Below are 144179 nucleotides of genomic sequence, written 5' to 3' on the forward strand. Positions count from 1 at the left end.
AAGAAAATAATAAAATTAAAATATTAAAAAGGTAACTTAATATATGTTACATATATAATCTATGTATATCCTTATTAAATAAATAAAATATATACATTAGATTATTTATTAATACTAAAGTTACCATAATATTAAAAGGTAACTTAAAACATGATACGTATAAAATCTATGTACATCCTCATTATATAAATATATAAAATATATATATCAGATTATTTATTAATACTAAAGTTGTCATAATATTAATTAATAAATTACTTTCCTTTTATATATATATATATATATATATATATATATATATATATATATATATATATATACATATATATCTATATATATACATATACAACTATTCATGGGTAATTATTTATACCCATTAAACCTCCTATCCAAGTAGTCCATGGGACTTATGTAATACCCTGATATTTTAAAGGATTTAATTAATTGAAATTAATTACTTTTATTTTATTTTAAATAATTTATTTGATTTAATTTGAATTAATTGCGTTTATTTTAATTTTTAATTAATTTATTTTATTGAGTGCTTAGATTAATTACTTTATTTTATTTATATTTCATGAGTTATTGATATGATAATTGTTGTGTGTGTACTTAATTATTGATTGAATTGTTGGCGTATTGATTTTATTGGTATGGTGTGACTTGGTTGTAATTTATTGTTTTGCTTATGTGCTTAGTGTAATTAGTTGTTTTAATTTAAATGTTTATTTAGTTATTTGATTTATTTAAATTAATTGGATTTGGGCTTAAGGGAAGTTGGATCAAAAGATGTGGTCTTGGGCTTATATGAAGCCTTATTGGGTTAACTAATAAAGGCCCATGGTTATTTAATTATTTAAATGATCATTTTTGTATTAATTATAAATATATAAAATTATATATAGATATAATTAATTAATAATTTTTATGAAAATATATATATATAGATATATATTTATGGATATATATATGTCTATATGATTTAATTAAACAATGAGTTAATTATGGAAGGTATATATATATATTATTTAAGGATTATTATTTTATTTGAAAGTCCTATTAGGAATAGGATTTGGAGTCTAATGTGTATAAATATACACATAAGACTTTAGGGTTGAAAGTTTACACGTTAGAAAAATAAGAGAGAGAGAAAAGGAGAAGGCCAACAAAAAGGAGGCTGGATCAGAGAAAGAGGAGACTGGATTTGGAATAGACAGGCAAGTTCTTTTCTAATTCTCCTCTTAAGACTTATAAACTTTTCACCTTGATTATCCAAAATTATAGTTTTAAATTTTGTAGATTTAAAATAATTTATTAATCAGATTATTAGGAGCACATTAATTCCTTGTATATATGTAGATTAATCATGTGTATATATATATATGTGTTATTATGATGTTTGAATTCTTATTTTTCTAAAATTGTGTAAGTTGGATTTAATTATGTTTATCATGATTAAGTATATTGAACGGATGATTAAATTATTAGATAAATTAACCATGGACTTAAAATATTAATTATGAATTGTCTGGGATTTTCTAGAAATTTTCTGGAATTGATTTGTATTTTTAATATTATTTTAGGAATTATTTTATATATACTATTATATATATATATATAAATGTTTTTATAAAGCTACCGGGAATCAACGCATTCACAAAGGGGCTGGGATTCCGTGCGGCGCGGTACACTGAATTATGGTGTGCCGCGGATGGGAACCATTGATGTGGAGTTGATGGCTAGTAAGGTAATCTGGTGTAATGCGGCACATAGTAATGTGGTGTACCTTCAGATTCGGCCGTTGATATAGCTAGATCAATGGTAGTTGATCAGGTGAGGTAGAGTGCATCTAATCTTGGTGCACAATAGATATAGATCGTTGACTAGGTCTAGTCAACAAGGGAAGTGATCCAGTGCTTCGCGGCTCACAAGACAGGAGAGAAGTAGCCAACCAGAAGCTGCCAACACGCGTTGAGAGTGAATTAAGCGCGTGATGGCGCGTGCAAGCGCGTGGACGCGCCTGCCAGTGTGTCTATGCAAGTGGGAGCGCGTGCAGCAAGTGGAGGCACGTGTGGAGGCGCGTGCGGGAGCGTACGGGGGTGTTTGATGTGCTGGTAAGATCTTGTGGGGTCCGGTGAATTCCCAGAGTTAATTTTAAGCCTGTTAGGGTCGAAATCAGCCACTAGTGGAGATATTTTTAGGGTTTAGAGAGCCGTTAAGTGTTACTAACGTATTTAGTAGCATTTATTTGTGTGGAACAATTAATTAACAATTTTATTATGAAAGGAGGTTAATGTATATATATATATATCTAAAATTATTTATATATATACATGTATATGGTTTAATTAGTTGATGGTAAGCATAGAAGGTTATATGTATATACATTTTTTTTTATATATATGTATCTATGTGATTTAAATAATCCAGGATTATTATGGAAGGTTTCATACATATATATATTATAAAATATATGTGTATATATATCATTTATGATTATTAAATGTTCTAAGTCTTATTGGGTATTATCTTGAGTTATAGATGGTATGGTTGATTTAAAATATTAATAGAGTAGTTATTAAAGTAGGGACATACTTATAATATGCATGTAAAGTCTATGAATGGTTAAGCTTATAGTTAAGTTAAAGTTAATATATGATTGAATTGTAGGCATAGATGAGTTGCCAAATGTTTAAATTAAATGGCATTATGATTTATAAATAAATTTCATAAATAGGAAGCATGGATGAATTGTTATTTAAAAGTATAAATAAATATACTTAAAGAAGCATGGTTGAATTGCTAATATATAAATAGATATATTTTTAATGGCTTAGTTGAATTGCCATTGCATAATTAAATTATTATGTGTTAGATGATTAAAATTTCATCTTGGTTAGTGTATGTATAGGTTGGATTATGATTAGAATAGTCTAGTACTTACAGATTAGTGTATTATTTTATAGAAATTAATAAAATAATATTGCTGGAGACATGGATGATTTGCCAAGGCTTAAATTTTGGATGTGTAATTTAAATAATCAAAATTATTATTGGTTTAGATTTATTATATTATTCCTTTGATTGTAATTTGTTACTTAAATGATTAAATTACGGTTTAGGATGAAATTAAGGTGAGTGGAGTTTATGTTGTAGGAAAATTATATTGGTGGATTGGTTTAGGTATGATTATTAATTAATCATTGGTTAAGTTATGGTTTTAATATTTTAATGTACTTATTAATGGATATGAATATTGTATTATATATAAGTGTTTATATCTATGTGTATCATCGTATATTAAAGTTAAAACTTTATTATGGTTGATTTTGGTTTAGATGATTTGTTTATTGGTTTTAAGAGGATTGGTAGAGAAAGCTTGCCCGTAGGGTTTAACCCACAATTTATTTTTCAGGCTATTAGAGGTTCCAATTTCGAGGTTGAGGATTCGCAGCTGGGAGACTGTCATTCATCTATTCATCTTGTGTACTTTTAAGTAGTATTGGATTATTGGATAAAGTTTTAAGGGGTCATTGAGTTACGGGATTCCCAAGTTGTAATTGTTGGAGAATTATTAATTAATGAAATATTTATTTATTAGTTTTCTTCAGCGGTTTATTTATTCTTTATTTTTCATCTTTGTATTCTGTGCTTGTTTAAATACTTTAATTATTTTGATATTTTCCTGATTTTATGCGCGGACTTGATCAACCCGTGTTCCGAAATTAGGGGGTATCACAACTTAATTGGTTGGCCCATTACTACTAACCATAACCATAAAATAAAATTAAACATTTAAATATTTAATCTACAATTGATTAGAATTAATCAAATACATCATTTAAACACACAATCTAATAAACAAATAATACAAATAATATCTAGACAAATAGTCAATTAATCAAGTAACACTTAATTCCATTAAACACATAAACAATTAGTCAAATAATCAATTAAAAAATTAAAAATACAATTAAAACAAATAAATAAAAACCGAGACTATCCTTTTAAAATTGGGGGTATTACAGTGGATTGGTTCAGATGATGGGGTGGGTTGGGGAGTTGGTTCATTGGGTTTTGGTACAACCTTGGATTCCTAAACTGAATCACGAATCACTATATATATATATATATATATATATATATATATATATATATATATATATATATATGTATTACAATTTATATAGCTTTGAAATTGGATAGAGTTTTGATCAAAAATAAAATTGGAGGCATTAATGCCTCAACTACCTTTTTATAATAAAATTTGCATAGAAATAGTTTAAAGTTAAAACATATAAAAAATGATGATCGGTAAATTAAGAATGAACTATACAAAAGGTTATTTTTGCATGACAAATTTTAACCAAGTATGTTGTACCAAATTGAAAAAAAAAAATGATATAGTAAAACATACTATATTTATTATTTCAGAAACAACATGAATGTGTTATGAATAATGTAACAAAACTGCATTCTATGATCCACGTCGGATATGGCCTAGCAAGTACTGGCTAGATTTTAAAACTTAGCAAGTCTAAGGTCTAGGGTTCAAGTCTCGCTTGGTGTTCTTCGTGGCTAGCTTCCGTTGTCCCTGCAGTGACTTACCCGGCCCAGGTGGGGAAGCGCCCTTTCGAATCCTCGGGGATTGGATGTTGAAGGGCTTTAAGGGTTCGTGGCTTCCCGAACACTCCAGCTTAACTAAAAAAAAAATTGCATTCTACATGAGGGTAGTTTTGGTAAGTTTGTCCAACCAAACAGACCCTAAAGTAGATAAATGTCATTATATTTTTTGTGACGGCCTCGGTTTTTCAAGCTAGTACGTCTTGTGATGCCCCATAAGATGACCCGAAACGGATCCGGAATACGAAAGCGAAAATAGAAATAAGGTCTCTAACGATATACGACATCCCTAAGATGCCAAGGTGACCTTCTATGAAGTCACGGAACTCAAAAGAATCAAATGTAGAAGCTAATATTATAAAATGGGAAGGGTACTTGACTAGGGGTAAAATGTTCTTTTCAACAAAACTGGATGCAACTGAGTATACCATTAAACAAACAAGGAAAAATTAATAAATTTAGACTCAAGAATCACTTGATTCGGAGTCCGGATGAAGAAGATATGAAACACCAAAGTTTCCTAAAATTAGACTTTTAGGTTTCAAATTAGTGCGTCAAGGGTACTTGACAAGGTGTAAAATGGTCTCTTCAGATAAAATTGGATGCAACCTTATATATCATTGGATAGACAAGGAAAAATTAATAAATTTAGATTCAAAAATTATTTGATTCGGAGTTTAGACGAAGAAGATATGAAATTTTAAAGTTTCATAAAATTAGACTTTTCGGGTTTCAAATCTGTGCAAGGCCTGCACAGATTTTTGGATTTCAAATGGGATTTTAAGGGCTTAAACAACATTTTTTGGAAAAAAGTTGTGAAGAATCTCCCCCCCTCCCCCCCCAAATCATGTTTTCTATATGACCATGTCAAGAGATGTTTTTATTTTTCTAGTGAAATACCCGAAATGCCCCTAAGATCAGAACTTTAAAAAAAAAAAACTAAAAAAATGGGAACGCATCAGATTTTTCAAATCCGCGAACTGTTTTCGGCATCAAAACGATTTTTTTTGTATAAACACAAAGAATAAATCCCCCTTAAAATCACATTTTCTATGTGACCATGTCAAGGCTGGAATTTATTTTTCAAAGCAAAAGTCCCAAAATGCCCTTAGATTAGATTTTGCAAAAAGAAATGAAAAATGAGTCCAAAGGATGCTCATTTCATTAAATGAGGTGTTGTGTGCCAAAGTGAACGTGCACGCAAACGAAATATGAGTATTAAGATGCGTTAAGATGGTCCACGACCTCAAAATACACCTGATGCAAAATACGACCTATCTGAATCTCTAAAATGAGGAAAATCACCTTTTAAAAGAAAAACATGAACCCTACGACACATATTTCATGCAAATGTAATGTTGTGTGAAAAGTGAGCATACACGCAAGTGTAATATACATATTTACATGTGTTTTAATGGCCTTTGACCTCAATACAAGTCATTTGCAAAAATTCACATGTTAAACCTCAAACTTACCTAAAAATGACTTTTAAAATAAAACTTGAGACTAGAAATTATTAAATGGTGTCAAAAGACCGTTTGGCCCTTGGCCACACTTCATACATAAATAAATGGACCTTATAAATGTGCCTTAGCATATTTCCCACACCCCATGCAAATATAGTCAAGCTAAAGCATACAATTTTTTCATTTTTCCTTAATAGCACATAAATGTAAAAGTACCTAGAGTGCAAATAAAAGTCACTTGGCCCATAGCCTCATTACATACATGTCAAATAAATTTCAAAAGGTGCACTTATGTGTACATTACATATTTAGAACAAAATATACGTGTTTTGACATACAAGACCAAAACTAAGGCATTTCATGCTAACAAGTGCATGAACAAAGTACTACAAAATATTCCAAGTAACTAAATTGATCTAGAGATGTGATGCATTCCAAAATAGCGTCTCCTTACCTAAAACAAATCGCATTTAGCGGGGTGAGTAACTTGCATTACTCGTAGGGAATGAGCATGCATAGACCTAAAGTTTTACAAGTTTTGTAAATTGATATGAATTGATCTATGTGGTTCATGCTACCAAACATCTATGTCAAAAGTAAAATTAAAGGAGCATCCTAAGCTACCTTAAAGTATTTCTAGCACAAACAACAATATTTATACAATTAAACAACATAAGGATATACAATACAATGCACCAAGATATAGATTCTCAAAGTTATAAACTTGTAATCTAAAATATGAAAACAACTAAGATAATTCAAGCCACCTAACGTCTATGTTCCAAAGTGAACCAAGGGATCACCTCAACTACTTAAGCGGTTGAAATGAAATACAAAATACACAAGTCAGTAAAACAATTTTAGAACTTTAAATGCTAAAATTACAAGTCACAATTAAGCATTGGTTGTCAACTTGGAATTTAATGCGAAATCAAATAGTGGAATATCTTAGACATCAAATCCCAGAAGAGAATCAAGACGTAGCAGTTGATCGGGCTACTAACCCCAGGGAACAACCCAAGTGCACACTAGACGTCAATAGTTACTTTGGGCTACTAACCCCCGGGGACAACCCAAGCGCGCACTATATTTGTAGAAGGAACTCTTATCCCCCGTACGAGGACTTTGCCCTAGCCATGTCAAATTGTGTGATGTCCCAAATGTTTCCAAAATAAGTCCAAAATTATGATCTAAACATGTAATCAACATTAAATACATACTTAAATCATTAATGCGACAAAAATATAAATTAATTAAATAAAATAATTAATTTCTCTAGATTTTAAATCAACTTCAAATGATTCCTATTCAATATATGTTAAAGAAAAACTCAAGGTCATTACATATATCAAGTTAAAAACTTACTTAAATCAATAGAACCATTAAATAGATTTTAATTAATTCATTTAATTAAAATCTCTAGATTTTAAAACTCATCCAAATATTCTCAAATTAATATATGTTAATGAACCAAACATGGCCTAATTTAATATCATGTCACAATTTAATATCATGTCACAAGTTGATTCAACACTAGATACAACTATGTGAATTAAATTTCATTCAAAGAAAATAATTAACTAAAAGTTTCAAAACGCAATAAAATATTCTCAATTTAAAATATGTTAAAGACCATACCATACTCATTACATATATCAAGTCAAATGTCGATTTAAATGTATGTAACACTAGAATAGAAATTAATTAAACTAACTAATTAATTTCTCTAGAATTTAAATCAATTTCAAATGTCTCCAAATAATTATATGTCAATGGTACTATCATTGTAATCACATATATCAACTCAAAAACTTAACTAAGTGGAACAATTAAATATAAATTAATTAATTTTAAATAATTAAATCTCTATATTCTAAAACAACTCCAAATGACTTTATACTAATACAAGTTATAGATCAAGTCATGGCCTTCATGAATATCATGTCATAGCTTAATTTCATGCAAGGTACAACAACCTACTAATTTAAAAATTAAGTAAAAGACATGTAAACAATTTATAGTCAGCTATAAAAATAATCAAAACGCTTAGATTATAAACCTAAATCACCCCCTACCTCACAAGAGGATTGTTCCTCTTGAATCCAAATCAAACAAAGGAATTTTTGAATTTCCTTCAAGGGTTATATAAAGGAATGTGAGGCAAGTGTTTTGTGTTCCAAGTTTTTAAGTCTAAAGTGAGTGAAAGGAGATCAAAATCAAAGTTTTAAGCTTAGGTTAATGGTTTCCTTCACTGGTAGCTAGGTTTAATGTGAGGAAGAATAAGTGATTAAAAATGATGTAAAATGAAATAATAAAACACTTTAGTGTATTCCTACACTTACTTGGTCAGTGGAAGTCAAACACACCTAATCTTGCACCATCCTCTCACACACACAAAAGTTAGACTTTAATTAGAAGCCTACACTTGTCAACAATTCAAGCCAACAAGTGCACCAATGCTAGACCAATATGTGGGTGAATCTCCACCCTCCACATGTCATCATCCAAGGTTTCCAAGTGTGAGCCAATAAGATACTTACAAGTGGCCCAATGAGAGTGCGACACTTGTCACACTTTTCCGGTAATTACAAAAAGGTCCTTTTTGAAAATATCTTCCAAAATAAATTGCAAAAAGGTCCCTAAGAAATAAAATAATTACTTTCCATAATTATGAAAAAAACTCCAAAAATAAATAATGTTTCTGAAGAAACTATGCATCCATGCCGTTTACGTAAAAGTAAGCAACTAGCATGGTTTTCTAGAAAAGTAAAAATACACAAGGCATGTAATTTAAATATCATAAATGCATGCAAAATCGGAACCAAATCTGAGCACAAAAAGTGAGGTTGCACAAAGAAAACCGAATCCAGGAAAAAGACGAAAAATAAAAAGTGTTGAAAAAATAAAATGTGAAAATGATGCGGTCCTCACAAAGAAGTTGTCAATCAAAAGGAAAGATTCTTGTGTAATACCCCTAATTTTAAAAGGATAGTCTCGGCATTATATTTTATGATTTTATTGCATTTTTAAATTCATTATTTATTATTTAGCTATTTGTTTAATTGAATTATTTGTTTTCATTTAAATTATATGCTCATGTGAAAATTGAACTAATTGTTTTATTTGCATAAATTGATTAATTGATTTTAAGTGTTTAGTAGTAATTCATTGTTTAAATTAAATACTTATTTTATTTTACGGAGTTGGGCTTGGATAGTATGGATTACGTGGATAAGAGATTAAACGGGTATAGTATTACCCGTGGATGGTTATACATATATATATTGGTATATATGTATATGTGGTTTGTTTAATTATTAATTAATATTAATGATTAAATTGGTATCATTATTCATTATATATGTATTATATAGTTTTAGGGTTTTATATATATTTATGAAATCACGTTGTGGGATAGCCGACTTATATACATATTTTTATTTTATATTAGATTTTCTTTTCTTTTTCTTTTCCGTCTTCTCATATAATTGGAATTAGGGTTTTTATAAAACTATATATATGCATAATGTTGTCTGCCTTAGGGTTCATAAAACCCTATTCACGCCACCTCATAGAAAATAGTGGTAGTAGAGAATTGAGAGAAAGAACTGTGAGGAGAGAAGGGAGAACCAAGGGAAAAAAGAACGGGGTCTGCTTGTGGGTTAGAACCAGAGCAATAGGAGGCTTGACGGTAATCAGAAATCGCCAGAAAATTTAAGAAGACGATGTTGAGATTTTAATCCGAAATCTCAAAGGCAAGTTCTATATCTTACTCATTCCTTTAGACTTGTATTCTGTGCATGCCTAGATAATCTCCAGGATTTAATCGGACATTAAAACTGATCTTGTATGCATATTAATTCAGAGTTTTAACTATATTATATGCTGTTAATTGAAATTGATTTATCTTATCAATTGTTTCATCTTTTGGTTTTTAATTGTTGTTAATGATGCATAATGAGTTTTTATGAGTTTCTGGAATAAATTTGGGACATAGATTAAACTCCTATGAACCTAAACAAAGAGTTACAGAGGTGTTTTAACATCGCCGGAGGCAAGGAGGATGATGGGGTTTAGGTTACGGCTATCTGGGATAGAGAGAGCCGGCTCTCCAAAGGAGGGAGCCGGCTCCAGGAGAGAGAGAGAGCCGGCTCTCCAAAGGAGGGAGTCGGCTCTAGAAGAGAGAGAGAGCCGGCTCTCCATGAGGGAGAGCCGGCTCCACAAGGAGTAGAGCCGGTTCCCCATGGGGGGGAGCTGGCTCCACAAGAGGGAGAGCCGGCTCCCTCTTTAGGGGAGGCGGCTCCCTTGTTGAAATACACCAGCAGGTGTACTATTTTTGGTATTTTTAGAAACTTTAGGGGCTAAAATATGGAATTCTGGACTTTAATGGGGGGTTTTAAATTATTTAAATTGACATGTTAAAATCCTAGAATAGTTAGTATATGCTAACCATTGAGAGTCCCTTAGTATATAAGGCCGTCTTGTAGTCCTGTGAGAGTCCCTTAGTGTGGATATATATATTATAGACTAGTTAGTTATTGTTGAGTTGTTTAGGATGTACCTGTGTAACGGGTCTCTATTTGGATTATAGTTAGAGTAGAACTTGTTTGTGGGCCTGACCCACTATTATTTTTTCAGGTGTTCGACAATTCCAGGCTTAGAACTTGTTCGTGCCGAGCAATGACAGTCATTCACTCTTCTGACGACGTAGGACTATTCTTGTGCTTTAGTTTTGGATTTCCTTTTAGTTCACTTTATTTTCCAGTTGGGATTTGATTAGGGGTCCACTAGATGGATTCCCGAGTTATAATAATATTGGAGGTTTTAGAAATATGAGATTATTTTATTATTACTTTAAGGATTTATTATTTAGATTTCTTTCAGCTTATTTAATCTTATTTCTTTAAATTCTTCTTGTATTCTATGCTTGTTTATATACTTAATTGTTTGGTATCCCTCAGATCTATGCTCGGACTTGATCACCCGTGGCTCTAAAATTGAGGAGTATCATAATTGGTATCAAAGCACTCCAGGTTCAGTGTCTCTAGGGTTATTTCATAATAAGACTTCCGCGTAGCGTATTCTCTTGTGTAGAGCTTAGGTTTAGGATTCGTTGTATTCCTTTATGGTCCGTTTACATCATACTAATGTCTGTTTTTTTGTGTTAACAGAATGGTTAACGCTAGAAGAGGACAGAACATACAAGGGAACATGCAGCAAATAAGAGGGGCACGTAGGCAGCAATATCTTCTACAGCGTCAACAAATGGAGGAAGAGTAGCAATTGCTTGGATTTCAGGACAATGGTGGTCAGTTACATGTAGAACAGGAGAAAGTTCAGTAGACTCAGGATTAGAAAGAGATCCAGAGTATCCTCCTCATCTCAATGACCTTATTGCTCGGGCTATAGATATAGGTGTAACAGCTACACTTTAAAATCAACCACAGGTTCAATAGGCACCTATACCAGCACCAGTGGTTCAGACTGATCCTTGGGAAAAGTTTAGGAGTTCTTTCACAAAAGGGAGCCCACCTGAGTTTTCAGGCTCCACCAATGCGAAAGTAGCTCACCAGTGGAAGAAGGACGTCAAGCGACATCTTCGAATGGTTCAGTGCATGGAGGTTCAGAAGCAGATGTTTGCTACATTTAAGCTTGTCGGAGATGCACTCTAGTGGTGGGAGTCAGTTACCACCGCAACAGAAAGCTGCATTGACCTATGATCAGTTCAGTGCTTGCTTCGATGAGAAGTACTTTTCATATGGAGTTAGGTCAACTATGAAGACAGAGTTCCTTAATCTAAATCAGGGGAACTTGACCGTGGTAGAGTATGAGCAGTAGTTCATGCACTTGTCTCTTTTTGCTCCAGAGGAGGTAAAATAGAGAGAGAGAAGAAACATAATAGTTTCGTTAAGGGACTTATGTGGTCTATTAAGCGAGCTATTATAGGTAGTCCAGCATATACTACTTATGCTCAGGTGGTAAATACCGGTTTACAGCAGTATCAGTTGACCGTGGATTTCAGACAGGCTAGGGGTGAAAAGTGGCGTGACATAGACTCTGCTAATCAGTCAGTTTAAAAAGGGAATGGCAATGGATACCGACATAATGATAAGGGCAGATTCTAGGGATAGTAGTCTTGGATGAAGTACAAGGGTGGTTCAAAAACTCACAAGAATGGGGCACCTAATTAAAGGCAGCAGGATAGGGGACCACAGGCAAGACAGGGTCAGCCATAGGCTAACCGACAGAGGAGGCCATTTGGCATTTTTCAAGGTAGTTACTACACTTGTGGAGAGTTTAGTCATACTTTCAGACAATGTCCTAAAGCAAGACAGGGACAGGGATATCATGTGCAGCAGGGACAGAGGACACCATTACCTTTACCCGCTCCACAGATCCCACGGATTCAGGGATAGATATATCAGGCTTTACCAGCATCGCTACAGCCTCAGGGACAAGCATCGCAGCAGTTGCATTACAGCAGGGTGTTCAACCCCATGCCACATGATGTTTAGGTACCTCAGGCTGTTGAGGGTATGTTTCCTATTCATAATACACAGGGTCGTATTTTATTTGATACAGGATGCTACAAATTCATTTGTATCTAATCATTTGTTGCATTATCTGGGATAACGACGAGGGTATGCGATAGAGCTCATGGTATTTCTACACCTTTAGGCGATACTGCCATTTTATATGAGAGTAATGGGCCTGTGACACTAGATATTGGTAGACTCAGATTTCTAGCCAATCTATTGGTCCTGAGTATGCACACTTATAACGTGATACTTGAGATGTATTGGTTATCTCACTACCATGCCTAAGTTAATTGTTATGATTGGTCTATTATTTTCACCATACCTGATCAGGATATGTACGTCGTCGCTATGCCACGTTCTAACGGGGTTACTAACACTTATTTGTTCTATGTGGAGGAGGAAACGGAGGAGAATATTACTGTGTCATTGGATAGCGTACCAATTGTACAGGAATTTTTGGATTTTTTTCAAGAGATTCCAGGGTTGCCATCTAGTCGAGAGATAGATTTTGTGATTAACTTAGTTGTAGGTACTACACCTTTTACTAGAGCACCATATAGGATGGAACCAGTGGAGATTGCTAGAGCTAAGGGATCAGATTCAGCAATTGCTCAGTCAGGGTTTTATTCGTATGAGAACTTCACTTTGGGGAGCACCAGTTTTGTTTGTGAAGAAGAATGATGGTTCACTTCACTTGTGTATAGATTATAGGGAGTTGAACAAGGTTACTATTCAGAATAAGTACCCTTTACCCAAGATCGATGATCTTTTTGATCAGTTGAAAGGAGTTACATACTTCTCTAAGATTGATCTGCATTCTGGATATCATCAACTTCGGGTTAGGAGCAGGATGTTCCTAGGACAACGTTTCTCACTAGATATGGTTCTTATGAGTTTCGTGTCATGCTTTTTGGATTGACTAACGCACCAATAGTTTTCATGGATTTAAGGAATAGAGTCTTCAGGGCTTACTTAGATTAATTTGTCATCGTCTTCATTGATGATATTTTGATTTATTCTAAGTCGGAGGACAATCATGTCAGACATCTTCACACAGTGTTGCAAACGTTTCGTGAACACCAGTTATATGCCAAGTTCGAGAAATGTGAATTTTGGCAGCGGGAAATGAAGTTTTTGGGTCACGTAGTGTTAGAAAGGGGAATAGCGGTAGATCCAATCAAGGTTTCAGCAGTGGTAGAGTGGGGACAACCTACTTCACCTACAGAGATTCGAAGTTTTCTCGGATTGGCAGGATACTATCGTAGATTCATTCAGGGGTTCTTGAAGATAGCAGGACCACTCACTCACTTAACTAAGAAGGGGGTACAGTTCTTGTAGGATGAACATTGTCAGAAAGCTTTTGATGAGCTAAAGAGCAAGTTGACTTCTACACCGGTTCTGTCTACTCCACAGAGCGGGATAGAGTATCTTGTCTACACAGATACTTCTTTGCAAGGTCTTGGGTGTGTTTTGATGCGGGAAGAATGACCAATTTCGTATGGATCTCATAAACTTAAGCCTCATGAGCTTAATTATCCAACATATGATTTGGAGTTAGCAGCTGTGGTTTTTACTTTACGCATTTGGAGGCATTATCTATTGGGAGAGTCCTTCAGATTATTTAGTGATCACAAGAGTCTGCAATATTTATTCACTCAGCAGGAGCTGAATATGAGACAACGCCAATGGTTAGAGTTTATGAAAAACTATCATTTCTCCATACAGTATCATCTAGGGAAAGCGAATGTGGTGGCAGATGCACTAAGTCGTCGACCCTATACGAGTCTTTTTGCTTTATTTACCACTGAGTGGAATACTTTAAAGACCATTGACGAGTTGTTTGATGCTTTTATGGCTTGCATGATAGTTACACCTTATATCATTCACAAGGTCTTGAAGGCACAACTCATGGATCAGCAGTGCATTAAAAAAGTTGCGGAAATAACTTCTGGGGAAGTTCTATTTTACTATGTTGGGACTGATGGGGGTTTAAAGTACAAATGGCGTCTAGTCGTACCTTCTACTGACGATTTGAGAAAGGATGTGATGACTGAGACTCATCATTCTGAGTTTTCTATTCATCCAAGAGAAGACAAAATGTTTCAGGATATAAAGTGGCAGTTTTGGTGGGCAATGAAAAAGGACATTGCTAGTTTTGTCTCTTGGTGTAGTACTTGTTACATTGTTAAGATTGATCATCAGAGGCTGCTAGGAGCTCTACAGCCACTACCTATACCAGAGTGGAAGTAGGAAAGCATTTATATGGATTTTGTGGAGGGATTGCCTAATTCATTCAAGGATCACAATTCCATATGGGTCATCGTTGATAGGTTGACTAAATCAGCTCATTTCTTGCCTATTTGCATAGACTTCACTTCGGAGCAGTTGGCGAGACTTTACCTTATAAAGATTGTGAAGTTATATGGCATTCTGTTATCTATTATATCGGACAAGGATTCGAGCTTTGTGTCAGGATTTTGGAAGAAATTTTAGCAGGCTTTGGGTATAGAGTTGCATCTTAGCACTGCTTATCATCCTCAGACAGATGGACAGACCGAGAGGGTTAATCAGATCATGGAAGATATGCTTCGTTCTTATGTTCTTGATTTTAAGGGTCACTGGGAGAATTATTTGCCACTTGTGGAGTTCACGTATAATAATAGCTTTTAGAAGACTATTGGTATGGCACCATTTGAGGCATTGTATGGTCGACTATGTCGATCTCTTGTTTGTTAGATGGAGGTTGGAGAGAGCAGATTTTTAGCTCCTGAGTTCATTAAAGATACTTCTGAGAAGATTGCTCTTATCAAAAATTGCATGTGCACTGCCCAGAATAGGCAGAAGAGTTATGCAGATCGTCATACTCGTGCATTGGAGTTTCAGGTTGGGGATCAGGTTCTCCTCAAAGTGTCTCCGATGAAAGGAGTAATGCGCTTTAGGAAGAAAGGGAAGTTATTACCGTAGTTTGTCAGTCCATTCATGATTACGGATCGAGTTGGAGGTGTAGCTTATCGGTTGGCATTTCCAGATCATTTGGATCGTGTGCATAATGTGTTCCATGTTTCCATGTTGCGGAAATTTCTGTGAGATGAGGATCGGTATCAGCATATCGATCTTGGTGAGATTGAGTTGCAGCTAGATGCAATATATATAGGGCCACCGTGTCGTATTGTCAAGCATCGGGATCAAATTCTTCGTAATAAGGTTATACCTTTAGTGCATGTTTAGTGGAGTCACCATAATGAAGCTTAGTCTACTTAGGAACTGGAGGATGTCATTAGCTCACAGTTTTCTGAAATAATGAAAGAATGTAAGAGCGAATTTCGAGGACGGAATTCCTTTTGTTAGGGGGAAAGAATGTAATACCCTTAATTTTAAAAGTATAGTCTCGGTATTTTATTTTATGGTTTTATTGCATTTTTAAATTCATTATTTATTATTTGGCTATTTGTTTAATTGAATTATTTGTTTTCATTTAAATTATATGCTTCTGTGGAAATTGAACTAATTGTTTTACTTGCATAAATTGATTAATTGATTTTAAGTGTTTAGTAGTAATTCATTATTTAAATTAAATGTTTATTTTATTTTACGGAGTTAGGCTTAGATAGTATGGATTACGTGAATAGGAGATTAAACGGGTATAGTATTACCCATAGATGGTTATACATATATATATGGGTATATATGTATATGTGGTTTGTCTAATTATTAATTAGTATTAATGATTAAATTGGTATCATTATTCATTATATATGTATTATATAGTTTTAGGGTTTTATATATATTTATGAAATCACGTTGTGGGATAGCTGACTACATATATTTATTTTATATTAGATTTTCTTTTCTTTTTCTTTTCCGTCTCCTCATATAATTGGAATTAGGGTTTTTATAAACCTATATATATGCATTGTGTTGTCTGCCTTAAGGTTCATAAAACCCTATTTACGCCACCTTATAGAAGAGAGTGGTAGTAGAGAATTGAGAGAGAGAACTGTAAGTAGAGAAGGGAGAACCAAGGGAAAAAGGAACGGGGTCTGCTTGTGGGTTAGAACCAAAGCAGTAGGAGGCTTGACGGTAATCAGAAGTCGCCGAAAAATTTAGGAAGACAACGTTGAGATTTTAATCCGAAATCTTAAAGGCAAGTTCTATATCTTACTCCTTCCCTTAGACTTATGTTCTATGCATGCCTAGATAATCTCCAAGATTTAATCGAACATTAAAACTGATCTTGTATGCATATTAATTCAGAGTTTTAACTGTATTGTATGTTGTTAATTGAAATTGATTTATCTTATCAATTGTTTCATCTTTTGGTTTTCAATTGTTGTTAATGATGCATACTGAGTTTTTATGAGTTTCTGGAATAAATTCGGGACATAGATTGAACTCCTAGGAACCTAAACAAACAGTTACAAAGGTGTTTTAACATCGCCGGAGGCAAGGAGGATAATGGGGTTCAGGTTACGACTCTATAGGATAGAGAGAGCCGGCTCTCCAAAAGAGGGAGCCGGCTCCAGGAGAGAGAGAGAGAGAGAAAGAGAGCTGGCTCTCTATGAGGGAGAACCGGGTCCACAATGAGTAGAGCCAGCTCCCTCTTTAGGGAAGGCGGCTCCCTTGTTGAAATACACCAGTAGGTGTACTATTTTTGGTATTTTTAGAAACTTTAGGGGCTAAAATGGAATTCTGGACTTTAATGGGGGGTTTTAAATGATTTAAATTGACATGTTGAAATCCTAGAATGGTTAGTATATGCTAATATGCTAAAATATTAGATATCATGAAATTTATATACTTATTGGTATGTTGTCTATAGATATGGAAGATTTAATTGCTTGTAGTTGTTCTAGCAAGTTAAATGGATTAGTATGATTATACTCTTGTATAATTCAATATAATGTGCTTAGTTAGTTATCTGGTTTTCATTATATCATTCTTTGGATTTTAATTGATGAACCATTTATTTCTGTTTTATCAATTAATGGATTGTTTTGTGGATTATATGCACCGGTATGGGACAGTGGCATATTTGGCACGAATTAGTTCAAAATACTAAGTCCTACCTATTTTGGAATAAGGGAACGGATTAACTATAAAAGTTAAGTCCTACTTATACTCATGTCAGGTCAACAAATAGTTGAATGACATTATTTTGGTTTTGTATGGATTTATATATATATATAATTTTGGTACCACGATATGAGCTTGAGTCTCAGGATCGAAGGTTAGGGAGCGTATATGTAGTAGGATGCATAACTGGTTATGATGGTTAGAGGTGTACCCTATTAGATCTAAGTATTCATGCCCATTTCAGGTGTGTTTTGCATGTTGCCTCCTAGTCAGGTTGAGACCGCCTTGTAGTCCAGTGAGAGTCTCTTAGTGTGGATATATATATTTATGAACTAGTTAGTTATTGTTAAGTTGTCTAGGATGTACCTGCATATCGGGTCTCTGTTTGGATTATAGTTAGAGTAAAACTTGTTTGTGGGCCTGACCCACTATTATTTTTTCAAGTGTTCGACAATTCCAGGCTTATAGCTTGTTCGTGCCAAGCAATAACAGTCACTCACTCTTCCGACAACGTAAGAATATTCTTTATGCTTTAGTTTTGGATTTCCTTTTAGTTCAGTTTATTTTCTAGCTGGGATTTGATTAGGGGTCCACTAGATGGATTCCCGAGTTGTAATAATATTGGGGGTTTTAGAAATATGAGATTATTTTATTATTACTTTGAGGATTTATTATTTAGATTTCTTTCAGCTTGTTTAATCTTATTTCTTTAAATTCTTCTTGTATTCTATGCTTGTTTATATACTTAATTGTTTGGTATCTCTCGGATCTGTGCTCGGACTTGATCACCCGTGGCTTTAGATTCGAGGGGTTATCACATCTCGGAAACTATTTCCGAGTACTCGATACGACACAAAGAGACAAAAACCCGAATTTGGAAAAGAAAAATTAACGGAAAAAATTTATCCGTAAAATTTGAGAAAAAGAAAATAAAGGAAAATGACCGGATCATTACATTTTTGCCCCAGACAAATGGTGTGAAAGATGTTCTCCTTATCATGCGGCAAATATTCTTCTTTAATTATTGAAACTGTCATTGAATGGATAATGCTTTGGTCCTCCCCCATCAAGACAGATTGTGTAGTGCACACTAACGTGTCCGAATAAGAGGTTGACATCTCTTTTAAACTTAAAAAAAATACAAAACATGGGTTATAGGGGTGAGCAAATAATCCGTCAATCCGGTCCAAACCAATCCGATCCGTGTGGTTCGGTTCGGTTTTCAGATCTCATGGTTCGGTGATAGTTTGGAAAATTTGCAATCCAGTATTCGCGGTTCGGTTAACGGATTGAACCCTTAAAAACCGATCCGAATCAAATCGTTACCCATTCGAACTGTTAGTCAATCCGAACCGAACCATTACTGAATATTATATTATATATATATACAATATTGAATATACAGTATAATAATTACCATATTTCTTTTTTCTTTTTTTTTTTATTTTATTTTTATTCATTATTCTAACTATAGGTCCCAAATAACTTATTACTCTCATCTGGCATCTCATTTCATTAGTCATTATAGCCGCGCCTCTTCTCTCCACCCTCTTCTCTAGTTAGCTTCGCCTTTGTGACAGTCTTCACTCTTCACTCTTCACCTCTGTTTTTGTTCACTCTTCGCCTCCCAATCTCTCGCCTCTCAATCCATCACTTCTCAATCCATCGTTCACTAGATTCGAAACAACGATGACCTCTGCGTATCGAAGCAACGGTGACCTCTTCAAGTGGATTTATCTCTTTTTCGGTGAGTTTACAAAAATTTTGAATGGATCTTCTTATTCTCCTCTTCTCTGAACATTTTTTGTAAATAACATCAATATTTTCTGTTAATCACCATAATACAGTGATGGGTCTTCTTATTCTAGAAGACGCCGCCGCCAACGGCCATCCCGTGGCTGAACTATAACTGTGTGGCTTTGGGCTCTATAGTGTACGCCATCACGGAGGGTTCTCGTATCTGTTCGGTGAACGCCACCGATCTCTAAGGTCGTTGGAGTGCGATTCATCCCAGTGCTTGACTGCTAGTAGACCTTCAGTTTATTTTCCTTTGTCATGGCAAGGAATCCATTGCCCTAGTTTGTTTCTTTGTGTTTTTTTTTTCTTTTAGGGTTTCCTTGCTGCCATGGACTCTTCTTTTTCCCTGTAAATATCATTGATCTTGTATTCATATATTTTTAAAAATAATAAACAAGATTGACAAAACCCAATCCGCAGAAACTAATCCGATCCGATCCGTTACTTCACGAATCGGTTCAGTTTCAATTTTTGCCAATCCGTGGGGACCGATCCGACTTGATCTTTATTCCCAAACCTCACCGATTCGAACCGTGATCAGGCCTAATGGTTTATACTAATTTTTTAGGGTTAAACTCGACAAATCCTTTTCTTTTTTTTTTTCCCCCCTCTTTGCTCCCATCTAGGTCTCACTCGGTCATCCACTTCTTTCTTTTCCCTTAGCTCCGGCTGCCAATCATTCCAAATCCTAATATTTCCTACCAGACCTCCACTTTTTAGAATAATAAAAATTCTTTTAATTCTGAAATAATTCCAAGCCGTTTTTTAGAATCATATAATAAATAAATAAATAAAAAGCAAAAGTAGTTTTAAAATTACTCAACTTTGAATGTATCTTCTTTCAATTCTATTTCTAGAGAACAACACATGGAAAATTGTCTTTCGTACCTTTTTCTGTTATTTTTAATTTTCTTAAGGTAGAAAACTATTCTTAAAAAAATTGAACTAACCATTTCTATTTCTACCTTTTTAAAATATACCTCAACTGGTTTGGAATGATTAGAAAAAGAAAGATGCAGATGAATATGTGAGCAAGATACACAGATGGGAGCAAAGAGAGGAAAAAAAAAAAAAAATAGATCTGTCAGGTTTAACCCTAAAAAATGGGTATAACCCAATGCTTTGTATTTTTTTTAAGTTTTAAAAAGATATCAACCTCTTATTAGGACACATTAATATGCAAGACATAATCTATTTTGATGAGATAGGACTAAAGTATTATCCTGAATGGAATAGTGTATGCACTTTAAAGAAATTTAAACAAGCTAATGATTTGCCAACTTGACCCAATTCATGTTTTTGTCTGAACGTAGCCCATATAGGCACAATTTCGGGCCAGACTGTACCTTTATATCTATCTCTATTGGGTTAGACTTCTTATAATTTATAGTTCCACTACCATTTTTAATCTACAGTGCGGTCTTCATGTGAAGTCTATTGATGTCTAAAATCATTAATAATCAATATGCTTGGAACCCTTCATGTTGTGAAATAATCTCGACTAAAATTGAAGTCTTTTTTAATTTTAATTTTGAAAAGTCAAAATGTATGAACTAACAAACCACCACAAGTATAAATTTGGTTCGGTTCATAGCCCCATATGTCTTTTAAAAGGCTCCATGGTGGTTGTTTTTATCCTCAAGCGAAGTCGTATCTTATTTCGATACCCCCATCAGGTAAGAGATTGAAAAAGAAACACATACATTAGAATTTTTTATACATAGAAAGAATGGGTCACATTTTGATGCAAGTTATACATAGAAAGAAACACATACTATTGGCGATATACATATATTTACAAACACCCATACCATATATATAAGCCAATTTATTATTAAAGATAAGCTTAGGCGGTTCCGGTGACACCCAAGTCTGGTTTATCTTTTGCTGTTGATTGATTTCCTCTTCTTCTTCTGTTGTCACTCTATTTCTTTACCTCTTCAATCCATTCCGCCACCTTCAGATTTAATTCATCCATTCATGGAAGGATGTGAACGTCGCAAACTAAACACGTCGCATTAGTTCTCACACGAGGCACTATTAAGACGAAACACGTTTATTTATTACTCTACTACGTGGACCTCAATCACCTCATGCACTCGTATTAATTATAATTGATGTTAAAATGAATAAGGATAACGTATGCGTTTTTTTTTTTCAACATTTCTTGAAATTGTCAACATATTAGAACATGTTATATTATTATTTTATTAATTAAGTAACACAGTAAAAACAATCTCCTCTCTTAAACTTTATTTAACTCCAACATATATAGAATATATATATAGAATCTTACCTGAGTATCGCTGCCTAAAACTATCCACCTAAAACTGAAATCTTCTTCAATCTATTTGATAAATTCTTCCATATTGTATAGTACTTCTATCGCTCAACAACACTTTATACTTACTTATTATTTTTAATCTTTTAAAATAATATATGTGGTCGAATTTTTAAATTAAAAAAATTAATACAAAAAAATATATGTATTCGTTTGTTCTGTAACTTTGTTAGTACCTCATTCATTTCAAAGTAAGTGTTTGTTTTTTAATTTTTATTCGTAACAAAATTAGTATCACAGTAATAATCAAAAAAATTATTTTTTAAAAAAGTTAAATTACCAAAAAAAGATATTTATTTTGAAACAAAAAGAGTATTTTATAATTTTATACACAAATTTACACGATAATATAGTTTTTGATTTTAAATGTCAACTTGTAGAAATTATCCAATGATGTAGTTATTTAATGTTTGATGTCACTTAATAAAAATTTAAACAAAAAGAATTTGTCCTGTTGTAGCATTGGAAATGGAGTCACTTTATTAGTTTATCATCAAATTACTTTAAGCTATTTTTTTAATAATTATAAACATATCATGACATCATCATATAATAATTATTATATACAATAAAATTCTAACATAAGTGATGGTATGATATATTTATAACCCGGCTTGTAATATTTGGAGAGAATTTTCAAAATCTTTGGTATGATGATTAGAAATGAAAATTTCACCATGCTGAGCATTAATGTTGGGTTCTCACATTCTCTCTTATCTTTGCTTTTTCTTTCCTAATCTAAAATTCTGGATATAATCTATACACACTTAACTATATCTGAGAAAGACTTTTTTTTTTTTTTTTTCGGAAGGTCATATCTGAGAAAGATTACAGTAAGTATATCAGTTAAAAAGATATATAGTTAATTATGTAATTAAAAGAAACATAATTAATAGTGTTTTCGCTGAAAAAATTAGAAAACGAGAAGAAATTTAGAACCCTCGTACTCCTAGTGTTTGAATGACACTTATTTTGTTTGATATACTCCATTTTTCTCTTTTTATATGTCCCAAATCAAAGCATCTTTTTTTTATATTTCCATCATTGTCCTATATCTTTTAAAAAAATTTCAAACTTTGTAACTATATATATTTAAATTAAAAAGGACAATTTGATAATTTTAAAATGAGAGAATGCATTAATTGTATGTTCCCTTAAAAAGTTATAAAACTAAAGATCAACAACTAATAAGGAACGGAGGTTTCCTCTTGGCCTAACAAGCTACACAGTATGCCCAAGGCATGCACCTAAGGGTACAAAAAGAGCTTGAGGCTCGGAGTCCAGCCCGAACCCGCAGAGTTTTGGACTTGCCAAGTCAGTAATGGGCTTAGCCCAGACCGGCCCTACAGAAGAGTTGCTTAGAGGGTACGTCCCAGGCCTGTTAAATGACTGCATATATATATATATATATATATATATATATATATATATATATGCACACACACACTGGCTTTATTTTATTGAAAAAAGTATGCAGAAGTTTGAAGGAGGCTCGGTATAGAAAATTGCAAAGAAACACATCTAATTTTTCTTCTATTTATTTTTACTTTTAATCAAGCCCAACTCGAATGGTCCATTTAAAAATTCCATCCCAAGCCCGCAGCCCACTATCCCAAGGCTTTATGAGCTTTCTGAGTTTTCTTTTAGAGTTTACTAGTCAAAATCTAAGTCATATAAAACGGGAGTGAGAGCAAAAGAGTTTACTAGTCAAAATCTAAGTAATATAAAACGGGAGTGAGAGCAAATTTGAGAGCGGGAGTGTGAAAGTGACAAAATTAAATCACAAATAGTTATAATTTGAGTGAGAACGATACCCGTTGAAAAGGATTGTGTGATTTAGGTCAAAACTCGTTGTGCATATATCATAGATGAAAAATCTCTCCAAAACATTGTAATGTCGAGTGCATTAAGAGACAAGGTAATCCTATGGTTTGTCACTTTGGAAATAGTTTTTGGTTTTTAGAGAATTGAAAATTAGAAAGGTATACAAAAATATTACCTGGTTTCTATTTGATTGGAATGATGGAAAAATAGATGAAAGGGAAATAAGGGATGGATGAGCCATCATAGGGAAGTAAAGGTCTCTTTCTTACTTTTTGTTTGGTTGAATGGAATGAATAAAGTAATATATATATATATTTCTTGGTCGAAAGGAAGGGAAATAGAGTTTTTATTTTCTTTTTACTAATATACCCTTATTATATACAATTATAAATATTAGATATTCATTTCAAAATTTTAAGGAGGTTAGAAATTTAAATTACTGAATAATTGTTAATTAATCTTATTTTCTCTCTCATCTTCCTCCCAATTGTGGGCCGATAGAAAATTACAAAAGAAGAAAGGATGGCTTCCTCCCTCTTTTCCCTTACCTCTAACCAAACACAAAAATATTATTTTATCCCTTCTCTCATCCATTCCTCCTTAATCCATACCTCCAACCAAGCATAACATCAGTTACAAAAGGGATGTTGGAAGATGTTTGTTTGGAAATTTCCCGAAAAGCCCTATTGTGATTCCTAATACAAGAGTCAAAATAGGGACAAGCATCCATATGATCTCATAGACCTCTTTTAACGATTCCAATCTGGAAAAAGAATTGATAGCTTGTACTTCTGTTGAGAAATATTTTTTATAATTCTCTAAAAATAGTTTTTATTTTCTAAATTTCTAATAAAAAACTGGAGATGTTTTTGTTCTCCAGCACAATATGGAAACCTTTTTCTTACTTATATGAATGTCAACAAATGTCCTATCTAATGAATTTTGTTAATTTTCTAAAGTGAAGGTTATGGGTTCAAGTTGTTCAACTACTACAAAAAAGGACATATAATGGAAGTGTGAATTATATTTGTTCGAACAAAATAAAAAAGAAGCGCATCATACATTCATTATGTGGGACTTGAGGGAATAAAATAATCATATTCCAGAAAGCGACAAAATTACAAGACTTGAAATCTCTTTTCTCCCTCAAATTTCTCAGCGACCAAACAGAATGCATGAGGAGCTGAAAAAGTAAAAAAGTTGACTCAACGAGTCTTATGTGAATCATGTTCTCAGTTACATTTATAAGATATGATATCCCAACCGTCACATATTTATGGTAGCTTTTAATTTGCAAAATCCCTTCAAATAAATCAATCGGTCACTTACGAATATTAATGCTATCCATCTCCGCTAATACTTCCTCTTTGGCTTCAGATTTCTCCTCATTTTTCTGGCTTTTTTCTTCTTTGCTCTTCCCCCACAAAAAACTGTAAAGCCCTCCCACCAGCAGCATAGCACCACAAGCACTGCCACAAAATGGAAAGTAAAAAAATTAATTATGATTAATATTTAATTAAGCATAATATATATATATGTAACCTTAAATACGCCATTGATATAACATCACTGGTGTCATTTTATCAAAAAATAAAAACATTGCGACTAGTGACGGACCCAGGAATTTTTTTGAGGGGGTATATTGTTGAGGAATAAAAAACAAATTTGTGAAGTGGGGCATTTTAAAAAATTGAGTGGGGGCATTTTTGAAATTTTAATTAAAACTTTAGGTAATAATATAAATTAGCAAAAATCCAGTGGGGAAATAAGTGAGGTAAAAATATGAAGGGGGCATTTTAAAAAATTGAGTTTAACTACAACTATAGGTAATAATGTAAATTAGAAAAAATTAGTCCCTATTGGGCCTGATCTGGGTCGGTGCCTGCTTGCGACACCAAACACGGTGGAACACCCAATGAGGTGGTGAGTGTCTCAACTGTTATGGTGGGACACTGTTAGCCCCTTGACGGTTGTCCAAGGGAAGACATGGGCATTTCAAGGCCATGCCATGTCTTAGGAATACTTTGGCTTTGATTAGACAGCCATGAGGGTGCTCAGTGGGTTGTCAGCGTGCACAAGATGCTCAGCGTGCACACAAGATGCTTAAAAGGATGCTCGGCGTGCACTGGGGGTGCCCAGTGGCACTTTCGTAAATATGGCGAAAAGTGAAACTTGGAGTTTTGACTCGGGATCTTTATGGGAGATACCTTGAGTCCATAGAAGCTGGTTGGCGCAGACGGCACTTAATTTGGATGTCGGGAAAGGTCTGAAAGGCCATTATGACTCCTCAAGCATGGGTGATGTTTACTCCTGTCAGAGTGCTGGATTTCCTTAAGACTATATTAGGGGGGGTCTGTTGAGCGCATCGGTTGGGCTATGGCATGGCTTGCTTAGAGGGCTTAGCCAACGTGCATGGGCACGTGTTGCACCACTCCAAGATGGTTGCACAAGTGGGGAGCATCCAAGATATTGAAGGGCAAATAAGTGTGCACCGACACGCGCGCTGGAGTGCAGCGGCGTACGTGCGGGCATGCAGGTTGGTGCGCGGGTAGACGTCCAACCTAGTGTGCACGAGCGTCTAGCTCGGCGTGCACATGGGCGTCCAGGTGGGTGTGCAGCCACGGGCGCATGAGGGTATAAACATGGCGCGCAAAGAAGGGCACTAGTGTGTGCGCCGGCGTGCACTTTGGTGTGCACCCGAGCGTGCGCACGGGCGTGCATGGCTTGGCACGCCGTGCACTCAGAGACATATATATGTGGGTGCAGATTGGTGGACTTGGGCTAGGTTCACAAGGTTGACTCAGATGTGGCTAGAGCATGGATAACACAAAGTCATGGCTTGCGGTTACAAGAGGTGGTGGCTTAGTGGGCTCGGTTGGTTGGGGGAAGTTACTAGCACTTCCCACTCATCATGGGAAGTGGGGGAGTGCTGAGTAACCTCCCAAACATGTGGCACAATTCTGAGAGGACCAACACACAGGCGGTTAAGGGTGGTTTCCTCCACCATGCAGAATCTAACTTCTTGTGGTTATGTGGCATGAGGAGAACATGCCAACAAGCCTAGCAGTTGGGCTTGTCAACTGCATTATAGTGCTGGCTCATTTAGAGGGTGCCAGCACGACCCTAGGTGGATGGGGGTGTCATCCATCATCTTAGTGGGCAGTTATGGGCGGTTTTGAGAGTGGCCTATATAATGCTAAGGTGGGCTTTGTAGAGGGAACAGAGAAGAGGGTGTGAGCCTTGGTTGTTCCTTGTACGAACTCATGTTCCTTTGTAATATGTTTAATATGAGCAAAGGTTGGGGCTTGTCCCTGTAAACTGTGTGTGCCTTCTTTATATTTCTATATTGTGTGTATTGTGTTGTTGTGTTGGCTGAGACTTGGTGGCCCCAAGTGCCATTGCAGAGGCAAAAATTCGTGGTGTAATTTAGCCCTGTGACAATTGGTATCAGAGCCCTGTTCTACGATGGCTGGAGGTAATACTCGTGAAAGAGTTTCCCATTTGGAAGAGTTCGTGGGTTTTCCTACAGAATCAGAGGTACAAGATGGTGCAGAGAGCCTTGTTGTTCGAATTGAAAACTTGGCTTCTGAATTGGAGATCTTGAAGACTGATCCTGATGGGTTTGGTGACTTCATGCAGGCCACCAAAGAGCAATTGTCCCGTATCTCTGAAGATGTTGAGTCACTGACTGACGTCTTCAAAAAGAACCTGAAAGACCTTGAAGATGAAGTGTCCTTGGTGAAGAGGGCCATTCATGGGAGTTCCAGAGGCGGTGGTGATCCTCTTTCGCAGAAGATCAAGGTGCCGGATCCCAAGTCTTTCAGTGGTACCCGAAATGCCAAAGAGTTGGAGAATTTCCTATGGGACATGGAGCAGTACTTTAAGGCTGCTCGGATCCCTGATGGCGAGAAGGTGACCATTACAAGCATGTATCTGTCTGGTGATGCAAAGCTATGGTGGCGCACACGGACAGAGGATGATGCTTCTGCGGGTAGGCCTCGGATTGAAGTTTGGGAGACCCTCAAGAAGGAATTGAAGGACCAGTTCTTGCCTCAGAACACTGCATGGATTGCAAGGGAAACTCTGAAAAAATTGAAGCACACAGGTACCGTTCGTGATTATGTGAAGGACTTTAGTTCCTTGATGCTGGACATTCGAAATATGTCAGAGGAGGACAAGCTGTTCAATTTCATGTCCGGATTGCAACCATGGGCTCAGGCAGAACTCCGTAGACAAGGTGTGAGGGACCTTCCTACTGCCATGACAGCGGCAGATTGTCTTGTAGATTTCAAAATGACTGGGTCTACTACACAAGACAAGAAGAAGTCCAAGGAGGGGAAGAAAGACAAAGGCCAGTCCTTCAGGTTCAAGGACAAAAAGAAGGACAAGAATCAAAAGAAGGATAAAGGGGGTGGCTTTGTCAAGGCCAAGGCAGATTACAACAACAAAGGGAGTAGTAGTGGGACTAAGCCCAACTACGGTTGTTTCATCTGCAATGGTCCCCATCGTGTTAGGGACTGTCCCAAGAGGGAGAAGCTGAGTGCTATTGTCGCTGAATCAAAAGGAGACTCAGACTCGGGATCTGGTCCAACCCGAGTTAATCCTCTGCAAATGCTGAATGCTCTTACTGAAGAACAGTCCATGGAGTTGAAAGGGCTCATGTTCATTCAGGTGACACTGAACGGCAAGGAAGTTTTGGCAATGGTGGACACGGGGGCCACTCATAACTTCATTGCGCAGAGGGAAGTAAGTAACTTTAATTTAAAGTTAATTCCACATGCTAATAAGATGAAAGCTGTGAATTCTGAAGCCAAGCCTGTTTTAGGCATGGCCACCACTTCTATGAAAGTTGGTTGTTGGGAGGGCGTAGTTAGTCTTATGGCTGTTCCCTTAGATGATTTTGATCTAATTCTTGGAATTGAGTTCCTTACGAAAGCCAGAGTGGTAGTTGTACCATATTTGGGAGGAGTTTTTATTTGGGACAGGAGTTGTCCATGTTTTATTCCATCAGTGGCTCTTTATGGGCACCAAAAGAAGGAAGATCGTAAATATGGTTGCATCGAAATAATCTCTGCTTTGCAAGTGAAAACAGGTTTGAAGAGAGGAGACTCTACCTTTCTTGCAGCTATGATAGAGATCAAACCGGACCAGCTTGTTGAAGTTCCGGATTCTGTTGCTGAAATTCTAGAGGAATTTGCAGAAGTGATGCCACCAGAACTACCCAAGCAATTGCCCCCTCGACGTGCTGTTGATCATAAGATAGAGTTGGAGCCGGGTGCAAGGGCTCCTGCTCAGGCCCCATATCGGATGGCGCCTTCAGAACTGGCTGAACTGCGTAGACAGTTGGATGAGTTGCTGGAGTCTGGCTATATTCAACCATCCAAGGCACCGTATGGCGCGCCAGTGTTGTTCCAGAAGAAGCAGGATGGCTCAATGCGGATGTGTGTGGATTATAGGGCTCTGAATAAGGTGACTGTGAAGAACAAGTACCCAGTGCCCAATGCCGCAGACTTATTTGACAGGTTGTCAAGGGCATCCTATTTTACTAAGCTGGATTTACGTGCAGGCTACTGGCAGGTGCGTATAGCAGAAGGAGATGAACCCAAAACTGCATGTGTAACTCGTTATGGGTCCTATGAATTTCTTGTAATGCCGTTTGGGCTAACTAATGCCCCGGCAACCTTCTGCAACTTAATGAATAATGTGTTTTATGACTACATCGATCGCTTTGTTGTTGTTTATTTGGATGACATTGTAGTCTATAGTGAGTCATTGAAAGATCACTTAAAACACTTGAGATTGGTTTTCTCAAAACTGAAGGAGTTTCAGTTATTTGTCAAAAAAGAGAAGTGTGAGTTTTGTCGCCAAGAAGTGATGTTTTTGGGGCATTGGATCAGTAAGGGCCATGTCAGAATGGATGAGAGAAAGGTGAAAGCCATCCTTGATTGGTCTGCACCTACCAAAGTGACAGAGTTGAGATCTTTTCTAGGGTTGGCAAATTACTACAGAAAGTTTATAAAGGGGTATTCCAAGAAGGTTAGTCCTTTAACGGACTTACTGAAGAAAGACAAACAGTGGGTTTGGTCTGAGGAGTGCCAGAATGCTTTTGAGATGCTTAAGCAGGCAGTGTCTACAGAACCGGTCTTGAGACTGCCTGACTTTGGTTTGCCATTTGAAGTGCATACTGATGCCTCTGATAGAGCAATTGGTGGGGTTCTAGTCCAAGAAGGACACCCATGTGCCTTTGAAAGCAGGAAGCTTAAGGATGCTGAACAGAGGTATACAACTCACGAGAAGGAGATGACTGCAGTGATACATTGTCTTGACGCATGGAAGCACTATCTGTTGGGTACTAAGTTTACAGTGGTGACTGATAATGTGGCCAATACCTACTTCAAGACACAGAAAAAGCTTACTCCAAAGCAAGCTCGTTGGCAAGAGTTTCTTGGGGAGTTCAATTTTGTGTGGGTTCACAGACCTGGAAAGCAGAATCAGGTTGCTGATGCCTTGAGTAGGAAAGAAGTGCAGGAGTATGTGGCGTCGTTGACAACGGTGTATACTGATTTCCTTGACAGAATCAAAGAGCAATCTCAGTCCGACAATGCCTATCAGAAACTAAAGCAACAGGTTACTGATGGTGAAGTCAGAAAGTACTGGATTGAAGATAATCTACTCTATGCCAGAGGAGGTAGATTATATGTTCCTGTTGGAAGTTTGAGACGGGAACTAATGCGGGAAATGCATGATCCTCAGTGGGCTGGACATCCAGGGGTGGATAGAATGCTGGCGTTGATATCCAGATCATATTACTGGCCCAAGATGGAGGATGACATAGAGTTATATGTCAAGACTTGCTTGGTCTGTCAGAAAGACAAGCATGAAAGGAAGAAGGAGGCAGGGCTACTGCAACCTTTGCTTATACCAGAGCGTCCATGGCAGTCAGTTTCAATGGACTTCATTTCTAGTTTTCCCAAGGTGGAAGGTATGAGATCTATTTTTGTGGTTGTAGATAGATTCTCTAAGTATGCAATTTTTATTGCTGCACCACATGCATGCCCAGCGGAAGTTGCTGCTGGTTTATTTCATAAGTTTGTGGTGAAATATTTTGGCTTGCCCGAAGATATTGTTAGTGATCGCGACACCAGATTTACGGGAAGGTTCTGGACAGTGCTATTTGGCTTGATGGGTTCTGAACTAAAGTTCTCCACAGCAAACCATCCTCAGACTGACGGACAGACTGAGAGGATGAACCAGTTATTGGAAGAATATCTGAGGCACTATGTCACTGCAAGTCAGAAAAATTGGCTGGAGTTGCTAGACACTGCACAATTCTCTTATAATTTGCACAGGTCTTCAGCAACTGGAATGAGTCCCTTTGAGTTGGCAACAGGGCAACAACCTCGCACACCACAGGAGGTGGCAGTGCAGAGGACAGGTGGAAGATGCCCTGCAGCATATCGATATGCCCGTTCCATGCAAGAGATGGTGGAGGAGGCACAGGACAGCCCTGCCAAGGCTGCGAGAAGGATGAAAAAGTATGCAGATAAAGGGAGAAGGCCATTAGACTTCCAAGTGGGAGACAAGGTTCTGTTGAAGTTGACTCCACAGATTTGGAAGAAGATAAGCAGCAAGACTGTTCACAGAGGGCTGATTCAGAAGTACGATGGTCCATTTGAAGTTGTGAAGAAAGTTGGGAATGTTGCTTACAGATTACAGTTACCTGAGAGACTGAAGGTCCATCCTACTTTTCATGTGAGTTTCCTCAAGCCTTTTCATGAGGACACTGCAGATACATCAAGACAGCAGGCTAAGAGAGCCCCACCTGTTATTCGGTTGCAGTTTAACAAGGAGGTGGAGAAGATTTTGTCTCACCGGACCCAGGGTCAGAGTAAGAAAAATCGCAGAACTGACTACTTGGTGCAATGGAAAGGATGCAGCAAAGCAGAGGCTAGTTGGGAAAGAGATGTGACATTATGGCAGTTTGAGAAACAGGTAAAGGAGTACTTGGACAAGTCGACGAGGGCGTCGACTTCTTCTGGTGGGGGTGGTTTGTTAGCCCCTTGACGGTTGTCCAAGGGAAGACATGGGCATTTCAAGGCCATGCCATGTCTTAGGAATACTTTGGCTTTGATTAGACAGCCATGAGGGTGCTCAGTGGGTTGTCAGCGTGCACAAGATGCTCAGCGTGCACACAAGATGCTTAAAAGGATGCTCGGCGTGCACTGGGGGTGCCCAGTGGCACTTTCGTAAATATGGCGAAAAGTGAAACTTGGAGTTTTGACTCGGGATCTTTATGGGAGATACCTTGAGTCCATAGAAGCTGGTTGGCGCAGACGGCACTTAATTTGGATGTCGGGAAAGGTCTGAAAGGCCATTATGACTCCTCAAGCATGGGTGATGTTTACTCCTGTCAGAGTGCTTGATTTCCTTAAGACTATATTAGGGGGGGTCTGTTGAGCGCATCGGTTGGGCTATGGCATGGCTTGCTTAGAGGGCTTAGCCAACGTGCATGGGCACGTGTTGCACCACTCCAAGATGGTTGCACAAGTGGGGAGCATCCAAGATATTGAAGGGCAAATAAGTGTGCACCGACACGCGCGCTGGAGTGCAGCGGCGTGCGTGCGGGCATGCAGGTTGGTGCGCGGGTAGGCGTCCAACCTAGTGTGCACGAGCGTCTAGCTCGACGTGCACATGGGCGTCCAGGTGGGTGTGCAGCCACGGGCGCATGAGGGTATAAACATGGCGCGCAAAGAAGGGCACTAGTGTGTGCGCCGGCGTGCACTTTGGTGTGCACCCGAGCGTGCGCACGGGCGTGCATGGCTTGGCACGCCGTGCACTCAGAGACATATATATGTGGGTGCAGATTGGTGGACTTGGGCTAGGTTCACAAGGTTGACTCAGATGTGGCTAGAGCATGGATAACACAAAGTCATGGCTTGCGGTTACAAGAGGTGGTGACTTAGTGGGCTCGGTTGGTTGGGGGAAGTTACTAGCACTTTCCACTCATCATGGGAAGTGGGGGAGTGCTGAGTAACCTCCCAAACATGTGGCACAATTCTGAGAGGACCAACACACAGGCGGTTAAGGGTGGTTTCCTCCACCATGCAGAATCTAACTTCTTGTGGTTATGTGGCATGAGGAGAACATGCCAACAAGCCTAGCAGTTGGGCTTGTCAACTGCATTATAGTGCTGGCTCATTTAGAGGGTGCCAGCACGACCCTAGGTGGATGGGGGTGTCATCCATCATCTTAGTGGGCAGTTATGGGCGGTTTTGAGAGTGGCCTATATAATGCTAAGGTGGGCTTTGTAGAGGGAACAGAGAAGAGGGTGTGAGCCTTGGTTGTTCCTTGTACGAATTCATGTTCCTTTGTAATATGTTTAATATGAGCAAAGGTTGGGGCTTGTCCCTGTAAACTGTGTGTGCCTTCTTTATATTTCTATATTGTGTGTATTGTGTTGTTGTGTTGGCTGAGACTTGGTGGCCCCAAGTGCCATTGCAGAGGCAAAAATTCGTGGTGTAATTTAGCCCTGTGACAGACACCATCAGGTAACTAAGTTCGTACCTGATTGCGACACCAGACATGGTGAAATACCCAATTAGTCATGTCTCACGAGGTGGCGAGTGTCTCAATTGTGAAACACCATCAAGTATCACAATGCCTATTATTACTTAATTTTATCTCATCACATGAGTAAAAATATATTTATTTCAGTGAGTCTTAAGTTCAATGTTACGATATTTCAAGTGCATTAAAGTACTTTTTTTAAAATAAAAAAAAAAATATGTGTGTGTGTGTGTATATATATATATATTAATGTACGTAGATATATACCTTCCCCAGTGAAGGGTCTCCTTGAAGAATATTGCTGAGAGGATGGCGGTTAAGACAAGTGCTAATGGACTGAATACGGATGTGAATACAGGGCCTTTCTTCTCCACAGCCCAAACTTGTAGCCAAAAGGTAATCCCAGTGACAATCACACCCTGCATTATTCCATTAATTTAATTGCCAATGTAAAGAGATCTAAAAAATCATATATACATATATATACACATGCCAAAATAAACTTGCATGTCTGTATGTATATTAAACATGTATCAATACAAACATATATATATATATATATATATATATATATATGGAATATATATGCACAGTGTATAACTTGCTTATGAGTGTATGCCAATGCGTATACATGTAGACTAAATGTATGATGTGATGGGAGCATAAAATTCAAGCATAATAGCCAATAAATGGGAATATAACAATAAGGGTGGAATCAGAAAAGAAATTCATATGTGCCCTTGAGCGGCGAGGCATATCAATATAAATTGAATGGATTGTTAAAAAGAATGCACTTGTAGTAGACTTTTTGACATCCTTATAATAGTTTCGCTCCTCAAATTGACATTTTATATACATTTATACAACATATTTTTCTAGTAGAACATGACAATTTAATTTTCACAATACACATAATTAAAACATTCTGAATTTTTTTATTTTCATTTTGTTAATTAATTGGGGATATGCAAAAAAAAAAAAAAAATTGCATTGATGTTGTATTACTTTGAATTAACCTTTTTTTTTTTTTTTTTTCAATTTTAAATTTTAAAATGTTGATTCTGTACTTCCAAATATAACTTGATGAATTGTCTAAAAATATAATCGAATTAATGTTAAAATGGACGAAGAAACATACACAATAGAGCAAAGAAATAAGATTAACGTCCCATCCAAGCTTCCACAATGATATGTCCCTATCCATGGCAACACTCCAAAGTGCAGATATTATGCAGCTGAAGAAGATTTGCATAGTTGTAAGACGTATTTTTGCTGGATATTGCTTCATAAGAGGACGCTGATGATACAAAAACAAAATAATTAAATTGAAAATATTCTGATCGATTCATTTGATTATGATATATATTAGAGAATTTAAATATTAAAGTTACACATTCTCTAATAATTTAAATATTTCGGAATAGATAGTAATTAACATAGTATCAGAGCTGATAAGATTCTAAATAAATTCAATTCTCTACGTTTAGACTTTGCTTGGATGGAAGGAAAGGAAAATAAAAGAAAGAGAGGGGTACTGAATTTCATGTTTAGTTTGCCATTAAGGAGAGAGGAGAGAAAAGAAAGGACAATAAGAGATTTGAAAAGCCATATAATTAACTTAATCTTCCGATCTCTCCTTTGCCACACATTAAAGTGAAAAGATTTGAAAAGAAATGACAACTTAAAGTAAATGGCTATGGGGTCGTGCTACATTACTCCTAGTTTGGCGCCATGGGGTAGGGTCCCTAAAGGGCCTTGTTTCAAGGAGTTCTGGGTCCAAGAAAAAAAAAAAACTTTCGTAATGAAAATAACCTTAACATTAATTTTATAGAAAAAAGTTAAAAAACATTTAGGTCTCATTGTAAAATAGTTTATTTTCATTTTTACGTTTTGACCTTTTCCAAATAAGAATGTAGGTTATTGTTTTTTTTTTTCCGCGCCATGGGGTAGGGTCCCTAAAGGGCCTTGTTTCAAGGAGTTCTGGGTCAAAAAAAAAAAAAAAAAAAACTTTCTTAATGAAAATAACCTTAACATTAATTTTATAGAAAAAAGTTAAAAAACATTTAGGTCTCATTGTAAAATAGTTTATTTTCATTTTTACGTTTTGACCTTTTCCAAATAAGAATGTAGGTTATTGTTTTTTTTTTTTTCCCGTGTAATTAATGTGATTCTTGTTAGATGGTGGTGAAGTATTTGTGTGTGTGTGTGTGTGTGTGTGTGTGTAGAGAGAGAGAGAGAGAGAGAGAGAGGTGGGAACCTGCATAATGAGCCACAAAGACCATGTGAAGGTGGATGCAAGCATGAGAAGAGCTCCTTTTATCCAATCCTCTTTGGAACTAGTATTCTTTGTGGACTCTGAAACTTCCTTCTCAATACCTGAGTAAATAGGAGGCCCCTTTATGAAAGTAAACACCATAGCCCCTGAAAGTCCCACTGCAGAACCAAACACCTTGGCTATTCCATGCCATTGCCTTATGCAAACACTTTCCATCCTGAAATTATTTTCCAAAATCAATCACACACACACTCACTCACACACACACACACACACACACACACACACACATATATTTATACCTCAACAAAACAGCCATGATAAAGACCATGGCAGGAATTGTGTTAGTGCTGGCTGTAGCAAATGTTGCAGAGGTGTATTTAATTCCCAAATAGAAGAGATTCATGCTCAGAGAAAGCCTGAAAATATATTTTTATATATACATGAAGGATTGTTAGAATATTAATTTACAATTAAAACTCATTCAGATTACAAAAATTTACAAAAAACCAATTGCACATACCCACATAAAGAAGTAAAGAAGATCTTGCAGACTAAATTGCATGATAGTGGAGCTTTCCTATTACTGCAAATTCAGAAGAAAAATCATATAGAAAGTGTGGGACACCATATATATATATATATATATATATATATATATATATATATAAAATTGAAATTAGGAAGTGTTTGGGAATGTGATTTAATTATAACCTTTCGAGGAAGAAAGCAAATGGAGCTAAGGCAAGTGTAGCGAATCCTTGTCGATAAGCGACAAAAACAGAATGTTTCATTCCTGAACTCATTGATGCCTTGGAGAACAAGGACATGCCTGCATACACAAACTGTATAAATATCATTGCAATATAAGGCTTATGTTTCTCCATAGCCTCTGTTAACCAAAGTAAAGCCTTCATGTTGCAGTACTGTCTGATATATATCCTGGCCTTGTTTGAGGGAATTATATATATATATTGAGAATATATATATCTTCAATGTACACAAGAGTTATGTTGGTGCTCTTCAATTTATAGAGAAGCCTAGCACCTTAGCATGCATGAATAGTACTACTTTTTGCAAGCCTATGTGCCATTTTTTTCAACTTTAATTAAGACATCAAAGTGGTAATTATTTTTCATTCCACCTGATGATGAATGGAGAATCCAGTCTAAATCGAGGTATAACACCTTTACTTTTAAAAAATAAAAATAAAATAAAACAAAATAAAATAAATAATAAATCCAGGTATATTTGTACTTTTAGTGTCCATTTTGAACTGTGCATACTAGCAACTTTGCAATTGAATCCGGATTCTCTCTAGCTCCTGTTTCAAGTGATGAAACAGGAGCCGAAGAGGATCTTATTCCCTTTGCGCGATCGTATAACTGTCACTTTTCATTTGTCACATGGTGACTCCCATGTGTAGTAAGATCCATTGCGAGATCCATCACATTCAACTACACAATAGTAATAATAAGGAATTATTACGCATACATAGAATTATCGATCCTTATTTATCATTTTATGGATTCAAAGTCGTGATGTTTCGAAAAAATTGAGTCGACTAAAATGCTGAAGTGGATATGAAAAAATACTGTTTATTTATTAAAACTACCCTTACTATTTTTCGATACCACTTTTGTGTATGTAAATACCATTTTTGTGCACAGATGTATCACTTTTTGTGCATGCAGGTACCTTTCTAATGATAATACTAGTGTGCAAAAAAAGTGGTACCTCTACAGACAAAAGTAGTAATGAAAATAGTAAAGATAGTTTAGAGAATAAATAATGTCTGTGTTAGCATTTTGGTCGACTATAGTTTTTAAAAAAAATCATGATTTTAACTTTATGAAATGATAAATAAGAGTTAATAACTACATGTATACGTAATAATGCTGTAACAAATCAAGGAATAAAGGGCCATAAGTGGTGACTTGAATGTGACTACTTTGGAGTTCCGCCCGTCAAATTGGCGCTAGCAACTTCGCAATTGGACCCGAATTGTCTCTAACTTCTTTTCCATCACTAATCCAAGCGATGGAACAAGAGCCGGAGAGGATCTTGTTTCCTTCCAAACCGTTACAAAGTGTCACTTCTCATCCGTCGAGTCAAGTAGTGTGACTCCCACGTGTAGGATCTATTGCGAGATCCATCACATTCAACTACCCAAGGGTGTGTGGTTGCCGGTTTGTTCTGTACTACCAAAAGTTTGCACCAAACAATAGAGATACGAAATCTTAGCCCTAACGTGTTTCATGCACAATGCCACCTCTTGTTGGTTGATCTTTAGGGACCACGTAATTGGATCTAAGCCGTCCATTTTACTTGTCCAAAAAAATAAAAATTACATGAAATCTTCTTAATACACGTAACACCCACGTGTGAGTATGTGTATATGATATGTCCAAAATGTTACCTGAATCATATTTTGACATTTTCATTTATGTTTTTTCAATATTTTGAAGTAACAACCTTAGAAAAGAGACATGTTAAGAGAAATTTATATATAGTCGTATTTCATTATAGTTCATACAAACATTTCGGACATATCATATACACATACTCACACGTGCGTGTTAGTGCTTGGTTCCCTTGTGTCATTCGTTAACTTAATTCGGTACTTATTTTTTTAATAAATTAAGTATTTATTTAGTTAAGTGTGCTTATAATGAAAGCAGTTTCATTTAAAATTTTAATTGAGAAAGACCCCACTTATCACAAAACAATGAACAGTTGAAAATCAAATGAAACAACATTGCTTCTGAAATTTACCCCCTATTTTTTAATAAAATTACACATTAACCACATAAATTTTAAGTATTTATAAATTGAGAAGTATTCAATGATGAGTTAAAATTTTCTCTCTTAAGAATTTAATTATTTTAAGTGAAATTTGTGTTTTTAAAGTGACTATCAAAATAGTAAATTTAAATCAAAATTGAGTAATCAAATAACACATAATTTTAAAAAAAAAAAAAAAATACACCTTTTACATTTAGTGAAGTCTCTCTTTCAAACTTTATTAAATTAAAGGGGATATTTAATTTTAAAGAATTTGAAGGCTAATTTGGAATTTTGAAGGATGATGAGTTGATTCAAAGAGGACATATATTATAAGGCAAACAAATGATATTTTATTTTCAACAGGCAAGCGGTCATTTGTCCCACATCGGATCTGGATGGAAAAGTGATTGAGTATAAATGTGTGGGTATGCATCACTACCTAACAGCTTGAGTTTTTAAGTAAATAGACAAGCGTTTACCCATTACAGTTGGTATCAGATCCAGACAGTCCTTGATTCGGTGTCACGGCCTGGCCCGGAGGGCGTCCAAGTTTACAGCCCGGGTAGGCAGGGTAGTTCGAGCCGTAATGAAGGCGTTGCGAATTTGAATGGGGGTCTCGTTGCGAATTTGGATGGGGAAGAATATGATAAGGGTCATTTGTTCCACAACGGATTTGGATGGTAAAGTGATTGTGTATAAATTGGTGGGTATGCAGTACTACCTAACAGATTAACATTTTGAATAAATGGGTAAACGTCCACCTATTACACTTAATTACCACTAACTTTTTCCTCTCCCTCACTTTGTATGCATGTATAATGAGGTGCACCTCATTGTAACACTAATAAGCTTTTTGCATTTCGCAAATTATGGAAAATGGGACTAGGACAAGGACACATCATATATGAAAGTGTCTAAAACGTTTCCTTGTCACGTTCAAAAAAATAAATAAATAAATAAAATAAAATAAAATTGTGGAACACTTTCAATCATGTATAAGACGTATTCAAGACGTATTCGTATGTTGGACATGTATGAGATCCAAACAGTCTCCATGCTTCCTAGCTCTGCCACTTCACTTAAATGCTTTGCACTTCTGCCAGACAAATATGGGATACATGTCATGAGCACTAAGGCACCCTGGTGCATGCAGACTAAGACAAATAGGATATCATTTCTAATTAAAGAGAGGTTTCTTTTGCAGGCTATGGAAGGGACTAATGAGACCTCTTCCTAATATTAATAATTGAAACATAAACATAATGGAAACCAATTCCGGCAACGATCACATCAGTTTGGTCATGTTAAATGGCACTAATATTAATTATTAGTATATAGGAATGGATTCAAACTTTATACATACACACAGAGGAAAACAAAAATAAGAAAAAACAATGCATGTATCAAAAGAGGAGTGTATTTATTATCTCCCCAAAAAATGAATCAATCCAAGGACAATCCACAATGTAGTGCAAAGGTACTATATAGTACATTACTATGCAGTACTCGGTATTTTCCTCAATTCAAGGAGAAAAATTTATAAGCTCATATTGTTTGTTTTGGTTGAAAAATTAAATAAAAAAAAAAAAAAAAAAAAAAACAGATCAGATGCATGTAAGCGCACACATATTTCACTAGGTTAGTTAAAGAATTATGGCTACATTCATGAGTTACAGATATTTCATTATGTTAAGAAAAATGATACATAATACAAAGAGTTCAAAATAAATAAATAGTATACCTTTGTATATTAAAACAACAGAACAAACAAAAAAAAAATATCAAAATACTCTCAAAAATATTCGGGCAAAGGACTCCTGCCAACTTATTACGAAGTTAAATCCGCAAAGTTCGTTTTTATCAAAACTTCAAACTACCCATCATTTCTACGTTTGAAATATGACTTGCGTACTTTAATTATTCACATCTGATGTGACTTTTTTTTTTTTTTTTTAAGAGAGAGAGGAATCCATCAAAAGGGAGTAGGTTCCAAAATGTTTGTCATGTATTTCTCAATAAATTTGCTCTAAATTTTCTTAATTATGATTTATTTTCATCGTTTATAAACAAGTCGGGTTGGTTTGCCTAGATTCTTTTCATTTAAAGACATACATGGCGAATGTAGTTCCGAAATATAATGTAGTACTCCGGTGAATAGTGAATTAATATTTCTTAGGGATAATTTCACTTACCTCCCCTGAGGTTAGGCGTAATTACAAACGATACCCCTTACGTTTTAAAAATTACACTGACCTCCTTCCAAACTGATCGGCATTTTATTCCGGTCATTGACCATGTTAAATGACTAAAACACCCTCTAATATTTTATTTCATTTACACTAAATTTGAACAGTTGTTTTAGTCAATTTTGTGTATTCTGAGGAGGGCACAAGGATGGTGAAGAAAGTTAGAGAGAGAAAGAGGACAAAGAGGGGTTTGGCAGCAGCTGGAGTTGAGCCCATTTGGGGATTTGAATTATGTTCAAACCATGACCGGCTTTTTGAAAGGAATTAAAAGGGGATTTTTTAGTGGCTTGTAGAGATGGATTTTTTATTTAGAACAGACGAAAATTGTGCGGAGGGTTTGTTTAGACTTTTTGGGTTTGTGGGTGCTTTCATACTAGTGAGTGTACGTTGCTCTGTCCAATTCAACAGTTGGCAAAATCTGTTCTCCGGTGGCCGAAATCCGAGAGAGGAACCCTTATGTTCTTCCACAATCGCATCTTTGTCTTGACTCTCTCCCCTTGTATATTTTTAGGATTTGTTTTTAGTGTTGTAAATATAAATATAAATTTGCAGATGATGCAATTAGTGATCTTAGAAGTGAATCCACTGGTTTGATCAGTGGAATGGTGTATTTGTCTTCATTGCTATAGATTCACAGGGAGAGAAAAAATATAGCTAGCATAGCTTTTGGAATCGAAAGCTCGTGGAGATGAACAACAACAACAAATTCCAATAGAGTAATATAATTTTAGAAAGAGAAAGTGATAGAATTCTAGAGAGAGAAATAGTTTGAACCAGAAATAGAGAGTTCAAACCAAAAATGAAGAAGAACAATTAACAGAAACCTAATCAATAGATTGAGAAATAAAACTCAATCATCAAACTCATGGAAGGATTTGGATGGCTTCTAATTCAGTTAACCCTTAAGAAATGGGTCTTGATCCATTTTCCAGTTATTAGGTTCTTACATAGAGAAGTTTTAAGAGAGAATGTTTAGAGAGAGAGAGTATATATGTAGTATTCTGTAGAGAATGATGAGTGCAAAGAGGGAGAGTGAGGAAGCAGTGTTGTGGGCAGCCATTGAAAGGGCAAGAAGAGATGCACAGCAGAGAAAAGATACTGGCCTGTCTTCTTATTGGAGGTATATAGGTTATTTTAAAATAAAAGTAAGGATAGAAATGTCTTAAAACTACACTAAGGGCAAACGTGGTATTTCAAGTTAAAAAATAGCTGATGTCATGAAAAACTATAATTGGCCGGCATTGACTTTCAACGGAAGGGGCAGAGTGTTACGCCGGAGCTAACCTTAAAGGAGGACGGTATAATTTTGAAACGTAAGGGGTACTGCCTGTAATTACGCCTAACCTCAATCCGGAATATGAATCATAAAAGAAAATACCTATTAAACCGATTACAAGAATACCAGTTACTGTACCTATTAGCCAAAAAGGAATCCTTCCAGTAGTATCGGCCATTTACCCCACTTCCCTCCACATTTTATCAAGCGGTCATGCTAGAGACATAAACAGTCATCCTCAGGGGAGGTAACTGAAATTATCCCATATTTCTTATCATCAAGAAAAATAACAAGTAGTATTTATTGGCTAAGGTACTAGAAAGTGGGTGGTACACCTAGACTAGCAATAATTTCTCCATTTTGGTAAGGGTCATTTTGAAGTATAGGGTAAAATTCTTTACCCGGGCTTAATAGAGAGAACGATTTCGATTTCGATTTCTCAAACCAAGATTTATTGTAATATGATTCAGAGAACCAAACCAAACAAAAAGTAATGGGAAATAAAGGTCAACAAACATGCATTTGATGATATATTAAAAATATATATACACGCACACGCTTTCTCCACTTAAATTGTGCGTGCATTGACAAGAGTCACAGCAAAAATGTGGGGTTTTCTCAAGAATGTAACTTTGTTGCCATAGCTTTCCATGTAATACAGCAAAATGGTGACCACTTACTATATAATGAAATTTGCACCATGGACTTATAAAAATCAACAAAACAAGCTTTGTTTTGTTAAAGTGGGAATTGATATGGAAAGTTGTACCAAATAAAAAAGCTCTCATTATAGTGGAAAATTGATCGTTTACCATATCAGCACCACTCACTATGTCTAGTCCTACATGGGCAGTTTTATTTATTTTTATTTTTTATTCTATGATTATTGAATTTATTTCCAACCAATCATATCAATGCACGTCATGGAATATCACCAAAGAGAATTTATGAAAAAACACACATGGAAGAACTTTCATACTGTAGTGTTTGATCAAGAATTGGCCACTTTGATCAATTTTTGAGTTTTCCTTGTCATCTCTAGCAACATCTTGTACTCATGGAGTTGAAATTCTTCCAAACCTTCTCTTCTTTTACCATTGCATCGTATTCCGAATTTGTGAGTCAAACTCAGATAAGATTTGAGATTTATTGGATTTTAAAATGCAGCGAAGCACTAGTTAGACGGACTGATTTAACCAACTCACGAACGCTCACACAAACATTCCGTGAAATTAACCTACTAATAAACAGTGACTTGCTCATAAAATTGTGAGTGGGTCAATTTAGGCCGGATTAGCACAACGCTATCATCGTATTCCGAATTTGTGAGTCAAACTCAGATAAGATTTGAGATTTATTGGATTTTAAAATGCAGCGAAGCACTAGTTAGACGGACTGATTTAACCAACTCACGAACGCTCACACAAACATTCCGTGAAATTAACCTACTAATAAACAGTGACTTGCTCATAAAATTGTGAGTGGGTCAATTTAGGCCGGATTAGCACAACGCTATCATCTTAAAATTCTTTTCAAATCAATAGACGCACGACTGTCACCACACTCGCAACCCCCACTGGGCCCACCATGTACCCTAGGTCCATCACAAGGTGAGCCCTTACTCCTTAGAGTGCTCCCATAATCCCACAATCGGTCATATGTCACAGCGTTTATGAATAAACAAAAAATTAAAAAAATTTACGATTCAGAAATGAGAGGCGAGTTTGTGAAACACGAATTTAAGACACAAGACTTTATTGTAACGACGGTCATTTTGAGAATGCAACATATAAAACATTTATTACATCGTATAAATCATACTCCGTATTAAACACTTTCTGATGTAATAAGAGAACAATAAAATCGTATATATGTGCACTGACACCCATTTAATCCAATGATAAAACCTTAAAAAAAAACTCTGTGAATTGTGATGTTCTCATCATCATTTCAACACATTATGACACAGCAACATCTCTAATGGATGAACGATTCGACAACCCTAGTATGCTTCCACCAAGATATAAAAATATGGTTGAGTGGATATGCACTGCAGGACATATTTATCATCTTCACTGAGTATATGTTCCAATTTTATTGGCCATAAAAGTTTGATGGAAATGGAGTTGAAGGGTTGAATTTTGGCTCAAATTTTACTTTCTAGAATAAGTATATAGAAGTGACCATAATAACGCTTTAGCTTTTGATTAAAGAGAGGAAAAAATTGAGATTGGGTTAGTGGTAAAATCTCGAGTCTTAGTGTTTTATGAAGCATTCAGTTTTAGATTCAAATTGATCTTTCAAGTACGATCAATTCTTAAGGGTCATGATCGCGAATATAGTCTGAACTTTATCGAATTCACGTGAAAAAGTCGCTTTGCACATATTCCATTGATTGAACACCCGAGTTATTAAAAAGATTATATCTAAGCTAATTTGTAGCATATCCGAACCTTGAGTTAAACTTACTTTCCAAAAAAAAAAAATTTAATAAATACTTTGAGTTAAATTTTGTTTTGATTATTAGAGGAACAATTGATCAGCTATACAAGTATCAAAGCTCTAACTCCGTCCCCTAGTTAAAATTAATGATATGTGATGTCACACTTGAATTAAAAAAATTTACTTTTTCGGACTCAATTTTAGTAAAAGGTTTTTTACCTTTCCATTAGTAGATTGGAATTACTCTTTTCACAGTAGATTAAAATTAATGTCACGTGGTACTACCACTTGGATTTAGAAACCCACAATTTTAATAATCATACTCGTCATTTGACAGAAATCTCTCAAAAAGTGTTTAGTGTCCATCTCCATTCAATCGTTTGAGTAGCACATCTTTCCGGTTTTTGTTTTTGCCGGTCGAAGGCGTCGTCAGATTCCGGCGGCTCTTTGATCCCGGCGATTACCCATCATTCACTGGGGGGAAAATTACACCAGATTGCAGAATAGCCTCAGATAGGTTCGGTTCGAAAAAAATTGCTTTAGAAATCGAAAGATCTTATTCATTTTTTTTGTCATTCCTCGCCAAAAATTGGTTACTTTTCCCACCATTTGGCAGAAGATATACCATTTTTTATATTGGGGTCATTCAATTTTAAAGCATGATTCCATATAAGTACTAATAAAGTGTAGGAACTCCTTTTTTAAATTATGAGGTATGGCTAAATGATACTATGATAAAAGCACAAGCCAACAAAAACAAAAGAAAAAAGAAAGGCAACGAATACAGGGAACATCACAGAGAAAACGAAAGGGACAATCGACCACATTCAAAGGTTTGAAAAAAAAAAAAAAAGAAGGAAAAGCAACCTTAAGGAACATCAAATTCCGTAACTCGTGTACGTTATATATACTATTATGTGAACATGTTACATTTGCCGCATGATAAGTGTGGTGTAAATTTTTGGATAAATTATGCTTTATCTCTTTTAAAATTTGGACAAATTTCACACCGATGAAACGTTTGAGATTTATTACCCTAATCTTCCTTGAGACTATAAAAAGTAAATTATATCCTTATATGTACTAATAATATATTTTTATAATACAAAATATATTATAAAATCTAAAAATAATAATTATTCTATCTTATCTCTCTTATTACTTTCTCTCCCCTCTCCACCACAATTTTGCTCTCCTAAAAAAAAAAATTTGAGTGTAAGGGCAATTTGGTCATATTTTGAATTTTTTTTACAAGTTTTGATGGAGAGGGAAGGTTGTTGAGCATACACCCAAATCTCAAGGGAGGTTAACACAATAAATCTTAAATACTTTACTTGTGTGAGATTTGTCCAAACCTCGGAGGATGTCAGTGTAATTTACTCTAATTATTTTTATTATTACTTTTTTGGATAATTAAGTGTACTATTATTCTATATGTTTATTTTCTCCTCTCTTCATAAAATACATGAGAACAGATAATGATAGGAAATTTTTCCACTTTTAATGGTGAAATTTCACAAATAAACGAACATGAATTGATGAAATTTCACTTTTATCCTCCGTTTGATAAGAGGAAGAAAGATGGATGGAGGAAAGGTAGGAAGGAAAAATAAATTTTCTTCATTTGGTAGAACATCCAAATATGGAGGGAAGAGGCAAAGAAAGAAAAACAAAACTATAATAAATGTTTTTAAATCACATAACTTTCCTTATAAGTATCAATTTCCCTTCGATCTATTCTCTTCTAGCAACTAAAATAAGGTATTATCTTAATTCTCCTCTATTCCATCTAACCAAATAAAAAGAGGCAGAAACAACATTATCTCTTCCATAAAAATGTTTCATTCATCTCTTCTCTCCCTAGCTTCCAACAAATTTCCGTCCATCCTGCTACCAACAGAGCCTTATAGTGTTGAAAATTTCCAACCACATAGAAAAGCTAATGTTGGAGAGGATATATATTCTTCCTGGACTTCATCCTATGATTAGAAGGGGAAAAAAACACTGAAAAGGCAACGATAGGAAATTAAATATATAAATAGTTTTGTAGTTTAGCATTTGATTGCAAGGTTGTAAGGTAAATCTGATGCAAATTAACTCAGTGAGAGCATTTCATAATAGAATATATCTTAAGAACATATATACATCAACAATTTAGAGGATCATTAGGAATGTTTTTAAATTGTTTCAAGTCGTTCCAAATATCCATGTACATATTTGCATGCATGAATGCATATATATATATAGACACACACACACACACACACACACACACATGCATTAAGAGGGATATTCTTCTTAACTGCATACAAGACTCCAACTGGTACCAAATAGACTCAAATTGATGGAGGTTGTTTTTTTTTTTTTTTAAATGTTGGAGGATTTTGTTTTTATCAGGAATGGGTTTCCGCGAGTTGAGAAAGTAGAAACAGCTCGTCGAAACTGTGCCAAAAAAAGTGTCAGCTCAGACAACTCCGCTGTTTAGTCCACTACTCTCTCTCTCTCTTTCTGAATTCGGATTTAGGGTATGATAAATTAAAAAACCAACATGTCTGGTAGTCAGGCCAAAAACTTTTCCATGTGTGCGCTTAATCTACATATCATGTACCATAACTTCCAAAATTAAACAAACATATCATGTACCACACACGTGTGTGTATATATATATATATTACTTTATCTGTGTGCTTTAAATAGGTATGATTCTCAATTATGCATGCAATCAGACAAAGGGTGCATATATATATACACAAACACACATATATATGTCATATGTGCACTCAGTCCCTTCTTTCTCCATAAAAACTAGCTATAACTTTTGGTTAATTAATTTAATTCTGGTGCGCTTATATATAATTCATTCATGATGTTGCAAGGCGCACTAGGAGGCCTTGATTAATAATCAACAGTTAAAGCAAGAAAGAAAGAATAAAAAAATAAAATAAAATAAACTATATTTTGAACCATCCATGCATTAATATTATATATATGTGTCCACTTTGATCATCAACTACAATTGCCAATTTTTTTATATATGTTATGCATAATATATGCATGCAATTATATGGGTCTATATATATATATATATATATATATATATATATATGACCTCTTGCATGCAATTGTACAAGCAAAGGACTAGCTCCTTTAAAGGCCAAGACATTCACTAGAAGACCTTATATTCACAAAGGCAGTCAGTGTGGAAAATAGCTCACAAATTCTATATATAAACTAGAACGTTAATTGTATTTTTAGCCTCCTGAAACATGAAAATTTAGGAATCCAACGAATTTTACATAGAAATATAATCCTAAAATTCCAAAAACAATCCCTAAAATGAGTCGGATTAAATCATAAAATTACACTTAATTTCTTAGATATCAATTTCGTTTTAAAAAGACCATGGTATCAACCCTAATATGGTATACTTGCCGGACAGTTTCAATTTTTTTTCTTTTTCTTTAGTTTTCTTTTTCGGTTAGGAGTTTATATATATGACTATATGAGTACCGGATAATTTCAAACTTTTTTTTGAAAACAACATGATAGTCAACATGAGTGAATTCTCTCATGAACGTTTAACGATCCAATGCTAGCTCCAAGAAAATGATCTAATGTTCGACTGTGTTACATCAATTGATCATTTAATCCACTTTTTGCAAGATTAAGACACCATTCTTATTCCTTTTTATCTAATTCTTTCTTCTTTCCTTTTTTTTTGGAGCAACAAAGACAATTGTAAAACACAGCACCATACGCATAATGCTTTTTTTTTTTTTTTTTTTTTTTTTTTTCCGTTTTTTATCGAACAGTCCATACTCATAATGTTCTGTTACATTCAGTCATTCACCAGCTTTTCGTTTCGAAAAAAACCAAACAATTAAAAGGTAGTCTATACTTTTTATCCGGCCCCTACAATATAAAATTCCCTATGGTGTCATTGACAAAATATCTTCGTTCAGAGACAAATCAACCACACAAAAATAAAAACTCAGGTGTTGTACGTTTCGTGAAGCAAAGTAATTCTTCAAAGTTCAGAGAATGCCTTTAATGAATGTGACCATGCATTTTTTTTAACAAAATGTCGTCATCAAATCACATTCATAATCACATTTGTGACACTATGATATGAATCTATATTTCTATTGATTCTTTTTAACCATTAAAGCATTTGTGTTTACTGTGATATTCTGTTATTGAACAGTGACTGATTCGACTTTAAGGCAAATTAAGTAAAAAAATAAAAAATAAAAATTTTGAATGCTCCAACTTTTCCTGTGAAAGCTCAATCTACAAATGAAAGTGAAGGGGACACACAATGTGCTATAACATTAAAAAAAATAAAAAAAAATAAAAATTATCCTACAAAAAAGCTCATTGACCATGACAGTGGGATCTTCTTTCTTTAAGAAGATCGAGGTCACTTTTTTTTTCTTTTTCTTTTTCTTTTTCTTGGAGGGGGGGGTCTTTTTCTCTCTTTTTATCTCCCTAAAAAAGGTGATTAATTTTTTTTTGATAGTGTTTCGACTTTCGGGTGTGGCAGGATTACCACCGGTACCATTGATGCAAGGAATGGAGAGTTTAGCTCAAATCATTAGCATTTCAAATTTCAATGATACATTATTTTTATTTTTATTTTTTGCAATTTAAGGAGTACCTTAGGGTATGCACAAAAAATATATATCTATATAATTAATTAAAAATTAAATAAATTATGTTTATATTATATACTATCCATATAAAATTATGTATACGTAGTATTATATTTTGTTACATGCATAGTTATATTACTCATTTCTATATTTTCCTTTTCAAGCCCGACCCAGTGAAACTCGATTAAAATATAAAGTTCAGAAGTCCACTTTAAGCCTGCATTTCGGCCCGCAAAGAGGCCCAGAACCCACTACTTGCATTGCAAGCTCACGTCTGAGCTTGGGTTTCTCATTGCTAAGTCAGGCCCGGGCCAGGTCATTGACTAAGTCAGGCCCGGGCCAGGTCATTGACTAAATCAAAACCCGGAAGACTCGATCCATTTTTTAAAAAAAAAAATTTTTACAAGGCATGAAGCATTAAAAATTAAATTAGTAAATGCAAAAAAAAAAAACCTGATACTTCAAAATGTATCAGAGGTACTAATGCACAAGGCCATTGAGGCATTTGCGGTAGACTCAATCCTGAGCAAACCTTTCAAAGTCTATTTGATAATCATAATTGCTTTGTGCTTTTGTTTTGACCAAACACAATCAATATTTTTGTTTTGAAGTGTGTTTAATACAATACTATTTAAAAGGCCATTTGGTAATACTATTAGTTCCTTACAAAGTATAATGGTAATCAACAAAGAAGCAAAGAGTTATGGTAGATGAGTTGAATGGTGGTCACTTGTTCATTAGACAGCAGTATTATCATTTTTGGTAGTGCATGAGAGGGTGATATGCTAATGAGATGCTCCAGCTTGCAAAAGAATATAAATCCCATAGATTGTGTTTGTGGGGTTACTTGACCGTCCTTCATGCTTTAATTAGAAAAGCTTTTAATGGATTTTTTTTTTTTTCCTACTTCAATCTAATGAATTTGAATCATTGTAGCCCCTCATGGAAGCCCAGCAATGGGATTTTGATCTTTTGGGAACCTCTGCTGTTGATGAAAATGAAGTTTAACCTGGATAGTTGCTCTTTTAAAATAGGCTAGTTTGAAATTGGAGAGCTTTGGGATATCACAGTAGAAATTGTATTCTGGCATTTTTTAAATGATTGGTCTTCTATTAAGGCAGAGATTCTAGCATTTATTGGTGGTTTTAGATAGAATTATTGCTTAGACACATATCGCGTACAGATAATCCAATGGGTTCCCAAATTGCTCTGTTGAGGGAGATTTTGATGTAATAGTTAGGTGGGTTTTGTGATAATTGGTTAAGTGAAAGTTCGGAATTACTGCTTTACAACAGAACATTATATGGATTTCAATATCACCAATTGAGGGAATCAGATTCTTGGAGAAGAGGGGACAACCATTTTGGCAACATTTGTAGGTCACATTTGTAGGGTGGTTGGGGTTCTACTTGTCATTAGTTGGATGGATCACGGGTCTGGTCTTGTACTCTGTGCTGGGGTCCATTTTCTTGTATCTTGTGTGTGTTTTTTCCTATGTACACTGGAGGGTCTCTCATCCCTTGGGTTTTTGTAACTTCCCTTATTGATATTTTGGTGTTAGCTTGCATATTTGAATCAGAGGACTGTCTTTCTATTGTGTCTATAAAGATTCAAACTGTTGGCAATCATAGTGTAATTTTGTTCAGTTGCTGTTGTTGTGCTGCTATGATTTCTATTTCTCTTTTTCAATTTTATTTCCTTAATTATGGTAATGCTTTTCTGATGTAGACATTGAAATTACCTTTTGCAAGAGTTGGAGGACCTATCCAGGTAAAAGCGGAAAGATCAAAGATGGAGCTCTCTATAACTCGACCTGATGATTGGCATCTTCACCTCCGGGACGGTGACCTTCTTGAAGCTGTGGTCTCACACAGGTCTTCTTGAAGAAGTCTTTTTATGCAACTGTCTTGCATATTTATTCCCATTAAATTGCAAAAAAAAAAAAAAAAAAAAAAAAAAAAAATGTTCTTAACATTTATAATGATTTACATTATATTGGGTTTTTTTTCCTTGCCGAGTTTGGTTTGATTGTGCCATCTTAATTTTTTATGCTTACAGTGCAAAACACTTTGGAAGGGGAATTGTGATGCCAAATTTGAAACCTCCCGTCACCACCACAGCTGCTGCTTTGGCTTATCGAGAATCGATATTGAAAGCACTGCCTGCCAATAGTGACTTCACTCCTCTAATGACACTTTATTTGACAGATACAACGAGTCCAGCTGAGATCAAACTTGCTAGTGAGTCCATCTTACAGTTTTGAATTGGGACCTGTTAATTGTTTAACATTTTGAAGACTATTTTAGTTAACTCAATTGTCTGATGGGATTTATTTCTTTTCCTTTTTTCTTTTTTCTTTTTTCTTTCTTCTTTTATTATTATTATTATTATTGTTTTTTTTGTTTTTTGGTGAGGCTATCAGTTGCGGTTTAGCTATCTTCTGCTGTCTTTTATTTTTATTTTTATAATGCACAGGCACAACAAACTACCACTTTTTTCCCTATAAACTGACTACTTAGACATTTAGTGATGGGACAGTATCAATTATAGGAAATATTTGATTATGACTTTCTGCGGATTTAATATTTTACTGCTTCAATAGCATATTATATATTTGCACCTGCTATTAGTACTCATAGTTTATTTGATAGATTCAAATGGAACTTTAAACAATTAAACTATTAATAAGAATTAAGAATTTACTTTACAGGGATAATCTAATGATACTCTTGAACAACAATCTTTAATTCACACATGTTATTCTAAAAAACTTGCTGTTAATTTCTCTTCATTTTCAATATTGTCAAATCTAATGATCATTTTATCTTTCTTAGTGGAATGCCAATAGCAGACGAAAATTATTTTAAAATATTATAGGCTTGGATAATTGGAACTTGAAACCATTGGTTGAACAAAATTTTTGCTCCAGATTAACTTTATGGATTTGTGATGACCATTGATACCTCGTTAGCTATCATACTTTGTGGAGTCTGCATGAATATGCTTCTGCACTGGAAATATCTCATAGAGGGAAGGCCCAGAGATCATAAAGGATGGGATGGGATGGGAATGGAGGCATTCCAGCCCAACATACTCCAGTGAATGGGTCGAGAGAGGCTATCCTATAATCCAACCATTCAATCGGCTATGGCGATGAGGGCTAGTACAAACTTAGGTAGGTTGATCGGCGCTCATCCCTTGTGTTCTCTCCCGTGAAGTGATTAATCCCTAAATTGGCATGCAATCGCTATCACCTTGATCTTTGGAGGCTCAGGTGGAGGCTCGTTTTCTTATGTTTTCTCGTTTGGCTCTTTTATCTCCAGTTATTGGGGATCCCATTTCCAAATCAACTCAAGATATGCTTATTGGACTCTATCTATTAACGAACGGGAATCGTCAAGGTATCTGTGTATTGACGATAACAACGGGTGAGACCTTTGCCCAAGTTCTTCGCTGTGTTGCTTTCGCGCCCTTTGCCTGAATGGTAAGGTCCAATCTTGACTAAGAACCTTACCCCTGCCCCTCTTCCCGTTCAGGCGTCCTGCAACATCAAGAGGAAGGCACCCATCAAAGTTTGGTCACATCCCCTATTTCACGATTACGCCTTTATTTATTTCATTCAATGACATTATTTTATTTTAGTTTTACTTGGCATTTGTACAACTAACATAGCAAAGTTTTATCTTCTAGAATGAATATCCTATGCTTTACCTATTGTCTTATTTTTTTATTTGCGGTTAAGAGAAAATGGTGGTTGCTGTGACAGGAGAGAGTGGGGTTATTTTTGCTGTAAAGCTGTACCCTGCTGGGGCTACAACAAATTCTCAAGATGGTGTTACAGATCTTTTCGGCAAGTGCTTACCTGTGCTTGAGGAGATGGTTGAGCATAATATACCTCTGCTGGTAATTTCACCAATCAAAGTGGTAGACATGGAGTTTATTTTTCATTCCTGTTTTACTTTTTGCTAATCAAATTTGCAAGTAATACTTGTTCTCCTTTAATTGAATGGAAAATAAGGACTTCCTGGAATTTTATAAAGCAATTTTTATTGTCCTGAATGAAAGTTAGCTTACTCATCTAAGAAAAAGAACTAGGCATCATTTTGCATTAATCTGAAAGTTTCTCTAGGGATTTTGGTTAAGGTACATTACCTTTGAGCACTATTTATGGTCATAATGCACGGCCCTTGTTGAGCAAGAATATGATAGCATTTTAGGGTTGTTTTTAAATGAATCAAACTAGTGAGTGATCCAAAAAGGATATATCCAATTTGTAATGGCAGATCATAATACATGCAAGTCATAAATATTATCTCGCTTGTAATGATAGCCATGGTGGATCCACCAAACCTTTGCTCCTATGCTACTAGCTGCAAGGAGGAAGACAATCTAAGTTCTATATTTAGTTTTAGTGTGCCTTGAACTGCAATGACTATAAAAACATAAGAGGTGTACACAGGCAATTAGTCGATGATCTAAAGCCCAAAATGAAACAAAATAGAACTCGTATCATTGTCTCCCCTTTTATTCATTTGCATTAGGTAGGTTCTTGAGTTGGGGTGTTGAGGATCATTATGGGTTGTGTTTGGAAATGTAATGGGAACTCTTTATTTTTCTGACTTCTTATTCATGGGCAGTACCATTATCCCCTGTGACATTGGTGTGGAATGGTTTAGATATTTGCACGTGTTCAGTGTTCTCCTTGTTTTGCACTTTTGCAGTAGTCTCAAAGGTTGAAGATGACTTATCAGTAGAAGAAAGGAAAAGAATAAAATCAAACATGGATGATTCTAAAAAGAGTGAGCTTGTGGAGATAGGGGATTTGGAGGCTTTGGCCATTAACCTAGGGTGTAAAGTGGGTTCCTTTCTCCTAAATCATAATTAGGTATTTAGGTGTATCTTCATTGAGATCAAAAGCCAAATAGGATGTAGTTGTTAAAAAACAAGGCTGGCAGGGTGGAAGTGGCAGTAACTCTCATAAGGGGAATCCTCACTCTTACAAGAGCACTTTTTCCAGCCCTTGTTCGTATTTAATGTCCACTTTAACCATTTTGTCATTAGTCAATAAGAGGCTTGAAAGATTTAATGAGATTTCTTTTGGGAATTCTCATCGAGGAGTTCAAATATTGTTTGGTTAAGCAGAACGAGGTTTATTTACCTATCAGACATAAAGGATTAGGTATTAAGAAGTTTTGGCTGCTTAATGAAGCTCTGTTAAGAAAATGGTTATGTAGGTTTTGCTTTAGGAAGGCAGACCTTGTGACCAAGGTTGGTGGATCAGAAGTATGGGAGAGTTGGGGGAGAGTGGATGACGAGGGAGGTGGAAATGGAAAGTATCGTGAAGGCTTGTGGAACTTCTTTTCTCTTTATCCAATTAATTGTGGCCAAAGGGAATTATGTTACTTTGGCACAATTTGTGGTGTGATGAGGTGGCCTTGAAGTCGAAACTCAAGAGTTGATTCATCTCACGAGAGATAAAGTTCGCAGATAGAGTTCATGTCTTTTTCGAAATGGTGCAGTACGGAGTCCAAGATTTAGATGGGGGCCTCTAGGACTCAGGTTGGTTTCGTTGATTTCATTATCAGCTATGTTCAGGAGTATCCAGTTAGTGGAGAAGGGAAGATTCAATCTGATGGAATGAGTCTAAGGTGGGATCTTCAGTGTTTGTTTATTTTATGAGTCTCTTATGTGGAGGTAGGTCAGACTTACCTTAGAGGAGCATTTGGCACACAATGGTCCTCCTCAGGATGTCTTTCTTTGCTTGAGTGATTGCTTTTGTTTCTATTTTTAATATTGACAATTTAAAATTAAATGAATTTCAGATGGCTATTTGGTATTGCTTCTGAAGAAAATGAGACTACTAGCTGCCTGCTCCTTCACGTAGAGAGGCAAGAGAGCTTTAGAGCCTTGTTCTCTTTTTCTGTGAGATCAAGTGGATAATACCTGGGTTGGTAATGGATATGCTGGGAATGTGAGAGAGTTATAAGAGGCACATAGTTTGGAAGGTGTGGGGTGTTTTTCCTCTTGTCTTATGTGGTGCGGTTGGTGTGAGAGGAATAGAACATTTGATGGGGAGTTTCCATTCCGAAGCTGATCCATTTGAAATTTTTTTCCTTCATTGGGATTTAGTGTCTTACATTATATAAAATTCATTTTGCAAATATTTTAGGAGATATTTGTGTTCTTAATTCTTTAGTAGAGTTTTTACTTACTCAAACATATATATATATGTGCGTGTGTGTGTATAACGAACAACCCATTTCCATGCGATGTTATATGTATATATAGAGAGAGAGAGAAGAAAGCAGGAAAAACGTTTACACGATGGATAAAAGGATACTGTTATTGATGAAAAATATTGTTTGTACAGCTATCACAAAATTGTGATTAATTTACTCAGGTTTTTATCAAAACAAATAGATTTATAAAATGAGGTTTAGCTCCTTGTTCCACAAAAAATAGGTTGAAAGTCTAAGCAGAGCCGCAGTTTACATGGGGTATCAATTTGTCATACACGGACCCATGTATGAATGTTGGGTCTCAGGTGCTGGTTTCACCTATTCAAAGATTTTCTATTAGATTAGTCTTGAGTTTGCATGTTCATGTGTTGAGTAGTATTGATATGGATACTTCAAGTTAGAGTGAACAATTTACAAAGTACTGGAAGTTAAATGATGGTGCACTCACACCATCAAGATTTTGGACAAAACTACCTTCATATAATCTTCAAATGACAAGAGTTGCAAGGACACTTCATTAGTCAGGGCCGTCAGGCTTACAAGCTTTGGAAATGACTGCTTCTAAATCATGCGTAATAACTTGCTTAGCCAAGAAACACAGCAATGTTTGGCTGTTTTTTGAAGTCTTCATGGTACACTGGAGAAGGCGCCGTATTTTGTTTGAACTTTATATGTGCACACCTAGTGAAGTAATTTTAAAATACCAGAGTTCCTTAATCTGCAGGTTCATGGGGAGGTTACGGATCCCGGGATTGACATATTCGATCGTGAAAAAGTATTTATTGACACTGTTTTAAGACCTTTGATCCAGAAGCTTCCACAACTGAAGGTTGTGATGGAGCATGTTACCACAATGGATGCTGTGACTTTTGTTGAATCTTGCAGCGAAGGTATCGTTAGTCACTTATAATCTATTCACTCACCCTCTCTCTCTCTCTCTCTCTCTCTCTCTCTCTCTTCATAAAATAATTAGGTATATACTTGCTTTTAGACATTTGATCTCACTTCAATCATATTTATTAGGATCTGTTGCAGCTACTGTCACACCACAGCATCTTCTTCTGAATAGGAATTCTATATTCCAAGGAGGACTTCAGCCACATAATTATTGCCTTCCAGTACTAAAAAGAGAGATACATAGTATGTTCCATTCATCATCTTTCATGAATCTACAATTATGATCCAGTTTCTCTCGTTTTGACCTTAAACTACCAATTTTATCATTTGCCATTCGAAGTGTTGGAAGCTTGATACTGTCACGACACTGTCAAGTAAGCCCATTATCTATGGATCTCACTTGCATGTCTGTTGCTGATGGGGGATGCTAGCTGTCTAATCCTGCTCTGATTATCTAACATGATAAATCATGACATTAAAGTCAGTCTTTCAAACAGTGTCCAATATGTAAATGAAGTTCGTAACTCGTAAGGGATATGGCCATATGCCATGACTGCCACAAAGATTTCAGGAACATATCAGAAAGAAGTACATGTTAATAAATAAATAATTGAATGAATAAAAATAGCCTGCTTTAGCATTCTAGCATTAACTGGAACAACTCAGAAATTATTTTAGGTATATTTAAATAAATTTTGAATCATTGGATTATATGGAATGAATTTGGTTGGACTATGCTTAGGAATGTTAAAAATATCTTGAATTGTTGGTTTGAATGAAACAGTCCTTTCCCCATTTCTCTCTCTCTCTCTCTCTCTCTCTCAAGCTCATTGTTTTATTTCTCATTTAGGACAGGCTATTGTGTCAGCTGTGACAAGTGGAAGTAAAAGATTTTTTCTCGGAACCGATAGTGCTCCTCACGAGAGACGAAAAAAAGAATGCCCTTGTGGATGTGCTGGCATATATAATGCTCCTGTTGCCCTGTCACTTTATGCCAAGGTTTTCGAAGAGGTGATTTATTTTGACATCTGTCAAGTTTATTTTAGTTTTTTCTCTTTGCTTTATTCTTTCAGATTCACCAACAAAGTTTGAAATTATATTGTTGTGGTGTTTATAAGCATGCATATATTTTTCAGTAGTTGAATTTTTAAGAATTTGAACTAAAAGTTGATTTAGCTGAGAGTACGATAGTGGAGCTTACCACTAGATGTGCGACACACAATCAGCAAAACTGTGACATCCCAAAGTTGAGCCCGACTCATTCTTTGACTGTATCATATACACCTCGTGATGCTGATTCTATAATAATCTGATTAATTGTAGAGTCAGCATTACAGTCAGAACGTTAACACACACTTGCACACAGAAGGGGAAAAAGGGAAGGATGCAAGGATCAGGGTATCACTCTGTAGATAAGTAAATATATAATTTGAGTCGTATGGATCTGCACTAGCTTGACTCGTCAGTGGAGCTTTGTTGCACTAGTATATATTCTTCATATTCACATATCACATATTTTCTGGGGCCACTGATTTCGAACTTACTTGGAAGCTTGCCATTTGATTCAAAATCTCTAATTCTCAAATTGTGATGATGCGAAGTGATTCTTTTTTAGTTTATTTGTGAGAAGCAAAAATAAGAAATGTAGGGTACACAAATATGTCATTTGATCCTTCAAATTGCTTTTACTTAGCATGAACACTCAGTAATTATTGATGCTCAACATTTTCTTTTGGTTGAGAGATGATGCAAGTAGGGGCCGTTGTCTGAGAAGTGGTAAAAGCTCAGGCTGGCAAACTTGAGAATATATTCAATTATGACTGTAAAGAGGGACAGCCACTTTTTGTAATAATACCAAAAGTTAAGTTAGGACCCTGTTTCTCCATCCTACCGCCCTTGGTCAATGTTGATCGACATTGGTAACATCCTTTTAAGATTTGATGCAAATATTTTGGATGCACAAATTTCTGCAAATGACCTTATTGCTAGGATGCTTCTTGTGAGTGACTTGAATGGGTACATTTCTTGTTAATGAGAAAAAAAAGCTTTGGCATGTTATATCATAGTTGTTAATGGCTCAAGGTGTCAAAGGCCTTCTAGAGCCTAAGCGCAAGGCGCGAGCCTGATCAAAGTAAGGCGTGTGTGCAATATTGCATATTTAAGCATATATTATTATATACATTCAGAATCAAGTAATAACTACAATTAATGTGTGTAGTGAATCATAAATTTATGGATTTTGTCAAATATTTCGTAAGGTTAAACAATACGATTTATGATATAAATCATTTTAATTTAATAGTCATTAAATAAAAAATAAATGATTAAAAAATACAAGGCACGCCTGTTTTGATCCTGGAGCCTACTAAAAAGTGCGAGCCTGATTTCAGGGGCCTGGCCTATACTAGGTTGAGGCATTCTAGCTGAGCCTTGACGAGCCTGTGGCTTTTTCGGAGCCTAGGCGCGCCTTTAACAACTATGTGTTATATGTTGGTAGTATTTTCGTCGTGTTTGACTTGCAACAAGCTCTTGCTGATAACTTATTCATACCAGTTGAAATGTTACAAGGTTAACCTATTTATTTGTTTATTTTAGGCTGGTGCAATTGACAAGCTAGAGGCATTTTCAAGCTTCAATGGACCAGATTTCTATGGACTACCAAGAAACACGTCAAAAATCAAATTGAGCAAGAACTCATGGAAGGTGCCAGAATCATACTCATTTGCATTTGGGGATATCGTTCCAATGTATGCAGGTGAAACCCTCGATTGGCTGCCATCCAGTGTTTGATCTGCGTACCTTGAAACCGAGAAGATGCTTGTGCCTTGTTCTTTGTTGATCATTCAACTCATAGTATAAGGTACTGAATTTATTTGATGCTGTTAGATTAGAAGCATAAGTAATATAACCTCCAGTAGTGATATGGGAGCCTGATTTAAGGAGGAAATAAATTTCATGATCTAAAATGCAAACTAACAAGAAAACGGATCTCCTTAGGTGTACCTCTGTAGGTTCTGGTTCTGAACTACGCGGAGTATTGGGGTTGGGATGACAGTGAATATAAAATGGCAATCTTATTAGACCTCATTTCATACCCTTATAAGCATTGTGTTCTTAAGTTAAATTCTGATTGGCTGAAGACTGAAAGCAAGCATCAATAACATGTATCTTCAAGATTTTAGTAGCTAATTGAAGTGTTCTTGTCCGTCAATCTCTTGCATTCTTGTATGGGATGATCATGGCCGTATAACAAATCATCTATTACTGGCATATTTAATTCATATACAATAGATGAAACTGTTTCATTTATTTTCGCATCGTAGTTGAAAAAACTTATCCAAAATTCAGTGATGAGTTTCAATGCTGAATTGTTGACATCAAATCTTCTGTTAGTGGCATTGTGAAAATTTCTATCAGGAGTGGCTGGGGAAATTATTTTCATTTTATTGAGTACTGAATTCATAATAATTCCTGAAACCCCATTAAGATTGCTATTGTCCTAGAAATAATAAGACTGAAATTTCGATTCCATTGTGTTTTACAAAACTGTAATTTCAGGTTAGAAATTTAGTAAGTTCAAATACTATTCATTTGCTCTGATTTTTCAATTCTCAAATAAGAAAATTTGTTTCTCATAATTTAGACAATGGACCGTTGAATAGGCGCCATTATTGAGTTCTAAACCCAATAAAATTAGGTATTTTTTCAAAGGCACAGTGAAATGATTTATGATTAGGATCAAGAAGGGAAGGGCTCAAGCTGGGCCAATGAGTAGTAGGCTCATGACCAGAATGGGCCAATGTCTGGTTGGCTCAGGTCCAGGTAGGGATTTTGGATTGGCGACTTTATTTAAATAACGACATTGCCATATATGTGACAGACACGTATGTTAGACAAGTCCTATATTTCTGCTATAATAAATCCGTATGTTTGGTAGAAACTAGAAACCCTTGTGAAAAAAAAACTCAGGATTTTCTTTTACGCTTGAATAACACTCAATGCAACACATTACATCGGGCATTCAACACTTTATATCATGTTACAATATTCCAGTTCTATCGATTTAATATCACACAGTGATTTATGGATTTAAATGCACTAAACCTAAAATCACACAGACGTATATTATGATGACGTAGGCACAGTGAGTTTGGGGTTGTGTGTGGATATTGTAGATCCACTTGACATGGCTCACAATTTGAATACATTAAAACCTCTTCTGTGTTGTGCAGCAACACTAATGTGATTTTAGTTTTTAGGAATGCAGTACATACTACATTCATTACTTCGAGGCCCAACACTCTTTCTAATTTGTAGACATGTTTCGGAACCGAATTGTATTTTTTATTTTCGTACCAAATAGAAATAAAGTTTTTATTGTGAACTGTATTTAATGATTGGAAGCATATTTAATGAATAATGGCTAGTTTAAAGAATTCAGTTCAAAGTTTTTCAATATATATATATATATATATATATATATATATAATTAGGGTATGTTTGGCTAGTACTTTTGCTTCGTGTTTTTTTGCTTTTGTAGTAAAGTAAAAGCACGAAGCATGTTTGGTAACGTTTGTTATCATTTGAATAATACCAAAACGCTTTCAAAATTGAGATCAAAATCAGAAGCATCAAAATGATGCTTTTGATTGTTTTCACACAGTAGCAAAACACTGTTAAATAAAATAAAATAAAATAATTCTAAATTAACATTTTTAACCAACTATTCAATTTTTGAAACTTGTAACACTTTTTACGTACCAAACATGCTCTTGTGTTTTTGTTTTCAAAAATCTTACAACAAATTTACGTTACCAAATAAGTTTCGAAATAGTGTTGAACACACTCTAAAGTGAAAACATTAATTCTGCTTGGAGTCAAAGCAAAAACACAAAGTAACTGTGATTGCCAAACGGACTCTTAGTGTTTCAATTTAGGCCACTATTTATGAAGCATTTTGGTACTGTACAAAACAAATAATTATTTACCAAATATGTTGCGACCCAAAACAATGTTACAATAACCAACCCAAAACGAAAAACACGAGACAAAAACGGCATACAAAACAGACCCTTTGAGAACATAACAACAAACAAGACCCATAATTTCAAGAAAGAAAATGATTTTAAAGCCAATGAATTAGGCAGAATTCTTTATCCGAATTCCAAATATACTTGATCCATCAATATATGCAAAATATAAAAAAGGTGGGACCCTTCACTTCTTTATTTCTTGTTACTGACCAATCAAATGTATTCGGTCCAAGAATTCTAACTCTTACGCCCCAAACATATGCAACACCCACTTTTTTAATCGAAATGTAATAAGTGTAATGAGTGTCAAATTCACAACCTAATAAAATTTGCATTCATGAAATAATTGGTATTACATATTTTAAAATTTTAAATTAATAAAATTTAAATTCATGAACCGGATGGGATTGCTGGTGGTCTTGCTCTGTGGTGGACTGATAATGTTCACCTCCAGGTGGTGGAAAAAAATTCTTTTTCTATTATGGTTGCTATTCTGTCATCCAATCAACTCCCGTGGTATTTCTCTCTTCTTTATGCTAGTTCTGTTGACAGGGACCAGGCTGTGCAATAGGAGTATTTTATTCATCGTTCTAGATATTGGTCGTCTCGGTGGATTATTATTGGGGATTTTAATGATATCTTACATCCTTCTGAAAAGCATGGGGGCCGGGCTAGGTCTCAGTGGCAACTTCAGTCTTTTTGTACAGTGATTGATCGTTGTGCTTTAATGGATCTTGGGTATCAGGGTTTTCCTTTTACATGGTCTAACCAGCGGGACGGGTCTGCTAATATTCAGGAACGGTTGGATCGCGCGTTGGTGACTAAGGAGTGGCTTTCTGTTTTTCCTCGAGCTACCTTATCTCATTTTTCTGTCATTGGTTCTAATCACTATGCTTTACTTCTGACACTTGTCCCTGAGCGTCGTGCTCGCAAACGACAATTTCACTTTGATGCTCGTTGGACTCTCTCGGATGACAGTCGACAAATAATTGATTCGGCTTGGTCTACTCCGATCCGTGGTTCGGTTCAATTTCAGTGGGCTCAGAAATTATGGCATTGTAAAGCTGATCTTATTCATTGGGCAAAGCTTCGTAATCTTAATTCCTGAGCTCAGATTGATTGTATGTTTGCTCGGCTTCGCGAGTTGCGAGCTCGAACTTCAACTTACTGTCATGCTGAAGTGGTTCAATTGGAACATTTTTTAACGTTTTGCTAGTTGGACGAAGAATTGTATTGGAAACAGAAGTCTTGTCTCATTTGGATACAAGAGGGGGATCGTAATACAAAAAAATTTCATGTCACTGATAAAAAAGAGGAGAAGCCGCAATACCATTTCCGGGGTTTTTGATGCTGGGAATCACTGGGTGGTTGAGGAAAATGCAGTACAGTCGGTTTTTCTGAGTTATTTTCAAGATTTGTTTCAGTCTTCCTCTCCTTCAACTATTGATCAATTTTTGCGGTATGTGCCGATCCGGATCTCTGATGAGATGAATGCTAATTTGATGTTGGCTCCCATAGAGTTGGAGGTGAAGTAGGCAATGTTTTCTATGCAACCGTTGAAAGCTCCTTGGCCGGATGGGATGACCCTGTAATTCTATCAGAAATATTGGGAGGTTCTTAAACGGGACATTGTTGGGCAATCTTTAGTTTTTTTGCTACTGGGAATTTACTGACCAGTTTTAATCATACCAATATTGTTTTAATTCCTAAAATTCCCTCTCCAATGAAGGTTAGTCATTACCGACCCATTTCGTTATGTAATGTGTCTTATCGCATTATTGCGAAAATTCTGACTAACCGTTTGAAAGGGATCATTGGCTCCTTTATCGGTGCATCCCAAAGTACTTTTGTTGCCGATCGTCATATTACGGATAATATTTTAATTACACATGAAATTTTACACTATTTGAAAAATAAGCGCAAGGGAAGTAAGGCATGGTTGGCGTTGAAACTAGATATAAGTAAAGCTTATGACCGGATTGAGTGGGATTTTTTACTTCGTATGCTGGCCCAGTTGGGATAAATGCCCATTGGATTCAAATGATCTCAACCTGCACTTCCACGGTCTCTTACTCTTTGAAAATTAATGGGAGCTCAGTGGGTTTTTTCCAACCGTCCAGGGGTTTGCGTCAAGGCGATCTTCTTTCCCCATATTTGTTTATTATTTGCACTGAAGCTCTTTCGCAGGCTATTTTGCAGGCCCAGGAAGCTCGATTGTTATCTGGACTTTATATTTGTCGGGGAGCACCTTCTGTGTCTCATCTTTTTTTTTGCTGATGATTCTATTGTATTTTGTGCTACTGATTCAACGGAAGTTGGTGTGTTGAAACGCATTTTGAATGATTATGAATGGGCCTCTAGGCAACAGGTGAATTTTAGTAAATCCTCCATTTTTTTCTCACGTAATGTTCCCATGCCATTGAGGCGATCTTTTAGTCATGCTTTAGGCTTGCCGTTGTCGGGGTTTCATAGTCGATATCTTGGGGTGCCGGCCATTTTGGGCCGCTCCAAGAGGGATGTGTTTCAATTCCTTCTGACTAACATTCAGGACCGGTTATCTTTTTGGAAAGCGAAAGCTATGTCTACGGGTGGGGAAGCGGTGTTAATTAAGGCAGTGTTGAGTGCTTTGCCTACATATGTTATGTCTTCCTTTAAGCTTCCCATTACGATGTGTCAAGATTTAATGAAGTGTATTCGCTCTTTTTGGTGGTGTTTTAAAAATAAATCTTGGGCAATTCACTGGCTTCATTGGAAATTCTTGTGCCGGAGTAAATCTTCAGGTGGTCTGGGGTTTCGCAATTTGGAGACTTTCAATTTGGCTCTTCTCTCTAAGCACGCTTGGCATTTTCAGGTCCATAAACAGGGATTGTTGTATCAGTTTTTCAAAGCAAAATATTTTCCTTCTTCGTCGTTCTTGGAGGCTCCTTTAGGTTATAATCCTTCTTGGGGATGGCGTAGTATTTGGTCTACTCAGGCCTTGTTATGTCAGGGGGTCCGCTCGTTGATTAGGAATGGCCTTTCCACGGATGTTTGGAATGATCATTGGGTTCTTACGCTTCCTCACAAACTGCCACCACCCCGGGTTCCTGCTCCATTTTCTTCTATGGCAGAGTTGATTGATCCTGTTACGTCTTCATGGAAGTTGGATGTTTTGTCTCAAGTTTTCTCACCCACTATAGTGCAGGAAATTCTTAAAATTCATATTAGTCATTGGGATAAACCGGATGAGATCATTTGGTCTCCTGAGCGGTCGGGTAAGTTTTCTATGCGTTCGGCTTATCAATTGGCTATGTCCGGGGATTCTTTTTTGGGGGTTGCTTCTCCTATTGGTTCTTGGTCTTCTATTTGGAGTTGCCGGATACTGTCTAAGGTGCAACACTTCCTTTGGAGATGTTGTTTTCATTCCTTGCCAGTTCGTGTTGCTTTGCTGGCTCGCGGGTGTGCGGTGTCTCCTCTTTGCCCTCGTTGTGGGTTGTAGGAGTCTGTGGTGCATCTTATCTTTTCTTACCTTCATTCTCATCAGGTGTGGAAGTTATCTCCGTTACGCTTTGATTTTTCCGATTTGTCTTTTTCTTCGTTCCGCGTAGGCTGGCGTTTTCCGGTGCATAAGGCTATGGTCTCATCGGATTTTGCGAATGTTATTAGCCTGATTTCCTTTTGTGTCTGGGGTATTTGGAAGGCCCGGAATCGGTTGGTCTTTAAGGGGATTTTATGGCGGCCTAAGGTTGTGGTGCAAAAGGCTGTTGTTAGTTTTTGGGAGTTTCATGATGCTCGTTCCCTCTGCTCCTCAGTACAACCATGGCTGGCTAGTAAATTGGTGGAGTCGTGGAGTCCCCCTCCATCGGGTGTTGTTAAGTGTAATTTTGATGCGGTTTTTTGTCGGCAGTCTTCGCAAGGGGGTGGCGCTGCTGTTTTTCGGGATTCTCGGGGTGTAGTGCTTCGTGCGGTTATTTTTCGTCCCTTCTCAGCTGCTTCAGCTTTAGAGGCGAAAGCGTTGGTCTGTCAGCGTGCGATTCTTTGCGCTATAGATTTGCATTTCTTTTCCTTATGGTTTGAATCATATGCTAAAGTTGTGGTGGACGGGGTGTTATGTCAGTTGTCTTGCCCATCAGAAATTGCTTCTATTTGTTTTGATATTGCTCGGGACTTGCGACGGTTTTTATCTGCTCAGTTGACTCATGTGCGTCGTCAGGGTAATCGGGTGGTTCATGCTTTGACTACTCTTTCGCGGTCTGGGGTTGTGTCGGATATGTGGTTGTCTTCTGTTCTTCTTTCTGTCATCCCTTTTGTGGTGGCAGAGGGGGGGTCTTAGTGGGTTGTGGTTCCTTTGGTTTTTGGGTTGTGGTTGTTTTTGCCTTGGACCAAAAAAAAAAAAAAAATCACTTAATATTGATCCACATTACTATGTACCAGGACAAGTCGAATATATCCGATCAATTAAAATCTAACAAATCCAACCATAGAGAGTAAGTTTTATTATATAGTGGGAACAATTTCATCAGAGATATGTTAGGGATCCAATTCCAAATATAAGAATTTTACTGTATATACATTTGTGTGTGTGTGTGTGTATATATATATATATATATATATATATTTGAAGGTAATATGCTAGTCAAGAAACAAACAAACAAACACCAGTATCCATGAATTTCCCTGATTTACATTTTACACCCCATGAACAAAAATATTAATGAAAAAGGAAAATACAACACTTTCTCTTTATTTATTCTTTGGAACTTCTCTCCCCCGTCTCCCTTAATTTATTTATTCCCCAAATAATAAATAAATGATTATTATAAACATATAATACCATTCCACACTTACAACCCCATGTGTATATATATATATGTATTTTCCATTTTAATTTTACCACCACATGATCTCATGCCAGCCGGAATCTGACCCACATGCGCGTCCCTTGTCCACTTCCAAAAGTCACCCACTTGTGCTACACATTCACATTTTCACTCCCCTCTCCCTCTCTCTCTTGTCTCACTCAACCGTGGCCACTGAAGATGCTTTGCTTGTTACTATCTCATAACCACCGCCACCACCTCCATCTTCTTCATCTTCATCATCCTCAATGTCTTCTTCCTCATCATTATTCTGATCAACGTCTTCGTTTTCCCGATCCTCCATTACCGCCTCTGGCCGGTGTTCTTCCACCGGAAGAGGCCATTGCTGCTCTGGTCGAACCATTATCGGCGCCATCTGATTTTCGACCTTATTCAAGGCGGACCCATGATTGAATGAAGCATCAACCTTGTTTTTCTCTTTGTATAGGGCTTCAAGTTGGTGAAAATATGGACAAGTCTTCGAATCTTCGGGTCTTTTCTTGTTGCTCTCTTTCACTTTCTTGAAGTACTTGTTGATGTTCTCCCATTTCTCTTTGCATCTCTTCGCGCTCCGGTCGTACCCAAGCTTACGCATGCCCATGGACATTTCCTCCCATAGAGGCCCTTTAGGTCCGTTTTCTAGATACTTGAGATCAAGATCGGCTCGAAGACTGATCAAAGCTTGAACCTCCGCTTTCGGCCATCTAGAAGAGCTGTTTGGTGTGAAGTTTTCAGTTTTCCGATTGTCCAAAGTGGGCGGTGACGGTGGTGGTGGTGGTGGTTGCCGTGGCGGTGATGGTGGCTGTGGTGGTGGCGGCAGCTGCGGCGGCACTGGATTTGCTTGAACTTGTAGTAACATTTGCATTTGCGACGAATTAGGGTTTTGTTGTTGTTGGGATATTTTCTGCAGGAATGCAATTAGTGACGCATCTTTAGCTGCGGCCATGGATCTCTCTTGTACTAAAAGCTCATGCTCTCTATTCATCCTTGCCATTTCTTGAACTCTCCAAGCTTCTTCTTTCTCAATCCAATCGCGCTCCCGCTTCTCCAATACTTCTAGAAACTTCCTCTGTAGCTCCTCTTGCTTGTGGATCACCTCATTCATTACTCTCTCCAACAAGTCCTCCCATTTTCGCTTCCTCCTGAGCCGCCTTCGCGGCTCCAAGTCTGATGAAGTTGAAGAAGAGGTAGAATTCAGCATCACATTCGGATGCAAAGATCCAATTACATTCCTTCCATAAGGCTTTTTAGGGTTTGTTGTTGTTGTTGCTGCTGCTGTTGATAGTGGCGGTGGTGGTGGTCGCAGTGGTTGGGATAAAGGACTGGTAGAGTTTACACTACTCGGTGTGACTGTGCTTTGACTTACCATTATAGGGTTTGTTGCTGATGGAACTGTACTAGTGATTTGTGATACAACAGGAGGATTAGTCCTGGACATTTCCACCATTGCTGTCGCCATTGCCATTGCCGGAATTTGAGGTTTTGAGGGAGAAGGTAACGGATGGGAAGGATGGTTTTCGAAGGCTTCTAATTGATCAAAGAATGGGTAGTTCTTACCATCTCCCTTGGAAGCTCGGCCTTCTTTGGTTCTCTTGTGGTACTTGTAAACGTTCTCGAATTTTTCCTTGCATTTCTTGGCGCTTCTATGATAACCAAGCTCTGCCAATTTCCTGGTAACCAAACAAACAATCCAGTTTCTATCCAATCTTGAATTCATGATCAAAATGAACAGATAATAATAGAACTTACACACATAAAATAAACTTGCTAAAAACCATATATACAAAAAGAAAAAATATAGATATAAAGTACTGAGAAAATAAGGAAACAGCCCAAGAAATTGATTAAGATAGAGAAAATCAAACAACTTTATAATTCAAGTTGCAAGATTTTATTTTATTTTTTATTTTTTATGCATATATAATTTACTACTTATCTGAAGTACACTAAAAGGTGAGAATTGAAATCTTAAATATATGGGGAATTATAGTAAGAATCAATCCAGATCGAAAAAATATATATATTCAACCAAAATTTCTGGCAAGAATTTACAAGAAACTGCTGGAAAATTAACCAGATACAAGGAAAACCCGAAATCGGAATTTGATCAGACTAAGGAATTTTCAACAAATGAACTTAAAAACAGTGACCCAGAATCTGAAAATTTAACTAGAATTCATTTAATTTTTCCAAAAATTGATGTCTATGATACAAACTCGAAAACTAGATATGTAGATAAGAAATTCAATAATTATATACCTTGAAACCTCTTCCCATAAGGGGCCTTTGAGACTGGAGTCACGAAAGGCAACATCCATATCGGATCTTATCTTGAGGAGAGCCAGTGTTTCTTGCTTCGGCCACCGGTTTCCGGCTGAGCTTCGGTCACCTTCCTCGGCTCTACCTTTCTCTTCTTCACTGAATCCACCTGTACTTGGTCCTGCACCGTCGGTTTCACCGCCACTACCACCGTGCTCTTGAGGTCTGGGAGCTGCAGCGCCATCGCCGGAGCTTCCAGGAAGGCCTGAAACGCCTAGCATGAGAGGCACTTGACGCAATTACAGCTGAAAAAAAATAAAAATATAGTAGAATACAAGAAAAAGATGGTGAATTGTGAAGGGTTTTATGAAGATGGGGTGTGTGGTAGAATTTATTAATGTATTTCGGTGAGATCTGCCTGTCAATCTCACACCACAACAACACTAGCAAAATTAAAAATGTTCTCTTTTACCTGTGGAATCTTCAGTCTTTTTCTTTTCTTTTTCTAATTTAAAAACAACGCCAGAAATGTCACTTGAATTGATACCAAATTATTATAAAAAATAAAAATAAAAATATTATTTTTCTTTTTCTTTTTCCCTTTTTTTTTTTATATTTTATTTTTAGTGTTGGATATTTTAGACACCCAATAATCCACCACTAAAACACACGTCCCGCATGCACCGACAATTATTTAGAGAATTTCTTAAAACACTTTCATGGTATCGTGTCAACTTGAAAAGAAATTCTGCTTTGTATATTAAGGAGTATCAATTTTTAATTACATTAAAAATTAAAATATCTTATGGTATGATAAGATTTAGGACTTTGAAATATGCTCTATTTTAATTCTCTCTCCTTTCTTACTTCTTCTCACTTCTTATTTAATTTTGTCCATTTTGCTATTTAATTTTGTTCTTTCTCTAAAATTTTAATTGTGTAAAAATTATAAATAAATTCTCTCCAAACTTGTCTTAATCCTCAACTTATATCAAATAAATTGGGGGATATAGATAAATAATATATATAATTTGAACTAAATTTAATTTAATTTAATTTAATTTTAATTTGAGAAGAATGATTTAGTACCATATAAGATGCTAGGAACCTGAAGGTACAAAACAGTTAAATCACAATGTAATTGTGAAACACATTGATATAATATCAATGCTAATACGAAGCACAGAAACGCCACGTAACAAAAATGAGAGGGAAAAAGATCATGGTCCATTGTACTAGGGTGAAAAGTTGAGGAGCGGCAGCAGCAACCACAGATAGGACGATGATGATAATAAGATGGTTTTTGTCTGTGCAGCTAAATATAGTTAAAAGTCGGCCCATGTAGGTCATCTTTGCTTTTTTGGGCGTTTTTTTATTCCACCGAGAGTAGCTTTCTGAAATGACCATATAGCCCCTAACAGGTATACCATTGACCTCTAATCATACAAATCTATTTTCACAATTTTTTATTAGATCACCTGATCAACACACCAGAGATTTTATATTTTTATTTTTTCTGTAACAATATTCTTAAATCAGGGTAGTTACTTAATTCCCCAAAATGCCCTTGCATTTAAAAATGTAATATTGGATATTTTAATAAGATATAGAACCGTTGGGTTTCAAAATTTGTTAGGGGTGGAATGTGATGCTCATAGTGCCACGCAGTGTTACCGGGACCTACTGCGACGGTGACCATCGAAATTTGACAACTTATGTTTATGAATTATTAATGATTTTGAAATTTGACAACAGTGTAAGTTTGTGGCTGATGAGTGTGAAAGCACACATTCAAACGTAAGAATGGTCGTTTAATAGTAGTTTTATGGAGATTACTACTACTACATGTTGGAAAATGATATAAATAATGACTTCTGTGTACCGATGAGTTTTAGTTGATTGTGGCGTGAACGGTATGACATATTCTTTAGTTGATTGGTATTTACTGTTAAGTGGTCGCCAGTTGTGGTAAAATGATTGATGAGTTGGTTAATATTTTGAAAATGAGTTGTGCTGTAGAGTCTAATACGTCCGAATCTCAAATTATTTGTTATAAAATTTTTATTTTTTGGTGATACTAAAGAGGATTGATAAGTCATTTTTTTTTTCTTTCACATATTTTTATTTCTTTAAATATGAACGAAATATAGTTATTATAAATAGATTTTAAATTACTATACAATATTTTTATTAATTAACACTGTCTCTTCTCTTCTCTTCTCTTCTAACAAACAAAATAAGGTATTATCTCATTCTCTTCTCTTTTATCGTACCAAACAATAAGAAGAAATGAGAATTTTCTTTTACCTCTCATCCAATTTTCTTCCTTCCTATCAAATGGAGCATTAAATCCATAACCTCAGTCAATTCACATACTATCATATCCCTCTAGGAATGTGTCCCTTCCCTAACCCCACCAACTAGATATAGATATCAAATTTGTTGATTTACATAAATCTTTAAGATAAATTTAACATATGCCCCAACTAAGGGTACACACGGTCCGGTTTGGTCCGATTTTGAGGATTTTTAGAACCAAACCACTCCCTAAGGTTCCAAAAAATCTGAAACTGAATCAGACCATTTGAGCTATGGAACCAAACCAGTACTCCAAACCGTGAAAAAATGGTTTGGTTCCACGGTTCTAGTTGAATTTTATTTTCCTTTTTTTTTTTCCCTGAATTCTATATATAACAAAAATATCAATAAAAACATTCACATTCCCGAATAGCAGACTAAAATAGAGTGAGAAAAAGAGGAAAAAGTGGATGAAATAGACCCAAAAAACTAACCCTAGAAATTAAACTAAGGTTGAATCTTACTAAAACTGAAAAGAATGACAAATCCGTGATTGAAAACTAAGAAACTTGATTCGTTGTCGTTATTGATTGTGTTTGATGCGCAAACACGCCATGAGATTTAGAGATATATGAACTGGAAGTGAGAAAGAATGGGAAAGAGTGTGAGAAAGAGGATATCACCGATGACATAGATAAAAGATCAACGACGATGACCAAACTTCGAAGGTTGCTTGAGAGATATTGATCAACAACTGGATCTCGCAGCGACGAGAACTAAGAAGTGAATGAGGTAGCGCGAGCAAAGAAAAATAATGAGATAGTGGAAAAATGTTGGCACGCACCCAAAAATCAAAACATTGGGGGAAGCAAAAGCAAATAAAAAAAAATATCAGATAATGATGAATATTGGCTCCCCGTTTGATAGTTGTGGCGAAATCCCTTTCAAAAGAGTAATATATAGGTATATCTATGTTAACATATATTTATATACCAAATATAACGGTTCGGTTGGGGCCGATCAAGTCCTGTATGACCCTAATCTGGGACCAAACCAAAAAATTCACAGTTCCATTATTTTAAAACCGTGACTGGACTGAACCGCTATGGAACCAGCCCAGACTGCCAAATTCGGTCCGGTCCGATTTGGTTTTTCGGATTGACGATTTTTTTGCACACCCCTAGCCCTAACCAACCCCTTCCCGTCCCCTAAATTTTGAATTACTGAAATTATCTCTTAATCTTTTTTCTTTGTTTTCACTTTTACTTTCCAAATACATTCGATTTCCCAAAAATAAAATTCTCTCCTTCAATCAAACTCTAATTTTTTTCCACTTCTAAGTTCTCTTATTTTTATTGTTCTTTTTTTTTTTTTTTTTTTTCTCCACTTCTTAAAATTTCTTCTTATTCTTTCTAATTTTTTTTTTTTTTTTCTTAATCAATATGTGTAATTCAATGTATCTTCAAAATAAGAGTAAAGTTTATGATAGTTGTAATTGTATTTAATGAATAAATCAAAAATCAAATTTTTGGTTCTTATATTTATGGAATATTTATTTTTCTTACACCAACTTTAACATTTTATTACAATTCTAACTCAAGTGCACTGCCCCTAACTAAAATCATGGCTCTGCCCTAATGATATATTTCTTTACTAATTATATCTACGTTAACTTTGGTCTTCACATTAATTTTATATGACATAAAATATACACCACATCTATGCCTCTACGAGAATGTTTAATTACAGTTTTTATATAACCCTTTTTATCATACAAAGCTTTCATCCAAACATGTTACTCCGTATTAATTATTCCTCTAAAAAAAAAATTTCCTTCCAAACTATAGTTTATTAGTTGTTTCACAAAATTTACTTTTCGTATTTGAAGTAAACATTGATCATATAATATTTCTTAAACACACTATGTTGTTTTTCTTTAAATTTTATCAGTATCAACAATTTTTTTATATCTCTATATGAATAATCGAGTCCATATAACTATATTATGCTATGAGAACTTTCATTTACATAGAAATTGTGGACACTTAAAAGAAGGATGTCTCCTAACTATACAGGCGTATCTTTAAAACCATGAATATAAAAAAAGTACAAAATTGATGTCTCCTAACTATACAGAAGTATGTTTAAAACTGCGAACATTGAAAAAGTACAAAGCCGGCATTATTGGAATAATTTTTTTTTTTCCCCTAAACTTTGATTAGAAAGGTAATTTTAGATGGTATCCATGGGTAAGGTGTAGGTGTTGTTATTAGGCAAAGCTATTAATGAGTAGTAAATGGTGACAAATTCAGTTAGCTGCAACCTACCCATAATAAATGGCAAAGAACTTTCAATGATCTGATCAGTTATCATTGATGACTTCAAAATTATTAAAAACTTGGGGGACCATAATGAGCTAACTATATACTACCTTAAATTTTTGCATCCCACTTTATTATTACTGCGGTCAAATATGAAGTCACAACTCTTACATAACTTTCGAATTTTATAGCTTAGTCGGTGCACTTAATGAACTGTACTCAAACAGAGAAGTTTGTTGAAATTCAATTTTTTTTTTTTCTTTTTTCTTTTTACAATTGATCCTCTCCACATTTAGAGGATCTCAAACATTATTAATATATTATTTTGTGTAAAATATACACTATCACTTATAATGTGTAATTTCATCTTTTTTCAGTAGTCTGTTAAGATACTGTCACATCACCAATGCGTAAAATTATTATGTATTTTACCTAACCTTTTATACAGTCATATCACATATTTCATTTCTCCCCCCTCTCTCTCATTCCATTAACGAATCAACCATATATTAAGTAAGTTTCTAAAAATAATGTGGGGTCCTAGCATGACACGTGATTAGTTGATATTAGGGGATATATATATTTTTACACAAAAGACATAAAGGAACTGCTTGAATTAAGTAGGTTTGTAAGAGTAATGTAGGGTCTTAGCATGACACGTTATTGGTTGTTATTGGGAGATATATATCTTTACACAAAAGATATAAAGCAACCGTTGGAACTAAAAATAAACAATTCAAAATTTTTGTATAAATCTATCGTGACACACAAAAAAATATATACAACGGTTGAAGATGATCTTACAGCCTACAAATATTAGAATTTGCTGGTAATTACTCTCATGGTGTTCAGAAAAATCATTACATTTTTCAAATTGAACAAATAAGGACATTTTCTCAATTTGAAGAATGAAATACCTCAAATACTCTTAAATTTTTTTTTTAAAAAAAACATTTATTTCAGTTTTTAAGAATGTATTAAGGGTATTTTAGAGTTTTTATAAAATAAAAATTGTTAAAATTGACAAGTCAACCAATATTAGGGGACAATTAACACATATTTTCAAATGTTAGAGATTTATATGCATATACTAAATAGCATGAATATTTTTTCACATTTTTTTCATAGTAAAGGTTTTTTTTTTTTTTTTTTTTTTTTTTCACTTTATCCTAAATTTGGTTAAAGTCTATAATACCTCATGAGTACTGTACCCCCGGCGCCCCACAATCGTTGGATCATTCATCAAATGAATCTCACTATTACATCAAATAGTTGAGAAACTCGAGAGTACGATATGAGTATTGTAAAATTTCATCAAAATTTGACAATGGAATTAAAAAGGAAAGGAAAAAGAAGAATGTGAATGATAAGTATGGTTCAAAAAGGATTGCAAATCTTTTGTTAGAAAAGAATTTGAAGGTTAACAATTTTTTCAATAGAGTTGCTCATAAAATTTTCTGGAAAGAATAAATTAAAGATTGTGCGATCTTGAAAATCTAACATGCTTCATTGGGTGAGATGGGTCCTGGTAAGTTTCATCATCAAACATTCGCGCAACTATTTATGGTGTGATATTTTAGATGAAATAGTTTGGTTGGAGCAACAAGTCCCATCATGGGACCAATCTGACATATTGATAAGAGTTAGTGAAGAAATTCCATATGAGATGGCTCAAAGATGATATAGAAGGAATGAAAATTGTATTTTTTAATTTGATGTTGCATTTTCATATTTCGAAATTAAAATTATCAAATATGTTCGTTCAAATTTTATGTTGCTTTTCTCTTACCTTTCATTTCAAGACATGTATTTCATGCTACTAAAAACAAAAACTAAAAAATAAAAAATGTAAAAAAGTAATACAAGAAAATAGTTGCTTCTAACCTAATCCTATATTCCCTCTGTCCCAAAATAAATATCTTTTTTGAGAACTGTGAATCACATTATGACCGTCACATTTCTCCAAAAGAGACATTTATTTTAGGACAGATATAGTAACATTTCTATTTTTAAAAATAAAAAATAAAAATAAATTAACAATACTTAGGTCTTCACTAGTGAGGATCTATACCATAATCACTGTTGATGTGAACCACTAATAAATGAACATGTCATCTTTAATTACCAAATCAAATATGATAGGTAATACCCACTTACCAAATCAAAAATAGTTATTTGATTACCCTCTATAATTTAATAATTAAAATAGAATATATTCATTTATTATTGATCCATATCAACGATAAGTATAATATAAATCTTAACTAGTGATGAGATAAGTATTGTTCAAAATAAAACCCTACAAAATTATATGGCCAAAGAAAAATTTAAAATGCCACCAATGAATAATGCAAAGAAGTGGGGCCCAATGAATGAGTAAGTCCAATAGATGTATAAATCAGCAACAATTATTGAAGTGAAACATATTCCATCATTATTTCTACAAATAAGAGAGAACAAATGGCATGAGCATCCAAAGGGTATTTTGGTCAAAGGAAAAGGTGAAGTGTGGTCAGTTGGACGGTTTGGAAAAGGGTATAATAGTAAAATGGGATGACAGCGTGCGTTGAAATAAAAATATTGAAGTAAACACTATTTAAAGAACCGAATCACAAAGAGAATTATATGAATTATTGGTTGCAAAAAAAAATTGAAATTACAATAGATTACAATGTATTTCTTTATGTATAACTTATTATAAGCTTTGAAACTTATAATCCTTTAAATCAAACTAGTCATGAGATCATATGTTAATAATTTATAATTTTAGACAGCTGCACCTTACCACTTTATATGCTCTTTTAGTGATACTTTGTTAATATATCATTGCTTATGATACACACACATATACAAATGCATACATACATACATATATATATATATATATATATATATATATATGGCAAAAATGCACTAAACACACTTAACTATTAACTTGTTACAAAATGCACCATTCAACTATTAATTATAGCAATTAAGTCCTTCAACTTTCAAAAGCACATACTCACATTGCGCATATGAGACTGATAACTTAAAACGAAATTTCATCACGTTTAATTGTTATAAGACAAAAATTCATAAAAGTTCTTAACATTCTCAATAGAAAAAGAAAAAAAGTAGTTGAATTCTTTATGCAAGAATTGCAATTAATTACTTTTTGAAGGAGTTGAATTAACTTAAATGTGAGATAGAGCCCTAATAGCCTATACTCATTTATATAGAACTTGGTAGTTGGTTGTACTACCACCTCCACAAGCTTTGAAATTTGTACTCCTTTAGATCAACAAATTATGCAAGGTGCAACCACTTCATTTGCTCTTTCAGTGTGACTTTGTTAATTGTGATTAAATGATCATTATATCATTGCTTATGAGTTATACGATACATACATACATATATATGTATATATAATTGACATGGACAATTTTTCATATATAAATACAAACAAGTATGTGGTGGGCCATGCACCTTTGTAACAAATTGTTTTAGTTACAGTGCATAACTGGGTGGAAAGAATGTGACAAGGGCTGTTAGCTCTTCCTCTGCATGTCAGATAAGTATTTTTCAAAGTTTTCATGATTTGGTCTATTTCACAACAAAATAATTCTTACAAATGCTTCAAACCATTTTAGTAAAAAATAGCTCCATAATTTCTTCCTCTACCATGACAGAAATTCCCACCATAAAATAGAAACTTAGAACCACCCTTGAAATCTAATAGTACTTTCTCACCAATTAGTGTCATGGATTCAAATTCTCGGAAGAACAAAATGAATGCCTCATTATCTTGCAAAGGTATCATGTGTGTCTATTTATATATATGAAAATTGTCGTAAAGTATAAAACAGAAACGAAGGGAAATTAAACGAGTAGTACATATAGATATTACGTGGCTCAGTCATTGGAACCTACATCCACAGAACAATGGCTACATTACTGTTATAATACAATCTCAATTCATACACAATACAATGGCGGTGGAGGCTCTTTTATATAAGAGAAGAAATTATGAGAATGGAGAGAATTAGAAAATAGGAAACAAGAAGGATTTTTCTCCACTGATTCCTCTAGTAACAGCAAAATCTTCAATAATAGGAAACAATACTGAAAGATTTCTCCATTGATTCGTCCATTAAATCTTCAATACTTCCCCTCAAGTTGGAGCATGAATATCCAACTTGCCCTTGAGATGACGAGTAATAACAAGTGTTAGAGGAGAAAAGACGAAAAACAATGCTACCAAACACACCGATAGCCAAAAAAAAAAAAAAAAAAACTACTGGAGACACGGCGAAGGCAAGGACAATGCTACCAAACACACCGGCAGTCCAAACAAAACGATAAAAATTGCCGGAGACACGGCAAAGACGAAGATAATGCTACCGAATACACCGGCAGCCCAAACAAATCAATAAAAAACTACAGGAGACACGGCAAAGGCGAAGAACATTATTGCCGAACAAACCGATAGCCCAAACAAGTCACAAATAGAACCGAAAAACCCTTAACAGCATTTCAGATGGTAAGGGAATACCCCAAAATAGGGGTCCGGACCTAGGAAGAGAAATTAGGCTCTAACACCAAATTGTAAAGCATAAAAAGGAAGCGAAGGAAAATTAAATGGTAGAACATACAGATATTTCGTGGTTCAGCCACTAAGGCCTACATTCACAGCACAGATGGCTACATTGCTATTATAATACTCTCTCAATTCATATACAATACAATGGTGGAGGCAATTTTATATAGGAGAAGAAATTATGAGAATGAAAAAAATTAGAAAATAGGAAACAATGAGGACTGATTCCACTAGTAACAAATTTTCAATTATAAGAAACAATATCAATTACTAAAAGATTTCTCCACTGATTCGTCCATTAAATTTTCAATAAAAATATCTGAACTAGCATTTTGCTAAGATGAAAATGCATTAATTAACTACTGGCCATTAGCTTAGTTGGTATAATTTTTAGGCTTTGTTTGGATACACATGAGAGAAAAAAAAGAAAAAGATGGCATTAGTTATGAGAGAAAAGAAAAGAATAAAAATGATAACAATAATCTCTATTCAGGTTTGGATAGATAAGAAAGAAAAACAAGTAAATGATAATATACTTATTTAAAATAATATAGAAGAGAGAAAAGAAATGAAATGATAACAACCAAATTACTATCATCATGTTTAATTAGATTGGACAAATAACAATTTCATTCTTTTAATTATTGAGGACAGTTTTGAAATTATAAAAATATTACTTAACCCTCTATCATTTTCCTCCCTATCTTCTCATTTCTAGAAGGATAGCATTTGAGATCCCTCCCTATCCTTTTCTCTTTACTAAAGTCATCCAAACACACTTCTCATTATCATTTTTTTTTTTTTTTTTTTCTTTTCTTTCCCTATCTCTCCAAATCATTCAATTTCTCTTTACTAAAGTCATCCAAACACACTTCTCATTATCATTTTTTTTTCTTTTCTTTTCTTTCCCTATCTCTCCAAATCATTCAATTCAAACAAAGCCTTACTCACTAAAAGAGAGTGTGAGGAGTTGAAGGGTATTTGTGGGTGTGTGAGTATGTATAATAAATAAATAAAAATAATAAAAATTGCATAAACTAAAATTGGAACAGCAAGTGGAGGAATGAAGCATGTGGGATGGACATGGACCAATATTAATATCTGTTTGGTGTACCTTTGGTGGCCCAATTTTAGAAGCTACATGTAGACAAAGGGTTAACTGAACATGGTAGACATGTGAATGTAAACTGAGATCATGTGTCAGCCATGTGGGTTAACCTCTCAGTTTATGCACTAGCTAAGAAACAACAAAAATTTATTCTTAGATATATATATATATAGATATATGTATGTATGTATATATATGTGTGTTTATGTGTGTGTAAATATAGGAGTGTGTGTAAATATAGGAGTGTGTGTGTGTGGCTTGTCTGACAACCCAAAATTGTGGAGTAATAATGGGGGTGAGCAATTAGTGTCCACATTCTCATGGAGCCCATTGCAGAGAATTTGTGACTCAACCTCATCCAATGAACTCAACTACAGGATTGATGTTTAATGGTCAGGATCAATCAGTTTTCAGTGAAGGCAGAGTCTAGAGTGTGACTCCTCAAGTGAAATAACTTGTGATAAATAACTCACTGGGTCCAAAGGAAGATTGAGGATCCAAGCATATGTGTGTATTTATCTATTGGAAAAAATAAAAATAATAATAATAATAATCTATATTTTTGCAATACTTGGCTAATATCACAATTTAAAACAATATCTCATTTTAAAATAAAAAGATTAACTCAGTATACGAGGCCATCTAAAATGAATATAAGTAAAGGATTTATCCTCTTCTTGTCCTATCCGAGAAGAGGATAAATCATATCCAGTGGCATTGGACTGTTGTAACACCCACCCGTGAGTCCCACCGGTGGAACAATCCCAATCGTCGCCATTGCACCTGAAAGCACCAGTGCATCGGAAAGGATATGGGTTCCTACTTCCTACTGAGGCGGTCACTAATACGAGAGGTCATTTTTGAATGGCCCAGAGAAAGACACAGAATGAGCGCGCGCCTCTCTCTTTCTCTCTCTAGTGCCCACTTCTCTGTGGATAAGCTTTCACTTGAAGACTTGAATGTGTTTGTTCAGAAGTCATATGGGCTAACTTTTAAGTAGTAGCCCCAGCCTACCAGAAATTTAGTAGTTGAGACAGCCAAACAATGTGTAAAATGTCACTTGGGAGTATCCTAACAACGGTAAAGAAAATAAAACATTTTAGGCTGCAGGATACAATTAATAGCGCTCCATTTCTAGTCAGTGAATGAAATATGTAAACCATTAATTGGTCTTCATAAGAGAGACAAAAAAAAGAAGCATAAACAAGTCTTTAAATTATACATGAAACACAGTTCCTGAGCCAGAAAAGGATGTTGCAACACAGAACACTGTCCTTTTGCCAAGAAAACTAACCTCCCACATGACATGCAACAAATCATCAAAAGCTAAAAAAGACGGCCGAGCTGTTTCAGCGAACGTTTAGAAATGGCAAACTTTGAACGTGGGACACCTGCATCTGACACTTAACTTGATACGCAAATCCTGCTCGACAACAGAACCAGCAGCAGCATGTTCACTTGGACTCATCCTATGACCTTCGAGAAAAGTATTAACGCGTCTGCTGTAGTCACATGCAGCTGATTAATCAAAGCTACTGCATTGGCAATAGGACAAGGTTCGATGGGAACAAAGAACACAGAATCTGCATATAGCAATAGATAATCACCAGGACTTCATGTTTCTGTTCTGTCTTATGAAATAAAATACATCAGAAAGAAAAACAAAGGAGTCAAACAAATTGCTTCTCTATACAAGGAGGATTGGGTTCTTGTACCTTATGATACAATTGCACGCAGTCATTTGTTCACCAAATAGAACAGGCTACATACATCTCCTAACCTCAGCTAGCATATCCGTTTCCAGAATCATCATAATGGAAAATTACAGTGATAATGACTGGTGAAGGGATTTAAGAACCGCTAAGTGTAATAGCTATGCCAAATTAGTAATTCAAGAACCACAACAATGATGATGTCAACACAAGAATATAATACACACCAATCTAATGCAATTGATGAATGCTAAAAGAAAAATATATGAATGCAATCAGTTTTGTTGTAGATCTCTCTATCTTAATTATCTCTCTGTATACTCTGTATCTCTTAGGATATGTACTGTGATATAGTGTATTCAATAAACAAATCAAAGATGTAAAGATAATACGGTTTCAGTGCTTACGTCAAAAAAGGAAACCATTTGCTCAAATGGCTCAATTGAGATATTTCTCCAGTAGGCATTGATTGAGATACCTCAATCGATCAAAGTGCAAAGGAATCCAAAACTTACAAAATCTTATGAAAGGAAGTTCCTAAAACACTTCTGATGCATATCAATTAGAGTTTTCCTAATCATATCATGAATTATCAAAACCCTAATCCTTGAATGCATAAAACCTAATTTGGTTCATCCATATAGTAATGTCAATTTAACATTTAACCCTTGGTGTTGGAGATTACGCTTTGCCCTTGGTTGAAGCTTGAATTCAGTCTTTAACCATGCCCAAGAGGTAACTAACTTGACACTAACTTACTTTTTAACATCTAGCTACGGTAAATATAAAAACAAAATTACAGATTCTATTTTTGATTAATGAAATATGCCAACTTAAATCCTATTGACCTAACAAAATTCCAATAATTCCCTTGCATAGTTCCGTGCTAGAAGAACCTTCCGTTGCGCCCACAATCTCAGCCCCATTATTGGAGCAAACTCCCAAGAAGCAGCAAAAGCCTCTCAACCATTTACTCTCCTCAGCTTAGATGATCCCCATCTTCTACTATAAGCAAAGTAATGATCTTCCTCAGGTCTGTCTGACCTTTTCATTCCAATCAATGTATCCACAAAGATGAGCTAGAGAAGGATTCGCCGCCTCTTCACTGAAGAAATGCTATATTCTCAAGTGGTCAAAGCATTACCAAAAAGAATATAAACTAATTTAATCATTCCTCAAGAAACAAGGAGAAAGAATTCTTCCTTTCGTCAGGCTAAATCTAACCAATTATCCTTGGTCAAATAGAAGTTAGTTGCTAAGCTGGTGGAGTGTGTTTTTACACATGAAATCAGTAACAGATACTTGCTACTTGGACTGAACTGCTTAGAACTACTCAGCCTTCACTTTTTTTCTTCTTTTCCTTTGCTACAGCAGTATTGGTGTCCCCAGTTATAATCGTGCATCAGAGTACCATTTTAATTTAAAATCATGTGAAGATCACTATAACAGCCATTATGGCTCGTGAATCTGGTTTCCAATTTATTTTAGTCTTCAAATTCCAGCCTCTCTCTTTTCTCATCTCTTCCTCGTTCAAAAACTGGGCTACATTATTTTTTACTCAGATATGCAACTTTTGGGGATCCAGAACGCAAGATTTAAGAACAAATTCATTTCAACAAGTTCAATGGTCTGAAAATAGCATTTATTTGTCCTCCCCCCCCCCCCCCCCCCCCCCCCCCCCCTTCTCTTTTTCTCTCTCCTTCCCTTTATTCCTCTTTGTATGGATTGAAGTTACTACATTCGTACGAGATTTACAAACAACATCCATCAATAAATGGAAGTAATGGACACCTGCCCAGCACCCATATTCACAGAATTGACACCAGGTAATGGCATTTTTGTAAATCGCATCATTTTATTGATACTATAAGGGTATATTATCAGTCAAAATATATTAACAATAAAAATAAAAAGTAGAAGAAAAGAAACAAACAAACCATCATTAAATAATATCTGTAACATCTGAAAAGAAATCATTAAGCATATTTCTAATTCAAAGTAATTCAAACAATACCAAAGCATGAACTTGAGTGGTATGCCCTCCACCTCCCCAAAGGGAAGGTTGATGGCTCAAGCCCTAGCGAGCATGTATGTGTGAGTATATTTATCTGTTTAAAAAAACAGTAGTGAAATACGATTGAATTAGAAATACATAGATTTCAAACTATTAAATGATACAATTGAAATATCAGGAAATTGAAACTATTCAAGGTTATAACATCTTGCAAAGTAAACACAGTACAATGATATGTATTTGGCAACAAAATCTTGCATGTTTTGAAGCCCATACATAGCAGGAAAATAGTTAAATATTAGGTGTTTTTTTACTATCCAACAAGGACAGTATAATGGCTTAAATATCAACCAAAAAGGAATGAAAGCACGGTAAAAATTTTGTCCTTTAAACACAATGTTTGCTCTGAGTGCAGCACAAACAAAATATTGACTCTTCATTGAGCAATGCTAAAGAGTTTATCAGCTACAACCATCAGTGCTATCACATCAGTTGTAAGAACTGCAAACAGCAATTCCATCAATTATTTTTTCCATAATAAGAAAAAATAATTGATTAGGTTTTTTTTAATTACTAGATTAGGCCTCTAAGGGAATAAATTTTAGAAGGTGAGAACAAAATATATATAGATATATCACTAGAGATTGACAAGTCACTATCTATTTTACACTATTTCTTTAATCAGTTTCAAGAGGCTGCCCATCAAAATATTAAACCTAACATATAAAAGAGTATAAATAATCTTGAACAACATTTAACCTAGCACACAGGGACTACAACCACCAAAATATTCATTATTGCATGAGATTTAAGAAAAATGAAAAATAAAAACTCCGCTCAAACATTTCTTTGAATAATTATATTTGCAAACATAATGTGAGTGAACATGATCAACAGCTTTGGCAGAAAATTAACTGCCAAGGCTATATCAGTTTTGTGAGCTGAACCCCTGGCATGTGAAATTCAAAGTAAATAGAACATGAAGCCTCAACCATATGCGATGTGAGAAGTGAAAACAAGAACCAGATGCAACCACATATATTATCATCAAGAGAAACAACAAGTTGAAGACTGAACTGGATGCTCAAATTTACAACCAGAAATTCAAATTAAAAGGGACATAAGGAAACAGAAAATTTATCCGCCAAAATAATCTAGATCTATAGGCAAAACCATTTCATTTAAGGCAAACCAAAGGACACTGGAACTAGTACTGCTGATAAAAGCATATACAGGCACGGTTATGACTAGGACAAGGTCTCTCAAACAAACTTTAAACCATAGAGAAGATTGGTGGCAGCTTACCAAAAACAAAAGAAACAAATTTTGACAACACTGGCCATTCAGTTACGGTCAGCATCCATCTCCTTCCGCTTCAACTCCAATGCTATGCGCTCATTCTCAAGCTTCATCCTCTCATTTTCCATCCTCATCATTTCCAACTCTTGGTCTTTCTTACTGCAGAATCTCTGCCATTTGAACCGCTCTTTCTCCAATTCTAACATCTGTGCCTGTATTTGTAGTTTCTGCTCTTCTAACTGAAGTGAGCGATGTTCCATCCGCTGCTTTTGTAAAAGGTTTGCTTTCACCCCTTCAGGTAACAGTTGATTTATATCAAAATGAGTATTTTGTGGGTAAGAATTGGAACTTTTGTCACACCCCAGAGTAGTCAAGGCATTCCCAAGACTAATATTTTCGTTACCCTCGGATTGCTTCATCTTCTTTGCAGAGCCCCCAGGCATCCCATACATTCCCCTGCGATCATCATGTATAGCAGTCTCCTCAAATTCATCACGATCATCAGCTTCTGCATCTTGATTATCCTCGTCAAAATCATCATGTGGTTGCCTCCTCACATCATTGTTCTCATTATCACCTCTACTTCTAAGAGCCAACCGCAAAGAACGCTGCAACTCAGGATCATGGGGTAGATGCAATCGGTTCCCATTATGGTAAGAACACATCTCTTCATAGAACAAATGCTTCGAGCTTAGAATTTTCCTGACCTCCTCCTTTGCTTTCTCTGATACGTGATCCATCACATCCAGAAGTTCTGGTCTCTCAACAACCTCACAAGAAGTTCCCCTTCCTAGGATCTCATTAAGCCTCTTATACCTTTTGTTAAGGTCATTAAATTTATCCTCACACTGCTGAGGTGAAACAAAATGGCCCCTTTCAGCCATAACCTTCGAAACTGATTTCCATTTACCTTTTTTCTGTAAATTAACATATTTCCTTCTCGACCCATTGCCATATTCAGATGTAGCATCCTCACCAATGTAAGAGACTGCTGTAACCAGAAGCCTAACCATCGTATCAGTCCACTTGACACGTTGCCATGGTGATCCCTTCTTCCCTTTATTCGCATCGTTTTGACCATCAAAAGCATCCTCTGTAAAGTTGGGTTCATCCTCATCACTTGCCGGATTTTCCCCCCTTTCTCCCTTTGGGTAATCTGCCAAAGAAATGGTCTGATCGCAATCATGCATGCTCCCTTTTCGGAAGGGGAAACCCTCATGAATCGAAGGATTCACCATTGACCCTTGTCTAGGAAGAGGGTGATGATGTTGATGGAGTGGAATTGGGTGTTGCTGTTGATGATGAACTCGCATTGAACCTTGCAAGTCAAGGCCCCCATAAGAACCACTGCCCGAAATCATATTCCCTGATGATAAATTCCCTTGCATTTCTAGCTAAAAAACTACAATTCAGATCAAACCCATGAACTCATTTCCTTCAAAATCCCTAGTTCAACAGTAAATTTTTGCCCTGTGAAAGTCTGTCTTACAAATCAGACCCATGACTTATTTACCTTAAAAGCCAATTGTCCACTGTAATAGGACCCTACAGCTCAGAAACCCCCAAACAAATTTCCAGTAATTCCCTCCTATAGCATTCGAGGTCCTTCAGGAGCTATCTATATAATTATTTAAGCAACACTTCTTCCATATAGATTCAGATTATACACACAATACTCTCTCTATATATAAATATATATCGAGAGAGATAGAATCCACTAATAGGTGGTCACGATCAACCAAATAAAGAAAGCTTGTTACAGACAAAATTCACCCAAAATTGAATTGATAGAAAGAAGATGAAAAATAAAAGATCAACAATTGGGTTCATCAAAAGAAGCAAATCAAATTATCTGGGTCGAGAACTTACATACACAGTTGGGCACCCATAAAACCAAATTAGACTTTCCTGAATATCACGAAGAACAACTCCTCTATTAGCTTTGGAAAATGAAGATCTGTCTGTGTCCGTATTCTTGGTGGTTATATAGCAATGGGAGAGGGTTGTCGCAGATTCAATGTATTGCAGAATCTGGTGGGACCATTTTAGCATATATTTATTATGTTGAGTCCCAGATAGAGGCTAAAAAGCTTACGGCAACAAACACACACACACATATTGAGAGAGTGTGGTGGTAACGAAATTTTTAGTACGACTGTGCTACTGATGAACCTGATTTTGCAACACCATGGGAGTTGGGTGGGCGTAACCCGAACAACCGAGTTTCGCTTGAAAATTTCACCAGTATGGGCAAGGTAGTTGGGCGAAACCCAAACAATTCGAGTTCCGCCTGAAAATTTCACCAATATGGGTAAAGTATTTGGGACTTATGAAACGGCACTGTTGTCAAAAAAAAAAAAAAAAAAAAACCGGCATTGGTATAAATTTTTGAGTCTAAATTTATTTTGGGTTTATTTTATTAATCCGAGCAACCTAAGGAATCCGAAATACAAGAAAATATATAATTTTTTTATTTTTAATGTTATTCATTGCTTATGTAAAATAAAATTAAAATTAGATTATTTACTATTTATAATAGGTATTCATCTAACTTAGACACACTTGCTTTAAAATTTTCAAGTAAAAAATTAATGATAATTGACTTTTAGTTAAGAAAAACAAATAATAAGATTATAAGATTTGATTTCTTTCCATATTATAATAAGAAGGAATTTTATTATGTCACACTAGTTTTCAAATTATAAATTGATTTTTTTCACATGATATTAGTATTTTTATTTTATTTTAAGTGTACGTAGTTATATGCTGTAACAAAATAAATAAATAATAACGTTTATTTATTAGTATGATATTATAATTTGGGATAATTCAAAAAATTCATGAAATTCATGCGGTTTGTCGTGAGTTGAGATGTGACGGGTTACTTGAAACTTGAATTTGGCACGACTGGATGTTAGAACTTTGAATTTGGCGTGAGCTAATCTCTTGACCCGCCCAACTAGTCCAAATTCCATCCCTAATCAAAATACTTATTTTTATGTTACTTTTTGTCGTTGAGCTTTATGAACATGTCACGCGACTACACACGCGACCACACGTGAAACTACCCACCCTATTATAATTACATATATAATTAATTTAAACAAAAATAATAATATAGCAGGCCGACAATCATTAAATGATGCTGTAAAATACCTCATGAGAAAAAATAGTGAAGAGAATCCATACTCCTTTCTCGGGTGAGAGAAATAAAAATTTACATTGGTGCTGGGTGAGGCAAAGATAGGTATTCAGTCTTGCTAATATTGTATAATTATTTAAATATTTTTATATAATACTAAAAATATTAAAATTTATTTTTATAAACTAAAATATGATTTTATAAGTTATTTAAAATAAAAAAAGGTAAAAATAGAGAAATTTAAACAGATGTTTTGATAAACAATTTTGAACGGACGAGATCGGAGACAGGAAGGGCCGTTTGCCTAAACAAGTCTTGTTGCAAGGATTAGGTGGTGGGCTCCCCGATCAAAATTCTTGTCGGTGCCTTGCCAAGAATTTTAATATAGTTGGGTCAAAAAAATACTATGAAAATAAATTTTAAAAAATATAAATGAATTATATCATTCTTTATATAAAAATCTTTTATATATTTATAATATAAAAAATTATAATAAGATCGTTTACAAACAAGAATGATTTCATAACTCATGCAAACAAATCTAATTTTGGCATACATGTAAAATATATATATAATGGATAAAGAAAAATCTAAAGTAAAAAATAATTAAATAAGATTATAAGGGAGAGAAGAAAATATGGGTTATATTTTCTCTCTATATATATACTTATATATTTCAACAAGGAAGCTTTAAAAGGATTTTAGATTGAGATGATTTAGTGGGCTTTGTAATTCTCATGTTAAATCGTTTCATTATTTTTTTTAGTAAGTAAATTTTTTATTATTTCTAAATATTAACTATTCATAAAGTTTGGAGGATTTTTTAAAGTTTATGTAATTAATAGAATTTTAATTAAACTTGTCCTCAAATTATTTAACTGGCTCGCTTCTCCTGTACTTGAGAGAATTTTGATACGTGGGCCCACCACTTCCATATGATTCCACTTGTGTCCAATAAAGTCTACCTATATACTTGGAAAAAATATGAGAAATCGAACCTTTAATAAGAAGAATAAGTTAATGCAATTCATCTAAGCCACGCAAAAAATAAGATGATGTAATGTGAAAGCAACACTTACAATATTGTGAACTTTGTCCTTAAAAAATTATATATATATCAATATATATTTTATAAACTTTGGTTCTGTTTGAAAAAATTGAAAATTAAGTAATGAAAATTTTAAAATCTTAATTTTTTATTTTATTTTATTTTTTTTTCATAATTGAACTGAATTTTAAGTATTGAAGTTCTAAGTGATAATATATATATATATATATATATATATATATATATTTGAATTTTCAGCGTTTAGTATAGATTGATAAATGATGTCTCTCTAATTTAAAATTTTATTTCATTTTAAGTAGCGTTTTCAATTATATTCAAATTGCGTTATCAAACTCATGTACTTAATAAATAAGTGATTAACCTGTTCATAATTACGCGTTCAATTGAATTATCAAATTTTATTTTTGTTCCGTGTAACTAGTAATAAGTAAAAAATCAAAAGGAACTCGTAAAATAAATCTAACTTGTAATACCATCACATATTTAGTTTAAGGTATGTCTCCCTCTTTTGTTTAAATGGTTTATTAGAATGATGCCCTTGGCTTTGAAGTATTCTCAAAGAAAGAAAGAAAAAAAATTTGCTTTCAATATAAAAGTAATGATGGGAATAATATCTGTACTAATTTTTTTTTTTTTAAATAGTATCTCTGTGCATATTATGTCAATTGAAATGACTTCAAATCAAATCATATTTCGAATTTCATTCAGTATAAATTAAACAACAAAAATTCTATTTTAGATATTGATTGAAATCTTGTTTCTTGATGAGCTATTTTTCTTATAGAACTGTTAATAGATATTGATTGAAATGTTGTTTGGAATGTAATAATAAATATATACTTTTCCTATTTACATCTTTTACCTAAATTTTTTATTTAGATACAAATTAAATTCAAAACTATTTACCACCAGGTGATGTAGTATAATGAGTATCTTTTCTATTTTCTATAATAGAGGATCCATGGTTTAAATTTCAAAAAATAAATAAATAAATAAATAATAGATGTGTGAGTTATTTGTCAAGATTAAATTAAATTTTAAATTATTTATATTTTCGGCGAAAAGACCGTATCCAAGTTAACAAGACACTAAAACTGTGTTTTAGAAAAGAAGAAGAGATAAATTGGGGGGTGTTGAGAGAGTTGGAGGATTCTAGAATAATGGAGATTTTGTAAAGATTTGTAGGGGTTTATATATTTCTAAAAACTTGGCAAACTATGTAGAATTGTAAATATCTAAGAAAAAGTTATAGAGGGTAGATCTTAGTCATTAATTCTAATACATCCTAAGAATTCATTAGAGATAAAGATGCATATATAAAGGCAAGAGAAACATGCGATAAGTCTTAGAGTGTAAATCTGATGGTAAAAGTATGAGTGCCAACTTTAATTAATTAGAATTGATGGAGGTTTAGAAGATAAAAATTGTTGTGTAGGCATCTATTGAGATCAATGAAAACATTGCGACTAAGATGATCGTGTCCTGGGTAGAGGGATAGGACAGGTAAAAGGGTAGAACCAAATCTCTACCCTAAACACATCATTACAATAATGGTAGTTAGATACATCATTACAATAATGGTAGTTAGATAGATAATTCATGTTATTCATTATCATTTGTATTATCTTCTTGCTTGTGCTTTTAGCAACACTTTGATTACACTAAGTTTTTCTCATTAATTGAAGGCAATTAGTTTAGTGTTGCTAACACTTTCATTACACTAAGCTTTTCTCATTAATGGAAGGCAATTAGTTTAGTACATGAGTTTAGTGGTAAATTCTATGTCATAAGTCTCTCTTCCTATCACTTAACTCCCATTTAATTAACGGATCAGTGGTCTAGCAGTATCGGCCTCTTACTTCCAAAAAGAGGTCAAGAGTTCAAGTCTCAAAAGAGACAAGTGTGTGTGAGTACCAAAAAAAAAAAACACCTCCCATTTAATTTAGTTGTATTTTAATTGCATGTTCACTTAGTTTAACATTACTTTAATCGACCAAACAAACATCCTTTCAATCTCACATTCACTACGTCAAGCTAGATTCTAAGTCACATATCTTGTGGACGATCACTTCTCACTTTATACTTATGTATAAGTATTTTGTAACTTTTATATAAAAGTTACGTGCACATTTTCATTTTTAAATATTTAAACACATTTTTGTGTACACACCTGCACATAAACCGCTAAGTAAGAATATGGCATAAACTGCCAAATAAGAATATGGTAACGGAAGTAGTTTACACCAACAATTCTATATATCAGAATTGATATGTATATTCTTTGTGAAAAAAAAAAAAAAAAAAATCAATCAACCTTCAACAAAAAAAAAAAAAATTACCTTCTATATAATGAACTTTAATCTTGTTGGGATTTTGACAGAATTTCATTGGTTGAATTTTGGCAGAATTTCATTGGTGAATGATACAATTATGGTAGTCAACTGTTTGGTCATACAGAGGACTTAATGCGCAAGTTGAGAGTTTGATAAGGTAATAAGCAAATTTTAAGGAAAGCAAACTTTTAAGGGAATAAATTGATAAGTAATGAATTTCTTTATGCTAACAATAAGTCAGCTATCCAAAGGCGGCAACTTTGTTGTGAGATGCTTCAGAGAGAGATTCTGATCAAGAAGGTAGAGTTAGAATAAATTATTGGGGATTTTTCTTGAAAATTTTTCTCGTTTGGTGGGTGAGCTTTTCTTCGTTTGTGGGTGACGTTGGATTGTGAGAAGAGTGATTATTACCTAGAAGAATCAAAACATTCTTCAATTTGTAATATTCTTCTATATAGTGATACCATCATCATAGACATAACCCTGTTTGTGAGGGTGAATCACATATAAATCTTATCTTGTGGTGACCTTTTTTTCTTTCAACTTTATTCATATATTTTGTTATAGAATTTTTGCCATTATTGTGTATATTTGTCTAGGTTTCAGTTTCTACCCAACAAATTGGTATCAGGAAATCTCTATCCTAACCATCCACCCGGTATACCCAAAATTAAGGAAAAAAAAATACTGAACTTGAAAATATAAATGAACATCACGTGGTCTAAATTAAAATCAAAGAAAGTGGTCTAAATAATTAAAGATAATGGTTAAGCCTTTTTAAACTATTGAATAGTGATAACATATAATTTTTTATTGTTCGATAACTTGCTTAATTAAGCGTTTATCCAATTATGCCCATTTTGGTAAAGATCACTTAAAATAGGGTAAAATGTGTCACAAAATACTTAACACTGAATATTTATTATTTAACTATAACTTCAAAACTTTAACACTTAAAATTCAACTCTTAAAATTTTCAATATTTTAATTTTATCAAACAACACTAAAATAGAAGCATCATTGTGAGAAACAAGAAGTACGATAATGGAAATTGATTCTGCACATAATGTTGGACTGGTCTAATTCCCAGTATACAATCTTCATGCTCTAGGCATCTGGTCCAATTCCCAGTATACAATCTTCATTCTCCAGGCATATTGAACCAGTCCGCAAAAATTAGACCGATCCAATTCTTTTAAAACGAATCTTGAAATTGAGTTACACTCTAATAAAACCATATATTATGATCCAAAACATTAGAAGATAAAACTGTTGATGATTGCGCCATGCTAGCTGTCCAAGTGGTGCCACATCCGAAAATAGGCACACCTGGCCAATACTTATTTGGCATGCCTTACCCCTGAAGGGACCAAGTATCCTCGAGCTACTTGTCCCGCGACTGGACTTGTTGAACGAGGAGGGGGTCACTACCCTTCCTCGCCTAAGGATGCGCCCCGCTCCAGTCGGATGGGCCCATCCTTCCTGTTCTTCCAAGGTCCCCCCCTGCTGAAGCGACCTCGAAGATTCCTGCTCTTTCGAGGTCACTCCCCGCTGGAGCGACCTCGAGTTTCCTGTTCTGTGAACCCCTCCCTTTATGGATTAGAGGGACCTCGAGATGTTGTTGGAATGTGGCCTCGAGAGGTTAAGAAGGCAGAACCTCGGAGAAGGCCCATTCCTATACAGGGTTCGGGAATCTGAAGGTATGTGGACAGGTGGCTAAGATCCAAGGCACCGCCTCGGTCCGAGGCCAATGCAAGGGGGAAAGGACATTCGGTACTCGAACTCGAGCTATGGGTAATAAAGAGGGCATTAATTACGAAATACATTTGACAAGATCTACATTAATTAAGGAGCGCCATTACCTCTTTGGATCGGGGGGCAAAGTGCCACGGTTCATCCGTCAACGTCCTATCTGTCTGGAGGGGAGACCCTCAAACCTTAGGGTAAAGTAGGGCTCACTCAAAAGACTAACAGACATTATCCGAGGAAGTAAGCACTATAAATAAGAGCATTAATCAGCCTTTAAGGCAGGTAACAACCACCACTCTCAAAACTTTGAACAGTTTAGCTCGAGTTCATTGGATACTGAGATCGACCTTCCCTTTCTTAATCTTCACTATCGAAGAGTCCCTTGTGTTGCTTGGATCTCCACTTGGATACTGATCTCAGATCTCCTGGCTTACGTGGAACGATTTTCCCATCTTACTAAGAACTACCTTCAACATTTCGGCGACCACAGTGGGAGGGAGCGCTTCACATATGTCAAGCGTACATGAGATTAGTGTGCAAGAGATCATCCACCCTCACAGACTAGTCCCGCCTTCAGCGAAGGCTACGAGGGGTCCGTTAGTATGCCGGGGTCATACTTTCCTGGAACTAGAATCATCTATCCCGACGCTTTGGTTGAGGCCCATAATGTGTTGTCACACATAATGGAATAGCTTGAGGGCACTCAGAAGAAGGTGGTGAGCTTGCTGCGGGAGATTATCGACAGAGGAGTACATCGGTAAAGTGCAGGCCCAAGTGGTGAGCTTGCTGCGGGAGATTATCGACAGAGGAGTACATCGGTAAAGTGCAGGCCCAAGTGGTGATTTCTCTGACTGACTCACTGGGGGGCAGGTGAGCCCAAGCAGTCCCACGCGACGTGTGCAACCATCATCAGCTGAGGTGAGATATTCTACTGGTCAACAGAGATGGCCACAGGACACGCCACTATGTGCTCGCTGAACTCTCTTCAGCACTCCACTCACGGCACTGGCAAGACTGAACACGCCAAGCACCAGTTGAAATGAGGTAATCCGCAGAGATAGGGGTTTAGAGGAATTTGGATACCAGCAGGATTTGACTCAGCAGTCCCCTTATGTGATTATAGCAGATTTGGAAACGCTGTTGCAAAACGAAAAGAACGTTCTGACTCAAGAAATTGCCCCCGAGCCACCTTATGTGCAGTCTGTCACGCTCTTCCCGTATCCTCTGGGGTATGTAACCCCCAAATTCAGCAAGTTTGATGGAAGAAAGGGTAATCCACGTAACATGTGGTACGATTTATAGAAGCCTTGGGACCTTTTGGAAATGACCACACTGTGCGGCTCAGGGAGTTTTCCAAGACTCTCACAGATAGAGCTTACAAATGGTACACGAATCTGGAATCGGGGTCGCTCACTACCTGGAGTTAGCTTGCTACGTTATTCCATACTAAGTTTTTTCAGGCGGAAAAAAAGTGACTACTTTATATTTGACTAAGAATGTTCAGGGCCCTGGGGAGGACTTGCTTACGTATGTACATAGATTCCATGATCGGGCTATAGAATGCTATAAAACACATGAAGATGAGGCGCTAGCCAGGATTTGCATACAAGGCATGCAAGGGTCCTTCCAAATCCATCTTATTAACTTGAAGTTCCTTACCTTCGCTGATTTGATAAAAGCATCTCAGAATTTGGCTAGTAATCTCGTTATTTGTGCGTAAGGGGCCATGCAAGAAGAATACTGGGGTAGGCGTAGACCCCAAGTTTCAGCCGCAGACCCACCTCCCAATAAAAAGAATACGAGGCCAGCCCGCGCTCCTCGAGCAAAGAAATCTGACGAAGTGCCTCCCCCGTTCCCATGCATTCCGGGAGAAGTAGAAACCATTCTTAAGAAATGGATCCAACATGGAAACATCAAATTGCCCGCGAGCCCGCTCCAGAAGAAATAGCCAATCCGAAGTACTGCATGTATCATCGGCATACTCGTCATCGCACCTATGATTGTTGGGCTTGTGGAATGTTTTCCACAGACGGATCGCCAATGGCAAGCTTATTCTCCCTCCCAGGGATGTAAGGGAGGAACCTTTCCCTATGCATGATTAAGGTGTTGCAATGATAGTGTTTAGCGAAGCAGTCACCGGGGAAGAGGCCAAGGATGGTCCTGCCCAGGTCGCGCTAGTCAAGGGAGACGACCTTGATGCGTTTCGCTTATTGGAAATGACCCCTGTTAAATCTATCCTCCAGAAGATGGATTTTTCTCCCCTCGCTCAGAAGGAAATAGCTAAGTTTCTGTGGCTAGCGGTGAAGGAAGGCGTTAAAGAAGTTGCGTCAATCACGCTACTCCCAGTCCCGTAGAGGTCGTCTGGATCGATCATAGTCTTTGCTGAAGAGAATAAATACATCCCTACCCCGCACAACAGGCCGTTATATATTATAGCTTTGCTCAATGGAGTCGAGCTCAAACGGGCGTTTTTGGATAATGGCTCGTCTCTTAATATCATGTGTAATACCCCTAGTTTTAAAAATGACTTAATTGAAATTTAGTTGTTATATTTTATGTGCTTATGTAGATATGTGTTTATGTTGAATTGATTAATTGTTTTATTTACGTGGATTGGTTGTTTAATTGATTATTTTATTTGCCTGTTTAGTTTCTTTAATTGACTAATTGTTATTAAATTAATTGTGTGCATTGATTTGTGGGTTTTAACTTAATTATATGTTTAATTTTATTTAATTGTTTAATTGTAATTTTTAGATAGATTAAATGTGTATTTTACTTTATTTTAATTTTAGGTTAAAAGGATGGGCTTGGACAGTAATGATGGACCAACAGTTTGAGTCTCATGGACTACTCGGATAGGAGGGTAATGGGTACAGTTCATACCCATGGATGATTATACATATATTTTAGGGTATATATGTATATGGGATAAATCTAATTAATATGATTTTAGGGTTTTATATAAATATGAAATCCGTAGCCGACTTATATATTATATATTTTATAGTTTATTTTCTTTTCTTTTGTTTTATGTTTCCTCTTAGAATTAGAATTAGGTTTTGCACTAAGCTTATATAAGTATAATATTACGTTTGCTTAGGGTTTAGAAGCAACAAAACTCGTTTCACGAACATTGAGTTTTGAGAGAAAACAGAGGAGGGAGAATTAGGGTTCCGGCCAAGAACCAAGGCTGAACCAAGGAGAGGAAGAAGGGGTGTTGCTCATGGGTTAAACCTAGGGCAACAAAGGAGTGGACAACAATCAAGAGGTCGCCGGAAAGTCTAGACAGATGATGATTAAAGGTTTCAAACCAAAACCACAGAGGCAAGTTCTATTTCTATCTCCTTCCTTTTGATTCGTGTTCTGTGCATGCCTAGGACAATTCTAGGATCATTAATCAGTAAAATTAATCATGTATACATGCTTAAAAGATGAATTACAGTAGATTATGTATATGTGTATATGTTCGTTTAACTTTGATTTTCTTGCATGATTCTTGATTATAATTTGTTTAAATTATGCATAAGAGGTTTAAGTAATGTTTAGGGTTGTTCTAGACTTAAAACAGTAGCCTTAGGACCTTAACAGAGGAAGACGTAGTCGCCGGAGCCGTGGAAGATGAATTGTCACAGTTCGGTTAACCGGTTTAATGCACACGTCGACCGGTTTGCATGAACCGGTCGACACCTTGGTGATTCGGTCACTGGTTGGCTGAAACCGGTCGACACCTGGAGGCAAAAACGTCAACTGGTTGTTAAACCAGTTGACATCTACAAGAAACAGTCAACACTTGCAAACCGGTTGACATCTAGGACTTTTACATCAACTGGTTTGTATAAACCAGTTGACACTTAGGATTTTACATCAATCGGTTTAGGCAAACCAGTCAACACCTACAAATTTTACATCAACCGATTCTTGTAACCATTGGTTATGTTGGCCAGTGTAGGGTGTTAGCACGGGAGTTGGTATCTAGGAATGGTTGGGCCTGGTTAAATAATTTTAAATGAATTTCTGGGACGCGACAATTAACTAGAATGCATAATATACGATAATATGCTAGGTTTGGAATAAAGTTAACATAATGGTTAATTTATGGATATTATTTTAAACTGTTTTAAATCAATCAACTGAATTGAAATAAGTAGGTAGTTAGCCTTATGTTAATTTATACATTTATGCTAATGGATTTAACTGTATGAAAAATATACAACTTTACATGCTGTTAACGATTGGAGGGAAGTTAATTGCTTAGTTTAATTCGGCAATTTAGTGGATTATAGCATGAGTTTAAATCTTGTTTTAAATGCACAGTAAGGTTAATAATTTATCAGATTTAACCTATGCATACTCTGAATTTTTAATTGCTAAAATAATTGTCTTTTTCTGCAATTACAAGAATTAAGGAATGGATATAATTGCTGAAATATTATACACTAATCTGCAATTACCTGGATTCTGGTTTTAAATTTTAAATTGCAGTACTATTATTCATGGTTTGTAATTTACATGGTTTTGGATTTTAATTGTGGAATTACTATATTAAATTCTGTCAATTATCTGGATATTGTGGATCGTATGCACCGGTATGGGACGGTGGCATACTAGGGATGGCTTAGCTTAAAATGCTAATACCTAACCTATTGGATTAAAGAAAGTGATTGTAAAATATTGAATCCTAATTTTTTTTAAGTCAGATCAACTGAGTAAGTTGAGTGACTACATGAATTAATGGATATTTAGGGTTAAGTCAGATCGACTGAATAAGTTGAGCGACTAACTAGATTGATTCTATGTCAGTTCAATGAGTAATTGAACGACATACTCTGGTTTGGACGAACTTTAAATATATGATTATGGTACCACTGTGACAGCCCAAGTTTTGTAAACCTGGTGCATCAGTGATGACCAAAAGATGACTCGATAACGGATCCGAAATGCAGAAGCGAAAGGTGAAACAACGGTCTCTAGAGATATAATACGTCTCTAAGACACCAATGTGACCCTTAATAAGGTCATGGAACCCAAAGGAAAACAAATGCCGAAGTGTCGTTTCAAAAACGGACAAAAAGGAACCTAAGGGCAAAATGGTCATTTTGCAAAAAAGTGGATTCAAGTGCTATCGAGCACACCACTGGAAAGACAATAAAAAAATAATCATGATGGACTCAAGAATTTCATTATTCGGATTCCGGACGAAGGATAAACGACAAAACAAAAAAAAAAAACGAGCAATAAAGCTAAAAGGGTAAACTGGTAATTATCCAAAAATATCTGGGTGCAACCGAGCACACCGTTGGATAGAAAATGAAAAATTAATCAATTTCAAAAAAAAATTCACTTGATTTGGAGTCCGGATGGGGGAGAAAAGTCAAAAACAAAATCGACGTCGCGGCGGCCCGACGAAGGCCGTGACAGCTACAGTGCCGTCAACTCACTACTGCTGCAACTGAGAGTAAAAACGGGCATCTAAAAGGACTTTTCTGAAAAAACTCAAAGAAGAACCCTTCCTAAAATCAAGTTTCCTACCCCGAACGTGGACGGAAACAAAAAAAAATGCATTGTAAAATGCCCAGAATGCCCCCAAGAAAATCTGGTCAAGGGGGTAAAAATTTCTCCGAGCTACTGCCAAAGAAAGGAAATAGGGCTTCGGGAGGTTTTTAAATTGCCTAAATTGAAAATGCAATCTTAAAATACATCCACAAGACCCCCGGAAGTTTCGGATCGGTCGTCACACTTTTCAAAAAAAAGTCGATGAATAGTACTAAGTACATTTACACTAAAAATCTGCAAAACCTGGCAGTAAGGATTTTTCGGACAAATATGGATTTTTGATGACCAAGATGGCATTTTCTGGAAAAACACAAAGAAGAAACCCCTCTCAAAATTGAGTTTTCTATGTGAATCTCGAGGAAAAATGAAAAAAACGCATTGTGAAATACCCGAAATGCCCTTGGAACAGAATAGGGTAAAACTCCCTAAAAATGCTACTTAGAGTTTTTGTTTCATCAAGGATGGTGTTGTTTGCCAAAGTGAGTATGCAAGTGCATGCAATATGATAAAATAGATGTACCAATATGGCCTAAAGTCTCTTTACATTCCATTAACAAGTTTTAGCATACAAAGCCTCCATTTCTCCCAAATAAGTTACAATGGCAATACTTGAGTTTTAGAGGAAACATACTTGTAACCTTTCAAGTTAATGGCCTTTAGCATCATGTCATACATGTAAAATGAACACTTCCAAATGTACTTAGATACTTATTACAAAAAGGAAGCCATCTTAGCTTCTAAAATACCGTACATCCATGGCATACAAATATAACATCTAAAAGATAAAACATGCTAAACAAGTGCATGTCCATATACAAAAGTGCTTTAAGTACTCATGAGCCCCTATGGATGATGAGCATCCATAAATATTGTCTCCTTACCTATAAAATAACCCACACAACTAGGGTGAGTAATCAAGTTACTCGTAGGATGTGGTGTATGCGCATACCCTATAGTTTCAAGTATAATGTGAACCAAACATAAATCATCACAAGGGTGCATTCCACCTAATGTCTATATTTTCAAGGTACTCTAAGGGATCATCTCAAGCTATACATATATTTGAAATGACAACCACATAGCATTCAAGTATACATGAACAAGTACACTAACCGTATTGAAACTAAAATCACCAAATCACAAGCTACAAGAAATCCATGATTTACAACTTGGAATATAATGCAAATCAAATAATGGAAAGACTAGGATATGTGGCCACGAGACCATACAAGTTATTTTGGGTAATTACGACCCACAAGGTACTACCTAGTGCGCACTATGACTTAGGAGAATTCCTATCCTCCGTACTAGAGCCAAACCCTAGCCATCAACATCTCATATCCTTACAAGCTTCTAAAAATCAACAAGTTCATGACATCTATGCAATTTCAATGCATGAAACTACCTATCAAGCACAAGTAGGGTAAAACCACACAACCCATGTCTTAAGGTTACATGTCTAAAGTGGCAAGTTAATGATATTACACATCATGTTATATCAATTTACTATCAATATAGGCGATAATTGTAAATCATAAAATATAGTAATCTAACTACAAGTAATTATAAGTGCCACATACAAGATTTTCATACTAAGCTTTCAATGAAATCTATATTACTTAACATCATAAATGTAATCTCAAGATATCCATAATAAAACGTCAATGGAATCATGAGTATTAGGCAATTTATTAGACAATAGCCTACCTATACAATTTAATAGTCACATACATGCTTTAACCCATAAATCCTAAGTCAAGCATAAAAAATCTTTATTTACATGCTAGTACAAGAATTTAAAAAGGCATGTAATCAATATATATTAAGCTCCAATATATATAAAACCCAAAGAAGATAAACATACAACCACCCCTACCTCAATAGAGAATTGAATCTCTATAATCCAAGCAACCAAGCTCAAAATGGAAAACAAGTTTAGGGTTAATGAAGAGGGGAGTGAGAGGAAGCTTTTCTCTTCCAAGGTTTTATATCTAAGGTGAGTGGAAGGAGGCCAAAATGAAGAAGAAAGCTATTAACCAAGCTTTTCTCCAATGGTGGCTAGGTTATAGTTCTTGAAGACAAGTGAAAATGAAAATGATAAAGTGTAAAATGGTGAGTGAAAGGGCTAGAAATCCTCCACTCACTATGTGCTCTTACACTACCTCTCACACACACACAATGCAAGACTAAATGGTGAGTCTACACTTGTCATGAATCTATAGTTCATTCCTAGGCTTAATCTCAAGCCTACACTTGTCACCATCCTATGTAAACTTCCAAGACTTAATATTGAACCTACATTTGTCAACCATCCATGCCAATAAGTGGGTGAATCTCCACCCTTCACATGTCATCATCCAAGGCATCAAAGTATTTCCACACAAATGTCAGCAAGTGGACCAATGAGAATGTGACACTTGTCACACTTTTTGAAAATTTCAAACAAGTCCTTTTTGAAAATATCTTCCAAATTAAATTGCAAAATGGTCCCTAAGACGAAAAATAATTACTTTCCGTAATTACACTAAAACCCCTCAAGTTTAGGTTAATTACACATTCATGCCCTTTACAAGAAAAGTACTAATCTAGCATGCTTTTCAAGAAAAGTAAAAATACCAATGTCATGGAAATCAAATACCATGAATACATACAAAACCAGAATCAAATCCTAGCATAACAAGTGAGGTTATGCAAGGAAAAATGGAAACCGAGAAAAGACAAAAGTGAATAGTGACGAAAAATGAAAAATGTGAAAATGACTCGGTCCTTAAAGGAAGTTGTCAATCCCAAGAAAAAAGTTTCAGAAACCATTTTCGAGCACTCGAGATGACACTAAGTGACAAGAAATCAAACCCAGAAAAGAAATTTCAATGAAAAAAATTCATCCGTAAAATTTGAGGAAGAAGGAAATGAATGAAAATGACCGGGTCATTACAACCACGATATGAGCTTGAGTCTTAGAGTCATTGGTTAGGGCGCGTATATGCAGTGGATGCGTAGCTGGCTATGATAGGTTGAGGTGTACCCTATTAGGTCTAGCTACTCATGCCCACTTTCGGGTGCATTTTTGTATGTTGCCTTCTGAGACCCCTTTATAGTTCAGTGAATGTCCTTAGTGTGGATATATATATATATATATATATATATATATATATATATATATATATATATGGACTAAATAGTTATTGTTGAGTTGTCTAGGATGTACCTGCGTATCGGGTCTCTGTTTGGATTATAGTTATGATAGAACTTGTTCGTGGGCCTGACCCACTATTATTTTTCAGGTAATGGACGGTTCCAGGTCTTAGAGCTTGTTCGTGCTGAGTAGAGACTGCTACTCATTCTTCTGACGACGTAAGAGTTTTCTTCATGATTTAGCATTGGAGATCTTCAGTTGTTGATTTTAGTGTTGGAGTTTTATTAGGGGTCCACCAGATGGATTCCCGAGTTGTATTGGAAATGAAGAAGTTGAATGTATCATAATAGTTTCTTATTTATAAAATTTATTCTGAGGTTTTAGTTTTGGATTATTATTTTAGTTTTCTTTCAACAAATTATTTATTCCTATTTATTCTTTTGTACTTTGTGTTCGTTTATTGCCGATTCGTTTTGATATTCTCGGGTATTCGAGCGTGGGCCTGGCCAACCCGCATCCGAAAATCGGGGGGTATCACATCATGCCTTTGGAAGTCTTTCGTTGAAGTGGGCTCCCGGACGAGAAGCTTATTCGGAAGCCAACTGAGATTGCTGGGTCTAGAAGCGATATCCGGAGGACCGAGGGGCACGTGACGACTAAGTTAGTAATTGGAAAGTTCAAAGGTGCAGTTAAGTTTCATGTCATTGACTCGGATACCTCTTACCATTTGCTCATGGGTCGAGGTTGGATGCATAAGTTTGGGATTATCCCGTCTTCTTACCATCAATACATAAAAGGGTTCTGGAATGGGAAGCAGGTTACGGTCCTTTGCTCTGATCGGCCGTTTACCAAAAAAGAATCCCATATAGTGGAGGCTGGATTCTTTAATGAGCTAGAAGATGTTAAAGAACCCCAGCCGCTGTCGGCTATACCTTTGCCAAAGTGGGAAGAGATAGAACAAAGAGAGAAGAAAAAAATGCCCGAAATGATTGCCAATCAGAAGAAGCCAGCTGTTTTCAAAAAGGTACATTTGTCTAATGGAAAGATTATCTACCGCTTATGACGGTGTTGAGGGGCAAGACCTCTGGCGAGACTACGCCCCCGAGTGGAATCATGTCAGGCCGAATTACTAAACTACGAGAAGGAAGCAAAAGTGGAACCAACCCAGCCAATTCAGCTTAATCAAGATGAAATAGAAGAGGTCGATCTAGCTAATGGTGGCCGCCCTCAGGTGGTCTATGTGTGTAGAAGGTTGAAAGGTGATGAAAAGGCGGCATTAATAAATTTGCTCAAGGAATTCGAAGATATTTTTGCCTGGACGTATGAAGAAATGCCTAGATTAGATCCCCAGGTAGTGGCTCATCACCTCAATGTACGACCGGATGCACACCCAGTCAAGCAGGCGCAAAGGACCTTTCGTCCGGAGCTTGAGTTACAAATCAAGGAGAAAGTGCAAAGGTTGTTGCAAGCTGGTTTCATCAAGCCTATCCAGCATCCTACGTGGTTGGCCAACGTCATCCCAATAAAGAAGAAAAATAGAAAGATCAGAGTCTGTGTTGACTTCAGGGATTTAAATAGGGCTTGCCCGAAAAATGACTTTCCGCTACCCATAATTGATAATTTGATCGACTCAACCTCAGGACATGATATGTTCTCGTTCATGGACGGGTACAGTGGATACAATCAGATAAGAATGGCGCAATATGATGTAGAGAAGACGGTGTTTCACACTCCCTTAGGAAACTTCCATTTTACAATCATGCTTTTTGGTTTGAAAAATGCTGGGGCTACCTACCAGTGAGCCATGATGGCTATTTTCCACGATATGTTGCATAAACAAATGGAAGATTATGTAGATGATCTAGTGGTGAAGTTGCGAGCCAGAAGTGAGCACTTGGCTGACTTAAGAAGCGTCGTTGAAAGGTGTTGAAAGTATAAGCTGAGAATGAATCCGTTGAAATGCGCCTTTAAAGTAGAGGCTAGGCAATTCTTGGGTTTTATAGTGCATCGGAAGGGCATTGATGTTGAGCAAAGTAAGGTTCGGGCCATTTTGGAGATGCCCCCTCCCCGCTCTCTTAAACAGCTAAAGAGTCTGGTAGGACGGACTTCATACCTACGGCGGTTCATACCGGCTCTTGCCAAAGTTACACATAACTTTGGTAGTCTGATGAGAGGAAGGTCCGAGTTCGGATAGAATGAAGAACACCAACAAGTGTTTGACCGACTTAAGAAGTTGCTGTCCTCGCCAGTCACAATGATGGCTCCTCAGCCATGAGTCCCCCTCAAGCTCTATATCACGTCAACTGAGCATTCCATTGGAGCGCTTCTTGCCCAGGAAAGAAAAGGCTGTGAACGCCCTGTGTATTACATCAGCCGAGTTATACAAGGCGCCGAGGCACGCTACTCTCCAATAGAGCATCACTGTTTATCTCTGGCATTTATAGCCAAGAAAATTTTCCATTATTTTCTCGCCCATACTATCCACCTTATCACCAAGTGTGACCCATTGTGGTATTTGCTTTTGCGACCAATTATTTCAGGACGAGTGGCGTAGTGGCTCTTAGCGTTAGCGGAGTTTGACATTCAATGCCTCAAACCCCGTGCCATCCTAAGCCAGGCCATGGCAGATCTGGTAGCTCAATTCCCTACTGGTAATTTTGAGCCAGTATATGATGATCTTCTATATAATGAGTTTGAGTCAGGCTCTTGTGCGGACAAGGATATGATGTGGACATTGTCATTTGACGGGTCGTCGACCTTTACGGGAGGAGGCGCGGGGGTAGTGTTGACTCCCGAAGGAAGGGAAGCCCAAAATCTTTCATATAAGCTCACTTTCGGATGTTCCAATAATACGGCAGAATATGAAGCCTTAGAGCTTGGTCTTTTAGCAGCACGGGAGGCTAAGGTCAAGCGGTTACATGTTCAAGGGGACTCAAACTTGGTGGTGAGACAGTTGGACGGTTCCTATGCTATCAAAGAGCCAGCTTTGGTGGCATATAGAACATTTATCCAAAAACTCAGTAATTATTTTGATGAACTCCGTATAACTCGTGCACCCCGGACAGCCAATCGACAACAGAATACATTGGCTACATTGGCGTCCAAAGTTAAGATTGCGAGAGAATCGGTGGATATTTGCATTCATAAGAAGAACAAGTCATGCCTGTACGATGCAGAATTTGCTGGCCAAGAAAGTAAGGACGATTGGCGAACTCCGTATGAGTCATAATTAAAGGGAAGCACGGTTGGAATTTATTTGTTGGAACTCAAAAATTTTACATTGTATTTGGGGGTATTATACTTCAGAACACCTGGTGGAACTTTGGTAAGATGTGTCGGGAGTCTGGAGGCTAGCCAAGTGTTGACTGAAATTCATAGGCACACGTGGGGTGACAATTCCTTGAGCCTGTATCGGAGGGTGCAAAGATAGGGATATTATTGACCGACAATGGCGAAAAATGCAGCGGCTATACAGAAAGCATGTACAAAATGCAAAGAACTACTCGAGGAAGCCCAGTGTGTGGCTAGTGTTGAAAAAGACTGGAGACAGAAATATGTGGAATATCTTGGAAAGCGATCCCTCCCGCAGGACAGCGATGAGGCCGTTCTGTTAAAAAGGAAGTAAGATAATTTTTCATATGCAACGGTGAATTGATGAGATAAGGCTTCGATGGCAGAGCCAAGAGATGTGTAGGCCTTGCAGAAGCTTCTGAGGTGCTGAAACAGGCTCATGAAGATGAGCACCAAGGTTGGAAGAAGCTGCATAATCGTATTATACAGTTGGGTTACTATTGGCCTACAATGCAGACGAACAGCAAAAAGCATGCCCAAAAATGCCAGGAATGTTAAATTTATAGCCACAACATTCATGCCCGGACGGTAAAGTTGCATTCTACACAGGCCTCCTAGCCATTTCACACTTAGGGCATGGACTTAATAGGCCCAATCTCGCTAAAGTCTAAGAAGAAGAAATGGATGCTTGTGGCGACAAAATTTTTCACTAAATGGGTTGAGGCAGTGGCCTTATCAGTGGCGACAGGGCAAGTGGTGGCGAATTTCATCAAGGAAAATATCATATGCCATTTTGGCATACCTCAAGTCATCTTGTCTGACAATGGGACCCCTTTTGCTAACAGCAGAGTCCGCGCACTTCTACGGAGGTACCAGGTGACCCACCGTAAATCCACACCATATTATCCCAAAGGTGATGGACAAGCAGAAGTGACCAACAAGACTCTATTACAGATCCTAAGTAGAACATTGAAGGAGCAACATGACAAATGGGCGGAGCAGCTTCCCCTCGCGCTTTGGGTATACCGAACTACTGTTAGAGGTGCCACTAACGCGACACCATTCTCTTTGGTTTATGGCGCCGAGGCCGTTCTCCCAGTTGAGATAGCGATCCCTTCTGGAAGTCTGGCTGAACGAAGCCAGGTTTAAGTCAACTCCAGAATTGGAGAACTCGAAGGCTTGCAAAAACAAAAAGAACATACGAGGAACAGACTCATAGTTTATCAAAAAAGGATAGCTCGAGCATACAACGCCGCTATAAGACCTTGAGCATTTCAGGAAGGGGATCTGGTACTGAAATCAGCAGTACACGTGATGAAAAACCTATCGGCACCTAAGTTTACTCCAAAATGGGAAGGCACCTTTGAGATCAGAGCCGCAAATGATAGCGGATATTATGAGATCGGAAGGATTGGCAGCAACAAAATTCTGGGCTCCTTCAATGCCAAATGGTTAAAGAAATATTATGTTTAAATTTCAGACAATCTCCCTGGAGGCCTTATATTTGTAAGGGGCTGTTAAAGCCTCGTCCCTGTTCTTTTAAAAATAAAATGTGCTGAAGAGGGCCGAGGGACTCTATATTTCCCAAAATTACTGCTATACATGGTTTTGCTTTTTTATCCCTGTGGCCACCTCCCCTCTGATCGAGGTTGTCAAATGACAAATGCAAATTACGCAAACTCTTGGACTAAAGACAATTTATGGCATTTGACATTATAATCTGGCAAAAAAATAAAATATAAATAAATAAATAAATAATTTCCATTCTATAACAAAATATGAGTTTTATAAGAGTACATAGTCCATTAGAATTTAAGCAAGGCAACATAGCTACACTTGACCGAAATAAATATACAACTTTTCAAAAAAAAAAAATCAATCAAGGTAGCTCGCAAAATTGAGGGTGGCAGGACCAAACAATGATTGTTTACTTTTGACCTCGCTATCGAGAGAGGCAATGCGTTGCTCCCTTACAGTTATTTGCTCCTGTAACTCGACCAAACGAGCCTTCTCGATATAGAGCGCTTGCCTCTCTTCTTCTGCTCGATCACGAAGGTCTTTAATCTCCTCCACCATCTTCTGTCGCACTTCAAAGGCTTTTAATCGCACAAGTATATCTTCGGCCCAGCCCACTTCGACTTGGGCCCTTTTTAAATTGGCGAGAAGCCAGTCCAAATAATCGAGCTCTCCTCCACTTAAAGATTTTGCTCTGGCCTCGCGGAGGGTCACGGTTAATTTGTTTATGGTCTTGTACACAAAGTCCAGAAAAAAAGGTATTGCCCCCTCGAGATTCCCAAAGGTTTGGGGATGTTTGGCCTTTACCTCGTCTAAGACTCTGGCCTCATCTGTGGAAAGAATTGTCCCACCCTACGATACGAGCGAGGGAGCATCCACAGTTTATTCTGGCCTTACAGCAGTTCCTTCATTACCGCTCTCGTTTGATGGATGATCTCTTCTCTCTATCGCATTCTCGTTAAAGGCTGGTTGGATCGAATCATCCCCGGCTGCCCTCGAGTCATTTGACCCTAAGGCCCTACCCTTGGAGGATTCACTAGAGCTTGAACTTCTTAAGTCATCCAAGCTATCCTCTTCAAGAGGGGGAAGAGATTTGATAACCGTGTCTACCATCTGCTGCAGCTCAGCAATCGAAACCCGAGGCAGCACATGGGTAACCTCGACTGAGTCCGAGTCACTATCTTCCCCTTCGCGGCCAGAATGGTCATCCTCAGAATTTGCAGTGATCTCGGCCACATCAGATGCAACTGCCTCGGCATCTGCAACAAAAAAGAAAAGACTTAGACTTTTGTTCTTATAATCTTAAAAGAGGGGGAGGGAAGAAAATGTAAACCTCACTTTAAAAAGGGGGGGGGGGGATACCTGCATTAGATGGTGAGTAACTGGGACTTCATTTGAAATTAAAGGTACCCATAGCAGGGTCCGCTTCAGTATTTATCTCCCCCATGTTTTCATCAAATTGGCCTAAACCCCTGCCCAGGGAATCAGCTCCTTCCCCATCCCAAGCCATGAGCACGGGGGAAGGGGGGATTGCTCTTGCTGCTTGCTCAGGATCCTTAATAACACTAGCAAGAGTATGCGGGGGTCAGAAGGAATGTCCAGACCAGCACAAGCTTCAGAAGCATGGGTTGTGTCCTTGACAGGTACAACGGCGACAGAGGTTCCCTTGGAAGGAGCAAGGCAGGTCGTCGCACTTGAGGAAACCCCAGCACGAGTCAATGGGCGAGAAACTCCAGTGGGAATAGTAGAGGTCTTGACAATGGAAGCGTCTTTCGAGGCGCCCTAAAAAAAATGAGAAAGAAGTGCGAGGACTAGGAATACTAAGGGAGTTGAGAGTAAGATGTATTTACCTTGGCTCGTTTTGAGGAAGCAGTCACTGGCATAAATGTGCTAACATCCTGGTCGAGCTTGCGCTTGTCTCGACAGGCTTTGGTAGCTCGAAGAGCTATCACGGGTGCAGTAGTATCTGGTAAAGCTAGAGGGGGTAAATTTGTTGTACCACAAGGCTCACCGCGCGCGGATATGGAAGTGTTCTTAAAAGGTCAAAACGAGGTGTCGCCCTTTAGTATAGAATGAGCAGGGACAGGGACTGGCGCACTGTTTATAAACTGCCTAAAAGAAATTATCACCTCCTTTCAATATGATCTCATCTTTGCAGCCCATCACCCCACCCTCGAAGTAGCAGGGACGTGAAGAATTTGGCGATTTCCTAAGAGTTCCGCTTCCTCGGAGTCAAGAAAACTAGAAAAACCCGAGGCATATGTGTTGTGGTCATGGAAAGCTCCATAGCCATAATCCCAAGAAAGACCCTGATCATACCCAAATTGCCGAGCTACCCTGTGGGGATTGTAGACTTTTCCTACCCCATAGTGAGGAGGGAGAAGAGTAGGAAGGTAGCCTGGTAAAGACATGGCGAGGATGGTCAATGCTGGAGTACGCTTCAGAGACTTACCTAAAATAACCATGCCATCCTTTGAAGCACAGCAATCAACACGAGGACCATGAGTATAAGGGTGAGCCACGAAGTAGCTCTCCCTATCAATGTACTCGGCCAACTTTTTCTTCGTACCATGCTTATGCCACTGAGCAGACCGTTTTAGGCCACTGTCTGGAGGTAGCGTGGTAGGGCGAGGACCATACTTTGGGAAATGCTCGAACAAGAACATTTGAAGGAAAATTGCATTAACGGGAAAGACCACACTCATACGACCCACAGAACGCTTCATACGAGCATGTGCTAAGTCAAGCTCGTGGTAAAATATACCCAGCAATAGCACGGCCAAGGGAAAACTTTTGCCGCAGGCTAATCTGACAGCCAAATGGATGAGGTCGGGACAAGGCCCATCATCAGGAGGACCTGGAAAGATGAATCTAGATAACCAAGACAAAAGGAAGGCAGCAAGGCGAGCTGAGTCCTTGCACTTGGGACGACTGAAGGATTCCTCTCCATCTTGGTCCTGGAGGGAAAGACTCGAAAGTAATAACAGAGGAGTGACACAAAAGTACACTTCTTTCCTGTTTCTGGAAACTCCTCGTGAAACCCATCATCTTGATAGCACGAAGCAATCTTCCCCGCCGAGGTAATGCACCCCCGAAGCTTGGCCGCAAGCTTAACCTTGTCCTCAGGAATGGACCAAGAGCTAGGGTCGTGCTCACCAAACACGTTCAAACACATAAGCTGGACCACGTCTTCCAAAGTAGGGGTAAATTCCCCCCAAGAGGTAACAAAGGTGTGGGTTTCTCGACTCCATAGAGACAAGAGGAGCTCGAGGTCGTAAATGTAACACCCCCAACATTTTTCACGCATAAGTTGATCAGGCTTATACACGAAAAACGAGGGATATCAAAAACAATTGGCAATATACAAGCATGGAATACAAAATGATGATAATAAAAGAATTTAGACAGGAAAGGAACACTAAATAATACAACATCCATCCATCCTTTATTTAATACCGTACTTCATTACAACTTGGAAATCCTATGTCAAGGATCCCTAAATATAACCCTGAGAGTTCAACGTCAAAAGTAAATAAAAACTGAAACTGAAGTAATACATAAAACTTCTACCCTGAACTGGATCGTAAGAGTAGATGAGTTCGGATGGTGGTCCCACACTACTAACCTCAACCTTGGAACGGGTACTGACCGTATCCTGAAATAACAACAATGGTGGGTCAACCCCACGAGCAAGTCCTCTCTACTATGACCCAAATCAGAGAATCAAATAAATTAATCATTATGAATCGGATGAGTACTATATCTGTATACATCCTAAGGGAACTATCCAATGTATAACATGACCTCAACCAGAATAGACGGTGATCACTTAGACCCACACTAGGTGGTCAAGTGTCGCCTTTCCCTACCCGGGAAATCAGCTATTATACATGGTGCACGGTACTGACAACACAGACTATAACGAGCTACACAGTGATAACACCTCTCAAAGTACTGATGAATATACTGAGCATATCAATTAGGCAACACATGCCAACAATATTAATAAATATATCGAGTATGTCAATTAGGCAACACATGCCAATAATATTAAACCACATACCCCGACAGCCACACATCTGTCTATCGCAACGAATGCATAAGGTATAAATGATTTAAAAATAGATAATAACTTGCCTTTTGGATTTAAAATAAATCCGCCGGTTGCGCGTAGTCGGATAAATTTTTCCTACACCAGTCCAAGCTCCTTTCTTTCTTTTTCTTCCTTTCCACACTTTTACAATGGCTTACTAAAATTTATAATTTTTGTCTAACTCCCTTTCCTTCCTTCTAAGGTAGGCTAGCTAATTTATATACAAATTATATAATATAAATATTACAAATATCTAATTTTTACATTTACTAACCACCTTCCCAACCATATGGCTTCAAGTCCACCCATAAATATTGATGAAATCCTATCCTAATCTCTAATTTCATCATGACATTGGTTTAATACTATTATTATTATTATAACTATTATTATTATTAATAAACTTTTATAATTATTATTATTATTATATTATTATTATTATTATTATTATTATTAAACTATTATAATTATTATTATTATTATTACATAAGAATACATTATATCATCATAATACTTTATAACACAAATATAATACTTTAATTAACTAATATTACTTGATTAAACATAATCAACAAATAAAATTACATGCACAATTAAATGAATAAATTTACTATTTTAACATACACAATTAATTTACATGCACCATTAAATGAACTTAATATAACAATGTAGCATGTACAATAATAGGTAAAGGAATCCACACATAATTGAATTTAAATAAACTAAACTCTTTAATTAATTACGGGGTATTACAGTAAATGTCTCGCTGTATGGTCAGTTCCCGGGTATTACGAATAGAGTCTGTAATTTTTGAAGACTACAAGATTTTTGGAAAACTCGACATCAGACAAGATGGCATCTGTTCATGAATCCTACCCACGTCCGTGACCAGTCTGACTCGAAAAGCAAGACTCGAATGAGGAAATTTGCCGCTCTATACCCTTAATCTCAAAATCGAGCTAGGCTGGATGGGTACTCCTGTGGATGCATAGGGCTCGCCCTCAAACATAAAAGTGCCTTCTTAAATCTCGTCCACCTCACTCAGCACGTCACTATTTACCCAAAAGGTATCATTCGAACCACAATAAGGGGCAACTTGCCATTCGGCCAAAGGAGGGATGTCGATAACATCGTCGCAAGCTGTCATGACTCTTAAGCAAAAAAATTTCTTTTAAGGAAAGAGCTTTGAGTATTTTTTATGCCTTGAAGAAATGAAGTATGGCATAAATAGTTAGGGATTCGGCATCCCAAACACCGCGCCCCTGACAAACGAAAAGATGTACCTCGGAAGTTAAAACACCATGAATTGACATACCAATGAAAAGTCGATACGTGGATCGGGGAAGTCGAGGCGATGTGACCACTCGATTCCAAGGCATAATTATAACAATATAAAAAATAAAAATAAAAAGTAAAGTTTTAACGGCTTGCTCGAGCAGGGGGCAAAATGTTGATGATTGAGCCATGTTAGTTGTCCAAGTGACGTCACCTCTGAAAATAGGCACACCTGGCCAATACTTATTTGGCATGCCTCACCCCTGAAGGGACTAAATATCCTCGAGCTACTTGTCCCGCGACTGGACTTGTTGAACGAGGAGGGGGTCGCTACCCTTCCTCGCCTAAGGATGTTCCCCGCTCCAGTCGGATGGGCCTATCCTTCCTGTTCTTCCGAGGTCCCCCCCTGCTGAAGCGACCTCGAAGATTCCTGCTCTTCCGAGATCACTCCCGCTGGAGCGACCGCGAGCTTCCTACTCTGTGAACCCCTCCATTTATGTGGCGTCGAGAGGTTAAGAAGGCAGAACCTCGGAAAAGGCCCATTCCTATACCGGGTTTGGGAATCTGAGGGTATGTGGATAGGTGGCTGAGATCCAAGGCACCGCCTTGGTCCGAGGCCAATACAAGGGGGAAAGGACATTCGGTACTCGAACTTGACCTATGGGTAATAAAGAGGGCATTAATTACGAAAGATATTTGACAAGATCAACATTAATTAAGGAGCACCATTACCCCTTTGGACAGGGGGGCAAAGCACCGCGGTCCATCCGTCAACGTCCTATCTGTTTAGAGGGGAGACCCTCAAACCTTAGGGTAAAGTAGGGCTCACTCAAAAGACTAAGGGACATTATCCGAGGAAGTAAGCACTATAAATAAGAGCATTAATCAGCCTTTAAGGCAGGTAACAACCACCACTCTCATAACTTTGAACAGTCGAGCTCAAGTTCATTGGATACCGAGATCTGCCTACCCTTTCTTAATCTCCACTATCAAAGAGTCCCTTGTGTTGCTTGGATCTCCACTTGGATACTGATCTCAGATCTCCTGGCTTACGTGGAATGATCTCCCCATCCTACTAAGAACTTCCTTCAACAAAAACAACAAACAAGTCCACAATAATTGTGATGACCCGGGTTTTTAGGCCAGCGTGTCCTGTGATGAACCGAAGATTGACCCGATAACGAATCCGATATGCGGAAGCGAAAACAGAAAATAAGACTCTAAGAAATTAAAGTGACCTTCCATGAGGTCGTGCAATTCAACAAGAACTGATGCGAAAGCAAAAGATCGAAAATATGACAAATAAGCCCCCAGGGGCAAAATAGTCATTTCTAAAAACTGTAGATTCGGGTGCCACCGAGCACATCGCCGGAAGGACAACGAAAAACTAATCAAGATGGACTCAAGAATCGCATGATTCGGAGTCCGGACGAAGGAGAAACAGTATGACGACGAAAAATGGACACTTAAAGCTTTAAGGGCAAACTGGTAATTATTCAAAAATATTTGGGTGTAACTGAGCACACCGTTGGATAGACGACGAAAAATTAATCAAGTTCGAAAAAAAAATCACTTGAATCGAAGTTCGAACGAGGGAGAAAAGCCCAAAAGAAGAATTGACGTCGCGACGGCCCGACGAGGGGCCATGACAGCCCCATGCGCATGCCCATGCACGCCGCGCGCGCGCTGGGTGCACCATGGCTGGTAGCAGCCCATAAAGCTGCTGTGTGGTTTTTTTTTTAGAAAATTCCAGAACAGAGGCTGAATTTGGAAACCTAGATGATTTTTTTTGCAAAAACACAAAGAAGAAACCCCCCTCAAAATTGAGTTTTCTATGTGAATTGCGGAAAATTCAAAAAAAAAACTCACTGCAAAATGGCCAAAATGCCCTCCCAAGAAATCTGGTAAAAAGAGCTAAAAAGCTGCTAAAATGAAACTGGAGCTGAAACTTCACGAGGGATTTCCGGTACCAAGACGATGTGTTCTGAAAAAACACGAAGAAGAAACCCCCCCTAAAATCAAGTTTTCTAAATGACCATATTGAAAGAAGAAAATAAAATTGATGCGAAAAGTATATAATGCCCCTAGAACAGATTATGCAACAAAATTGAAAAATGGTTCTATAGGAAGCTCAAATCACAAAGGAAAGGGTTTTTCCCAGAAACGATCATGTACGCAGACGTAAATGGTGATTTTGAGCGAGCAGGAATGGTCCACGGCTCCCTAAAATGGCTGAGTCAAAATCCGACCCCCAACAGCCAAAAAGGCGAAAATGAACTTGAAATTGAAAATATGAAAACCAAAATTGACAAATGATTTCAAATTACCGTTTGGCCCTTGGCCATACTTCAAACATGATTAATGAGACCCTACGAAAGAATAAAAATGAAATTCCCACACCCGATGCAAAAGTTATGACACAATGTCTAAGCATTTTTCAACATTTTCATATTAAGCCTTAAAAACGAAAGCGCATAGAAAGCAAGATACATGTCATTGGCTTCCGGCCTCATCTCATACATGTCAAATACATTGTAAGGAGTGTATTTATGTACATATTACAAAAATAGAATCAAATTTACACATTTTGACATATAAAGCTATAAATGGCATTTCAAGCCAACATTTACAAGAAATGAGAACTTCAAGTCTACAAATCATCCAAGCATGATGTGAAACCCGAATCTTGATCCCGGTACCTGAAAAATGTCCCCACTACGTGGGTGAGTAACATAAAGCTACTCGTAGGAGATGAACATACATCGACCTAGCATTTTATAATTTTATCACCTTAAGGTGAAACATGTTAGAGGGACTCATGCCACCTAACGTCTATGTCAAAGTGAGACTCAGGGATCATCCTAAGTTACTCATGCAATTGAAATGAACTACGGTATACAAGTATAAATGCTCAAGTACACTAAACCGTATTAAAACATGATACACGACATTCAAGTACACATGCTCACAAGTATACTAAATCATGTTAAACGGGATAAGCAATATCTAGCATACATACATAAGTATAAGATATATGTATAGAGTACTCATAAATCAAGTATACAAACACAAGTATACTAAGCTAAACACATACGCATAAAACAAGTATATATGGCACAAGTATACAAAAATGAAATCCGCACACACAAAAACAAGCATACTAAGCGTAAATACACTAGATAGAGTTTAGATACACCAACAAGGATATAAGTTCAAGTATACAATTTCAAGTATACTAAATGAGATCAAAATACACAGGCAAGGACCAATTCTTAAGTTACAGGTAATCCATGATTAACAACTTGAAATTGAATGCAAAATCAAAGTAGAAAGACTAGGACATGTGGTCACTAGACCAAGCAAGTGTTTTCGGGTAATTACGACCCACAAGGCACTACCTAGTGCGCACATGCATAAGTTATTCCGGGCAATTACGACCCACAAGGTACTACCTAGTGCGCACTTATGACTTAGAAGACTCTTGTCTCCGCACTAGAGCTAAACCCTAGCCATCACGTGAAATATGTCCTTACAAGCTTTCCAAAATTAATAAGTCCAAAACTTATACAAAAATCAATAAGTTAGACTAAACTTATACCAGATCCACTAATGCATAAAACCATATTCCATGCACAAATGAGTTTGAATCCACACAAACCATGTCCTATAATTCAAGTCTAGATAGCATATGACATGTCAAGCCTCCAATATGCAATTTATACACCAAAACAAAAATATTTTACAACAATTGAACCACATTACCACACTAAGCCACAAGTATTAAATAAGTCCCAATTTAGTAACTAGCTTCCAAGGTAAACAATTGTAATATTCTTACAAGCTATACACCTACACAAGATATATCTAAACAAGTTATGCAAGTCAATGATATTCTATATCATGCTAAGTCCAATTACCATTTCAAGAGATCTCAAGTACTAATTCTATATCAAATTAGTAACATGCTCACAAGGTGATTAAATAGACTACATTTCAAGGGATTATCAACCTATTACCTCCAATATCAATTTAAGTGACCAACACACTTAAAATAAAATTAATTAAGCTCATTAATTAATTTTTCTCTAGATTTTCAAACATATCCAAATGCCCTCAATTTAATATATGATAAAGATGTGACACCCCCACATTTTCTACGCATAAGTTGATCAGGCTTATACACGAAAAACGAGGGATATCAAAAACAATTGGCAATATACAAGCATGGAATACTAAATGATGATAATAAAGAATTTAGACAGGAAGGGAATACTAAATAATACAACATCCATCCATCCTTTATTTAATACAGTACTTCATTACAACTTGGAAATCCTATGTCGAGGATCCCTAAATATAAACCTGAGAGTTCAACGTCAAAAGTAAATAAAAACTGAAACTGAAGTAATACATAAAACTTCTACCCTGAACTGGATCGTAAGAGTAGATGAGTTCGGATGGTGGTCCCTCACTGCTAACCTCAACCTTGGAACGGGTACTGACCGTATCCTGAAATAACAACAATGGTGGGTCAACCCCACGAGCAAGTCCTCTCTACTATGACCCAAATCAGAGAATCAAATAAATTAATCATTATGAATCGGATGAGTACTATATCTGTTTACATCCTAAGGGAACTATCCAATGTATAGCATGACCTCAACCAGAATAGACGGTGATCACTTAGACTCACACTAGGTGGTTAAGTGTCGCATTTCCCTACCCGGGAAATCAGCTATTATACATGGTGCACGGTACTAACAACACAGACTATAACGAACTACACAGTGATAACACCTCTCAAAGTACTGATAAATATACTGAGCATATAAATTAGGCAACACATGCCAATAATATTACTAAATATACTGAGCATGTCAATTAGGCAACACATGCCAATAATATTGAACCACATACCCCGACAGCCACACATCTGTCTATAGCAACGAATGCATAAGGTATAAATGAGTCTAAACTTATTAGCCAGCTTGCATGGTTCTATATGGCAACACATCCATATAATATAAATGTAACATAATAAACAGTCCATTTATTCCCTGAAATGCACACAGCATAATAATCATGGTTGATATATGATTAACAGTATAAATATCCCATAATATAATGGATAATTTATATGACGATAACCGTGACATTATTGTATTTGAACAGTAATAATGAATACCATTTAATAACATAATAATACCATCTATAGTAATGTGGTCAAATGAGTCACATTCATCTACGTACGGTAAACGGGCCAATTAAGGTTTAGAAATATTAATCGGCCATAATAATACTTAAGGGGTATTAAAATAATAATTTCGTGGCCCGTTAAACCCGTAAATACCAACGCAGTACCTAAAAATCCAAGTTTAAGGTTCTGGAATTTACAAAACAGGCCCTAGGGGTATTCTGGTAATTTCTAGCAGCTGACAGGGCCCCTCACGCGCCCCCACGCGCCGCCCTAAGCTTCCCCACGCGCAGCCTAACCTTCCCCACTCTCCCACGCGCCTCCACGCGCGTCTGGCATTAGCCACGCGCTCCCACCCGCGTCTGGAGAGTTCCACGCGCGCGCACGCGCTCCCACGCGCGCGTTGATGGCTTCCTGCTGACGTGGCATCCTCCGGTTGGTTGGCTGCATCAGCTTTCCTACATGCGCGCCACACCGGATCATCTATCATCTCATCTCACCTAATCCAAGGGTCAATGATCCGGGTGTACCGCGGTAACATGGACCGCGATGCACCGGATCAATCAGCTTCATCTAAGGCCCAGGATGCGCGCGTGCACTAACCTACAATGCGCCGCATCACACCGGATCACTCCGGTCATCTTCTTCACTGCCGGTGGCCGGAAACCTCGCCGGAGGCTCGCCGGAAATTGCAGAAAAGCCCCGGAAAAATCTAGAAAATTCTAGAAAAATCCCTAAAGCCTTATTTAATTATTTTCAGCTATATTTTAATTACATAGGCTAATAAATAAATATCTAACCTCTTTAATAATTAAAACACATTATTTTAATAAATAAAAATAATTTATTGAAATTCCTAGCATGGTTTCTAGTCTCTAAAAACCCGAAATAAATTAAATGAATAATTTATGGATTCAAAGGGGAAAAGTAGATAATAACTTGCCTTTTTGGATTTAAAATAAATCCGCCGGTTGCGCGTAGTCGGGTAAATTTCTCCTACACCGGTCCAAGCTCCTTTCTTTCTCTCTCACCTTTCTTCTCTTTCTTTCCTCTAACAACAACTCTCTACTATTTTAAATTGGTTTCTAACTTACCTTCTTATCAAACTAACTAATAGTTATACAAATTAAAATAATATAAATATTACAAATATCTAAATTTACATTAAACTCACCACATTCCCAACCATATGGCTTCAAGTCTTACCTATAAATATTAATGAAATCCTATCCTAATCTATAATTTCATCATGACTTATGATTTAATACTATTATTATTATTATAACTATTATTATTATTATAACTATTATTATTATTATTAATAAACTATTATAATTAATATTATTATATTATTATTATTATTAATAACTATTATAATTATTATTATTATTACATAAGAATACATTATATCATCATAATACTTTATAACATAAATATAATACTTTAATTAACTAATATTGCTTAATTAAACATAATCAACAAATAAAATTATTAATAATAATACATGCACAATTAAATGAATAAATTTACTATTTTAACATATACAATTAATTTACATGCACCATTAAATGAACTTAATATAACAATGTAGCATGCACAATAATAGGTAAAGAAATCCACACATAAATGAATTTAAATAAACTAAACTCTTTAATAAAATACGGGGTATTACAAAAGAACTCACCAAGGCCTACTTTAATATCACATTACAAGTTGGTTTCATACTTGATACAACTATGTAAATTAATCTTTCACAAAAAATAAATATTAAATAAGTTTTGCAATTCTTACTCAAATGCTCCAAATTTAATATATGTTACACAACTCACCAAGGCCTAATTTACTAGCATGCCACATCATCATTAGAATTAAATCCTAAACAAAGAAAATAAATAAATTAAATTCTAAAAACTTGAACAAGGCATGCTCAACAGTTGTATATGCTTATAAAAAAATCAATACAACAATAATATAAACATAAGACATCCCCTACCTCAATTTGAGATGAAAATCTCAAAAGCCCACCGAAAAAAAAGTGCTCCGAATCCGACGATACCGAAGAGTTTTGTCGGGGACAACACGATCTACATGAACCCACAAGAAGCCCTATCAAAATCACAACTTGACTTCAAATCTGAACTCAAAATTTGGCCAAAAATGGGTTCTAATAAGGGTGAAAGAAGCGTGTATTCAACACGAACACAAAATGCAAAGGCCCTACTATGTTCTGACAAAGAAATGAAGTTCAAATGAGGAGAGAGAAGGTGGTAGCCTCCCTTGGGCTGCCATGGAAGCTTTAGGTCGTGCAAGAGAGTGGGGACAATGAAAAAATAAAATATCTCATCCCCCTTTTATAGAAATCTCAAAAAGTACCCCGAACGGGTCTCGTCGGGTCAGGAAAAGTGAAATTTGAGTAGACGCGCTCAAATGATGAAACTCTGTGAACAAAAAAGATTCAAAATAAGAAAATAAGAATAATGGAAGAAACGGCATCCAAAATTAAGTCTCGAGCAGAAAGTTATGTCCCAAACAAGTTTGGCGCAAACCGAGGCCAGAAATCCTGAAACTGGAAAACATCGACCAGAAGGGACTTCTAAGAGTTTACGACTCGACGAAAAGTGAAAATGAATTCCGTACAAGGATCCAGGCTCAAAACAAGATAATTTGCAATAACTTTCATTAATTGCATAATGGCCCTCACAAAAAGGGTTAACTGCAAAACTGCCCCAGAATGAAAATATCTTCCAAAAGATATTTTCTTAGATACCCCTGAAATAAAATATCTTCAAAAGATATTCACAAAAAACACCCCAAGAAAAGAAATTAATTTCAAAGAATTATGCATCTATTCCCCTATGTACACCGGGAGAAACCAAAGTACTTTCCTGCAAAAGTAAATATACGTATTTCGGGAAAACCACTCACGATAAAGATACTTGAAGTCAAAAACCAACTCCGAGTACAAAAAGTGAGGTTTTGCCAACAAAGTGACAAACGGGGAAAAGACGAAATAGGGAAAAGGATGAAATAGGAATAAGGAAAAAAAAAAAAGTGAATAGTGTCGAAAAACGAAAATTGTGGAAATGACTCGGTCCTCAAAGGAAGTTGTCAATCCAAAGGAAAGAGTTTCAGAAACCATTTCTGAGCACTCGAGACGACATTAAGCGACGAGAAACCGAACTTAGAAAATGAATTTCAACGAAAAAAATTCATTCGTAAAATTCTAAGGAAAAAGGAAAGAAAGGAAATGACCGAGTCATTACAATAATAATTGGGCAATCTAGTGGAACAAACAGAGCAAGAAAGGTAAGTTTCCATAACCTATCAGGAGTCTTGAACCGGTTCAAGATGGCCAGAAGTTAATCCGAAAGACCTTTTTAACTCTTGAACCGGTTTAGGAATTTGGGAACCGGTTCAAGTAATTCCTAAACCGGTTCAAGGTGGCCAGTCTTGAATTTTTTCAATTATGCTGATGTTGAACCAGTTCAGGATTTTGGGAACCATTTCAAAATGGATGGAATGTAAAATCCTCCTAAAAAACTCCCAAAACTCTACCAATGTGTTCTCACTACATCTCAAACTTCCTAAAGCATTGTTCTCATCATCTTGAGGTGTAGTATATCATGAACACTTAAACTTCTTCAAATCCGCATCCGTTCTTCAATCTTTAAAATTGTGAACCGAAAAATTACAACTCAATCGAACTTGTTTTGACAACGAAATTAGCCAATTATAAAATATATATCTCACAATCTCCCCCTTTGGCAATTTCGTGACAAAACCCTAAAAACAATTCAGCAATCTACCAAAGCAAGAAAGTAAATTACAATAATTGTTAAAGGAAATAAAACGTGAAAATTTTCTTGAACCTCATCTGTAATCTGCACATTAGCTTAAACACAACTACCCGTGAAGCTTAATCAAGAAAATAAACACAAGCATAAAATAACGCATTTTAATGCCTAAATATCAACGCAATGTAAACACATACAATGATCAATGGTTCTTCTCCCTTTCAATGCAAAAAGTATCTCTCCCCTTGAATGATAAGACTGTAATGTTTCCGATTTTCGCCATTTTTTATTTTCTGGAATTTTCAGATTTTTTGAGGGTATTTTCATCTTTTCTCGTTTTGCGTGCTAGACACCATGGGGTGTGCCGAGTGTGTCCGAGAGTTAATTGGGGCATTTCATTAAGTTCATGACTCTTTGCAATGCAAGGGTTGCCATTTCGGTATTTTTCAGTTTTCCGGACCGGAAAGTCCCATGTGGGATCCACTACAGGAATTGTTGCATACGGGAGTTTTGTTTGGGTCCAGTTGCACCTCATTTATTTTATTTTATGTGTTTTGTGTGGTTGTGAATTATTATGTGTATATAAATATGTGTGTGTGTGTGTGTGTGTGTGTGTGTATATTGGTGGTAAAAAAAAAAAAAAAAAAAAAAAAAAAGATATTTTAAATTGTGGGACCCACCCCTATTACATTTTATGTAATAAACCAAAAAGGTCATTATCAGACCTCAGTTTATTTCTCTCTCCCTGCGGCTACTTCCCTTTTTCCTTTGTTTTTCTATTTTTCTTTTTCATTTCATAACTTCAATCTTTGATTACTTCTCAACCATTTGGAGATTTTTGGTGCCGCTTGCGGCTAAACGGAGAGCACATCAAGATCTACACATTGATGTAAGCAATTTCTCATTTGACCAACCCTAGGATATTCAAAATTTGGGCTCAATTTGGGGGTTTTCTCATTCTTGGAGGTAGGTGTTTAATCTACAATCTCTTGTTTCTTGGTGAATTATTCTCTCTTAATTTGTAGTGTAACATGTTAAATTGTGATTAATTCATGCTAAGTTGTCTTGATGTTATGTGTATGAGTTATAATTCCATGTAAATTTCATATTTAGTGATGTGTATGTCGATTGTTGATGAAATATGATATAGACATGCTTAAATGATTATATTTTAATTTAGATGTGTGATTGTTGAGATTGTGCTAAGTGTAAGCATGTTAGGTTTTGTATATAATTTCTTACTAAGCATGTAAGTTGTTATGGTTGAATTGTATAAGTTATGTGAATTTCATGCTTAAATGATATGCATAATTGATTTGTTGAAGGGACATAACAAAGGCATGCTTAAATAATTATATTCTTAATTTAAATATGTTGTTGTTGAAAATTGTATTAATTATGAGTATGAGATGTTATGTGTGAATTTTCTTATTAAGCATGCAAAGTTGTTGAAGTAGAATTGTATAATTTTATGACACATTTCATGCATAGCATTGGGCAAGGAAAAATGGGAGAGAATTGTTTTGAAATGAAAAGGGGTTTTGGGAAAGATTTTTTTTTTTTTTGATAAGTGATTTTGTGAAAACCCAGATGCCGAGGAGGTACCAAAGGTCCGTGGCGTTAATGTAATAGGGAAATCACCCTAGCGTGGTTGAGCTAGCTGGCCCCAAATGATGCCGCGGAGGTACTAAGGATCAGGGACAGTAGCCAATCATTCTCTAGTGTCGCCGCGGAGTCACCAAAGGACAGGTTATGTTAACGGTTTGAAAAATGACGGATGGTTTTGAAACAGGGAGCAACATAGCACGGCATTACATTTCATGGCATGACATTATTTATTTTTAGCCTTGTAATTGTATCATATTCTTCCTCGGTAACGTATGATCCCGTTTCCCTTTATTTCTATTCCTTACCTGGATTCACGAGGTTACAAGAGGTGTGTCTTAGGCACCACTTACTGAGCAATTTGCTCACCCCTTATATTTAACATTTTTCAGGTCACGGGAAGAAAGTGGTAGATGATAATCCACTACAAGTTTAGACGTGATTGAAGATTTCTATTTTGCTATTTTTGTTTTAGAACTTTAATATTTTGTAAATGTAAATCTTAACTATTTTGTAAAACTTTAGTATAATTTGTATAATGTTGTAAATTATGGACTTTTACTTTCAGCTGTATTTTATGGACTGTAAATTGATGTAATTAGAGTATGTTCCTTGTAAAGGAGTATGGGACTAGGTAGTGGACTGGTGCTTCTATGTTTTTGAAGGAATTGGAAGAACGAGACTATTTTATATATATTTTGTTGTTTTGGGAATGTTTTATATTATTTGCATTGTGCGTTGGGATATGATAAATTAGTTTAAGGCCAAGGCCATTACATTTTTTTTATGTATTTTAACAGGTTGTGGTAGGACCTTTTTTAGCAGAGGTCATGCCGATTTTTTTTTTTTTTTTTTAAAATTGGTATCATTTAAGGGTCGTTACAAAGACTCTAACAACTCTCTCCCCCTTTTTGTCACAAATTAACAAGGGTCTCAAGGAAGAAAAATCCTTGAAGTAAGAAGCGACCAGCCATATAAATCTTGTAAATTGAAACCAATAACAATGTGGACTCCACAAGATTATATATATCAACGGAAATAACCAAGATCAATTCTTTTAAGTTCCACAAACTTAGTATGTGTAGTAAAATCACCACCAAGTTCCAAAAACATATGATTTGTCAATTGTTCAGATTTCAGACAATAAATCAATGATATCACATATCCTTAGAAATCAAACAATCAACATATGCAAAAGACATTTTTTTCTCTCTTTGTGCTCCATTTGCTTTTTGCACATTGGGGGCCTTCACGCTTATGGGCAGCCAGTTCTTTCCCTTAGTCCCATTTGTTTCGAGTTAAGGTAGCTTTCGGACAATTCTCAAAGGTAGCCTTTTCCATTTCACCTTTTTCAAAACAGCAAATATTTTTCTTTCTTTTTCAAAAACTTTTTCATTCCAAACTGTTTTTCAATTTTCTTTTCTTTTCACTCTTTTGGTCTAAAAACACATAAATCAAGTTCAAATTCCAAGACAATGATCAATCATATCAATATTATATTTGACCAAAATAATGATATCTCAAGTAAATGTACTATCAATGATTCATTTCTATACGAAGTAAGTAAGCAAAATCAATTTCATTAATTCATAGCCATTGTATGTTTTCCACAGATAATCCATGTGTCATTAAACTCCTTGTGTTCAACATACTCAATCAATATGGTTTGCTTAACTTCCCAAAAACATAATCTAAACATTCAAGATATGCATGAAAATCATTTCTAAACTATGTCTTTGCAATGTATCTAATCAAGACAACAGACACCAATAGATTTCTTAAAATGAGAAAACTTAGGACCATCTAATGGTTTAGTGAGAATATCAGTCAAATTCTAATCAGTATGCACGTTTTCCAAAGACACGACATTTTGTTCAACAAGTTCTTAAGAAAGTGATGTCGAATGTCAATGTGCTTAGTCCTAGAATGCAAAACTGGATTCTTTGAAATATTAATTGTACTAGTATTATCACAAAAGATAACAATAGTACCTTGATCAACTCCATAATTCAGAAGCATCTGTTTCATCCAAAACAATTGTGTGCAACAATTTCCAACAGCAATGTATTCAGCGTCACAAGATGATAAAGATATGCAATTTTGCTTCTTGTTGTACCATGAAACAATATTAGTACCAACATAGAAATAACCACCTGATGTACTCTTTCTATCATCCTTGTTACTATCCCAATCAGCATCAGTATAGCCTACAATCTCATAGTTAGACTCAGAAAAATAACGCAATCTATAATTCAATGTACTATTGACATAACAAATAATGTGTTTCCCTGCAAGAATGTGTTGTTCTCTAGGATCAGCTTGATACCTAACACAAACACCTACACTAAATGAAATATCTAGCCTAGTTGCTGCCAAATACAACAAGCTACCAATCATACTCCTATACAAGAAATGATCAACCTTATTAGGATCAGAGTCTCTATCCAATTTGGATGAAGTACTCATATGAGTTTGAACATGCTTTGAATCTTTCATACCAAATTTCTTAACTAGCTCATTTGCATATTTTAATTGAGATATGAAAATCCCATCATCAAGTTGTTTCACTTGGAGACCTAGAAAAAAAGTCAGTTCACCAACCATGCTCATTTCAAAAGTATTACTCATATCTTTAAAAAATTATGAATAAGGTTATCACATGTAGCACCAAAAATAATATCATCCACATATATTTGAGCAATAAGAAAATCTTTTCCTTTCCTGAAAATAAACAATGTTTTATCAGCTCCTCTTCTTCTGAAGCCCTTATGCATTAAATAAGAAGTTAACTTCTTATACCATGCTCTAGGTGCTTGCTTTAAACCATAAAGAGCCTTTTTAAGATTAAACACAAAATCAGGATTATGTGGATCAATGAAACCTTTTGGTTGTGCTACATAAACTTCTTCCTGCAAAATATCATTTAGAAAAGCACTTTTCACATCCATTTGAAACAATTTGAATTTAAAGTAACATGCAAGAGCAAAAAGAAGTCGAATAGACTCAAGTCTAGCAATAGGTGCAAAGGTCCCATTAAAATCAATTCTTTCAATTTGAGTGTATCCTTGTGCAACCAATCTAGCTTTATTTCTCATCACAACACCATGTTCATCAAGTTTATTTTTAAAAATACATTTGGTCCCTATGATATTAACATCACTAGGTCGAGGCACTAGTTCCCAAACATCATTTTTCACAAATTGAAACAATTCTTCTTGCATAGCCATAAGCTAATCAGAACTTTAAAGAGCTTCATCAACATTTTTAGGTTCAAACTGAGACATGTGACATGAGTGTCCTATGTTATCTATAATGCATAAGTGTCCTACATGATCACGGACTATACTCCTAGTACCATGTTGATCCCATGGACCTATCACTTTATCAACTAGATGATTTGATCGAACTCTAGAACTACTAGATGTGGGAATATCTAAGGATGGTGCAGGAATTCAAATAGGTTCATCAGTGGTGACCTCTAATTCCTTATCATCATCTTCTTCAACCTTTCACCTTCTCCATCTATATTCTCAACTCTTTTTTCCTCGTGAATTGTAGGTTCTTTCCTTTTTCCTACAATTTCAAAATTAGTTTCTTCTTCATCTAGTTGAGAAGATGTTATCTTAGATTTTGTATCATCAAATACAACATTTATAGATTCCATGACCACTTTGGTTCTAAGATTAAAAACCCTATAAGCCCGACTTGTTTGTGAATAACTCAAAAATACACCTTCATCACTTATAGAGTCAAATTTTCCCAAGTGTTCCCTATCTCTAAGAATATAACATTTACTGTTGGCCTAAAGATTTTATCCAAAAGGTCAATCTAATGTTTTGATGATTACAAACCATTAATGATGTTTATGTACTAATATTTTCATTGAGTGATGTATAGATGATCAATATTCAAACCTCAATGACGAGCTATAAAGTCTATTCCAAGCATTCCAACTAATAGGTACAAAATGATGAGCCAAAGTCTATTCCGAGCATTCCAAGCAATGGATTCAAGGAAGCCTTAAAAGTTGCAAGAAATCAAAGAAAAAAACTCGGACTTCAAAGATCATTCAAGCATTTCAAAGAAAGAAGGCAAGTCTTCATCAAGCTTCAACGATCATGGTCAAAGAATGAAGAAAATGGTAGATAGGATGGTGAGAGCTTAAGATTTAATGTCAAAGTATATTTGAATATATTCTGAAGCTCAAAATTATAGGATCATGCATATTCATTCTCATTCAGTTTTTAAATACCTAAAAAATTGCTCATAAACTTCATATATACATTCATACTCAAGCTACTCATAACAAGAAGTGCATAGGACTTAGTTAAATTCAATTTTAGTCTTGTACAGCAATGAAACAGCCTCCATTCAAAGTAGAGCATTCTCTATTCAAGGTAGAGCATGTTTTTTTCACTCAAGTAGCCAATTTTGGTTTTTACAAAGCAATGGAGCCGCCTTCATTCAAAGTTGAGCCTGTTCCTTTCACTCCAGTAGCTAAATTTGGCTCGAGAAACAAATTTTTAGAGAAAGAGCCGCCTCCCATTTTTGGGAGCCGCCTCTACTTGAAGAAGAGCCTGCTCCACTCATAATGGAGCCGCATCCACTATTACATAAAGTCGGCTCCTTCTGGGGGATTTGAATTCCAACTGAAATTTTTGCATTAAAGTTCTTCAACCACCTTTAACAGTTATATTAAGCTTCATATCTCTATAAATCTAGAGGGTTGGTCTACAATATACTTACACCACTTGAAAGAGCATTCAATAGCCATAAATTCTTTCCTTTGAGCTTTCATTCATTTATATCACTACACTCTCTCATCCTAGAATTTGAGCTTTATTTATATTCTTATATACTCTAACTGTGAGCTGAAATTATACATCTTTTCTTTGAAATGGGAACAATCTTGTATTTCACTTCTATTATTTCAAACTTGTAAGGGTTGGTGCAACCCAAAAGAAGCCTAGGAGAAGGGTATTCTCCTAGCAAGGAAGAGAAGCAAGGTCTTGCTTCAAATTGAAAGTTTGCTATCCACCAATAAGGAAAAGCTCTATTGAATTTGAGAAGTCTCAAGGGGGATCTTGAGCTTAGGCAAAAACTGATGGGTGTATCGCCGCACCATACGTTTGAGAATGTGCATTAAGGCGAGGGCCAAATTTTACATTTGTAAAAGCCACTACTACCTTTCACTATAAATATAGCTAGGGCGAATAGGGATCGTCCCAAGGGATTGGAGTCGGCGTTGATTGTGGAATCGCTATTAGGGTTAGTAGGTCTAGTGATCAAACAATTGGTTGGTAGGTTGATTAAAGAGCAACAAAATTAAACTAAGTAATTGAATGCAATGGAGATTAAATAAGAGAGAGAGAAAAGTCTTGGGGTTTAGAGATCACCACCAAGCAATAATTTTCTATATTATTGACAAGTGATTAATGAGGGCAATTAGGGTGTTGCAATATTGGTGTGTGTGTATTTGGTTGATTCAATAAGCAAGGATAACTAATTAAGTATACATTGTCTAACCAACATGTGAAAAGCACAATATATCTAGCAATTAAGTATATATTGTCTAAATAGCATGTGAAAAACACAACATATCTAGCAAATCATTGGTCCTTTTCATTAGGCTCACAATCCAAATACAACACAAGATTGGAGACATATGCTACTTGCATTCAAAAGTATGGAACATCAAACAACTAGCATGGATTGTCTTCCCATCTTATATTATACTATCACTAAACTACAATTAAGCCATTGAAATTAAACTAATTTAGCTAAGAAGGAGACACAATCCATCAAGATATGAGCATGAACCATCTAGAGAATCACAAGAACATTCATTGAAGCACTATGTTCTGACAACCTCAAAATTTATGGCATCAATACACATAGACATGCATTAACAACACAAAATCTAGAAATAAGCACATAAACATCTATTCTAACATACATAGACATATGGATAGAATGAAATGATCAATTGGAAGCATTAAACCACATAAATCATTGATTAAACAAGATCTATATATATCAAAGTGTCAAAATATTAATTACAACACTAATCCCTCAGTAATACACAAGATTAAGATATAGAAAGCATGCTTGGGGCTAACTCTAGCCCCAAGAGGATGTGTAGCCACTCATAGTGAGGATGTTCCAACCTTGGACTTGGATCGATCGAATTTGCTGCTTTGCTTCATTTTGCTTCTTTCTTCCTCCACTTTGCTCCTTTCTTTGTTCAATCTCAGAATTGCTTCAATTAAGCTCTTATTTGGCTGAGTTAGCTTATTTTCGGGATAAGTGCCTAAAAATGGAAATAATACGAAATCAATCTAAAACGCTAAAGTAAGATAGATAAAGGTACTAGAATGCCTAAGCTTAAGGGGTTTAAAGACGCACTTTTCAGTGCTCATCACACCCCCAAACTTAAATATTGCTAGTCCCTAGCAATGAACTAATGAGTAAAGGAATGAAATGAACAACTATACAACTATAAACTAGAAAACAATAAATGGATAATACCACTTTCGTAGGGAACACGATTGCACTTAGCACATGCAACAAGCCTTTTAAACCCCTAGGTTACCCCTAGTGGACGAGTGAAGTCTCGTGAAGGTTTCCAGAAATGGTACCCACAAACATTAAGCTCATTCTTTCAAAAGAGGCACCAATATTGCAAACAAGCATTGGGAGAAAACTACCTTAAGTGTGTAATTTTTCGAACATTTCTAAGCAATCTCCCAAAATCTCAACATCAAGCAAGCAAGTATGGTCCCCCACACATCAAGAAAATGATCGTGCAAATCAAAACAACTCTAGAATCCTTTTTAAGTGGACCGGCATCAAACTAGTACACAAATCTAGTACCGATCATCAAGACAAAAAGTGGACATTTTATTAAAGCTTTATTGTTCTAGGTGCGCTTATTCTTTTCACTCGGATATTTTTTTATTTATTTATTTTTATAGGATCAAAGATGGAAGTATAGTGCAATGTGTTGATCTATTAAGCTTTCTAGCGATTCATGAGGTCGAGCGTTAGGTCAATGACTCCCAAACCAGACGGCTTTAGGGCACTAGGTGTTCAAACATCCCTACGGACTTACAAGCTCAAATCAACTAGGCTACAAATCAAGATAACAACCATCTAATCATTTCTTACTTTTCACCTCTTTGGGAGAAGTCCTCACTTTTTATTGCTTTTGCTTTTGCTTTTTTTTTTTTTTTTTTTTACTAAACAAGTTCAATTATTAACCTAGAGTTTGAGCCCTCCACCTTTCGGCGCGAGAAGTTCAGTGCTTGATGAGGCTAGAATCCCGACTACTTAGAGAAAAGGGGTTGTTATCTACCTTTATCAGGAATGAAAGCTTTCAATGCACTACTAGCTCAATTGGGATATAACCAATTCAATAATTAACAAAGCATGTACCCCACAAATGAATGCTAGTGTGTGCCGGTGCTAGTGTAGAAGACTAGAGTGAATCTCAAAACAATCACAAAATCAAGATGATGTGGACCACAAATGCAAGCAAGATATCAATCTTTCGAAAAATTTACTCCTAAATGGCTTCCAAAGGGCATACAAGGAGTATTGAACTCTCAAGTCAAGCAATTTTTAAATTTTAAGCAATATAGTCCTCAAAAGATGAAAATCATGGCTAGATATGGACCAATCATAGAAAAATCCGTCAAATACACAAGTCATGCTCAAAAGATATGCAATTTAAAACTAACACTGTAAAACATCATTCCCCCCAAACTTAAATTGCACAATGTCTTCAATGTGCAAAGAGAACAAAGGAAAGAGTATACCAGTGCAACTAAGCAAGAATGATCGGCACTGAAATATCCGAAGTGGGTGGCATTGCCCCCCCCTCCAAACTTGGGTTAAACTGTGGTCCTGAAAATTGGCACTTGGATAAACTTATCAGATAACAAAATGGGATAATCAGTGCACAGTGGTCGTGCAAGTGTAAATGGGATAAACATATAATGAAGTGAGAGAAGTATAAGGGTGGTCCTGGAAATTGGGTAGCACTCTCTCACTGAAGTCACTGTAATGCACCTGATGGAGTTGAAAGGACAGATATATCAATAAAAGCATGCAACATCCATCATAAAAACAACCATAAAGTGCGATACATCCAGTGTCAAAAGCTGATAGACCGGGCTGCAAAAATAACAGTATCACAAGTGTAGCAGACACAGAACATAGATAGAGAGCATAAAAAGATAAAGAGACTGGAAGTCTCAGGCAGAGGGAGCTCCACAGATCTCCCTGGCTAAGTCATCAATGGCAATCAAGATCTCCGTACGAAGGCGAGAAATGTCAGCTCTAATGGCAGCCATCATATTTAAACGAAGGGTAGCAAGGTCGGCTCCAAGGGCAACCAGCATATCCTCCAAACTCTGAAGGTGCTCTTTTAAGTGACATGTTTGATCATGATCCTCTGATGTGCCTGAAGTGGAAGAGCTGTCATTCTTAGTCATGATTTGTAAAAGGAAATCTTGTATGGGCGTGAGTGCTAGAATAAATAATTGAAAACACAATAGAAACATGTATGTCAAATAAGATAGATAAAATAAAGATGGCATGAATCTATACAGGTGATGGGAGATGAAGCATGAATCTATGCAGGCATTGATATGATAGCATGAAGTGAATACCAGATGAATGAAATGTGTATGTGAAATTCGATCGATCAGAAAAGAAGTGAGATCGATCTCATAGATTCGATTGATCTAAAACACAAGTTCGATCGATCGAATTGTGTTCTGTGAAAAACAAGGAGTCACAGATATGTGACTGTGGAAGCAAGGGACCCACATGAACATGTTCGAGGGCCCAAGTACACAACAAACATCAATTCCAAGCACCTGGAATGGTTCACACTCCCAAAAATCAGAAAAACTCATGACAATGGACCTGGCATAAAGATAGATATAGACGTGTGTACACAAAAGACTTAAAGCTTCATCCATGGCCACTAATCTTCATGAAAATTTGAACAAATCAGACACTGAAAGTATATTCTTAACAAAGCAAGGTGTGAAGACAGCTCTAGGGTCTTGGATCTTACCTTGAATCGAAGAGAGGAGGGATGGACTGTGAAAAGGAGGAAGATCCAAGAAGAGAAGGATGGATCTGTTTTTAAAAACATTTCCCGACTAGTTCGATCGATCGAAGATGGGTTGTAATCGATCGAACTTTGATGAACTCCATTCAAAGTATTTTTGGATAGATTTTTTTTTTTTTTTTTAAACCAAATAAATTAAAATATTTTGGAATTTTTGAAAATTTGTTGAAAATTAAAACAAAATAAAATGAGAGTGAAAATAGAATAAAATAAAAATATTTTTAGATTTTTGAAAAGTTAAATAGTTAAAATAATGAAATGAAGATTTGTGATCGATCGAAACAAGAGTTCGATCGATCAGATAGAGAGCAAAAATATGCAGGTTTTTGTAGGCTCAAAATTTTCTAAGTGTTGAGTCCTGAGATCGATCGAACTTGAAAGTTGGATCGATCGAAGGTCTCTTGATCGATCTAAGAATGAGTTCGAACGATGGGACAGAGAGCTGATTGTGGATGCAGGTGGATGCAGGTCGAAAATTTTTCTAAGTGTTGAGTGCAATCCACTGTTCGATCGATCGAACTCCAATGTGAGATCGATCGAACTTTGCCAAATGCTCAATTATGACATAAAATCTTATGCAATCCTCACCAAAGTTCCTTGAAATGCATATGAACCAAAAACAAGTATCTAGACTTCGCAAGAAATGAAATGAAAGATAGAAATGGGGGAGGAATAGGGTTTTGACACCCTACGAATAGTTTTGCTAGTCTTTAACGTCTCTAGCAAGACATTGGGCTCTTTTAGCCCGAATTAAAGATCTTATAATGCATCCCCTCCTTGTTGGGGTGATAAATGCTTTGAACTCCACCCAACAAATGGTCCTTTGAAGAACTTGTTGGATCAAGCTCAAAAGAAGTCTTTGGTTCTTTGTTAATGCAATGTTCTATGTGCTCATACACCGGGTCAACTAAATGTGCAACTTCAAAATGTCTTTGAAAGACTTAACCCTCGATGTAAGGTTTCAACCTCTGCCCATTAACCTTAAAAATGTTTCCCTTTTTCAAATTTTTGATTTCAACCGCCCCATGAGGTGCAACAGAGATAATTTCATAAGGACCTTCCCATTTAATTCTCAATTTCCCCAGAAAGAGTTTAAGTCTAGAGTTGAAAAGCCAAGCTTTTTGACCGGATTCCAAAGACTTTTTCACAATATGCTTATCATGAAAAGCTTTGGTTCGTTCTTTGTAGAGTTTGGCATTGTCATAGGCATTGTGTCTCAATTCTTCTAACTCATTCAATTGAAGAAGCCTATTCTCTCCGACTTTATCAAGGTCAAAATTGAGCTTTTTAACCGCCCAAAAGGCTTTCCATATACAAGCCTATAAGGAAATATGCCAATGGGGGTCTTATATGCCATTCGATAAGCCCACAAAGCATCATTTAACTTCCTTGACCAATCCTTTCGGGTAGTGTTAACCGTTTTCTCAAGAATATGCTTAATTCCCGGTTAGACACTTCAACTTGCCCACTTGTGTGATACCACTCGGATCCGAGACACGGGTTGATCAGGCCCAGGCCCAAATCCGAGAGATATCAAACAATTAATATGTTAAAACGAACACGGAATACAAAAGTGATTAAAGAGATAAAATTTAAGCTGAAAGAAACTAAAATAAATCCTCAAATATAAATATTTAAACCTTGACAATCCAAACTCCATAAGTTTAACAACTCGGGAATCCATCTCTAGTGGACCCCTAATAAAATCCCAAACTGCATGGAAGAAAACTGAAGATAAAATCCAAATCTAATATCTGGAAAGAAGTCTTACGTTGTCGGTAGAATAGAAGTCTGTATCTGCTCTGCACGATCAAACTCTAACCCTGGAACTGACGAGTACCTGAAAAATATAAGGGTGGGTCAGGCCCACATGCAAGTCCTGATCTACTACAATCCAAACAGGAATCCTATACGCAGATACATACTAGAAAGACTCAACAATATCTAGAGTAGTCCATATATGTATAAGTACACACTATAGGACGCTCACTAGTCCAAAAAGGTCTGTCTCAGCCTGAATAGAGATACCATGCAAATCGCACATACTATGGTCATGTGTATCTAGACCTACCAGGGAACAACACCTCTGTCCAGCTATCCATCCTAGGCAATATACGCACCCTAACCATGGTCCTGAGACTCAAGCTCATACCATGGCACATATAATAAATATATAAAGTCCGTGTCCTCCTATTACAAAATATCAACCATCTGAAAAATGGTTTGATAAATGTAAAGCAAATCCATCCTGAAACCATATTAAGTCATTCAATTATTTGATTGATATGACGCAAGTAAGTGATAGACTTAACTCATAGGGTTAATCCATACCTTAATCCAAATTAGGTAGGATTTAGTGTTTGACTAATCCATACCTAGTATGTTACCGTCCCATACCGGTACATATAAATTCTCCATATAGCATAGTTATTAAAACAACACTATATAATCAACAACCATCCTCCAGTATATGCATTGGTATAAATTCACACATATATCAATATTAGGTATTCACTACAGAACCTAAATATCATGCTCCAATCATTTAAACAGCTAGAATAAGACATAGCATTTGAATCCTCCAAAACAGCCAATAAATTGATACATATTAAACAAGTTAAATGTCAATTTCAATCCAACTAAGTATAGATAAATATAATTAATTTACCCTATTTATAACACAGTAACAATATAGGGTTATATATAATTGAATTATATATAAAAACTTTGCCAAGTTCTAGTTATATAAACCTAGCAAAAATAGTGCAACGTATAGCCATTATTTGATCTGTTCATTGCTCCTACCCTTAAACCATTATGGTATTAAATGTTTTCAACACTTATTTAAGTCCCTAACATTTAATTACATCCCACGGTATCATTTAAACAGCCTTAGAAAACACTGTACAGCCAAACAGCCCCTATAACTCGTTTCTGGGCAATTCAAGAAAGAGCAGGCTCAATTAAAACATTGAACCTGCTCCAAATTTAGGTTAGAGCCGGCTCCTTCAGCATTGAGCCAGCTCCATCTTCCTAATAGAGCCAGCTCCATCCTCTTTGAGCCGGCTCTAAGGTGATTTTAGAGCCTGCTCCTTCTCCGTTGCAGTCAACATCCGTTCTAGCTTCATCTTCTTCAACTCCGGTGATTACAGAGCCTCTGTGGTGTGTTCTAATTCTTATTCTAGGTTCAACCTTAGTCCTAAATAAGTTTAAGCCACTGAGTTCTAATCCTAACATGTGTAGGAACACAAGTTTTAAAGCCCCGTTTACAGAACCTCTGTTAGCAAATCCTAAGCAAGTTCCAACAGATTTAATTCAGATAAATTTGGTGCAATTAAATTCTATTTTAAACACTTGTTTTGGAGTTCAAATTCAGTCCTAGATTAGTCAACAAACAATGATATACAATCAAAACTTAAATTGAAACACAAGTTGATTCACAGCGGCAGCAAGGTTACAAGTTAATTTTCTTAAAGCAACCAAGAACAGATTAATACCATCAATTTAATTACTGATTAAACATGCATAATAGATATAATTAAGCCTTAGTATAATCCCTGGAGTCTTCCTAGTCATGCACAGAACACGAATTAATGGGAGAGAGAAGAACAGAACTTGCCTTGAGACTTTGGTTTAAAAACCCCCAACTGTTGTCTCTATCTTCTTTGGCTACCTTGGTTGTATCAAACAGCCTCTGCTGCTCCTAATTCAGTCCCGAACTCCTCCTTGAATCACTCAAGTTCACTATGTATTTCCTCTCAATCTTTCTCTCTGTTTTCTCTCTATCACACTATATACGTGATTATGGTGAATATGGTTTTTATTTGTAACCCTAAATCAATGTATAAACAATATATATATAGACTCTACAGAAACCCTAAGTCCATACAGATATCACTTGGCCCATAGGTAATCCTAGGTTATAACAATGTCGGCTATGATAAAACCTAAAACCCTAAGTTACAATTAATGCATTTAAAACACATTAAACCAATTAACATAAATAAATAAATAAACAATTAAAACAATCAAATTAAAACTAAAAATAAAACATTTAATTCAAATAAAATCAACTAATAACAATTAAATTAAACAATATCAAGTAGTTCAAATAAATTCAGATAAAATCAAATAATACACCAATTAATGAAAATACACACTTAAATAATTTAAAAATGCAATAAAATAATTAATAAAAATATCATAATTATCCTTTTGAATTTAGGGGTATTACAACTTGTTTGAGGATGGTAGGGAGTGGCTACCTTATGAGTGGCGGAGTACTTAAGAAATAAGTGCCTCAAGAATTGATTGCAAAAGTGTTTTCCCCCATCACTTATTATAGCCCTTGGCATACCAAAACGAGCAAAGATATTAGATTTGATGAATTGAATGACCACGGAGTGGTCATTTGTTTTGGTAGCACATGCTTCCACCCATTTGGAAACATAATCAACGGCAAGAAGAATGTATTAAAAACCATAGGACATAGGAAATGGACCCATAAAATCAATGCCCCATATATCAAAGATCTCAACAACAAGTATATTGGTCAAGGGCATCATATCTCTTCTAGATATTGTTCCCATCTTTTGACATCTCTCACATGATTTGCAAAAATTGTAGACATCTCTATGAATAGTGGGCCAAAATAGCCCACTTTGAAGAACCTTCAATGCGGTCTTCTTTGCACTAAAATGCCCCCCACATGCGATAGTGTGACAAAACACTAGGACACTTGGAATCTCACTCTCTGGAATGCATCTTCTCACCATTTGATCCGGACAATATCGGTATAGGACAGGGTCCTCCCAATAGTAATTCCGGATATTGGCAAAGAAACGATTCTTTTCGTTTTTTGACCAAGAAGTTGGTAGCTTGCCTACTGCCAAATAGTTTACAATGTCGGCAAACCAAGGCCTTTTCCCATTGGAAATTTAGAAGAGTTGTTCATCCAGAAATGAGTCACAAATTGGTAGATTAGGGAAAAGCTCTATCGATAACCTAGAAAGATGATTGGCAACCACATTCTCGGTGCCTTTCTTGTCCTTGATTTCAAAGTTAAATTCTTGAAGAAGCAGAATCCATCTAATCAACCTAGGTTTTGTTTCTTTTTTTGTCAAAAGATGCCTCAAAGCAGCATGATCAGAATAAACAACAACTTTTGACCCTAAGAGGTAGGATCGAAATTTATCAAGGGCATATACCACGGCAAGTAAGTCTTTCTCGGTAGTGGAGTAATTCAATTGAGCTCCTGAGAAAGTTTTACTTGCATAGTATATGGCACAAGGAAGCTTACCCACTCTTTGCCCCAAAACTGCCCCCATGGCATAATCAAAAGCATCACACATGATTTCGAATGGCAATGACCAATTGAGAGGTTGCATGATAGGAGTAGATGATAATAATTCACGCAATTTATGAAAAGCGTCTAGGCATGCTTGATCAAAGATGAAAGGAGTTTCCTTGGCAAGAAGATTGCACGAAGGTCAAGCAATTTTGCTAATGTGATACCCCTCGGATTGTAGACACGGGTTGATCAGGCCCAGGCCCAAACCCGAGGGAATATCAAACAATTAAAGTATTTAAAACGAACACAGATGACAAAATGAATTTAAGAATTAAAATTTAAACTGAAAGAAACTAAAATAGAATCCTCAAATAATAAAAATTAAATAATCCAACTCCAAAACCTCCAAGGGTACAACTCGGGAATCCATCTCTAGTGGACCCCTAATAATAATCCAAACAGTAACAAAAGTAACTGATAAGACATCCAAAAGTAAGCTACGAAGAGAAGTCCTACATCGTCAGTAGAGTGAATAAAATCTCTGCTCAGCACGAACACGTCTAAGTCTGGAACTGTCGTGTACTTGAAAAAAAATAGAAGTGGGTCAGGCCCATGAACAAATTCTATCCTACTACAATCCAAGCAGAGATTCGATATGCATATACATTCTAACCAACTCGACAATAGCTAATAGTCCGTATGTATATATATAATCACACTAAAGGACTCTCACTGGACTTCAAGCCAGTCTCAACCTGAATAGAGGCAACATGCAAAAACGCACACGAAGTGGGCATGTGTACCTAAACCTAAATAGGGTACACCTCCAACCATCGTAGCCAACTATGCATCCCAATGCATATACGCTCCCTAACCAACGACTCTAAGATTCAGACTCATATCGTGGTGCCATAAAAATATATTTAAAATCCTATCTTATCCATCCATAAGAAATCCAGTTGGCCATTCAGCTTGTGCAGCTTCTTTGACTCAACCCAGTTAACAAGTAATCCAGCTAGTCATTCAACTTGTGCAGCTTCTTTGACGTAGTATAAATATAAGTAAGATTTATTTATAATCCATTACCTTATTCCAATACAGGTTGGATGTAGTATTTTTGAAACTAAACCATCCCTGGTATGTCACTGTCCCATACCGGTGCATACAATCCAATCCATCCAGCAGTTGATAGAATAAATACGAATGATAACTACCAACCAATCCATTAAATCCACAATTGATAATAAAACATAGTAGTAAATTTAAACATCAATTGTTCCACAAGTGAGCACAATAAAGTTACGTATTTTAACATACTGGCATTACACTACTCAACCAAATAATCTAGCAATTGATAGTACAACAGTATATGCAAATATCAACTTATTCCCAGAATCCTTATAATTGAGAGAACATGATTGAAAGTCTATATCAATTAACTCCACAGCAAGTGTATTAGATCTTGACCAGTTACTGTGCTCATAATTTCAGTCCAACAATTGATGCGATAAATAAGACAATTTAAACACCAATCATTCCATAGCAAGCATAGGAAAAATATATCAATTTTAACATGCTTAATTTATGTCACAAAAACATGATTAATAACTGATAATTATCCACAAAAAGTTTCTACAACAATTTAAGCAATTTAATCCACGTGCATTCAAGAATAGTTCGCATATCTTACTATAAACTGTTTACGGTTCAATCCTATAAACCCTAAGTAAATTGTTATTCCTTCCCACACCCTCTGGAGTCTTTATATGATCACAGAATTCATTTAATCTCTCATGTACAATCCCTGAATGTCCCAAACAGACTAAAAACTCAGCCCAAAAGCAAAATTCGTCCAAAATTGCATCAAAAGGGGAAGGAGCCGCCTCCCCCTTGTGTGGAGCCGGCTCCACTCCATATGGAGCCGCCTCCACACACCCTAGAGCCTGCTCCACCTTGTGTGGAGCCGCCTCTTCCTCCTATTCCCCTCTCTGCTTGCGTTCCTTCTTCAGTTTCATCTCTGGCGACCCCCAGTTTGATCTGTCCTTAACTCTAAAGGTTTCTCTTGACTAAAACTAGGTTTCCAATGTTCCAGATAATTTAAAACTCATTAATCTTCAATCCACTTGAATCAGAACAGGAAATAAGCAAAGATGAGTTATAACAAGAAATTCACATGCAGTTCCAAACGAACCTACCATACAAACCAGATCTCTGTTATTACTTCCCAGTGTGTTACAGACTAATTCAACTCTGTTCACATTAATTTACATGAATTAATTCAGGAGTTACGCAAGAAAGAATCCGAAACAACCAATACGTAACATGTAACCACAACCAGTTTTGTTTTTCACTCAGACAAGCCATCTGGTTTAATATTAATCTTTATTAGTCCTGGAGTTGCATTAAACATGTAAAGAACACAAGTCCAAGGGAGAGAGTTAGGAATAGAACTTGCCTTTAGCCTTGCACAGTCGTCTTCCTACGTTCTCCGGCAACGTCCTATTGAAATCCTCCTCTGTTCTCTCTCTGCCTCCACTGTCGTGAATAGTTTTTTTTTTCTAAAAACCCTAAGCAGACTTAATACTTATATTTATAGGTTTATGCAGAACCTAAAATCAAGCCAAACCCTACAATGAATCCTAACCGGCCCATAGAGAATCCTAATTAAAATCTACGTCGGCTACCCAGACTTAACTTCTAAAACAAAACCCTAAATTAACACCATAAAAAAAAATGAAATTAAAACAATTAAATCCGCAATTAAGACAACTAATTAAACAAAACAATTAATCAATTAAGTAAAACAAAAACCAAATTTAATATAACCATGAAATAAACACACAATTAAAATAACCAATTTAAACTAATTAAATCAAATAAAAACCAATTAAACAATTAAATAAAAGATTAAACAATTAAATAAAGAATTAAACAATTATATAAATGTCAGGACTATCCTTTTAAAATTAGGGGTATTACAGCCAAAGCCCTTGATAAAACGGCGATAGAAGCCGGAATGACCTAGAAAGGAGCGAACTTCTCTCACCGTTGAAGGTGGAGGTAATTCAGAAATGAGCTCAACTTTCACCTTATCTACCTCAATCCCCCTCTTAGAGATGACATGACTAAAACAATGCCTTCTTGAACCATGAAATGGCTCTTTTCCTAACTAAGGACAAGGTTTGTCTCTCGACATCTTTTAAGCACCAAATCTAGATTTTTAAGGCATGCATCAAATGAGGACCCAAAAATAGAAAAATCATCTATGAAGACCTCTAGATACTCTTCCACCATGTCCGAGAAAATTGACATCATACACCTTTGGAATGTGGCAGGTGCATTGCACAAACCAAAAGGCATCCGTCTATAAGCAAATGTGCCAAATGGACATGTAAATGTGGAATTCTCTTAGTCTAATGGGTCAAGGGCTACTTGATTGTACCCTGAATAGCCATCAAGAAAGCAATAATATTGTTGCCCGGCCAATTTTTCTAGAATTTGATCAATAAATGGCAAAGGAAAGTGATCCTTTTTAGTGGCGGCATTCAATTTATGGTAATCAATGCATACACGCCATGAATTGGCGGTACGCTTAGAGATTTCCTCACCTTTTGCATTCTCAACCACCGTAATCCCCAATTTTTTGGGAACTACTTGAGTTGGACTCACCCACTTGCTATCAGAGATTGGATAAATGATTCCGGCATCTAAGAGTTTGACTACTTTCTTCTTGACTACCTCATTCATGTTTGGATTAAGTCTCCTTTGGGCGTCCCTAAAGGGTTTTGTCTCATCCTCCATAAGTATGCGATGCATACAAATAGAAGGGTCAATTCCCTTAAGATTCGCCACACTCCATCCTATGGCTTCCTTGTTTTCTTTAAGCACACTTAAGAGAGCATCTTCTCGGTCTTTTTCAAGACTTGAAGAAATAATAACCGGAAGAGTCACTTTTGGACCTACGAATGCATACTTGAGATTGGAAGGTAGAGTTTTAAGCTCAAGAGTTGGTGAAGAGATTAAAGATGAGACCGGTAGAGTGCTAGAGAGTGGAGGAATGAGTTCTATTGGAGTTTTCCAAGATGGACAATCTAAGCTTGCAACCGATTCCATGAGATTGCTTACTTCATTCATTGATTTTTCATCATCAAATCCACAATTCTATACATTTCAAGAAGACAAGAAGCAAGAAGATCAACGGATAAAAGAGATGAAAGACTGTCCTCAATTGGTTGCTTCATAATCATTGTTGGAATTGACTCCGCAACAACCTCATCTAACACATCAACAAGACAACACCCTTCTTCAGCCGTGGGATGTCGACTTGCATGGAAAACATTGAGTTTGACCATCATATTGCCAAAAGAAAGATCCATGATCCCAGATCTACAATTAATTGTTGCATTTGCGGTGGCAAGGAATGGTCTTCCCAAGATGATTAGGATGTGGGTGGAAGGATTGGCAACCGGCTTGGTATCAAGAACTACAAAATCAACCGGAAAGTAGAATTTTTCCACTTTTACAAGGATGTCCTCCACCATGCCCCTAGGTGTTTTGACAGATCTATCGGCCATTTAAAGTACCACCGAGGTTGGCTTCAAATCATTCAACCCTAATTGGACATATACAGAGTAAGGAATCAAGTTGACACTTGCACCTAAGTCAATAAGAGCTCTACGAATTTCATGTGTTCCGATTACATAAGAAATAGTCGGAGCACCGAGATCTTTGAACTTAAGTGGAGTGTTTTGTTGAAGAATGGAGATCACTTACTCCATGAGTAACACTTTTTTAGGGCTTGGACCCTTGCTCTTCCTCCTTTGTGTGCAAAGATCCTTCAAGAATTTTGCATAAGGTGGGATTTGCTTAATGGCATCCAAAAGAGGAAGATTAATGTTGACTTGCTTAAAAACTTCCATCATATCATGTGTTTTCCCTTTTTGCCTCCCTAAAGGTGAAGCTTCTTTTAAAGCATAAAGGAATGGAGCTTTTGGCTCACAAGACTTTGTAATTTGAGATGATGATGGAGAAGATTGAGAATTCGGGTTAGGAATAGTTTCATTCAAGGAAGTAGGAGTGAGATTGGGAATTGGATGGGTGACAACTTTAGGTTGCACCGATTCACTATCTTCCTTTGGTAATTCAACCCTATTGTCCACTTGCTTGCCACTTCTCAAAGTAGTGATGGCTTGCGCTTGAGCTTGGGTAGAACACCCTGATGTAAGGTTTGCTTCCACACAAAATTGGGCCTTTAGATTCCTCTCGGGTTGACTAGGTAATTTCCCAACCTCTCTTGCATTCAATGCATTAGCTATGGTCCCGATTTAGGATTCAAGCTTTGAAATTGATTGAGAATGGGAATGCAACAAGTTCATATTCATTTCTAAGCTATCCAAAGCTACCAAAACCTTATCTTCAAATGTTAAATTGCTAGAGAATGCATGAGGATAATGAGTGTCAACTTGGGAGTCATACATTTGAGGATGTGCAAAGTGGTTCATTCTTTGGTGATGAGAAGAAGAAATAATTTCTTGGGACCCTCCATTCCTCTTATGAGGTGGAATGTATTTGCTTTGAAAATTTTTGATTGGGTAAGGACTGGGACTCTCATTCTACTTTGGAACATATGCACTTGAATAAGGTCGAGCAAATGTAGCATTGACTTGTTCAAAATGTTCATTAAACACATGTCCATGGGGACAATTGGAAGTAGTATGTAGAACACTTGAACATGTCATGCAAGGCTTACAAGATTGAGAAAAATGATAAAGAGGGAATGAATTGGTAGCCAGTCTTTGACTTAACAAGAATTGATCAAGTTTTTGAGAAAGAGTTTTAACTTCGGCTACAATTTCCCTTGAACTTTCAATTAGGCAAACTTTTTCACTTTCCTCCTTATAATGATAATCGAACCGAGAAATGTAATGTTTGTGCAAAGAATTCTCACTCATTTTCTCAAAGAGGTGTCAGATGTCGTCTTCATGTTTCCCAAAATATGAGCCTCCACATGAGGTATCAACAATGTCCTTTTGCATATCGGACAGGCTTTCATAGAAATATTAGACCACTTGCCACTTTGGAATGCCATGATGTAGACACTTTCTTAGCAAGTCATTCAATCTCTCCCAAGCCTCATGCAATAACTCTCCTTCCCTTTGAGAAAATTCTCTAATTGAAGCACACATCACATTGGTCAAACTTACGGGGTAAAATTTTTTAAAAAACTCATTTTGCATTTGCACCCAAGATGTAATTGAATTTACCCTTAAAGTATTGAACCAATGCTTTGCTTTGTTTTTAAGTGTGAAAGGGAAGAGGAGTAGTTTAAGAACTTCCTCTAGGACATTCATGTACCTCACGGTGGAACATAGTTCAAGAAATTCATTAATATGCCTATATGGTTCCTCTTCATCTAAACCATAAAAGAGTGAACACATTTGAATGGTCTCAGGCTTGATTTCATATTAATTAGCCTCAAAATTAGGCAACACGAAGCAAGTAAGTGTACGACATGCATGAAGATTATAATGATCATGAAGGACCATTAGAGGAATTGGAGCTTGGACACCGGGGCCATGTTGATTAAGTGGTGGGCTTTGCATGAAACGTGGGTCTAAGTAGCCACGATTACCCTTTAGATTTTCCACGTGAATGCCTAGCATGAATGGTATGGCGAGGTTTACACAAGACTACAAATGACACACAAATCACCACAAAACAAGCAAGCACTCCCCCTTTGCAACAAATCAACCATCAACAAACTTCCTCCACATACATTGTACCCACACTCCCATGCTTGAACAACATGCTAAGAAAAGTAAATTGCCTCCACGCGGGCTCACGATCTATCTAAGAATTTAAAAACTTGCCTCCATGCGGGCCGACGATTTAACTAAGTGATTGAGTAAAGAAAGTCTCACAAAGGTCCTTTAGCACTTCAACTCCAAATTTAAAGCTTAGCTTAGCAATTTTTAAATTTTTAGCATTTGTCCTTTCTTTGCTTAGCTTCTTTGCTTGAATGTTCCTTTGCTTGCCTTCTTGCTCAATGCTCCTTGTCAAATATGAACAAAAACAATAAGTAACCAAAAGAAAAATGAAACAAGTAAAGACACGATTAAAAGAGTACTAATTCCTAATTGATTCCACAACTACGACGTTGCCTAATCCCCGGCAACGGCGCCAAAAACTGATGGGTGTATCGCCACACCATACGTTTGAGAATGTGCATTAAGGCGAGGGCCAAGTTTTACATTTGTAAAAGCCACTACTACCTTTCACTATAAATATAGCTAGGGCGAATAGGGATCGTCCCAAGGGATTGGAGTCGGAGTTGATTGTGGAATTGCTATTAGGGTTAGTAGGTCGAGTGATCAAACAATTGGTTGGTAGGTTGATTAAAGAGCAACAAAATTAAACTAAGTAATTGAATGCAATAGAGATTAAGTAAGAGAGAGAGAGAAGAGTCTTGGGGTTTAGAGATCACCACCAAGCAATGCTTTTCTATATTACTGACAAGTGATTAATGAGGGCAATTAGGGTGTTGCAATATTGGTGTGTGTGTGTATTTGGTTGATTCAATAAGCAAGGATAACTAATTAAGTATACATTGTCTAACCAACATGTGAAAAGCACAATATATCTAGCAATTAAGTATATATTGTCTAAATAGCATGTGAAAAGCACAACATATCTAGCAAATCATTGGTCCTTTTCATTAGGCTCACAATCCAAATACAACACAAGATTAGAGACATATGCTACTTGCATTCAAAAGTATGGAGCATCAAACAACTAGCATGGATTGTCTTCCCATCTTATATTATACTATCACTAAACTACAATTAAGCCATTGAAATTAAACTAATATAGCTAAGAAGGAGACACAATCCATCAAGATATGAGCATGAACCATCTAGAGAATCACAAGAACATTCATTGAAGCACTATGTTCTGACAACCTCTAAATTTATGGCATCAATACACATACACATGCATTAGCAACACAAAATCTAGAAATAAGCACATGAACATCTATTCTAACATACATAGACATATGGATAGAATGAAATGATCAATTGGAAGCATTAAACCACATAAATCATTGATTAAACAAGATCTATATATATCAAAATGTCAAAACATTAATTACAACACTAATCCCTCAGTAATACATAAGATTAAGATATAGAAAGCATGCTTGGGGCTAACTCTAGCCCCAAGAGGATGTCTAGCCACTCATAGTGAGGATGCTCCAACCCTCAAGGGCAAACTCCATGGAAGAGATTTGCTCCTTGTTGATGAAGATCTCTAATGGTGTCTCTAGCCTTCTTCTTCCTCTAAACTTCCTCTCCAAGAGATGATATCAAAAAAATGTTCATTCCCTTAAAAAATCAATCCTTATCCTTATATAGGTAGGTCAAAATGACACCCAAAATGAGTTGGGGTCGTGCACACAATATTCCCTAATGATTGGATAAAGGACAACTTTCA

The 144179-nt window shown here is 36.2% G+C and overlaps 7 protein-coding genes across 9 annotated transcripts; 4 read left to right on the forward strand and 3 right to left on the reverse strand.

Moving 5' to 3' along the window:
- Positions 1-24746: 24746 nt before the first annotated feature.
- LOC132274356 (WAT1-related protein At1g43650-like) lies at positions 24747-36546 on the reverse strand. The gene is made up of 7 exons (XM_059775617.1): positions 36220-36546; positions 36029-36091; positions 35808-35924; positions 35488-35722; positions 34369-34527; positions 33498-33649; positions 24747-25132 (listed from the first exon to the last, which is right to left on the reverse strand). The coding sequence occupies exons 1-7, from the start codon at positions 36420-36422 to the stop codon at positions 24985-24987; spliced, it is 1077 nt and encodes a 358-aa protein (XP_059631600.1). The 5' UTR covers positions 36423-36546; the 3' UTR covers positions 24747-24984.
- Positions 36547-50387: 13841 nt separating this feature from the next.
- LOC132274357 (dihydroorotase, mitochondrial-like) lies at positions 50388-59353 on the forward strand. Of its 3 annotated transcripts, none has more exons than XM_059775618.1 (8): positions 50388-50540; positions 50637-50782; positions 50967-51148; positions 52651-52811; positions 55872-56037; positions 56171-56287; positions 56895-57055; positions 58640-59353. In XM_059775618.1, exons 1-8 carry the CDS (start codon positions 50403-50405, stop codon positions 58832-58834), a joined length of 1266 nt encoding a protein of 421 aa, XP_059631601.1. In that variant the 5' UTR covers positions 50388-50402; the 3' UTR covers positions 58835-59353. The 3 variants fall into 3 exon arrangements, with proteins under 3 accessions (XP_059631601.1, XP_059631602.1, XP_059631603.1); XM_059775619.1 differs by having other exon boundaries at positions 52675-52811; XM_059775620.1 differs by having other exon boundaries at positions 50429-50540; positions 50660-50782.
- A 2205-nt stretch (positions 59354-61558) lies between these two features.
- Positions 61559-62185, forward strand: LOC132272834 (uncharacterized). Its single transcript, XM_059773914.1, has 2 exons — positions 61559-61639; positions 61736-62185. Exons 1-2 carry the CDS (start codon positions 61559-61561, stop codon positions 62183-62185), a joined length of 531 nt encoding a protein of 176 aa, XP_059629897.1.
- Positions 62186-62372: 187 nt separating this feature from the next.
- LOC132272835 (uncharacterized) lies at positions 62373-65389 on the forward strand. The gene is made up of 3 exons (XM_059773915.1): positions 62373-62608; positions 63265-64447; positions 64601-65389. Exons 1-3 carry the CDS (start codon positions 62373-62375, stop codon positions 65387-65389), a joined length of 2208 nt encoding a protein of 735 aa, XP_059629898.1.
- Positions 65390-65702: 313 nt separating this feature from the next.
- Positions 65703-68607, reverse strand: LOC132274359 (trihelix transcription factor DF1-like). The gene is made up of 2 exons (XM_059775621.1): positions 68175-68607; positions 65703-67585 (listed from the first exon to the last, which is right to left on the reverse strand). Exons 1-2 carry the CDS (start codon positions 68453-68455, stop codon positions 66073-66075), a joined length of 1794 nt encoding a protein of 597 aa, XP_059631604.1. The 5' UTR covers positions 68456-68607; the 3' UTR covers positions 65703-66072.
- A 10970-nt stretch (positions 68608-79577) lies between these two features.
- LOC132274360 (uncharacterized) lies at positions 79578-85600 on the reverse strand. The gene is made up of 2 exons (XM_059775622.1): positions 83512-85600; positions 79578-80063 (listed from the first exon to the last, which is right to left on the reverse strand). Exon 1 carries the CDS (start codon positions 84891-84893, stop codon positions 83550-83552), a length of 1344 nt encoding a protein of 447 aa, XP_059631605.1. The 5' UTR covers positions 84894-85600; the 3' UTR covers positions 79578-80063; positions 83512-83549.
- Positions 85601-103110: 17510 nt separating this feature from the next.
- LOC132272836 (uncharacterized) lies at positions 103111-103719 on the forward strand. Its single transcript, XM_059773916.1, has one exon. The coding sequence runs from the start codon at positions 103111-103113 to the stop codon at positions 103717-103719; it is 609 nt and encodes a 202-aa protein (XP_059629899.1).
- Positions 103720-144179: the final 40460 nt, after the last annotated feature.

Source organism: Cornus florida, unplaced genomic scaffold (assembly GCF_030987335.1).
Source record: "Cornus florida cultivar Cherokee Brave unplaced genomic scaffold, ASM3098733v1 CherokeeBrave_3.0.0_Hap2_Chr09, whole genome shotgun sequence".
NCBI classification, from domain to species: domain Eukaryota; kingdom Viridiplantae; phylum Streptophyta; class Magnoliopsida; order Cornales; family Cornaceae; genus Cornus; species Cornus florida.

Coding starts and splice junctions, on each gene's coding strand:
- LOC132274359 (XM_059775621.1), bottom strand. CDS start 68,455: ATGCTAGGCGTTTCAGGCCTTCCTGGAAGCTCCGGCGATGGCGCTGCA. Junction 67,586..68,174: donor TTATGGGAAGAGGTTTCAAG/GTATATAATTAT, acceptor TTTGGTTACCAG/GAAATTGGCAGAGCTTGGTT.
- LOC132274357 (XM_059775618.1), top strand. CDS start 50,403: ATGTACACTGGAGGGTCTCTCATCCCTTGGGTTTTTGTAACTTCCCTT. Junction 50,783..50,966: donor GAAGCTGTGGTCTCACACAG/GTCTTCTTGAAG, acceptor TTATGCTTACAG/TGCAAAACACTTTGGAAGGG. Junction 56,038..56,170: donor TGTTGAATCTTGCAGCGAAG/GTATCGTTAGTC, acceptor CATATTTATTAG/GATCTGTTGCAGCTACTGTC.
- LOC132272836 (XM_059773916.1), top strand. CDS start 103,111: ATGGCAGATCTGGTAGCTCAATTCCCTACTGGTAATTTTGAGCCAGTA.
- LOC132274360 (XM_059775622.1), bottom strand. CDS start 84,893: ATGCAAGGGAATTTATCATCAGGGAATATGATTTCGGGCAGTGGTTCT.
- LOC132272835 (XM_059773915.1), top strand. CDS start 62,373: ATGTCACTGATAAAAAAGAGGAGAAGCCGCAATACCATTTCCGGGGTT. Junction 62,609..63,264: donor CCCATAGAGTTGGAGGTGAA/GTAGGCAATGTT, acceptor GCTCTTTCGCAG/GCTATTTTGCAGGCCCAGGA. Junction 64,448..64,600: donor GTTGCCGGATACTGTCTAAG/GTGCAACACTTC, acceptor CATTCTCATCAG/GTGTGGAAGTTATCTCCGTT.
- LOC132274356 (XM_059775617.1), bottom strand. CDS start 36,422: ATGAAGGCTTTACTTTGGTTAACAGAGGCTATGGAGAAACATAAGCCT. Junction 36,092..36,219: donor TTTGCTTTCTTCCTCGAAAG/GTTATAATTAAA, acceptor CTGAATTTGCAG/TAATAGGAAAGCTCCACTAT. Junction 35,925..36,028: donor TTCTTTACTTCTTTATGTGG/GTATGTGCAATT, acceptor ATATATTTTCAG/GCTTTCTCTGAGCATGAATC.
- LOC132272834 (XM_059773914.1), top strand. CDS start 61,559: ATGGTTGCTATTCTGTCATCCAATCAACTCCCGTGGTATTTCTCTCTT. Junction 61,640..61,735: donor CTGTTGACAGGGACCAGGCT/GTGCAATAGGAG, acceptor CCTTCTGAAAAG/CATGGGGGCCGGGCTAGGTC.